Source organism: Pempheris klunzingeri, chromosome 5 (genome assembly GCF_042242105.1).
Source record: "Pempheris klunzingeri isolate RE-2024b chromosome 5, fPemKlu1.hap1, whole genome shotgun sequence".
Lineage (NCBI taxonomy): Eukaryota > Metazoa > Chordata > Actinopteri > Acropomatiformes > Pempheridae > Pempheris > Pempheris klunzingeri.
In genome coordinates this window covers 866,421-988,316 of record NC_092016.1, presented here as the reverse complement: position 1 = coordinate 988,316, position 121,896 = coordinate 866,421, and the positions used below count along the sequence as shown (strand labels likewise).

Genomic DNA, 121,896 nt, shown 5'->3' with positions numbered 1-121,896 from the left:
ACCCCAAAGATAAGTTAAACGACCACAAACTTCCACAAAGAGACACAAAATGACCTCAAAGACACATTTAGCAACCACAAAGAGAAAGAAAAGAACTACAAAACACACAAAGACACTGAAAACGACCTCAGAGACAGAAAAAGATGCAAAATAACCACAAAGAGAATAAACAGACACATAGGGACCAAAAAGATTTAAAAAAACACAGAGAAAAACAAAACTCCTCCAAACAGACTGATTCCTTTAACACCTACAAAGAGTCACAGCGACGAGTGAGTGTTCAGGAGCATCGAGGTGCGTTCAAGCAGAGCAGAACTGTTTTAGTCCCTTTAATATAAAGTTAACATGCTTCTTAATCATAACTGTCTCTCCTCTTTAATCTAGAAACGTTTCTCTTGTATATTAATGTTTCCTGCCTTATTGGACGTAATGGCCCTTTTCTGTTGTAGTTCGGGTCACTGACCTCAGCTCACATTTGGTCCTTATTGTTTTGTGTGATCATTTATTGATCATTTGTCTTCCTTGTTGCCAGTTTAACTGACAAACACATTTAAGAGTATTTCCTCTGCTGTTTTGCCGTCAGACAGGAAAGTGAAGCTGTTAAATCCCTCTGTGATCTTTTCAAAGCCACCAGACTTTACTGTCACTGCCAACATGTTGATCTGAGCTCTTTTATTCATTCTCAGGTTTCTCTCTCATGCATTGTTCATTAAATAGTTCTTCCTGGTTCCTGGTTTCCTTAGTCTTTGTGTGGTGAATGTGTGTGAGGCCTCCATGTGGGAACACTTCATAATGTGTCTTCACTTCTTTTTATCTTATTTTATTTCACCGACTTCAACCTGTGACTCGGATGTTTTCCGGCCGTCTGAAAGCTCAGACTGACCAGAAGCAGCTCTTCCATCCATCTGACAGAGGATTTAATGTTTCCGAATCCCTTAAAACTCAGGAGGGAAGTGTCCGGCTTAGCTCGTCGTCTGAGCATCCTGCAGCCTGACAGCAGCTTCAGTGGGACTCAGCAGCAGACGTAAAGCTGCTGATCCGGGCTCACCAGAGGAGACGCACCATGAAAAATGACTCCAGTTAGCAGCAGAAACCAGCGAGGAGACTTCAGATTTGGCCAAACTTGAAAACAAACTCCCTGTAAACCCACTCCACGGGAATTCTTATATAATGTTCTCAGTGACAGTAAAAATAAACCTCACTGTCGCCCAACAGCCCCTGACAAGCAGAAACTTTGTTTGCAGAGAGCTGAGAGTAAAATAAAGCTCAGCAGTTTGAGGACGCAGCTCCATAACAGCTGAGATGTTTGATGGGAGTCGTTATCTGTCCGCGCTTTGATCCGGCCCAGCTCTCCATCTCTTTGAAGCCTCTTAGCTTTAACTTGAAGACAGCGGGCTCATTATCACGCCGCTAATTCACAGAGATCCTCTGATTCTGTGGCTGATGACTGATGCTAATGAGCTTTAGGCGTGCTGATAAGTGGCGTTCACCATCACGACTCCAAAAGATGCTGGTGGATCAAAAAGGGGCCCTGAAGGGACCCGAAGCCCCCGAGAGGAACATTTCTGTCTGCAGGGCGAAAAGTCCCAAAAACAGGAGGCGCATTATGTCGAACTAAGTCCTACACTTGGCTGCTAACAGAAGTCTGATTGGATGGAAGTCAAGAAACCACTTTAATTTGCTGTCTGATGGCCCTTTTTTTTAACGTGGAACTCAGGCCGTTACATCCATCTATGCTCTATTCAAAGCCACCAGACTCCATTGACAAAAACAGTAATTTTACACCACAGAACACAGGAGCTGCTAGTCTGCTGCTGCCTCTGTCGGTTAGTTTCTTGGTGTTACTCTGTGACTTTTGCGTTTTAAATATTTGATGCAGATCCCGACTGATGAATTAAAACATCAAAGTCATAGCAAATAGTCCTACATCTCCTGTGTTCTGTGAAGTAAAATAGCTATTTTTGTCAATGGAGTCTGGTGGCTTTGAAAAGAGCCATATACAGTAAGAGTATAATACAGTAAACCTTGTCCTGATGAGTTTATGGACTCTTTTAGTGCCTCTAATAAAATATATAAAATAAATATTTAGAGGTCACAGTCTGAATGATGTCCAGCGACACAAGTACTGATCCTCCAGCTTGTTCTTCTCATCCTGCAGGTCTCACAGGAGCAGTAACACAGCGCCACCTGCTGCCTGCTGTCTTCACATCCAGGACATCCTGCTGCATGTCGAAGGTACTCACAGTTTTTCACTCATGTCCTGATAAAACCTTACAGGATTTAGGATTTATCTTTTTTCTTTTGAGATCATAAAAATGCAACAGAAACTCTTTCCCTCCTGAATCCTGCAGGACTTTAGAGTTTTCCTTTTAATAAAAGATGCAACATTTAAGACAGAAGTGTTAATGATACAGATTCAGAATCTGTTTAATTAAATGGAAAAAGTACGTTCCCATGAATCGCTCCAACATGTAAACAGAGTACATCTCCCCTGAAGCTCCAGCAGCTCCACACCTGGAAACACCTCCTGCTCGCTAGTGGTTGGTTTGGTGCCAACTGTTCAGTTTGTTTCCACGGTGATGGTCTGGTCGGTCCAGCATCCTGGGCGCCACATTGGTCCAAACATGATGCCCCACACAACGGCCTCAGTCAGCTCCTGTACATGAGAGTATATATAATTAAAGGATTACTCCAGCATTTTTAAACCTTTGTCCTATTTGTACATATCCTTGTGTCTAAATGACTGCAAACACACCAGACTACATTCACAAAAACAGTGATTTTAGCTCACAGAACACAGGAGCCGCTGGTCTGCTGCTGCCTCGATCAATTAAGATTCTTGTTGTTATTGAATTACTTTGTTTTTTTAAGGGTTAGTTTGGATCTGAACTAATATGTAAAAACACCAACAAGTCACAGCAGCAGAGCAGCAGCTCCTGTGTCCTGTTCTCTAAAATCCCTGTTTTAGTGAATGTAGTCTGGTGTGTGTGCTGTTTGTGGTTAAACCAAAAGGATCTTCCAGGTCTCTCTCTGTAGGGATCCTTTCCATGATGCTGTCACACACTTAGAATAACACTCTGAGCCTGTCAGTGGATCAAACAAGCTCTTTTAGTGGACCTACTGTGATCAGGTGCAGTTGTCCCAAAGGATCACGTTGCAGCCATTGCAGCCCGTTTGGTGGCTGCTGGCTGAGGTGATCTACTGGACCAGTTCCAACACTTTTACTACCTACCAGTCACTCACACACCAGGATGTGGACACAGAGGATCATGGGTACAGTTAATCTTAAATTATTCAATTACCCCTTCAGGTCTCCTTTAATTAAACATTAACACTTCTCACATTATTAAGCAAATAATCAACATTTTACTCAGTGAAATAAAGGGGACAGAAGCCTCCTCCCACCTCCTCTGTCCCTCCTGTCAGCCTGCAGCCTGTCTGAGCCTCCTCAGCACCTCCTCTGGACTGAGAGAGGAGTCCACTCTGATGAGTTTGTCTCTGGACCTGGAGCCCTGAGAGAGACGGGAGAGAGGAGGTAAAACCAAGCAGGATAAATGTTGTGGGGGGGGGCAGAATACAAAGGGACACGTTTACAGCACGAAACCGAAAACTGTCTCTGGAGGTGTAAGTTAAAGGGATAGTTCGGATTATTTGAAGTGTGGTTGTCTGAGCTCCTTCTCCAGTCAGTTTATCACGCACACCCCCAGTTTGGAGAAGAATGGATTTTAACCTCCTAAAAAAAAGCCACCTAAAAGCATCATCAGTTTAAGTGTTAGAATATTATTTAGAATATTTTCACTGCTTTACATTCAGCCCTTTCTGATGGAGAACCGAAGCCACTCTCTCTTTCTCGTCGCTCTCTTCAAAGCCACCAGACTGCATTGAGAAAAACAATAATTTTACCTCACAGAAGATGAGAGCTGCTGATCTAGTTGCTGTGACTTTGGTGTTTTAACATGTTAGTTCAGGTCTGAACTAACCATTTAAAAACCACAAAGTCACACAATAATACCAACAAACTAACTGATTAAGGCAGCAGAAGAGCAGCAACTCCTGTATTCTGTGAGGTAAAATTACTGTTTTTGTCAATGGAGTCTGGTGGCTGTTTTTTTGGCCCTTTTTTACGAGGCTAAAAACTTTTTTATTTATATATAAAATCTATTCTATTCTATTTGCCCCTCGTCCACAGCAGTTCATTGTGTAGCGTCTGTACCAGGGCTCCTGCCTGTTTCTCCAAACTGGGGGGGTTCTGACCTCCATCTACTGTAGGTGACACACTGACTGTGGAGAAGGAGCTCAGACAACCACACCTCAAATAATCCGAACTGTCCCTTTTAAAGAGTTTCAGGTACCTTGTCGAGCGATATGTGACTCTTCTTCAGCTCCAGAACTTCAGCCAGGTAGCGGATCAGCTCAGTGTTGGCCTCTCCGTCTGTCGGAGGAGCTCCAATGGCGACTCCCACCGCCTCTGCAGAGACCTCTGCAGGAGCAGAAGAAGAAAAGTGTGTGAAGGTGGTGAGAACGTCTTTCAGCTGGTCGTAACAGGAGTCTGGTCACTTTAAACAGTGACCTGTGATGCCGCTGTGTTTGGAGCCGGGCTTCGCGTGCACCGTTATGGTAACGGCTCCACTTTTGTCTCGGGTCACCGGACCAGACGGTTCTGCTGGTGCTGCTGCACCACCAGCCTGCTTCACCTGGGTCAACAGAGGGTTAGTTATAGATGTAGGTAGTTAGTTATAGATGTAGGTAGTTAGTTATAGATGTAGTTAGTTAGTTAGTTATAGATATAGGTAGTTAGTTATAGATATAGGTAGTTAGTTATAGATGTAGATAGTTAGTTATAGATGTAGGTAGTTAGTTATAGATGTAGATAGTTATTGTCTAATCAGTGTAAAGCAGGTTTATTCCAGCACTAAAACTATGTGCAGGTTTGAAGCTGTGTCCATTTTATAAGACTTCATTCATACTTACATAAAAGCAAATAAATAAACAGGTGCTGCACCTAAACTACACCCAACACATAAAGTACATGTTAATAAATAACCTCTGAAAGGGGCAGTGGGTCTGATTTTAAATTTAAAATTTGAATCCAAATGTTTTACCCAGAGTGGATTATTAATGTGTTAATATTTTCTACAAAGTTAAATCAATAAATACTTAACTAAAGGTTGAAATCGTGCAATAAAAACCTTTAAGTCTTTCATTCAAATTTAATCTCGTTAAAATCAAAATGAATGCACTCATACTGAATAAAGTCAAATCTAGATTTGCTTTAATAGTTAATAGATGGTTGATATCGATAAACAGAACAAAGGAGTTCAGAAATATGTCGATAAAAATATTCAGATCTTTTTACTTTAGTAGAAAGAAGTTTTACTGTTACAATAAAAACACTTAGAAAGAATTAGAGTCACAAATACTCATTAAGCAGACTGATATATTCTATTATTATTATTATCTGATCACATGTATTGATACGTTAATATGTCCATCAGTTAATTGCTGATCTGATGAAGGAGATGATTTTAACTAACACGGATTCTTCTGCTGGATAACTTGTATTAATAATATAAACCTGTAGAAGTACTAGAACACACCTGGTGTCTCAGACAGTAACTCTGCTATGTAACAGAAATAACAGGTGAGACACTCAAAGTTAAAGGACGGTGAACGTGGTGAGCAGGAGGATTTAGGAAATCACCGCTTTCTCCTTTCGGGGCATCGCTCCGTCTCTGCAGCGGCTCCTGAGCCGGTGAGCACCGGGGGGAGCAGCCGGTCCGGACCGGGACCGGACGGGTGGCGTTAGCGGGCGGAGCACCGGGTTCGGGTCAGACAACCGGTTTAACGTGACAAATCTGAATGAACGAAAATATGTAGATAAACTCGTAAAACTAGCAGCTGACCGGGGAAACATCCACCTGCTACCTGTTAGCTTACTAGCTGTTAGCTTAGCCACGGAGCAGGAATGCTAACAATGTAAACATCCACACTTCCGCTTTTCAATATACCCGCTTCCGTTCTTCAAAGTAAAAGCCTAATGACAAACATCATCTTAAATTTTAGCTGGAAATATGTGAATTTATAATCAAATTATAGGGAAATAACTTCAGAATGTAAAGTTTTTATTCAAAAAATATATTATAAATTATTATAATATTAATAATAAAATTAATATAATAATATTATCATATATTTTTAACATTTTGACAATAAAGTCAAAGTGTTGAGATTAAAGTCAAAATACTTTACAAAATACACTTTATTCTCAAACATTACAACATTATTCTGGAAATGCAAAATAGAAAAAAAAATTTTCCTTGTTATTCGTGGCTCTAACACACTTTTTATTTATATAAATTTGTATTTTTAACATATTTTGGCTCAGAAAAATACTCTGACTTGAAACATTGACTAGAAATGTTGAACTGTGTCTAAAGGCTGAAATAATAAACTGTAGTTGAGCAAAGGCTCATTAGCTTTTATTACATTTGATATTAACAGTGAGATTAGACACCATACATGCTGCTAATATCTTCATGTCATGTTAATTAATTCTGAAGAATTTTCCAAAACTGTCATTGCTGAAAATAATGTGATGAAGCATTATGAGCCCTGAAAGACAGAAAAAGCTCTTAAATCTCTCACCGAAGTAAAAACAGGAGTGAAAAATAATAAAACCAATAAATCCAGTAAACAAAACTAGAACGTCAGTGAAATTAATATAATAAGAATTTTACAATAAAGTTGTTTTGATGAAAACTGACCAGTTAAAATGTTTGTGAAGACACTTGTGTTGCTTTGAGCCCTGATTTTGTTTGATATTTCTTATTTCACGGCCTGTTTTCTTTGTGCTGGGATGTTTTTTTTCTGTCTCGTCCTGTCTGTTGTGTCTCCACATGTGTTTTTGGCACCGTGCCATCAGCTGACTGCATCCCTGTAATTTTTCTAACAGTTTTTTTAACAGTGTGTGGCAGCTGTGTGGACCACGGTGGGGAAGCTGGGAGTGTCTGCAGGCGCTGACGGGTCCCCCCCCCCCTCTGTGAACCATCCCATTCATTAAAGAAAGTTTACAGCCTGCAGACACGCTCACTGAGCGATCTGCTGCCGCTGGAAGCAGCTCTCAGAGAGCCAGCCGACCAAAACACCTGAAGGCTTCGATGGAGAGCAGCCGGAGCCAGGAGGCCGAGGACGGCTCCTACCTGTGGTGAGACTGACTTCCTCTGGACGTTGTTTTACTCCATGTAGTGAAGCTGGAAACACTCCAGGCTCACATTCCTGCTGTGTTGGTGAGGGACAGGCTGAGACGTGGCAGAGGACGAAGATGAGGAGGAGGAGGAGGAGGAGGAGGTTTCAGAGTCTGCCTCGGGCCAGACCTGCTGGTTAAAGCTCACCTGGTTCAGGTTCAGCCTGTGGGGACTAAACTCACAGTGTGTGTGTGTGTGTGTGTGTGTGTGTGTGCTAGTTAGTCAGTGTGTTAGTGTGTAGTGGAGGTCTATAGTGTGTGTGTGTGCTAGTTAGTCAGTGTGTCAGTGTGTAGTGGAGGTCTATAGTGTGTGTGTGTGTGTTAGTTAGTCAGTGTGTCAGTGTGTAGTGGAGGTCTATAGTGTGTGTGTGTGCTAGTTAGTCAGTGTGTCAGTGTGTAGTGGAGGTCTATAGTGTGTGTGTGTGTGTGCTAGTTAGTCAGTGTGTTAGTGTGTAGTGGAGGTCTATAGTGTGTGTGTGCTAGTTAGTCAGTGTGTCAGTGTGTAGTGGAGGTCTATAGTGTGTGTGTGTTAGTTAGTCAGTGTGTCAGTGTGTAGTGGAGGTCTATAGTGTGTGTGTGTGTGTGTTAGTCAGTGTGTCAATGTGTAGTGGAGGTCTATAGTGTGTGTGTGTTAGTTAGTCAGTGTGTCAGTGTGTAGTGGAGGTCTATAGTGTGTGTGTGTGTGTGTGCTAGTTAGTCAGTGTGTTAGTGTGTAGTGGAGGTCTATAGTGTGTGTGTGTGTGTGTGCTAGTTAGTCAGTGTGTTAGTGTGTAGTGGAGGTCTATAGTGTGTGTGTGTGTTAGTTAGTCAGTGTGTTAGTGTGTAGTGGAGGTCTATAGTGTGTGTGTGTTTTAGTTAGTCAGTGTGTCAGTGTGTAGTGGAGGTCTATAGTGTGTGTGTGTGTTAGTTAGTCAGTGTGTCAGTGTGTAGTGGAGGTCTATAGTGTGTGTGTGTGTGTTAGTTAGTCAGTGTGTCAGTGTGTAGTGGAGGTCTATAGTGTGTGTGTGCTAGTTAGTCAGTGTGTCAGTGTGTAGTGGAGGTCTATAGTGTGTGTGTGTGTGTGTGTGTGCTAGTTAGTCAGTGTGTCAGTGTGTAGTGGAGGTCTATAGTGTGTGTGTGCTAGTTAGTCAGTGTGTAGTGGGGGTCTATAGTGTGTGTGTGTGTGTGTGTGTGTGTGTGCTAGTTAGTCAGTGTGTCAGTGTGTAGTGGAGGTCTATAGTGTGTGTGTGTGCTAGTTAGTCAGTGTGTCAGTGTGTAGTGGAGGTCTATAGTGTGTGTGTGTGTGTGCTAGTTAGTCAGTGTGTTAGTGTGTAGTGGAGGTCTATAGTGTGTGTGTGTTAGTTAGTCAGTGTGTCAGTGTGTAGTGGAGGTCTATAGTGTGTGTGTGTGTGCTAGTTAGTCAGTGTGTTAGTGTGTAGTGGAGGTCTATAGTGTGTGTGTGCTAGTTAGTCAGTGTGTCAGTGTGTAGTGGAGGTCTATAGTGTGTGTGTGTGTGTGTGCTAGTTAGTCAGTGTGTCAGTGTGTAGTGGAGGTCTATAGTGTGTGTGTGTGCTAGTTAGTCAGTGTGTTAGTGTGTAGTGGAGGTCTATAGTGTGTGTGTGTGCTAGTTAGTCAGTGTGTCAGTGTGTAGTGGAGGTCTATAGTGTGTGTGTGTGTGTGTGCTAGTTAGTCAGTGTGTCAGTGTGTAGTGGAGGTCTATAGTGTGTGTGTGCTAGTTAGTCAGTGTGTCAGTGTGTAGTGGAGGTCTATAGTGTGTGTGTGCTAGTTAGTCAGTGTGTTAGTGTGTAGTGGAGGTCTATAGTGTGTGTGTGTGTGTGTGCTAGTTAGTCAGTGTGTCAGTGTGTAGTGGAGGTCTATAGTGTGTGTGTGTGCTAGTTAGTCAGTGTGTCAGTGTGTAGTGGAGGTCTATAGTGTGTGTGTGCTAGTTAGTCAGTGTGTCAGTGTGTAGTGGAGGTCTATAGTGTGTGTGTGTGCTAGTTAGTCAGTGTGTCAGTGTGTAGTGGAGGTCTATAGTGTGTGTGTGTGTGCTAGTTAGTCAGTGTGTTAGTGTGTAGTGGAGGTCTATGGAGCCTCCATGAGGACAATAAGCAGAAACACCGATGGAGGCTCTGAAATCTTTCTGTTCTATCAGATCTCCGTCGCTCAGAAAGTAGAACAGTAAACAGGTCAGATCTCCTCTGGAGGTTCACAGATCTTTAGTTTCTGTTTCTGTGTTTTAATTGCACATTTATTGTTATTTAAAATGTAGAAAATCTATTTTCTAACTTGCTGCCGTCGTGTCTGCAGCTTCCAGAGGACTCCTTCTCTCAGGCGCAAATGGAGGAAACGTTACGGCGGTCTGGACGGCAACAAGCTGCTGGAGCCCAATAAAGACCCAGACATGAGAGGTGTGTGTGTGTGTGTGTGTGTGTGTGTGTGTGTGTGTGTGTGTGTGTGTGTGTGTGTGTGTGTGAGAAACACCCTGTGATTAGTGGCCTGTCCTGGGTGGAGTCTGCTGGTATCTAAATGAAGCTGCAGCCCAGCCGTCTCCACCTCTCAGTCTATTTTTCTACCTTTAAACAAACCCTGAAAACACAAACCTCTCGCCTGCCTTCATCCACTCACACGTGTGAGTTAGAGGCAGAAGAAGGAAGAAATCTTTAACATGTATTTATTTATTTTGTGCTGTGAAAATGTGCCTCTGTATTCTGGAAACAATAATATAAACACACCATTTAATGATTCATCTCACAAAAAATGATGATGAGATGTGTCGTGTCCAGGTGATTCAAATTTAAACAATTTCCTTTTTTTAAAAATGAAAGAAAATAATTTTATTTTGGAGAACATACAGAAGTTAGTTCACACCTGTAACTTTTAACGTAACTTATGTCAAACAGCTTTTCACTGTCACTGTTCATTCATATGAGACCAACAGTCGGCGTACATGATGCAGATTTTAAGATATAAGATAAGATAAGATAAGATATAAGATAAGATAAGATAAGGTAATTTCCCAGGACACCTCTGTTCGTGTCCATGTGACTCCAAAAGTCAGTGATGATTCATTTTAACATAACGTAGATTTTAACATGACTCATGTCGCTTTAATTTTAACGTAACTTTGAACATAATGTACGTTACCGAGGGAACCGCTGTTCTTCAACAACGACATAATTTATGTCACATGACTTTTAGCATGACGTATGTAATGACTTCACTTCCTGTCACCTGTTCTTACCGACCTCTGATGCCTAAACTTAACCAACCTGTCAGAGGAGTTTTAGTGTTTCTGCTCTGTTGTTCTGCTGCAGACGACGGAGGGACGACAGACGGCCGCCAGAGGAGCTCAGAGCAGCAGGCGGGGCTTCATCAGCAGGCGGAGCTTCATCAGCAGGCGGGGCTTCATCAGCAGGCGGAGCTTCATCAGCAGGCGGGGCTTCATCAGCAGGCGGGGCTTCATCAGCAGGCGGAGCTTCATCAGCAGGCGGGGCTTCATCAGCAGGCGGAGCTTCATCAACACGCCGTCACACTGACGTCACCATGTGGTGAAGTCAAGGTGAAGCGTTTCCTGCATCAGAGTTGCTCTTCCTCCTCCTCCTGTTGCTCCTCCTCCTCCTGTTCCTGCTCCTCCTCCTCCTCCTTAGTACTTTTACTGCAGTAAAGGATCAAAGTACTTCCTCCACCACATACATGTATTTGCAGTATGTGTATTATGACTCTGTAAATTATCCAATAAGGAGATAAAAACTTAATTTCTTAATTGAATTTTATTCAGACTTTATTTTCTCTCCTTTGCGCTGAAGGATGCAGCTCCACGTCCAGCTCCCAGGAGCCTCATCCAGAACCAGGTCCACACTGTGGCCCAGAGTTCAGTCCAGAGTCCAGTCCAGAGTCCGGTCCAGAGTCCGGTCCAGAGTCCGGTCCAGAGGCCCGTCAGCCTCGTCAGTCCAGGATCTGCAGGTACAACTGGAGCTTCAGGTCCAGGAAACTTTCTGTTTGGTTATTCTGCTGCAGTCAGATTGTTCTTAACATCCTCCACTCCCGTCCTGGTGCTGGTGGTGTTGGTGGTGTTGGTGGTGCTGGTGGTGCTGGTGGTGGTGTTGGTGGTGTTGGTGGTGTTGGTGGTGTTGGTGATGCTGGTGGTGCTGGTGGTGCTGGTGGTGGTGTTGGTGGTGCTGGTACCTCTTGATGGCGTGTACTTTTTCATTTAATTGAAATTCTTTAATTAAAGATTGTAAAGTCTATGGGAACTTGTTGTCTGCAACATAAAACATATATTTTCCATCATGATAATAAAGGACCTTTTCTGTTTTTATGACTTTGTGAGCAGCGGTCCCACTGCCGCCCAGTAACGGTTGCCTGAAGCCGCCCCTCCCTCAGGCGGTGGTGCAGCCAGAGGACAGAGGGGGCTTCCCCCCCTCCCAGCCCTGGTTCCCCCCCCAGCAGAGTCCGTCCAAGCGCAGGGCGTAAGTCTCCAGGTGGTTTTAACTAACAGCAGCTGCTCCCTGAGCCCACTGACTCAGTAACTCCTGTGTTGTTTCAGGGCCGCTGACGTTCTGTTCGACAGCTTCGCCTCTGATGGAAGAATCAACGTCCACCAGTTCTTCGAGGTATTTTCACTCACACACAGATTCAGAGGAAGGAAACACTCACACAAACATCATTCTCTGCTCACCTGATGAACTTCAGACGTGACACTGGACACAAGTCCTCCTTTATCAGCTCAGTGAACAGTTTCTGCTCTCAGTCTCTAGTTTACAGTCTTCTTCAGCACAGCAGGATGTTCATGTAGTAAATTATGGTCCAGAGGAGGTCTTTAAGGAATGAACGTCACTTCTGGCTCCAAAAAACCAAGATGGCGACGCCCATAAGGCCAAACTCAGGGCTTAAAACGGTTCTGTGGCCGCTTCTTTTATACAGTCTGTGGTTAAGATAGAGGAGATTTAGAATTATTAGAGGCTGCAGTCTACAATGATAGTTTGTTAAATGCAAACACTGAATCTTTTATTTCCAAAATTAACAAAAACTTGCGCTTGTGGATAATTTCTTCAGGCGTTCCGACGTCTTTTTGGTGCTTTGTTTTTGTGCTTGTTTGAAGGTTTGAGGTGGGTTTGTTTGTTTTCTCTATGAGGCCATCTGGAGCTCCGGTCTGCACAGGTCTGACCCTCGGCTCAGAGAGTGTTTCTTCCACCTGAGGAAACTGCAGGACGCCGAGGGATCAGTGGACAGAAGCACCTTCCACAGGTCTATCCTTCTCGTCTTCTTGGACTGGATTCATTCTTTGGCTTCAGCTCTTACTGCTTTTCCCTCTGCGCTCATTTCCTTTGGGTCCAGTCCTGTTTGTAAGGCAGGTGTTATTCCAAGAAAAAACTGAATTTTCAAGATTAAAGTTTAAAATTTATGAGAGAAGAACTTTTCCCTGTGATTTTCTGAGTCTATTCCTGAGATTATGAAGCAACACATTTACAATTCTGTGAGAATAAAGTCACAAATTTCTAAGAAAAAAAACAGAAGCTCTTAAGATCTGTGGACAAAAGGACCCGTTTATTTACTGGCTGCTCACTACTGAGTAAACTATGTAGTGTTTTTATCTAAAGTAGTGAATGAGTGAATAATGGAGTCACTGATCGAACCTCACAAAGTGAAGCAACGTGGCTCATTGACAAGAAAAATACCTTTTCCGACAGTTTTTTCACTTCATAATCTCAGACAATAAGTTTTCTATTGTAAATTTACGCCTTCAATTTTGGAAATTAAAAAGTTTTTTCTTAGAAAATTACCCCCCCTGCCTGGGTTCCATAACACATTTTTTAACTTACATTGGCCCTAATACACCAGCATGCATTTGAGTAATATTGTTCAGAAATCATAAATTTACCTCCGATGTTTTGCAGACGACATGCTGCTTTATCTCGACCTAAAGTCCGACAGTCAGACCAGCTGCAGTCAATCTGATGTCATTGTTTTTCATCTTACTGTGGGTTTCAGGATCCTTCTGTTTAAAGTTCAGGGTGCAGTTATAAGTTTTGATCTGGTTTTGGTTGTGGTTAGTGTTGTAATCCTGTTCCTGGTCGTAGCTGTTATCCTGATTAAATTTGTTGATTGTGGTTCTGGTGTTGATGGTGTGTTTTCTTCCTGCTGTAGGTGCGTCACGGGATTCGTCTCTCTGATCCTGAAAGCTCTGCAGGGACGATTCGTCATCCCAGATTTTTCCACCTTCACTGAAGAGACTCAGAAATTGTTTTCGAGGTGTCGTCAGCTGTCATCTGTCCAGGTGAGCTCGACTCTCAGAATTCAGTAGTGATTTTCCCCCTGCCAGAAATCCTGTTGGATTATTTTCTTCAAGAAAACGTAACAACTGGATCATATTTCTAATCCTGTGTTATATTTGTTGAATCAGGAGAAGGAAAAGGAAAGCATGGACAGCACTAAGTGGGGCGTCTCGATCTGCACTGTGGATGGACAGAGGTATGTTCACTCACACCAGATCGCCCTGGTTTAACCTCCATTAGCACTGTTAGCACAATTAGCTTTGTCAGTGCGGCTAGCTGCTAGCCACCGCCATTTTGGCCACTTTATTTGAAGAAGTATTTCACTACTGGAAAAATGGTCTTCTAATCAACCTGGACTATTTTTGAAGCAGGTGCTACATGACCAGAGAAAACAGTGAAGACAGGGCTAAGGTGTTCCATTTAGCTCAAAAGGTAGAAAACCTACAAAGACCAGAATGCATTGCGCCACTTGGACAAGCTTTAGTTTAGCAGCAACTTAACCTTGGTCATCACTTCCTCTGGCTCCTCCACAGTAAAAGTCTTTTGCTAATCTTAGTTTTAGCAGTGTGAGAAATAAACACACAGGGTGATTTTGTCTCTACTGTCCGTCTGTCTGTGTGTCAGGTTGTCCCTGGGGGACTGGGCCGGCCCTCTTGTCCTGGGCGAGGTGTCATGGCCGCTGGTGTACGGCGTGGCGGTGGAGCTGCTGGGCTCCGACCTCGTGCACAAATACGTTGGCGTTGAGGGTTACTCCAGACACGACTCTCCGTTCACACTCACTAAAACAGGTCCTTGATCCGTCACCGCGGTCTCTCTAGAGGATCAAATAACATTTTAGATGCAGGACTTTTACATAACAGAGTATTTTCACATTTTGGTATCCATGAGCATCAGAACTGTGCAGCAGACGGCTCTGAAGCTCTGATGAACGTCTCTGTGTGCAGGAATCCCTCACAGCCCGCTCACGGAGACAGGAGCCATCGTTACCACATCTTTACTTCAGGTAACTCACTCCTCCATCCATCCATCCATCCATCTACCTGTTAGCACTGATATCAGCTTCTTTAACGCCGTGTGCTGTGTGTCTCCAGCTGGTGGGGAGGCTGAGCGCTGAGGAAGAGGAGAAGTACGACTCAGTAAGTGACACAGACAGAGACAAGAAACCATAAACGTCCAGCCGGACTGATAACACAGACTGACAGACTGTTTGTGTGTCCTGTAGGTGCTGAACGTCATCCGAAGGCTCTGCAACAAGGAGCACGCCAACTTAAACTGCACCAGGTACTGAAACTGCTGACAGAACTGCAGCGATACCATCCAACTAATATTTCCAGTATTTCTTCCTACACATCCTGGTGTGTGAGTGACTGGTAGGTAGTAAAAGTGTTGGAGCTGGTCCAGTAGATCACCTCAGCCAGCAGCCACCAAACGGGCTGCACACACACCAGACTCCATTCACAAAAACAGTGATTTTACCTCACTGATCACAGGAGTTGCTTGTCTGATACTGTCTCGATCGGTTAGTTTGTTTGTGTTATTGTGTGACTTTGGTGTTTCAGAGGGTTTGTACGGATCCATATTCAACCCTTTAAAACACTTAAAATAGATATCATTATAACCTTTTAAAATACCAAAGTCTCACAAAGTCCTGTGTTCTGTGAGGTAAAAGTGCCATTTTTGTCACTGGAGTCTGGTATAAAGGTAATTCAGGGGTAAGACTAACTTGTCTTGGAGTTAAAAAGATTTACATATTTTCCCACCAAACAGTTGGTTGATTGTTTACAGCCCAGCTCATATGGATGGAGAAGAAACTACATTTCCTTATGCAGGATCACCCCTCACAGAGCTCCACCTCCCTTTAGTTTCATTCTGGAAGAGTAGACGTGTTGTTGTGTTTGATCTGCAGCTATCAGAGCAGCAGGAAGGCCAGCATCAGACTCCACGCTCTGTCCTTCTACCTGCAGGAGGAAAAGGTAAAGACCCTTCACACATTAGAGATCACCAGAGTCTCCTCTTCCTGCCGTCTCTAACCAAACCCCTGTTCTTTTTTCAGTGTTTTCAAGAGAAGGCCGACATTAATGCTGCTTTGGATCTGATGCTGCAGGTAAAACACCTTCAGACTCCTCATGAACTTCTTGTTTAGTAGTAAAAAATGCTGCTCATGCACCCACACACTGATGACCTGACCATCAAGAGACAGCAGCAGGTGGGGATTGAAATTTTGGTGTCTAAATGACTGGAAGATACAAAAAGTGTTGGAATTAGTGACAGCTGTTGATGCCCACATAAGGAAATAAGGAAATGTAGTTTCTTCTCCATCCATATGAGCTGGGCTGTAAACAATCAACCAACTGTTTGGTGGGAAAATATGTAAATCTTTTTCACAACTCCAAGACAAGTTAGTCTTACCCCTGAATTACCTTTATACCAGACTGCATTGACAAAAATGGCACTTTTACCACACAGACTTTGGTATTTTAAAAGGTTATAATGATAACTATTTTAAGTGTTTTAAAGGGTTGATTATGGATCTGTACGAACCCTCTGAAACACCAAAGTCACACAATAACACAAACAAACTAACAGATGGAGGCAGCAGCAGAGCAGCAGCTCCTGTGTCCTGTTCTCTAAAATCCCTGTTTTAGTGAATGTAGTCTGGTGTGTGTGCTGTTTGTGGTTAAACCAAAAGGATCTTCCAGGTCTCTCTCTGTAGGGATCCTTTCCATGATGCTGTCACACACTTAGAATAACACTCTGATCCTGTCAGTGGATCAAACAAGCTCTTTTAGTGGACCTACTGTGATCAGGTGCAGTTGTCCCAAAGGATCACGTTTGGTGGCTGCTGGCTGAGGTGATCTACTGGACCAGTTCCAACACTTTTACTACCTACCAGTCACTCAGACAACAGGGTGTGGACAGAGAGGATCATGGGTTAAAAACACCAAATTTCTCCTTTAAGTGTGGTCATGAAGCACTTTGTTGTCATGAGATACTACTTTCAGATCCAGTGACTCTGCTGTGTCTCTGTTGTCTGTCAGTGCTCCTCAACAGAGATCACCTGTGAATCAGGAGCTGCCATGGCCGCTTCGTTAGCCAATGGAGGCCTCTGTCCGCTGTCAGGTGACCAGGTGCTGTCGCCGGCGGCGACGCGTAGCATGCTGTCAGTGATGCAGGTGGCGGGGATGAAGGATTACTCCACGACCTTCCACTACAAGGTCCAGTCTGCTTCACTGTTCAGATCTCTTCTGGAGGTTCACAGATCTTTAGATCCACTGTTGTTCTGGATCAACATGTTCTCTGTCTTTATTTAGTCACCTCTGATGAACAACATGTCTGATTTGATTTGTCTGACATTTGCTGACTTGTTATCAGGGTTGATGCTGATTTCAAACTGATCTGGGTCTCTCTGCGCGGACAGCAGCTAATGATTACAACAAATATTCATTTAATTTAAAAAGTTTCTTGTCGTCAAGCAAACATTTTCTTTCGTCCGCCATGTTTCTGTGCAACTGACCTCAAAGTCAAAAAGTCGTGGATCAAAACTTTTCCAATCTGTTCTTCCAACTCGAGGAAGTAAGTTTTCTCAGTCAGAAAACTGATTTTTCCTATTCTTCCGACGCCACATGAACGCACCATGAGGATGTGTGTTGTGTTTAGTGTCCAGATGTTAAACTGCAGGAACGAACGAGCTTCACTTAATCAGAGATTCTGGAAGTTTATGTTTTCTTAACGAATTAGTCTTGATTTTCTCTTTATGAAAAAGCTGACATCCCAGACAAGTCCTCATTATATTCAGTTAGATAATCAGCACTCTATCTATCTTTGCTCTCTATAAACAAAGAAAACTGACCTGCTGTTCGTGTTATAGTCATTTATTGTCTTGCTCACAGTCAGCCTGAATGAAATGCCTGATCCATTTTCTTTAATCTTAAACAGCTTTTTTTCTTGTTGCAGACGTCGATCCCGGCCGTGTCCAGCAGCCACGGCTCCCTGCTGGCGGTGGTTCCTGGTGTTTTGGGTCTGATGGCGTTCTCTCCTGAGCTGGACGCCTGTGGAAACCCGCGGAGGGCCGTCCACTTCTGCCAGGTCTCACCACGCTCCTCAAACCTGCAGCGTGACGTGGACCACTCACTTACAGCAGGACACCATAATCAAGAAATGTCTCATTTTTTATCTTTATTTAATGTTTGCTCTGTGACTGCCTTTTTGGTATTTTGAAAAATAGAAAAATTGGGACAAAGTCTAGGATGTTGGATTGTACAGATTCTAGACTAAAGAGCAGGATTTAAACCAGGGCTCCTGCACCTGATCACAGTAGGTCCACTAAAAGAGCTTGTTTGATCCACTGACAGGCTCAGAGTGTTATTCTAAGTGTGTGACAGCATCATGGAAAGGATCCCTACAGAGAGAGACCTGGAAGATCCTTTTGGTTTAACCACGAACAGCACACACACCAGACTACATTCACTAAAATACTGATTTTACCACATAGAACACAGGAGCTGCTGGTCTGCTGCTGCCTCCATCAGTTAGTGTGTTTGTGTTTTTGTGTAACTTTGGTGTTTTAAAGGCTTAGTTTGGACCCAAAATGGCACAAACTAACTAACAGATGGAGACAGCAGTAGATCAGCAACTCCTGTGTTTTGTGAGTTAAAATTACTGTTTTTGTGAATGGAGTCTGGTGTGTTTCAGGAGGGCGATATAATGGCAGTTTGTTGTTGAACAAAAAGGATCTTACAGGTCTCTCTCTGTAGGGCAAGGTTTAGAAATACCAAAATTACAATTTGAAGTTAGAATCCATGATATAAAGTTGTTTATTAAGTGTATGATATGGAATAAAGTTTGGAACTATAAATGAGGATAGATGCAGGAATCTGTTTTCAGTCCTTCGATGACATTCAGGTGATCTGTTTGTGTTTGAAGGAGCTGATATCGACGTTTCAGCTGCACAGTTTTGACATCAGGACTCCGTTCAGGCAGATTCTGGCCTACAGACAGTGGAAAGCTGAATCTGAGGTTAGTTCAGCTTCTTTATTCTGATCCCTGATCAGTTTATCTGAAACTCTCTACAGGATCAGTCTGATTAACAAAATGACTCCTCCTCTCCTCTGCAGGGATACCAGATCATGAACGTCCTGCTGGCAGCTTTTAAAGGTGACGTCCAGACCCTGAGGAGGTAACTTCTAACAATCCAACACAACTCTGATTACCTTCATACTCTGAAAACACCAGGCAGTCAGCACAGCCCAGAACAAGAGGATCAAGTTATATTTTACTATATTTATAAAGTTGCATGCACGAGTTATAATAAAACAAACAGCTGGAGACGAGTTGTTTAATCAGAAACAGCTGTTATATATCGCGGTCTTCAAAGCCACCAGACTCCATTAACAAAACTGTAATTTTACCTCGCAGGACACAGGAGTTGCTGGTCTACCGCGGCCTCGATTGGTTTGACTTATTCTGTGACTTTGGTGGTTTAAAGGAATAGTTCAGACCAACACAATACCTGAGTAGCACAAAATAACACTGATAAACTACTTGATGGAGGCAGCAGCTCCTGTGTCCTGTCAGCTAAAATCCCTGTTTTAGTGAATGTAGTCTGGTGTGTGTGCTGTTTGTGGTTAAACCAAAAGGATCTTCCAGGTCTCTCTCTGTAGGGATCCTTTCCATGATGCTGTCACACACTTAGAATAACACTCTGAGCCTGTCAGTGGATCAAACAAGCTCTTTTAGTGGACCTACTGTGATCAGGTGCAGTTGTCCCAAAGGATCACGTTGCAGCCATTGCAGCCCGTTTGGTGGCTGCTGGCTGAGGTGATCTACTGGACCAGTTCCAACACTTTTACTACCTACCAGTCACTCACACACCAGGATGTGGACAGAGAGGATCATGGGTAGAAACAGTGAAGTTCTCCTTTGACTTGAATCTGAAAACTCTGACTCAGTGACGTCTGCACGTTAAATCACTGAAAGCTCTCTGGAGTCTACGGACACTGATTGTTCCTGTCAGACAGATCTCTTCTTCTGTGGTTTTCTGCAGGTACTTCCTGTCAGGAGTGGACGTCAACGCTGTCGACTACGACGGCAGGTCGGCTCTGCACGTGGCGGCTGCCGAAGGTCACGCAGAGGTCATCCGCTTCCTGCTGGAGAACGCCAGGGCGAACCCCAACCTGAAGGACAGGTGAGAAAACAGAGCCTCACTGCATCACTGATTATGTTCACGTGCTTGTGTTTGGATATCCTGAATTATTATTATTATTCGAAAAGCAGCATTTTCTCGTCACACGTGTGGGATCTGCTGATGTTATTCAGGTTTCAGCAGCGTTCTTTGGGCTCTGACTGCTGGAAGAAAACCAACCAGTCGAGGTCGAGATGCTGCCGGAAGAAAAACCACATTTCTGAACACGCAGACTTTTAAACATGTTGATATTTAAGGCAAAAAGTAAAAAGACACAAGCTGTGGACACGTTAAGTGGAGTCTGCACGGCTGATGTAGTTCTGTCTGTCCACCAGGTGGGGGAGCTCTGCTCTGCACGAGGCCCGCAGGTTCAACAGGGAGGCTGCAGTCCAGCTGCTGCAGGGAGCCGCCTGACCTTTGACCCCACACATCTGGATAATTAAGACCTGAAACCTCCTCAGATCAGGAACACATGAGAGAGAACAGAAGTGGTCCAGGTTTTATTCAGCAAAAATGAATAAATCCAGTAAAACCAAACAGATTTACTGAATTTTTATGCTATTCCCAGATTTAAAGGGCCCCCATTTGTGACTGGTAGGTAGTAAAAGTGTTGGAACTGGTCCAGTAGATCACCTCAGAGTGTTATTCTAAGTGTGTGACAGCATCATGGAAAGGATCCCTACAGAGAGAGACCTGGAAGATCCTTTTGGTTTAACCACAAACAGCACACACACCAGACTACATTCACTAAAACAGGGATTTTAGAGAACAGGACACAGGAGCTGCTGCTCTGCTGCTGCCTCTATCAGTCTTTGTGTTATTGTGTGTTAGATAAATCTTTAGTATGCTCTGAACTAACCCTTTAAAACATCATATATAGCTCCAGCTCTGTGAGGGGATCTGCCCACAGAGGGAAATGTGGACTTCCTTCCATCCACATGTGATGATGCTCATAAAAGATGAGCTCCATACATTCAACCTTCAGTTTAAATGTGTTTAAATCTTTTCCACACTTCCAAGTCGAGTCTGCCTTAACCCTTGAGTGACCTATGTACCAGACTCCATAGACAAAAAAGGTCATTTTACCTCACACCACACAGAACCTTGTGTGACTCGTGGGTTGTAGTGATAATTACTTTCTAAATGTTTTAAAGTGTTTGTTCAGTTTGTTGACACACCACAGTCACACATTAACAAATGGGGGCCCATATTTAAAAACAGTTCTCTTAAATTCCCTTTTGACTTTGGTGGTCAGTTGAGGGAAACTTTGTTGATTTGAAAAAAGAAGAGTCCCCTTTTCTTCACAGACGGATTAAATGGAGGCTCAGTGAGGAGTTTTCTTCTACTTTGTCTTTCTCTGAGCTCCACATTTAGTCCAGTTGGCCCGAATCAAGTCAGTAATTAATATTCTGTTCACATCAGCCTGTTTTCTACCGATGACAAAACGCTGGTCTGAAACCTGCAGCAGCGTTTTATTTTTAATAAAGCTGCTTTTTGTCTCTGAAGAGTGAAGCGTGGGTTCCTTCTGTTGACTCGGCTCCTTCATTACTGATGATAAAATATATTCCAGACATAAACATAGATAATATAAAGGCAGCAGCTGTAACTGCTCGCCAACAGGACAGTGGGATAAAACCAGTTAACATGTTAGCTCATGTCAGAAAAACAAACACAAATGACTCCTTTAAAACATCCCATGAACATTTCATGCTCTTTATCTGAAGTTATTCGATTGTGTCTGATCTCACTGCTCAGTCCAGTAGAACAAAGAATTAAATTAATTTAGTTTCAAAAGCAGATTTGAAGAGTTCAGAAAGTTTAGAAATAAAAATAAAATGAAAATAAAAATAAAATGTGTTTTTCAAATGATTTTTAACGTTTTTTAAAAATGAATATCTATATAATATAAATATGTTTCTAGTATATTTCATTTTATATACTTTATATTTTAAGGTTATATATAATTTCTTATATATTATAATACATTTGTTCATACATTTTTTGTCTAATTTTAAATTTAATTTCTTGAATTATTTTATTATATGTTAAATATAAAATATATTGTGATTTTATCATTTAGTATATTTATTTATCAATTATATATTATTTAGTTTAAAGTTTATAGATATCAATTCTCTATTCATTTTATATGTTAAATTTTATATATTTGTTAATTTGTCTGATTTTCTACATTTTTTGATTTTTTTATTGTATCTAATTTTTCTCAAAGACTAAACTGTGTTAAAAGTATTTTTATCCAGAAATAAACCATCAGGTGAAACATTAAAGGTATTAAAACTAAGCTTCAGATTATTAAACACAAACAGGTGAATTTATTTACATATTCATCTGTTTGTTGATCTGTTTAACCGCATCATGAATATTAATGAGATGAAAGTTTCCTGAACCAATCATCGTCCAGAGAAGGACGCTACGTCAAGCTGAAATCAGACCTACACAGGAAGTCAGGTGGTAAACCTTCACAATAAAAGCACAGCATGTAACGACGCTTCGTCTCTGTATGAATGAGTCTGAGAGATATGATATATTATTATTATATTTAAATATAACATATATTCATTATTATTATTAACCTATAAGACTTATCAATTGACAGGTGATTAATCAGCAACAGTTCTGATAATCGGTTGTTTCATTTTTTTAATTAAAAATGCCAGAAGATGAGAAAAACTGTTGTTAAAGTGAAATATTGTTTTACACATGCACATGGATACATTGGACTGGATAATTTTTCTTTTTTCCAACTTATTGACATTTTATAGCCTAAAAGAATAATCAAGAAAAAAATTATATGTACGTGAATCGATTTTTGTTTTTAATTTTTTTGTTTTGGGTTATTAAGATTATTTCTGAGAAAATCCAAATGATGGATGTAAAAGACAAAAAAAATTAAAGATTGACATTGATTTGAAAAATAAGAAATGAACAAGCAGATTAATTTCTTTGTTTTACTTCAGGCTGTATGATTCACTCTGACACAGAACATGAAACTGAGGCGCTGCTCCATGTTTGTAGCTCATTTTAAACTATAAACTATATTAAAAATATACAGCTCTTAGTATCATGAAGTCCCGTCAATGAAACAGACGAACAGAGTTTTGAAATGGGTCAGTGATGTTTGTCAAGCTAAAAGATAATTCTAAAGTGGTGTCCAATTAGCCGGCGCAGCTAAAGCTACAGTCTGTGTTTGGTGTATTGTTGTAAAGTGTAAATAAAGTTTTAGTTTTTATTGTTGTAGTTTTTCTGTGAAACCGCTCAGAGAACTACAACTTCTCCTCTCCAGCGATATACCTCACCTGCTAGCTAGCTAGGTTAGCTAGCTTAGCTAACGAAGCTAGCTTAGCTAGCTTAGCTAGCTAGCGGGTGACTGGTGTGTTTCATCAGAGACTCCTGGTCGTTTTACCGGACGGATTTTGGACAAAACGGCGCCTTAATTAAAAAATAAATCTGTCCGGTCGTCAACGGCGAAGACAAATAAAGTTTTCCTCCCACCTGAATTGTGAACCTGAATCACACAAACATGAAGTTTGTCAGTTTCGAAGATGATTTAGATGATGACGTAGCAGAATTAGCTCGCTAGCTAGCTAGCTAGCAGGAGACCAGAGGACGTAGCTCACATAAAAACTAACTAAAAGCAGTTCAAAGTGTTGTACAGGGACTTTAAACACAATAAAACAAGACAGAAACATTAAAATAAAAGCATGTGGATGAATAGTTAGAGATTAAAGGGAAGATCTGTAGCTCTAAGTCACTTATATATTTAGGATTTTCAAAACAAAGCTTTGGCTCTCTGGGATTGTTTTTTTTTGTTATTAAGACCCGTGAGGACACTGCAGCAGCATCAGTCCAGCCTGCTGAAGATGAATGTGTGAAGTTTTTCTGTCTTATTTTGACAAACATCCTTTGATTGTTTAAGGTGGTAATCGGCTGATTTGGTGATGAGAAAGAATGCATGTTTATGGTTCCTCCACGCCCACTTCTGTGTACAGTCTTTGCTTCATACATCCACTTTAAACAGTCACTGTACATCCACGGTCTCTTTCCTGTCTGCTCGCCTGCACGTGAAGCCGGACCTTTACTTTGAAGGCGGTAACCGGAAGTGAGTGCGGTGCTCTCGTGCAGCTTGTCGGCTGCAGCCTGTTGATCAGCAGCAGTTTGGCTCCGTGAGAGTGAGTCCGATGTTCCCAGGACGAGAGCCGGTGATGAAGAGGAGGAGGAAGAGCTGAGCGGCGCTTCTTCACCTTTTCTGTCCTGGACGCGGTCAGTCGCTGAGCGGGAGGAGAGTCTGCAGGTGAGTCCGGCTCAGCCCGGGAGCCACGAGGCGCACATCCTGCCACACATGATGCCGCAGCACGGTGAGCTGCCGGCGGGTTAGTTTCTCTCGATGCTTCGCTCACCTGAGGGAGCAGAAGGTGAGCAGCACCTGGTCTCTGGTCCTGTGGAAGAAACTTAGAGACTCTGAGAATCAGCCACAAGTCAAGATGAAGACTAGAACAAAGCTGTAAAGGTCCCACTTTGAGACCTGCAGGTAGTTTAGTGCAGGTAGGTTCAAACACCTGTGAGCAGTCTGCTAAAGGGTCTACAGGTGGGCTGGCTCGTGCTAAGGGGTCTACAGGTGGGCTGGCTCGTGCTAAAGGGTCTACCGGTGGACTGGCTCGTGCTAAAGGGTCTACAGGTGGGCTGGCTCGTGCTAAAGGGTCTACAGGTGGGCTGGCTCGTGCTAAAGGGTCTACAGGTGGGCTGGCTCGTGCTAAGGGGTCTACAGGTGGGCTGGCTCGTGCTAAAGGGTCTACAGGTGGGCTGGCTCGTGCTAAAGGGTCTACAGGTGGGCTGGCTCGTGCTAAAGGGTCTACAGGTGGGCTGGCTCGTGCTAAAGGGTCTACAGGTGGGCTGGCTCGTGCTAAAGGGTCTACAGGTGGGCTGGCTCGCGCTAAAGGGTCTACAGGTGGGCTGGCTCGCGCTACAGGGTCTACAGGTGGGCTGGCTCGCGCTACAGGGTCTACAGGTGGGCTGGCTCGCGCTAAAGGGTCTACAGGTGGGCTGGATCGCGCTAAAGGGTCTACAGGTGGGCTGGCTCGTGCTAAAGGGTCTACAGGTGGGCTGGATCGCGCTAAAGGGTCTACAGGTGGAGAGCAAACAGAGCTACAAGTACAGGAGAGTGAAGCTTCTACAGGTAGGTGGGAGTCTGGAAACAGGCCCACAGCTGATTCAGGTCTTGATTGATCTCCAGGTAGGTTAGAGTGCAGACTGACCATCAGGTGCACAGCTGTTGACAGGTAGGTTAGTTTAGTGACAGACAAAGTAGAGCCTCAGGTACGGAGGAGTGCACCTGAGCTTTTTACAGGTAGTTCAGAGTCCAGAAATGGTCTTGAAGGTGGAGACAGACTCTCTGTGTGGTTTAGGTTTTATCTATGAGGAACTGGTAGTTTACGGTCTGCTGACAGACCTTTATATTTAGATCTGTTATATCGCTCTCTGCACACACACCAGACTACATTCACTAAAACAGGGATTTTAGCTCCCAGGACACAGGAGCTGCTGCTCTGCTGCTGCCTCCATCAGTCAGTGTGTCTGGTGTTATTGTGTGACTTTGGTGTTTTAGAGGGTTAGTTTGGATTCAAACACAATACTTGGATTACACACAATAACACAAACAAGCTAAGTGACCAAGGCAGCAGTAGACCAGCGACTCTTGTGGTTTGCAAGCTAAAATTACTTCTTTTCTCAATGGAGTCTGGTTTTCAAACCCAAAATATGTAAACATGGGGCTCAGGTTTAAGAATACCAAAGTTACCCATAGTTACATTCCACCACTAGATCTCCCTTTAAAACGTACTAACTTCTCCCTCCCTGGATCTCTCTCAAACTGAATTAAACTACATGAACAAGAAGCACAGTTTGGACTGTTATCGCCGACGAGACATCAGATTAGTTTCTCATTATCTTGTTACTTGAACTAACAAGCAGCTCACTGTCTGCTGAAATCACAACCCACAGAAGAAGAAGCAGTTTGATCCTTTGTATGTGATCATAAATGTGTTAACCGGTGACAGTCGGCACACTAAAACAGTTTTCATCCACAGTTTCCACAGCTAACGTTCTTTGAGTATCACTGATTAGTGAGTTATGACGATGAGAGTTTGTGTTTTCTGACTCATAAAAATGAACTTTCAGTCCACACCGTCTCTGCCGGCCTGTAATTGCATTAGTCTCCCTGAGTACTTCCTCATGACAGGGGGCTTCTGTTCAGGATTAGCCTGCATGCTACAACTCTCCCACAGTAACACAGAGCCAAGCAGCACAGCACCGCTCCCATCAGGAGGCCTTTGTGCTTCTTCAGTAGACGCTGACCGTTTCACCCTCCGCTCTCTGAACGCTGCTGTTTCTTCTTCTGGTGACGTCATCTCTTGGAGGACCTTCTTCTTCTTCATGTCCCTAAAATGTGTCCAACCTCAGCTAGAAGGTTCCAGAAGTCAGTGTAGCAGAATGAGTGAGAAAAGACTTCAGACATGTTGTTCATCAGAGGAGACTAAAGAAAGACAGAGAACATGTTGATCCAGAACAACAGTGGATCTAAAGATCTGTGAACCTCCAGAGGAGATCTGAACTGTTTCAGGTTCTACTTTCTGAGCGACAGAGATCTGATAGAACAGAAACATTTCAGAGCCTCCATTGGTGTTTCTGCTTATTGTCGGCATCAAACGGGCTGCGTTTCTTCTTCTGCTGCTTTAAACATGGAGCCTTATTCGGCCGCTTGGTGACCAGCTGGCTGATGTGGTTGGTACCAGTGGATACTTCACCATCACTGCTTGTCAACGTAAAACCCAGAGTTTGATCTTTCTGCTGCAGACGATGGATCTTCTGTCTGTCAGGGTTTTTATTGAAGGTCGACTCAAACAGGAAGAAGGAAGAAGAAGGAAGAAGCCAACAACACGTCCCCTGGTGAGGAGCTGCTCTCTCATCTGTTAACGTGAATAAAACTGAGAAGCAGCATCAGGAAGTAGCTTCATACATTTGACCAGACATCCTCGGAAACCTGGGCGTCATCCTGCAGGATCTTTTATAAGTGAACAAGTGAGGATGGGACGGTTCCTTTAGAGTCAGCATCGAGTGCTTAGTGTTTTATTGCAGCCATGAAAATCTTCTGGAGGCATGTTTGTCTTCCTGAGACCTTCAGGAGGAAAACTGCCCCACTGCCCTCCAGAGAGGCACCGGGCAGCGACCTGGAGGCAGATCTGAACCTGGAGAATCTTGTATCGGATATTAACAGATCATCATTATCGGGATCAGATCAGAGCAGAGCTCTTCCTCCACTGGATTCAACAGGAAGACTTCAAATCATTCAAAGGTTTTAGCGGCACGAGGAAACATCGTCAGGTCACTGATCGGGTTTTAAGGCTCCTCGTGGAGGAGGAGGAGGAGGAGGAGGAGGAGGAGGAGGAAGAAGAAGAGGAGCGCCTTGACCTTTTTTGATGACGGTTTTGGCGTGAACCAGATGGGTCGTCATGTTGACGGTCACACACACACACACACACACACACACACACAGTGACGTCTGACGCCCACTTTTGCAGAACAGAAGGTGCCGATGGTCGTTTCTCGTGTGTGTGTGTGTGTGTGTGTGTGTGTGTGTGTGTGTGTGTGTGTGTGTGTGTGTGTGTGTGTGTGTGTGTGTGTGTGTGTGTGTGTGTGTGTGTGTGTGTGTGTGTGTGTGTGTGTTAATGCCAGCAGACCGTGTGAACGCTACATGTGGTGAACTGTGGACACACGGTCTTGTTCCCACACACAACCTGTGTCACACACACCCTCCCACACTCAGCTGTTCACCCCCCCCCTCTCCATCGTGTTTTGTCCTGATTGTTCCTTTAATGTTCTGGACAGCAGAGTATTTTCTTCCTCTTCCTCACCTAATGTACCGTGACGTATCATAGTTTAGTCATACTTCAGCTTTGATGTCATCACTTTCACTTTGCTCCACCTGCACACAGGGTCTGGTCGGGGTCTGTTCGGGGTCTGGTCGGGGTCTGGTCGGGGTCTGTTCGGGGTCTGTTCAGGGTCTGGTCGGGGTCTGTTCAGGGTCTGGTCGGGGTCTGTTCGGGGTCTGTTCAGGGTCTGGTCGGGGTCTGGTCGGGGTCTGTTCGGGGTCTGTTCAGGGTCTGGTCGGGGTCTGTTCAGGGTCTGGTCGGGGTCTGTTCGGGGTCTGTTCGGGGTCTGGTCGGGGTCTGTTCGGGGTCTGTTCAGGGCCTGGTCGGGGTCTGGTCGGGGTCTGTTCAGGGTCTGGTCGGGGTCTGTTCAGGGTCTGTTCGGGGTCTGGTCGGGGTCTGTTCAGGGTCTGGTCGGGGTCTGGTCGGGGTCTGTTCAGGGCCTGGTCGGGGTCTGGTCGGGGTCTGTTCAGGGTCTGGTCGGGGTCTGTTCGGGGTCTGTTCGGGGTCTGGTCGGGGTCTGGTCGGGGTCTGGTCGGGGTCTGTTCAGGGTCTGGTCGGGGTCTGGTCGGGGTCTGTTCAGGGTCTGGTCGGGGTCTGGTCGGGGTCTGTTCAGGGCCTGGTCGGGGTCTGGTCGGGGTCTGTTCGGGGTCTGGTCGGGGTCTGTTCGGGGTCTGGTCGGGGTCTGTTCAGGGTCTGGTCAGGGTCTGTTCAGGGTCTGGTCAGGGTCTGGTCGGGGTCTGTTCGGGGTCTGGTCAGGGTCTGTTCAGGGTCTGTTCAGGGTCTGTTCAGGGTCTGGTCAGGGTCTGGTCGGGGTCTGTTCAGGGTCTGTTCAGGGTCTGGTCAGGGTCTGGTCAGGGTCTGGTCGGGGTCTGTTCGGGGTCTGGTCAGGGTCTGTTCAGGGTCTGTTCAGGGTCTGTTCAGGGTCTGGTCAGGGTCTGGTCGGGGTCTGTTCAGGGTCTGTTCAGGGTCTGGTCAGGGTCTGGTCAGGGTCTGTTCAGGGTCTGTTCAGGGTCTGTTCAGGGTCTGGTCAGGGTCTGGTCGGGGTCTGTTCAGGGTCTGTTCAGGGTCTGGTCGGGGTCTGTTCGGGGTCTGGTCGGGGTCTGTTCGGGGTCTGTTCAGGGTCTGTTCAGGGTCTGGTCGGGGTCTGGTCGGGGTCTGGTCAGGGTCTGGTCGGGGTCTGTTCAGGGTCTGGTCAGGGTCTGGTCAGGGTCTGGTCGGGGTCTGTTCAGGGTCTGGTCGGGGTCTGGTCAGGGTCTGGTCGGGGTCTGGTCGGGGTCTGTTCAGGGTCTGGTCGGGGTCTGGTCGGGGTCCGTTCAGGGTCTGGTCAGGGTCTGGTCAGGGTCTGGTCAGGGTCTCTGATTAGCACGGTCGGCATCACGTGCTGTCGTGACCCACACGTCTCCGTCCGCTACATTTCTGTCTGTAGTTCATTTCACGGCTTCTCTGGTGTGAAGTTCTTGTATCTCCGCCTGAATCTCTGGTTTTGTGTTCAGTTTCCTGTTTGTGCTGTTAGACATCAGACTTATTTGGTGTGTGAGAGGTTCCTGCTGTGTGCAGCAGCCTCAGCGTAGATAAAGAGCTGCAGAGGACATTTTCACTCCCCCCACCATGGAGGGACCCCATCACCCCCTGACAAGAAACACATGTTCAGGTAGCTCACAGCAGCTGATGGACACCAGTTAAAGCCTGAAATCCCATCAGGCTCAGCTGTGGTCCAGTTTTTCTCCTCCATGTTTCTTCATCTGCTGATCTTCATGCTCAGGTTTAAACTGATGTTGGAGCTTCAAGCAGGCTGCGTTTCTTCTTCTGCTGCTTTAAATGTGTCTCTAACGGGATCAAACAGGCCGCGTTTCTTCTTCTGCTGCTTTAAATGTGTTTCTAACGGGATCAAACAGGCCGCGTTTCTTCTTCTGCTGCTTTAAATGTGTTTCTAACAGGATCAAACAGGCCGCGTTTCTTCTTCTGCTGCTTTAAATGTGTTTCTAACAGGATCAAACAGGCCGCGTTTCTTCTTCTGCTGCTTTAAATGTGTTTCTAACGGGATCAAACAGGCCGCGTTTCTTCTTCTGCTGCTTTAAATGTGTCTCTAACAGGATCAAACAGGCCGCGTTTCTTCTTCTGCTGCTTTAAATGTGTTTCTAACAGGATCAAACAGGCCGCGTTTCTTCTTCTGCTGCTTTAAATGTGTTTCTTCTTCGAGAAGTTTGAATCCAAACTTCTCGTCACTGTTTGTTTTTGATCTCTTGTCTGATGCCTTTTTATAAAACGGTCCAACTTGGCCTCAGCTTTCAGCAGAGGAACAGCAGAACAGTTTCTGCTCCTGCAGACGGGATGAGTCGGGTCAGTCCCTCCTCGCCGGCTGCCAGCTGAGAGAGAAATCAGTATTTAGTGACCTCCTCCGGCCTTGGCAGGACGCAGCGCGGTAAACAATGGCGTGCTTGTTTTGACGTCCAGCACGGGGCCTCTCATTGGCTGTGATCAGAGGAGACGGCACAGCGAGGGCACGTGGGAGGCACGCTGGGCCGGGAGATCCCATCAGCCACCTGGGCGTCCTGGACGGGAGCGGCTCTGACGGACGGACCAGAGTCGACCTTTTCTTTGAGATGTTTAATGTCACTCCGGCTGCACCAGGATACTTCAGCATCTTTGACATGATGAGTAGAAGATGTAGGAAGAAAAAGACGTCTGTGAAGATTTAAAAAGATTTAAAAAGATTCATATATAAAGGAAATAAATAGAAAAGACAGAATATGAGTTCTGACAGCAGTGAAAAGTATAAATGCAGTAAACATGTATGGAGACCTGATCAGGTCCAGTTTATTTAATACTTTAATGATTATTGAATAACACCAAAGAGACCATGGTGACTTATTTACCTGAAAACATTTGAACTGAAATAATATTAATAACAATATTAATATAATAATAATATACACTACTCACTAAAGTTAGGGATGTTCAGCTTTCAGGTGAAATATATGGAAAATGTAAAAAGTGAATGCTACAGTGATATTATATCATGAAAGTAGGACATTTAAGTAGAAGCATGCACTGGTGATTTCTTCATCTTAAACAATGTATTGAAAGAAAATCTACCAACAGTGGTAGGTATACCACAACACAACATGTTCAGTGTCTCAATAAATTGGGATGTGGCCAAAGGACGTCCACTCCTCTCCTTTCTGTGACTCTTCCAGTCTCTGTATCACTGTTCCAACCTCCTGATGACACTCTGTGACCCTCTAAGCTCAGTGAACACCTCCGTCTGAGGACTTCCTGTTTGAAGCCTCCAGTGTTGAGGTGCTGCTGATCAACTGTTAGGTGTCGTCTTGGTCTCATGATGTCAGAATGTGAACAGCAGGATGAGGAGGACTGTTTAAATACCAATTCTAACTGAAGCAGGAAATGTATTGGTGGATTCATGGATCAAACCTGTTGTGAATGTTGCTGTGAAGCTTCTTGTTAGAGAACAGCAGCTGGTGCAGAAAGTACTGAGACACTGAACAGTTGGACATGTGCATTCAAAGGTTTAGAGAAGGTCACATTAAGTTCACCTGGAAAGGTTAGAATGCATTTTAGGTTCATCCTGAAACTTCACCTGAAAGCTGAACATCCCTGACTTTTAGTGAGGAGTGTAATAATTTAATCTCAGACTCGGTGTCTCTTTGGTTCAGCTGCTGTTTCGGAGGCCTCTCCTCTTCTTCTCTTCTTCTCTTCTTCTCTTCTTCTTCTTCTCTGCAGCCGTCTGTTTGTCTGTAAACCTTCGCGGCTCCTTTTGATCTATGAGTTTGTGGCTGAACCTTCGGTGAAGGTGTGAAGTTCGTACATGAACCCGTGGGTGGAGACTGATGCTGAGAGTTTTTGTTTCTTTTTCCAGTGCAGATAAAATCCCCTTTCAAAGTAAAAGCTGTTTCCTCCTCCCACGTTTCCTCTTCTTTGATTGGGATTTAACGTCACTGCAAAATGGCAACAAAACAAGAGACCCAAATGTAACTTGTGCAAGAGACGATCTTTCCTTTATTTCCACAACATGTAATTAACGTCGAGTCACTTTCCTGTGATCAAAACCACAACAAGCTACGGAGAGCCGAAGGGATCGCAAAAGGTTACTACTGGAGTCAAAACCATGACGAGAGAGTGCTGAGACTGCTGTTCTATGGAGAGAGAAATCAATTTATATTATAAACTTTAAACAAACAATATAAGTACACTAGAGTAATTCAAAACTTCTATTTCACTTTGGAACAACGTCTGCAGCTGTTGTTATTATATTCTCTCTGTTATGTGATTTATTTACCTTTTCCAAGACCAATTTCATAAGTGAGAATTGATTTAATCTGCATTTATTATATTTATATTTATTTTATTTTAGTAGAAATACCAGTGGTACTCTTATTTTGAAGGATAAAAGTTACACTAGCTGCACTAGCTTTTTATTATTATTGATAATATTTATTATTTATCTTTTCAATATATTAACTTCACCCGTCGGTTTGTAGGCCGTCGATTTAAAGCCTCGAGTTTGGTTTCATGGTCGTCGCCATCTTGGTTTTTGTGGACGTCTGTTCCACAAAGACCTCCTCTGATTGGTCAGTGAGCAGGTAGTCTTCCTCTAAATGGACCATAACGTACCAAGTGAACTGAAGAAGACTGTAAACTAGAGACTGAGACATCTTCTGCTATAAACTGAAACTTGACCCTCTTGGCTTTCCGTAACAAACCACCTTTACTCTGTAATCATGACCGACTATTTTTACCAGACGTTTTATTTGCTGTTTTCTTTTGTCCACAGACACAAAAAAAACCCAGCACATGTAAGAAGGACTGACTGAAAGTTTCCCACACTGACAAAATTACATCTGTGGTTTTAGGGGTGAAAACAGAGGCTGAATGTATTTCAGACGATAATCTGACTCCAGTTCGGAGAAGCTGAATGTGCGTGTGCAGAAACACACGTGATAAGCGTGTGCTGACAGCAGAGCGTGAGCCGTGTCAGGCTGCGGTTTATGGAAGGCGAGGCCGAGCGCTGTAAGCAGGCGGCTGCTCTCGGGTCAGCGGCTCCACAGGAAGCCAAAGTTTCTGTGTTTCTAAATGAATCAGACGCTGCTGAAGCTGCTGTGGCAGGAAGTAAAAGTTACGATGTACATCCTCTGTGTTTTTATAAAATGAGTATTTATTTCTTATGTTTTATTTTAATCTAATTAATCTAGTCTATTAATTTATTTAAATCTATTTTATTATCATCTTGTCATTTTTATTTTGGTTTAAGTTTTTTAATCTGTTTCTTTTTTATTTATTTATTACATTATAAGATAAGATGGACTTTATTGATTATTTACATGTTACAGCAGCAACAAAGGCAAGATGAGCAATAATAGAAAAAATAGTTATTGATTAAACTTATTGTTGCTTTAAATCTTTTTTATTGTATCTCATAGTTTTTTTTTACATCTTAATCTATTTTTTTTCTTTTCAGTTTAGTGTTTATTTATTCAGCTTTATTATTATTGTTGTTGCTTTTAGATTTATTTTATTGAATCTCACTGTTAATTCTGGTTTAGTTTTTAATCTTTTTTTACTTTCTCAGTCTAATTTCTATTTTACTATTACTGTTATAACTTAAATATTTTATTTCCTTTTCAGAATCATGTTTGTTGTCGTTCCTCTCGTCATCGGTCTCAAATAGTTTTAATAGTTTTTACTGTTCACTCCTGTAATCGGTGTGTCGGCCATCTTTGAAGCACTTTGATCTGCATAAACTTGCTTGAATGTGATGTACTGATAAAGTTTGATCAATTTATTGATAGATTTTCTGTCTCTAAGCATCTCTGCTTGTCTTAAATCTGTCTATAAACTGTTGGATGGATGGCCGTACAGTTCTGCACACATTCCTGATCCCCAGAGGATGAATCCTGCTGTTTCCTACAGTGTGTTTTACATTTAGTGTTTTCTGACACGTGATCCTCTGATTACAGACGGAAAGCTTTACGCTGATGATGATGCTTTTTCACCGACCGTTCGTTTTCTCTCTCCCGCAGCAGCCAGGGTGCATGATGGGATCTTTCCGGCGTCCCAGGCCTCGGTTTATGAGTTCTCCGGTTCTGTCGGACCTCGCCCGCTTCCACGCCAGCTCGCCTGCGCTGCAGATCTCCAACGCCAGCGTGTGGAACAGGTCAGCCGGACGCCAACGTTTCTGTTGTTTCCCTTCCTGTTTCTGCTGAAAATAAGCGAACAAACACAAAAACGTCAGTGACTGCAGGTTTAAGATGAGTGTTCAGATCTGAACCTGGATCAGCGCTTGTGGTGTCGGACGTGTGCGATGATTCGGTTCAGAGGTTGAACGTCTGAACTGGACGTCGTCATCGGCTCACAGCAGATGTTATCAGACTCCATAAACCGACAACACAGAGCTCTGATGTTATCTTCACGTGTTTAGGACACAACCTTCACACGATGTACAGTATATATGAAGAGTGTGTGTGTGTGTGTGTGTGTGTTATGGGTCCAAACATCGGCTTACGAAGGAGGAAAAAGTGCTGGTTCATGTTTTCCAGACCTGAACAGCTCCTGTTAAAGGTCAGATCAGTTTTTTCTGTAGGTTTCTGTGTGTGTGAGAGCTTTATGTATTTAGGGGCCGTGTCCAATAAATAAGCCTTTTTTTTTTTTCAATTCAATTCAATTTATTTTGTATAGCCCAATATCACAACAGAGTAGTCTCACAGTGCTTTACAAAGTCCAGTTTCAAGTTTCCAGAGGAAAGTTGTAACGAGACGTCCACAGAGAGCTGGACTCAGTGTTGGAGGCTCCGTTCATGCTTCTGAAAGCTGCTCAGTGGAGCATGAAGACAAAAAGTTTGACTTCTGGTAGAAAAGTACCTGGATGTTCCTCATTGTTGGGCCCAGGGAGCGTGACCAGCTAACTTCCTGTTAGCCTTGTGCTAACTTCCTGTTAGGCCTACACTAACCTGAATGGGGATCAAATGATTTAATCGTTCGGCTCTGCTAGACTTTCCAAATGTTATCGGCCTGAATGGATCAAACTCTGATGGTAAATCGAGTCATTTATCCTCTGATTTACAGACGTCGCTTTCACAATAAGAGTCTGTGGAGAAATCACGTGACAAACTGATACCGACCAATCAGAGGACGCTTCTTTATAGACTGATACCGACCAATCAGAGGACGCTTCTTTATAGACTGATACCGACCAATCAGAGGACGCTTCTTTATACAGACTGATACCGACCAATCAGAGGACGCTTCTTTACACAGACTGATACCGACCAATCAGAGGACGCTTCTTTACAGACTGATACCGACCAATCAGAGGACGCTTCTTTATAGACTGATACCGACCAATCAGAGGACGCTTCTTTACACAGACTGATACCGACCAATCAGAGGACGCTTCTTTATAGACTGATACCGACCAATCAGAGGACGCTTCTTTATAGACTGATACCGACCAATCAGAGGACGCTTCTTTACAGACTGATACCGACCAATCAGAGGACGCTTCTTTACAGACTGATACCGACCAATCAGAGGACGCTTCTTTATACAGACTGATACCGACCAATCAGAGGACGCTTCTTTACAGACTGATACCGACCAATCAGAGGACGCTTCTTCACAGACTGATACCGACCAATCAGAGGACGCTTCTTTACAGACTGATACCGACCAATCAGAGGACGCTTCTTTATACAGACTGATACCGACCAATCAGAGGACGCTTCTTTATACAGACTGATACCGACCAATCAGAGGACGCTTCTTTATAGACTGATACCGACCAATCAGAGGACGCTTCTTCACAGACTGATACCGACCAATCAGAGGACGCTTCTTTACAGACTGATACCGACCAATCAGAGGACGCTTCTTTATACAGACTGATACCGACCAATCAGAGGACGCTTCTTTATACAGACTGATACCGACCAATCAGAGGACGCTTCTTTATAGACTGATACCGACCAATCAGAGGACGCTTCTTTACAGACTGATACCGACCAATCAGAGGACGCTTCTTTATAGACTGATACCGACCAATCAGAGGACGCTTCTTTATACAGACTGATACCGACCAATCAGAGGACGCTTCTTTATAGACTGATACCGACCAATCAGAGGACGCTTCTTCACAGACTGATACCGACCAATCAGAGGACGCTTCTTTATAGACTGATACCGACCAATCAGAGGACGCTTCTTTATAGACTGATACCGACCAATCAGAGGACGCTTCTTTACAGACTGATACGACCAATCAGAGGACGCTTCTTTACACAGACTGATACCGACCAATCAGAGGACGCTTCTTTATACAGACTGATACCGACCAATCAGAGGACGCTTCTTTATACAGACTGATACCGACCAATCAGAGGACGCTTCTTTACACAGACTGATACCGACCAATCAGAGGACGCTTCTTTATACAGAGTAATCTGTACGTTATCCTGCTTATTACACCGTTTTGTAAGAAGAGAAATCAATAATTTGACATAAAATATTGATTTAGAAATGATTTTGCTGCTTCTGCCATCACCATGGCCTGCTATACAGACATAACAGACATAAAACAGTTTTTTCTTCTCACTATGGACTCTGTGCTGGTTGTGGGGGCCGTTACTAAGCTGAGGTTAGCTGGTGTTGCTCACTGGTGGAGCCGTCACATCCAGTCAGGCTGTTTTTTAAGTTATGTTACAGTCACACAGGGGCAAAACAAACCGATTACTACGAGTAAACTGTCACACATGGCACCTTTTTAAGATCCCATCAGAGGGGTTGTACGCCTGCTTCAGTGCCCCCGTCTTGTGACACGAGCGGGGAGAAGTGGCGACCCTCCCGTGTCGGTGTGAAACTCGCAGCTCCTCCGAGAGCTCGGCGTGTTTCCTGCCCGCTCGGAGCCGAGCAGGATGTTGAGGAGGAAGCTGAGGTGGCAGCTGGGCCACGTCCTGTCAACCAGCCGAGTCCCATACGAGGGCCATCGCAGGCCGCGGCGCAGAGAAAACAAGCATCCAAGACAAATCCAGAATGGAAATAGTTAAAAATAGTTCAGACTGAGCTCCACCTCAACCAGCTCCAACTGTAACATCCTGCTTTTCTAGAATGAGGAGCAATAATCAACTGATAGAATAATAGTACAACAGTCACAGTACTTTTACTTTAAAACTACTTTTTCCTCATGATCGTCGCCTTAAGGAACATTTTAAAGAGCAGGACTTTAACTGAAACAGTGTTTTTAGTGTGGTGACACTCTTCTTCTGCATACTGACTAGTTTTACTTAAAGGGTAAGTTCAGTGTTTTTAAGCCTGGCACACACACCAGACTACATTCACTAAAACAGGGATTTTAGAGAACAGGACACAGGACTGTGTGTGACTTTTGTTAGTTCATACCTGAAATGTGTTCATGTCATGGCTGTTAGTCCAGATATGAACTAACCCTTTAAAACACCAAAGTCCCACAATAACATGGACAAACTGACTGGTGGAGGCAGCAGCAGAGCAGCAGCTCCTGTGTCCTGTGAGGTAAAGTTACTGTTTTTATCAATGGAGTCTGGTGGCTTTAAAGAGGGGAATTAAACATAAACTTTTGTTTACCTAGTAGTCATGAAGACCCCATAATATGCACTTTGACAGCCCTGCGGTATCCTGAACCTCTTTAGGGTCACATGACGTCCGTGATGGGATAAAGACTGACCCCTAAACCTCTGACTGTTCCAGCACAGTTTGTCATGTTTACATGTGTCAACTCAAAACCAGATTTAGAAATGCCAGTTTATAGTTTAAATGATACACACCTTACTGACGCCTGTGTTTGTTTGTGTGTCCTCAGCGTCCAATCAGCTGTGATCAAGGTGTTCCAGGGCGGAGCGCTGCAGACCAACGAGCTGTACACGCTTAACGAGAGCATCAGGTGACCAAAACTACTACTACTACTACTACTACTACTACTACTACTACTACTACTACTACTTCTTCTTCAGATACACACACACACAGGACAGACAGACAGACATGAACAGCAGTGGAGCTCATTTTAACTGTTTACTGTTGGACAGTTTGGAGAATCATATTTCATATGCTGATCACATGTTTTGTTTCTGAAGTCATGATCTGTAAAGTAACTAATAACTGTAACTGCTAAATAAATGTAGTGGAGCAAAACTGACAATATTCTTCTCTGAAATGTAGTCGAATAAAAGTATAAAGTGGCGTAAAATGATCAGAAACAGCAGTTTTATCGTTCTCTTCCAAGCCACCAGACTCCATTGACAAAAACAACAATTTTAAATCCCAGTACACAGGAGCTGCTGGTCTGCTGCTGCCTCCATCAGTTAGTTTGTCCATGTTATTGTGGGACTTTGGTGTTTTTAAAAGGTTTGTTCTTATCTGAACTAACAGTTCATATCTGAAATGTGTTCATGCCATGTCTAACTCTTTAAAACACCAAAGTCACACACAGTCCTGTGTCCTGCTCTCTAAAATCCCTGTTTTAGTGAATGTAGTCTGGTGTGTGTGCTGTTTGTGGTTAAACCAAAAGGATCTTCCAGGTCTCTCTCTGTAGGGATCCTTTCAGTGGATCAAACAAGCTCTTTTAGTGGACCTACTGTGATCAGGTGCAGTTGTCCCAAAGGATCACGTTGCAGCCATTGCAGCCCGTTTGGTGGCTGCTGGCTGAGGTGATCTACTGGACCAGTTCCAACACTTTTACTACCTACCAGTCACTCAGACACCAGGATGTGGACACAGAGGACCCTGGGGGAGAAACACCAGACTCTTTATTACTAAATGTGTCTTCATGCAAAAGTTCACATCATGAAAGAAACTCTTATGGCAGCATCAACAGTTTATTTATAAATGTGGTTGTGACCTTATATCCTGATCTCTTTGGTCTTTGCAGGTGGCTCATCAAAACGGAGATGGGCTCATTCATCACCGACTACTTCCAGGTATTTAGACTGTGTTTCCTGTTTTTATGTCATAAACCCCGTCGGTGTGACGGCGTGCTCATCACCAGCAGCTGCATTTGTTTTCAGTAATTACACCCCAGGTTCCCTAAACACCACCCAGTCTACTGACGGTCCAGCTGTCGAAACCAGTCATGTGATCAGCAGCCTGGTCATGTGACTGCCGTCTGTATGTCTGAACGCAGACTGAACGCTGTTTCAGGGTCCAAAAGGAGAAGAACGTCACACACGTTTCGGCCCTCCTGTGTTTCTGCTCCACTGATACCTGAGGGAAACACACACACACACACACACACACACACACACATTCCGGCTGTGTGTGTGTGAAGGCTTCAGTCAGTCTTAACTGATGGCCTCATGTGGAGCTCACTGTCGGCTGCAGACTGTCAAGATGTTTATCTGTCGGTCATGAGAACTTTTTTTTTTTTCTCATTGGTGAAAAAGCATGACGGAAAAAAAGTGGCACAGAAGCTAAACGAGGTAGAGCTGATGTACAGACAGTAACATGAAGCAGTTAGCATGATGTATGTGATGGGAGGATAAAGAGGTATGACGTGTGTCTGACAGAGAAGAAGACATGGTGTTAATGTTGTGTCAAACTCTGCACACACACCAGACTACATTCACAAAAAGAGGGATTTTAACTAGTTGAAAATGTGACTTTAGTGTTTTAAAAAGTTAGTTTGTATCCAAGCTAACCCTTTAAAACATCAGTCACACAATCAGTCACACAATAACCCAAACACACTAACTGATTGAAGCAGCAGTAGACCGACGACTCCTGTGTTCTACGATGCAAAGTTGCTGTTTTTGTCAATGGAGTCTGGTGTCTTTGAAGAAAGTGATATAACAACCATAATAACTAACAACCATATCAATATGCTGAGTGAAAGGTGTACATAGTGTAAATATTGATTATTATTACAATATTTTTCTACTATTGCTTATCTTGTCTCTGCCTTTGTTGCAGCCGTAACATGCGAATTTCCCCCAATGTGGAATCAATAAAGTCCATCTTATCTTATCTTATCTTATCTTATCTGGCGGTTTTTGGTTCAGACAAAAAGATCTCACTCTTTTTTTCCAATTAGTCATTTAAACACTCTCTTCAAAGCCCCCAGACTTCAGCTGCTGGTCCACTGCTGCTTTGATCAGTTAGTCAGGTTGTGTTGTTGGTGTTTTAAAGGGTCAGTTCAGATCAACACAATAGTTGTTACAAAGAATAACACAAACAAAAAGATGGGAACCCTGTTGACTCGTTTTCTCTGCAGTTTTCTGTAGAAGCGAAACCAGCAGCCTGGATGTTGTTATAAAACGAGTTTAAACCACATTACTGGTGTTCTCCTTTCTTGATCACAAAGAGGGAAGTGGTTTCTGAGAACATAGATGCGCTCATGTGTCACACGGGCCACTTTAAAATCTGTAATTGTTGTTGTGATGCTCTGAGGAACAGTGTGGTCCCTCAGCGAGCAGCAGCAGCTCTGGGTCATTAAACTACGCTGATTCCTGCCTCCTCTGTCCTGAAGCTGCTCCTGTGAGCGGCCGTGTGGCTCCTCATCCTTTTTATTACTCGTTCTGGGCGAGATGTGGATCAGCAGATGGTGAGGACGAGGAGCCGGAGGTGGACAGACATCCCCTTCCTGTCCAGAGGAAGTCTTCCTGTCGGACAGCTCAGCGCGTCCTCGCTGCTCTGACCTCCGCCTGCACTTTTAACATCCACACAAATGTGATAAAATGTCACAGTGATGGAGACGCCGGCCTCGGCTTCCCTCAAGGTCCCATGATGCATCTCCTCCTGTTTACTCTAAATGGAGCTGTGACCCTGCAGGTTATCCTTCGACACAGGAAAATCACAAAGTTTACTGCAACTCTCAGCAGGAAAATAGACTTTCTCCTCCTAAAAAAGGCCCATCTGGAAAAAAAGATCAACATCTGTTTAAGCGTACGCTATAATTAGAACATTTTCACTGCTTCACATTATTGCCAGGCAGCCTTTCCTGTTGGAGAACTGAAGCTTCTCATTGCTCTCTGCAAGGCCACCAGACTCCATTGAGAAAAATACTAATTTTACCTCGCAGAACACGGGAGTTGCAGGTCAACTTCTGCTTCAGTTGGTTAGTTTGCTTGTGATATTGTGTGACTGGTGTTTTTAAGTGAGAAGTCTGAATCCAAACTTGTGTGTCTGTTTGTTGATCAAGGCAGCGGTACACCAGCAACTCCTGTGTTCTGCAAGGTAAAATTACTACTTTTGTTAATGGAGTCTGGCAGATTTCAAGAGGGCAAAGAGAGAAAACGGCTTCACTTCTCCATCAGAAACGGCTGAATTAAAGTGCTTTATGACTGACAAACTGTTAATGAGATACTATAATACTAATGCACAGGAGAAATGAAGTCATGAAATGTAATAACACCAATAAAAAATATATTAAAAACTATAAAACCGATAGAAGACGGTGTCAAATAAAACAGAAAAGCAAATGAAACTCCAGCAGTGCAGCAAACAGTGTGTGATTCATGTGTGACAAACTAAATGTAGGTGTGTGTGTGTGTGTTTCAGAACCAGCTGCTGACTCGAGGTCTGTCCAAAGTCCTGGATCAGGTCCTGCTCCACTCTGGTGAGTCTGATTTGTGGTTTCTAAGCTCTAACTAAAGACTCTCGTGTTTGATTTTAAATTATTTACGGCTAAAAACAATAGAGTAACGTAATGTTTTAACTGTGCAAACATGGTTTAGAGGCAAGTGATCACACTTAATCTGTGCTTCATCAAACCTCTTCCACCAGACTCCATTTACAAAAACAGTAATTTAACCTCTCAGAGCTCAGGAGCTCCTGGTCTACTGCTGCCTCGATCGGTTAGATTGTTTGTGTTGTTGTTGTGTGATTTTGGTGTTTTAAAGGCTTAGTTCAGATCCAACACAATATTTGTACCACACAACAACACAAACACACTAAGTGATCGAGGCAGCAGTGGACCGTCAACATGCGTGTTCTGTGAGGTAAAATTACTGTTCTTGTCAATGGAGTCTGGTGGCTTTGAAAAGAGGGATAAAACTGGACCAATTCTAATCCCATCAGTCATTTCCAACCCAGAATATGTAAAAGTAAAGCTCATGTTTGAAAATACCAAAGTGACCCTTTAAGTTTCTCACATCATAACGTTGTGAATTACAGTAGTTGTGTTTTTGATGACTGAGGCCTGATGTTGTTGGGCTCTTTGTTACAAAATGTAATCACAGCACATTTTTACCCATGATCCTTTGCTGTATTGCATAACTAGTTGAAGCTGCAGAGACCTGGGAGTCATTTAGGTTCAGTCTACTGTGATGAGACCTGCGGTGTCGTTAGTTTGTTTAAGTGACACACAGACACCACTCGATGTCTAACGAGCTAATTTTGTCCTGTGCGTGTGTGTAAGGGGTGTTGTGATGCGTTTCCATGGTAACCACCTGTAGTCCCCCCCCCCCCCCCCCCCCCCCCCGCAGGTGACGACCAGCTCGTGGTCCTCGCCAACATGTGGGACAGATTCTTCACAGAGATCCTCCCCACGCTGCAGGCAATCTTCTACCCTGTCCAGGTACACACACACACACACACACACACACACACACACAGAATATTATTTTTACATATTTTAGTGTCTGAATGAGTTATAGGCACAAAAGGTTTTGGATCCAGACTCCATTGACAAAAACAGTCATTTTACCCCACAGAACTTGGGTGTTGCTGGTCTACTGCTGCTTCAATCAGATGGCTTGTTGTGTAACTTTGTTTGTTTGTTTTAAGGCTTTGGATCCAATTTAACTCTTTAAAGCATCAGTGTCACACAGACAAAGTAACCAACAGAGGCAGCAGCTCCTGTGTCCTGTTCTCTAAAATCCCTGTTTTAGTGAATGTAGTCTGGTGTGTGTGCTGTTTGTGGTTAAACCAAAAGGATCTTCCAGGTCTCTCTCTGTAGGGATCCTTTCCATGATGCTGTCACACACTTAGAATAACACTCTGAGCCTGTCAGTGGATCAAACAGACAGAGAGGACCCAGGGGTAGAAACAGTGGAGTTAGAGATGTGTGTTTCCTCCTCACTGTATGATAACATAATAATCATACAGATTCATGGTCTGACTACATGTTTGAATTATTTACACTTTGCTTCTGTTGCCATGGGTCCTGCTGCAGAAATTGATCAGTTTAAATGATTAATGCCTTGTTTCCCATTGTTATATAAGAGTGCACCCAATACTTATTGTAAATGACCTCTAACACAAATGGGTGAGATTAGACTGAAGAGGGCTTCATGATGATTAAAGTCCAGATACTCGCTGATCAAGACCACTTGGCATAATTAACGCATTCATGTGAGTCTTGTTTCCATAGCAATGAGGATAAACAACACTGACAGGCTCAGAGTGTTATTCTAAGTGTGTGACAGCATCATGGAAAGGATCCCTACAGAGAGAGACCTGGAAGATCCTTTTGGTTTAACCACAAACAGCACACACACCAGACTACATTCACTAAAACAGGGATTTTAGAGAACAGGACACAGGAGCTGCTGCTCTGCTGCTGCCTCCATCAGTCAGGTTTTTTTGTTGTTGTGTGTTCCACAAGTATTTTGTTGGATCCAAACTAACCCGTAAAAATACCAAAGTCACACAAGAACTCAAACGAATTAACCAGTGGTTCACCAGCAACTATGTGGAAAATTACTGTTTTGTCAATTGAGTCTGGTGGCTTTGAACCAATTCTTAGATTTTTCCTTGATAATCCTGGTTGCTGTAGCTCTGCCCTTCAGCTCTGGAAAACCAAACATAAAACTCGTCACTACCACAGCCAGAGTACAAGTTGACGTTGCCACTATGATGCCATAGGACCACCATTTAGAAGCCTCCGGTTTAGTATTTTCAGAATCGCCATCTTGATTTTTTGGAGCCAGAAGTGACGCATAAGTTTTTTCACCTGCCTCTGATTGGTTAGGTTTAGACAGGACCCTTCTCTGATTGGTCAATGAGCAGGTAGCCCCGCCCTAAAGCCCCTCCCCCCTTTCCTGGTGTATCTTCCTCTAAATGAACCCTAATTGATTACATGAACGTCCTGCTGTGCTTCATTTATTCAGGGTCAGGAGCTGACGGTGAGGCAGATGGCTCTGCTGGCCTTCAGAGACCTGGTGCTGTTGAAGCTCCGCCTGGAGGAAACTCTGGGAACTGCAGCCTCCGTCCCTCCACCTGTCACACAGATGCTGCTGGTGCTGCAGGTGTATATATACACACACACACACAAACCGTAAAAGATCATTTGTGCACTAAAATACTTTGTACTTTAATAGTAAAAGTCACCCGGTCTTCTGTGTGTGTGTCTCTGAGGGCATCCATGAGTCGGGGGGGCCCAGCCTGGAGTATTACCAGCTGGAGCGTCTGGTTGAGATCGTCGTGTCTCCGTATCTCAGCAACGTTCTGCACAGCAGGAACCAGCTGGTTTTAGGTCAGTCCTGATCAGTGGTGGAGGAAGAGTTCACATCCTGCTACCACACTGTAAAAACACTCTGTTACATATAAAAGTCCTGCATTTGAAATGTTACAACGTCAAGGCAACGACGGGCGAGGGACCAGTCATCATGGCAACGGTCGTGTGACGAGCGACGCACCACTTGTCATCGTGGCAACAGGTCGCTGCCATGACAACGGCGTGCGACGCACCCGTCGTCGTGGCAGCAGATGGTGTGACGTGCAACGCGCCAGCTGTCGTCATGGTAGCGGGTTGTTTGACAAGGTGCCAAGGGCGACGCGGCGCAATGAACCTCGTCCCTGTCGCAAAAACAACACATCTTTCATCGTAGCAACAAAATGATAAAAGTATCGAGTCTTCAGACAAAAAAAAATAAATTGAAGTAAAGAAAAAAACAGTAAAAAACTTTTTTTTGGACAAAGTAAACAAAATGTTTATAAGCAGCTGAATAAGACTGATCTTCATTTGCTCCTCTTTCTCCATTAGCAGAGGCTAACAGATGCTAACAGAGGCTAATAGATGCTAACAGATGCTAGCAGAGGCTAACAGATGCTAACAGATGCTAGCAGAGGCTAATAGAGGCTAACAGATGCTAGCAGATGCTAGCAGATCTCTGCTGTGCTCGGTCACTGAACCATAGAACCTCGACCTCGTTCCATCAGGTCTCACAAACTAACCTCTCTGCGGCCTCACAGCTGTGAACTCTCCAGTGGAAAAGCCTGATCAGATTATGGTCCTGATCCCTGCTGGGACCTCCTGCAGGACGCCGCTCCACCGTTACATAATCCTAACAAACGGCCCCGTCGCCTTGGAGTTAAGACCGTCAAAGACAAAGCAGCACACGCACACATCTTAATTCCTGCGTTAGACAAAACAGTAAAGAGTCAGAGAGCCGGGGGGGGGGGGGCACACTAGAGTACTGTGTACTGTGTACTAGAGTACTGTGGTACTTTGAGTATTTTATCTCAGAGGGGAATGTTGTTCTGTCTGTGCTGTCTGACAGATTGAGCTACGTTTCAGATTACTTTCTTGGGTCCCACATGGCAGCGACAATACGAACATGGTGACCTTGTATCCCATGATGCATTGCTGTGGATATAAAGTAGTAAACATGAGCTCAACCTTTAAGCATCTTGACTGTCTTGATATATAAACATGTTTAAATTCAGTCTTTACTCACAGTTTAATGTCACATTTGTGCTGAAAAGGCATTAAAAGGTTAATTTGGTAGAATATGAGACCTTTAAATCCTCGTGGCCTTAAATGTTCACCGTCTCTGGAAGCTTCTTGATTAAACCACTAGGCTAAAAATCACCCCGGTTTCCTGTTTCCCGCCTCCTCATCCAGAGTCCCGCCATCTGCGGTCGTCTGGCTCGTTGCTAGGCGACCAGTCCCAGCCAGAGATCACCGTCACGCAGCATCACAACTCCTCCGACTCGTCGTCTCTGGCTCCGCTGGTGGAGCAGGAGGGCGAGGCCTACCTGGAGAAGTCCGGCGGCGTGCGGCGCCACACCGTGGCCAACGCGCACTCCGACGTCCAGCTGCTGTCGGGCAGGATGCATGCTGGGACGGAGGACAATGGGGTGGGAGGGGACAAGGGAGATGTGGGGTTTTTGGTGGGGGGCTGTCCGAGGAGTCCCAGGCCGTTCTCCAGCCAACCGGACATGGTGGAGTCTCCGAGGGGAGGAGTCATCTGCTAGCCGGACACACTGGACAGGAAGTAGCGGGACGTCATGGTGAAGGATGAGCCAGAACCTGATGGTGTGATCAACTACAGGATGACGGAGAGATGACAGAACAGGAAGTAAGATACCAGGAGAAAACAGGAAACAATATGAATGTGAAGAAAAGAGCAGGAGAGCAAAGAACATGACAGGAAACAGGAAGTCCTCCCACAGCTCCCAGCAGGAGGAGCAGCTCTGGTCTGTGCTGGGAGACTGTGGACTCTGGACCAGACTCTGGACTCTGGACCAGACTCTGGACTCTGGACTAGATTCTGGACTCTGGACTCTGGACCGGACTCTGTGTCTGCAGGTCTGTGTGAATCCTGCGGTGATGTAAATATGTTCTCTTTTAGGATTGTTAATGAGTAATAAAGATGAATTAAACTAATTGATACACAAACTTTAAATGCTAAACTGTGTTTCTGTGTGTGACCAAAGGCTGAAAGTAGAACCAGGACCTCTGAACAGGAGACTTTAACCATTTAGAGGCACTTCATCATGTTTTCTCCTCCATCCAAGGGGACGCTTATCGTTGTTTTCTCCACTTTAGGGGACAGTTTATCATGTTTTCTGCACTAGAAAGGCCTCCTAGGGGACACTATCATGATGTTTCCACTAGGAGGTCACTGTATGGGACACTATATCACTGTTCTCTCCACTAGAAGGTCATCCCAGAGGACCCTTGATCATATTTTCTCTACTGCCTGTGAAGGAACCCTAGGGGACACTATATCTAGTTTTCTCAAGTCACTAGAAAGGCACTTCATGGGACACTTGGTCATGTATTCTGCACTTTACCGTAGTTCTATTTTCTCCACTAGAATTGCACCCACTGTCATGTTTTTTCCACCAGAAGGGCGCCACATGGGGCAATTAATCATGTTTTCTCCACTGGGTAGGAACCCTGGGAGACTCTTCAGATGTTCTCCATCAGAAGGGCAGCGTTTTCTCCTCTTTTAGAGCAGCTATGAGGGCACTTGATCAGGTTTTCTAGAGGGCACCCTAGGATCCACCATCATATCTCAGGCCCTTTTGCAGCATTAAAAACATCTTATTTTACTTACTTTCTACCAACAGGAAGTGAGATCAGTTGCTGTTTTCTTCATGTCTCATTGACTTCAGTGTAAATTCCAGGATAGATTTATTGTTTTGTTTTGGTCGATGCTTCATGAATGAGAACTGATTTATTTATTCAGATTAATTCAAACATCCTCTCCTCTAATACTAAACTGTGCTGCAGGTTTGGTGTCTTTCCACCATTTAAAGCGTCTGAGTGAATGAACGTTGAGCTGTTCAGTGGACAAACAGAGAAACAGTAACACGCTGACTCCGTCACAGCTTGTTACCTGTGTGGGGATTTACCGGCTGGACCTCTGACCCCGGCCAGGTAGCAGCGCTGGGTTCACTTGAGGTTTCCTAATCCTCACGTCTTAATTCTTCTGCTTCCTTCCTGATCCAGCAGATCCACTCTAAGACCGAATCCTAACACTGTCTGAGCTGCAAAACCAGGAGGACTGGACCCTCTGAATAGTCAGATTAGATCTGTTAAATTATATGAAATGTTAATGAGGTTTGGAACTGAGTAAAGACTGAACATCAGTTTACCTGCTTCAGGTGTATCTGCAGCACAGAAACGTGTGAATGTGATGTGAGATATTTAAACTAACGCTGTAGTGCCCCCGTGTGCTGCTTCAGAGAAGTGACTTTAACTGAGCTTTTCATTATTTTCCTGCTTTTTATTTTCAGCAGGAAGGAGTTTAGTTTCCTGATCGTCAACAAGCAGTAAGACAGAAAACATTCACAGTTTAAGATAAAACCCTAAACACACCTGAGTTTTACTCTCCTTCCTCTGATCATCTCCTCCAGGTGAGTATTTCAGACTCTAAACATTCATCTTTGGACATGACAGCTGCCTCACGATGTGTTTAAGACCCCTAAATGTAGATTTTTCTAATGATCCTGTGCACATTTTACCATGATAATCCAAAAAATTGACAAAGTAATAACGGTGTCAGGCTGTGTTTGCTTTCAACCACCTGTGGAGGAAAGATTCAGGTCCTTTACTAAAGTACTAAAATACTTCATTACAAGAAACAGTCCTGCACTGAAAATGTTCTGGAGTAAAAGTATGTAAATATAATCAGTAAGATTAGTATTAAAAGTGTTATATTCTGAAACTAGTGAAAGAGAATAAAGAACACCACAATATTACAGAAATGTTTGGAAGAAGAACCAAATACTGATAAAAACTGTGATTTCACCTCCCAGAACAATGGACTTCATGTGACTTCCAGTGTTTTAAAGGGTTAGTTTGGATTTGGTGTCTAGATGACTGGCAGGTTGGAGTTAGTTCAGTAGATAACCAGAGACAGCTGTTATAATCCTCTCTTCAAAGCCACCAGACTCCATAGAAAAAAACAGTGATTTTACCTTGCTGCACACGGGAGTTGCTGATCTATTGCTGCCTCGATAGGTTAGTTTGTTTGTGTTGTTGTGTAACTTTGGTGTTTTAAAGGGTTGATTTGGGTTCAACACTATTTGTTTAATATACAATAACACAAACAAACTAATCTATTTAGACAGTGGTAGACCTGTGTGCTGTTGGCTAAAATCCCTGTTTTAGTGAATGTAGTCTGGTGTGTGTGCTGTTTGTGGTTAAACCAAAAGGATCTTCCAGGTCTCTCTCTGTAGGGATCCTTTCCATGATGCTGTCACACACTTAGAATAACACTCTGAGCCTGTCAGTGGATCAAACAAGCTCTTTTAGTGGACCTACTGTGATCAGGTGCAGTTGTCCCAGAGGATCACGTCACAGCCATTGTTCTGCAAGATAAAATGATTGTTTTTGTCAGTGGAGTCTGGCAGCTTTGACCCAATTTAACGGCTGGTAGGTACAAAAAGTTATATTGATCTTTGTTAAACCAGAAAAAGCTATTTAATCACCAGGTTTAACTTAATTAACTGTGACTGAAGACAAGTCAGGACAAAAGTGTTTATTAGTGATTTCTGTGTTACAGCCAGAACTACAATATGAGTTAAAAGTTTCTTGACCAACAGCTTCACCTCTTCATCCTGCATACGACTCACCCCCCCCACATGTAAACTCCATCAGTCCACCTCGTCCCCTAACGCTTCACCGCCAGTTTCCTGGAGCCCAGCTCTGGTAACGTGTCCTCTTCACACAAACACATTATTTCACAGGTTTGGCACAGAAAACGTATTTTTAAAAACACAAATCATCTCAAAGGTTTGTGGATTCGTAGTAAAAACCACATGTGAGGCTACACTGTGAGTTTAAGGCAGCAGTTTGACTTCATCTGAGAAAACCTTCATAGAGTTTCATTATTTTGTCTGTTTTTACAGATGCTTCTCTGAAATCTGACACTTGTATCTATATCTGAAAATTCCTGATTTCTAATAATCGTTTATAATAATAATAATCTATAATTGTCAGTTGAGGTGTGAATGAAAATGGTAGAAAACACGACCACTGCAGAGCCGTGAAATGAGCCCGGCTGCAGCTTCCACAAGTGTAGCCTTCTGGGTAAAGAGACGACCTTCATGGAGTCAAGTTACAGCCATCGGATATACGCATTTTAATTTGTTCATAATAAAACAAGAATAATGAGACGTTTTAGAGAAGAAAACAGCTGCTGCAGCTTCATCATGTGACAGTTTGAATCTTTTTCACTGGTTGTTTCTGAGAGGCGTCGACCTTTTTTATCAGAAAAACATATTTTCCATTATTTTACTTTTGTTCTGATGATTCAACAGGACAGTTTTTGTCTAAATGTTTCTACAGAAGCTGTTTAAAGTGGAAAAAGAGTTGTTTTTTTTTAGTGAAGACGACGCTGAAGAGCCTTAAATCTGCTTCCTCTCTAGTGTCCAGCAGGGGGCGACTCCACTGGCTCCAAACAGGAAGTCTGATTGGATGGAAGTCAATGAGGAAATGAGGAGACTTCTCTCCTGATTTATCAGCTCAGTGAACAGTTTCTGCTCTCAGTCTCTAGTTTACAGTCTTCTTCAGTTCATTTAGTCAGTGATGGTCCATTTAGAGGAAGATACACCAGGAGGAGGAGGGAGGGGCTTTGTGGAACGAATGTAATTTTTGGCTCCAAAAAAACAAGATGGCGACGACCATTAAGCCAAACTCGAGGCTTCACATTGGTGACCTCTGGGTGGTTGTGCCGCATGATGATACACTCCTCACAAAAAGTTAGGGATATTCGACTTTCAGGTGAAATCTATGGAAAATGTAAAAAGTGAATGCTACAGTGATATTATATCATGAAAGTAGGACATTTAAGTAGAAGCATGCACTGGTGATTTATTCATCTTAAACTATTTATTTAAAGAAAATCTACCAACAGTGGTAGGTAAACCACAACAAAACATGTTCAGTGTCTCAATAAATTGGGACGTGGCCAAAGGACGTCCACTCCTCTCCTTTCTGTGACTCTTCCAGTCTCTGTATCACTGTTCCAACCTCCTGATGACACTCTGTGACCCTCTAAGCTCAGTGAACACCTCCGTCTGAGGACTTCCTGTTTGAAGCCTCCAGTGTTGAGGTGCTGCTGATCAACTGTTAGGTGTCGTCTTGGTCTCATGATGTCAGAATGTGAACAGCAGGATGAGGAGGACTGTTTAAATACCAATTCTAACTGAAGCAGGAAATGTATTGGTGGATTCATGGATCAAACCTGTTGTGAATGTTGCTGTGAAGCTTCTTGTTAGAGAACAGCAGCTGGTGCAGAAAGTACTGAGACACTGAACAGTTGGACATGTGCATTCAAAGGTTTAGAGAAGGTCACATTAAGTTCACCTGGAAAGGTTAGAATGCATTTTAGGTTCATCCTGAGATTTCACCTGAAAGCTGAATATCCCTGACTTTTAGTGAGTAGTGTATAAATCGTGACAACAGAAAAGCATCTGTCGTTTCTTGTTACGGTCTAAAGTTTATTTCGTTGTTGGCACAGACTTGTCCGATGAGTAGGAGCCGTTAGCTTGCCAACCCAGGGCAACGAGCCAACAAGTGCATTTGTTTGTAGTTTTCCCCTCCAGCAGCAGTAAGTCTGAGTCCTTGGATTTGTTTTTGTTGGCCAAGTTTTGTATTTGTACACGTTAGCGGCTGTTAATGCCGGATGCTGTCTGCGTGGTAGAGCTGGACTGGAGCACGAGATCCTCTTCCTGTTTTTGGCTGCACAACGGTTGATTGGCTTCCTTTGTGACTTTAATTGAGCCTTAATTTTCCTCAGGAGGTCATAGTGAAAGTGAAGCTTCTGAGGAGGATCTAAAAACAGTTTCACCGTAATGATGAGATGGAGAAAGAAAACTTCCTCTTTAAACAGCTTCCAGGTCAAACTTCACCTGGTGAGTTTATTAGTCGCTAAATTAAAACATGAAATCCCACCGGGCTCGTCAGCGCAGCGTTCAGACTGCGAGCCGGCTTTTCTCCGTCCTTCATGAGGCTTCACATCCCATCAGGAGTGTTTTTCGAAATATTTGCCGGCCTGTGTGATGTTTAGGTCCAGGAGAGGCTCGTGTTTGTGCCCAGTGACTTTGAGGAGATCGATTTAAAGAAAAACCTGTAACAGGATCAGCGAACGAGGAGGAACCAGCAGCTCCTCCCAGCGAAGACATGATGAACCTGAACTACTCACACAGACCGGACAGTCGCTGCGTGTTTATGTGGATCCATAAGGTCTGTACACACACACACACACACACACACACACACACAGTCTGCTTCACAGGTAAACTCTACATCTGACACTGTGCTGTTGCTCCTCCAGCCTCCAGACCTCTGTGCAAACACTCCGTCCTCTGAGGTCAGAGGTCAGTCTACTGTTTGTTGACTATTGTGTCGTCTCTATGGTAACCGGGTCACGGCGGGGTCAGAGGTCAGCTGCTGACGGCTGCTGTCAGTCGACCGTCTGCTCTTGAGAGCCGTCTCCTCTCACCGCCGCCCCCTAGTGGGAAGTCTATGTAAGTGCAGGTTTCTTCTTTAATCCCTGATTGGCTGATCAGCGTCAGGTTCCTGTCCTCTGATTGGCCAGCCAGCAGGGCACCTCTCCACACCTGGAAAAAGGGACAAAGAATCAGCATGTTTGTGCTTTTTGTGGGTTTGAATGACTTTTTTGGCACCAACCATTGATCAATGTTTCTATTTCTGAAAGTGTTGGAACTGGTCCAGTAGATCACCTCAGCCAGCAGCCACCAAACGGGCTGCAATGGCTGCAACGTGATCCTTTGGGACAACTGCACCTGATCACAGTAGGTCCACTAAAAGAGCTTGTTTGATCCACTGACAGGCTCAGAGTGTTATTCTAAGTGTGTGACAGCATCATGGAAAGGATCCCTACAGAGAGAGACCTGGAAGATCCTTTTGGTTTAACCACAAACAGCACACACACCAGACTACATTCACTAAAACACTAATTTTACCTCAGGGGTTGTTGGTCAACTGCTGTATTGACTGGTTAGTCTGTCTGTGCTCTTGTGTGACTTTGGTATTTTAAAGGGTTAGTTTGGATCCAACAGAATATTCATGTGACACACAAGAACACAAACAAACTAACTGATCAAGGCAGCAGTAGACCAGCAACTCCTCTGTGCTGTGAGGTAAAATGACTGTTTTTCTGAATGGAGTCTGGTGGCTTTGAAGGGAGCGATAAAACGGCTGTTTGTGGTTGAAAAAAATTATGAAATTTCCATAAAAGTTATTGAAGAAAAACATAAATTGAAAATAATATAAGGTGTGTGTGTGTGTGTGTGTGTGTGTTTACCTCTCCCTCAGCGTCGGCTGGCTGCTCAGGAAGCTCAGCTGCTGCTCCAGACGACAAACTCTGAAGGCCAGATAGCAGGAGGACAGGACGAGCAGGAAGACACTGAGAGACACCGACAGGTAGAGACACACTGAAGTTACACCAGCAAATAAACCTAGAAACACTATAGACCTCCACTACACACTGACACACTGACTAACTAGCACACACACACACTATAGACCTCCACTACACACTGACACACTGACTAACTAGCACACACACACACTATAGACCTCCACTACACACTGACACACTGACTAACTAGCACACACACACACTATAGACCTCCACTACACACTGACACACTGACTAACTAACACACACACACACTATAGACCTCCACTACACACTGACACACTGACTAACTAACACACACACACACTATAGACCTCCACTACATGGTCACATGTACTCAGCGTCACCCAGCAGGTGGCAGAAAACACCAACAATAAAATACACACATCTCAGGTCAAAACTGTAAAATACTGAAGGCAGTAAACACACCTCAGACTTAATCAAACTACACAACCACGGCTATTTATTAATTATTCCAGATGTTCATTTTCTAAGTGTTTCTTGCTTCCTGGATGTTTTTGGGAAGATACATTCATGTGCATGAGGTGTTTTTCATGGAGTCCCTGAACACAACATTCTGTATATCTTAAACACTCAATATGTTTCTGTGTGTACTCACAGCAGGATGAAGAGTTTCAGCAGCTGGTACTCCATGTGGCCCAGTTCAGGTACTGGTTCTGTCAGCAGGATCTTCTCTGTTTCCAAACTGCTGTCTATACACACACACACAAACAGAAGAAAACACAGGTTAAGCTCCATGTAAAGGGATAACCCTGGTATTTTTTTAATCCTGGTCCCTCTCTGTCCTCATCCTGGTGTCTGAGTGACTGGTAGGTAGTAAAAGTGTTGGAACTGGTCCAGTAGATCACCTCAGCCAGCAGCCACCAAACGTGATCCTTTGGGACAACTGCACCTGATCACAGGTGATCACTAAAAGAGCTTGTTTGATCCACTGACAGGCTCAGAGTGTTATTCTAAGTGTGTGACAGCATCATGGAAAGGATCCCTACAGAGAGAGACCTGGAAGATCCTTTTGGTTTAACCACAAACAGCACACACACCAGACTACATTCACTAAAACAGAGATTTTACTTCACAGGACACAGGGCTTGCTAATCTTACCACTGCCTTGATAGGTTGGGTTGTTTGTATGACTTTGATGTTTTAAAGAGTTAAAGTGGATCTACTTTAACTCTTTAAAACCCCAAAGTCACACAATAACACCAACAAAGTAACCAATAGAGGCAGCAGTAGACCAGCAACTCCTCTATGTTCTGCGAGGTAAAATTACTGGTTTTGTAAATGGAGTCTGGTGGATGTTTTTTGGATATCTCTACAGCAGTGAGTTTTCCTTTTAACTCTCTCAGCTTTTCACAGTTTGTAATCATGTGGATTCCTTCTTTCTGTTGATTGACAGGTGGGGGGGCTTACCGGTGAGCGTGTGCGTGCTGAAGGGCGTGTCTGCGGCGAGACCCGGGGAGGAGTTTCCCAGCAGGTCTGGGAGGGACGAGGAGACGGCGGGAAGCGAGGGCTTCCTCCTCCACTTCAACACCTCTGGAAACTCGTCCTGACCAGAGAGGGAGGAGAAAGGAAAAGATGACAAAAACATTCAACAAGAATAAGAGAAGCCTGGACTGGATCATTCTGTGTGAAAAGATGTTTAAAGGGCAGACTACTCCTTCAATTACCCATAAGCCCCCTCTCTCTGCAGAAACATAATTGAAGCTCTGTCAGGGATCTTCAAATGTGATCTGATGGATTTGGTTGACAAGAGTCTGACAACATTATGGAAAGGATCCCTGGTGGTTTAACTACAAACAGCTGTTATATTGCTCTCTTCACACACACACACACACACACACACCAGACTCCATTGACAAAAACACCAATTTTACTCTGCAGAACACAGCAGTTGCTGGTGTACAGTTAGTTTGTTTGTGTGACTTTGTGCTTTAAAGGGTTAGTTGTGATCCATCACAATATTTACGTGACGCACAACAACACAAACAAAGTAACCAATCAAGGCAGAGGTAGACCAGCAACACCTGTATTGTGCGAGGTAAAATTACTGTTTTTTTTCAGTGGAGTCTGGTGGCTTTGAGGAGAGGGATATAACAGCTGTTTGTGGTTGAAAAATATATGAAATTTCCATTAAAGCATTTATACAATAATTTCTGGTATTGATTTGGTGTCATTTACTCATATTAGAAGCATGTGAAACTGTGTTGTTACCATGGACAGAGAGCTGGGCTCCTCCAGGTACTGCTTCAGACTCAGACTCTTCCCGTTCACCTGGAGACAGAGACACAGTCCGACAGGGGGAATATAAATTATTGATTTCTGTCCGTGTCCGTTTCATCCATACAGACAGGCTTAATCAGGCATTAAAGGGATAGTTTGGATTTTTTTGTTGAGTGGTTGCATGAAGTCAGTGTACTGCACCATATTTAATGTGTTACAATATATTTAGAATAATTTCACTGCTTTACATTGCCGTCAGACGGCCATTTCTAACTTGTAATTGAAGCTTTTCTCTCTTTCTCTTCATGCGTTAAAAAGCCACCAGACTACATTGACAAAAACACTAATTTTACCTCTCAGAACAAGGGAGTTTCTGGTCTAGTTGCTGAGACTTTGATGTTTTAAATGGTGAAGTTTGATCTACACAAATGTCTTAAAACACCAAAGTCGCACAACAACATACCCAAACTAATCAATCAAAGCAGCAGCAGACCAGCAACTCCTGTATTCTGCAAGTTAAAATCACTGATTTTGTCAATGGAGTCTGGTGGCTCTGAAGAGAGTGACATAGCAGCTTCTATTCCCCGTCAGAAAAGGCTGTCTGATGCCATGTAAAGTGGTTTACACCTAAAGCCGACCTCCATCTGCTGTAGGTGATACACTGACGATGGAGAAGGAGCTCAGACAACCTCACTTCAAATACTTATTACTGAACACGTTCATCTGTTCATGGATAAAGCGTCGGACATGTCATCCACAGACCTGCAGGTGGGTGCAGATCCTCCTGAGGACGTCGTAGACGCTGTCTCTGGACAGCAGCGACACGAACACGTACTGCAGAGACACAGACCAGGTTACAGACCAGGTGAAGAGGAAACACTGAAAACACTGAGCAGATCTGCTCGTCAGATGGTTGAATACCTCAAAAGTGTACTTGGAGTATTTGAGTGCAAAGTTACTTTCTCGCAATGCAAGCTACTATAGCGAGGAACCACATCAGGATCAATCACATCAATAATGATATTTTTTCTATTGGTTAATGAATCCATTCATTTCTGACAGAGCAGGTAATTATGATAAATGAATTTCATCACAAGGAATCATTAATAAAAGTAACATCTGAGACCTCACAGATCCTGTTGGTTTTTGTTTGACTGACTGTGAAAAATGTATTAAATGGCATTTTATATGGAAATAAAATGTCTTTGAAAGCCTCTGTGTTTTTACCCATGATCCTCTCTGTCCACATCCTGGTGTGTGAGTGACTGGTAGGTAGTAAAAGTGTTGGAACTGGTCCAGTAGATCACCTCAGCCAGCAGACACCAAACGGGCTGCAATGGCTGCAACGTGATCCTTTGGGACAACTGCACCTGATCACAGTAGGTCCACTAAAAGAGCTTGTTTGATCCACTGACAGGCTCAGAGTGTTATTCTAAGTGTGTGACAGCATCATGGAAAGGATCCCTACAGAGAGAGACCTGGAAGATCCTTTTGGTTTAACCACAAACAGCACACACACCAGACTACATTCACTAAAACAGGGATTTTAGAGAACAGGACACAGGAGCTGCTGTGTCGACTGATTAGTTTGTTTCTGTTATTGTATATTAAACAAATATTGTATTGATCCAAAACTAACCCTTTAAAACACAAAGGCAACACAACAACACAAACAAACTAACTGATGGAGGCAGCAGCAGACCAGCAACCCCTGTGTTCTGTGAGGTAAAAAGACTGTTTTTGTGAATGTAGTCTGGTGGCTTTGAAGAGAGAGATATAACGACTGCTTCTGGTGATCTACTGGACCAGTTCCAACACTTTTTGTACCTACCAGTCATTCAGACACCAGGATGTGTACAAACAGGGCCCAGGGTTAAAAAATAATGAAGTTCTGCTTTACAAATGTCTTTAAAAGCTTTAAATTTACTCCATTAAACCCAAAAACTGGACAAACTGATCTCCACCGACAAACTTCACATTTAATTTCACAGCCTAACAGGATCTTGTTGTCTTCAAATATGAATATTAATCAAAGTAAAGCAGGTGGTGGAACATTTGTCTTCAAATACAATAAAAAGTAGAATAATGAGGTATCCCAGAGTACCTTCTGTCCGGTATCCATGGTGATAGCCAGGCCATTCGGCACCAGGCCGGCCGTCTTGTGCTTCTTCACCAGCCGGACCGACACCACGGGTATACAGACCTGCAGGTTCAGCAGAGAAACCTCATGAAATAACGCAGACCCGAGGGACTAGAGGGACCACAGGGACCAGAGGGACCACAGGGACTAGAGGGACCAGAGGGACTACAAGGACCAGAGGGACTAGAGGGACCACAGGGACCAGAGGGACCACAGGGACTAGAGGGACTACAAGGACCACAGGGACTAGAGGGACCACAGGGACTAGAGGGACCAGAGGGACTACAAGGACCACAGGGACTAGAGGGACCAGAGGGACTACAAGGACCACAGGGACTAGAGGGACCACAGGGACCAGAGGGACCAGAGGGACTAGAGGGACTACAAGGACCACAGGGACTAGAGGGACCACAGGGACTAGAGGACCAGGTGCTCAGGTCGCTCACCTTGATGTCTTTCCCGAACAGGTTGGCGTAGAAACACAACCAGTTCCTGGAGATGTAGAGTCGTCCCTGCAGCAGGATGTCTCTGAGCAGAGCACACGAGTAAACTACAGAAGAAGAAGTCAGAGGGTTTAAGTACAGATTCACAGTACTTGTACCTGACTTGAGTACTTTTATCTTTCTATCTTTCTCTTTCTACTTGTACTTTACTGCTCTACATTACTTCCATTATCAGTAACCCTACAGGAGGAACATTTACTATGCAGTACTTCTACTGCTAACAGAGTACTGCTAACAGAGTACTTCTATTGCTAACAGAGTACTGCTACTGCTAACAGAGTACTGCTAACAGAGTACTTCTATTGCTAACAGAGTACTGCTACTGCTAACAGAGTACTTCTATTGCTAACAGAGTACTGCTAACAGAGTACTGCTACTGCTAACATAGTACTGCTAACAGAGTACTTCTACTGCTAACAGAGTACTGCTACTGGATGGTATTAGTACATGCAGTATTTTTACAGTGTGTTTTCATCTGGAAAAACAATATCATAAAAACTGATTTCTTTCAGCAGCACAGACAGCAGGGGAGGGGAGGACAGGTGAGGGGAGGGAAGGACAGGTGAGGTGAGGTGAGGTGAGGTGAGGGGAGGACAGGTGAGGGGAGGACAGGTGAGGTGAGGGAAGGACAGGTGAGGTAAGGTGAGGGGAGGACAGGTGAGGTGAGGGAAGGACAGGTGAGGTGAGGTGAGGTGAGGTGAGGTGAGGTGAGGTGAGGTGAGGTGAGGTGAGGTGAGGGGAGGACAGGTGAGGTGAGGTGAGGGGAGGACAGGTGAGGGGAGGACAGGTGAGGTGAGGGAAGGACAGGTGAGGTGAGGTGAGGTGAGGTGAGGTGAGGTGAGGTGAGGTGAGGTGAGGTGAGGTGAGGTGAGGTGAGGGGAGGACAGGTGAGGTGAGGTGAGGTGAGGTGAGGTGAGGTGAGGTGAGGTGAGGTGAGGTGAGGTGAGGTGAGGTGAGGGGAGGACAGGTGAGGTGAGGTGAGGGGAGGACAGGTGAGGGGAGGACAGGTGAGGTGAGGGAAGGACAGGTGAGGTGAGGTGAGGTGAGGTGAGGTGAGGTGAGGTGAGGTGAGGTGAGGTGAGGTGAGGTGAGGTGAGGTGAGGTGAGGGGAGGACAGGTGAGGTGAGGTGAGGGGAGGACAGGTGAGGGGAGGACAGGTGAGGTGAGGTGAGGTGAGGTGAGGTGAGGTGAGGTGAGGGAAGGACAGGTGAGGTGAGGTGAGGTGAGGGGAGGACAGGTGAGGTGAGGTGAGGGGAGGACAGGTGAGGTGAGGGGAGGACAGGTGAGGGGAGGGGAGGACAGGTGAGGTGAGGTGAGGTGAGGGGAGGACAGGTGAGGTGAGGTGAGGTGAGGTGAGGTGAGGTGAGGGGAGGACAGGTGAGGTGAGGTGAGGACAGGTGAGGTGAGGTGAGGGGAGGACAGGTGGGGGGAGACACCTGTGCTGTCAGGTGTGTACCTTTCATCAGAATCTCCTCTTTGGGGACAGTCTGGAACAGTTTGTGGTACTGAGAGTTGTACTTGCTGACAGTCTGTGGAGGCAGGAAGAGGAACAATTAACCATCAGGTAAAATTAGTGTTTTTGTCAATGGAGTCTGGTGTGAAGAGAGACGACATAACAGCTGTTTCTGGTTGAGAGAAAATTAAAATCAACAGAATAACTGATTTGAAGATAATAACGAAGAACTCAGAGTCTCGTTCTCTCACCACCAGTAATATATTCCTCATACATTAAATTATATTATATGTAAATAATAATCTTCCGTGGTCAAGACCTGAACCTGGAGTTATGACGTACAGACTGGTAGGTAGTAAAAGTGTTGGAACTGGTCCAGTAGATCACCTCAGCCAGCAGCCACCAAACAGGCTGCAATGGCTGCAACGTGATCCTTTGGGACAACTGCACCTGATCACAGTAGGTCCACTAAAAGAGCTTGTTTGATCCACTGACACACACACCAGACTACATTCACAAAAACAGGGATTTTAGCTCTCAGAACACAGGAGCTGCTGGTCTGCTGCTGCCTTAATTAGTTAGTTTGTTTGTGTTACACAAACATTGTGTTGGATTCAAACTACCCCTTAAAAGCACCAAAGTCACACAATAACACTAACAAACTAATTAATAGAATCAACAGTAGACCAGCAACTACTGTGTTCTACAAGGTAAAATTGCTATTTTTGTAAATGGAGTCTGGTGGAAGTGGTTTCGATATCTCTTCAGTAATTAAGTGCAGATTAAAGCAGTCTGCAAAATATGTCGTCAGTTGGTGTCAACTGAGAGGGAAACACACCCTAACCTACTTTATGTTCTAAACTGCTCCAAAGTTTTACTAATTAACTCTCTGGTTTCTTCAGGCTGCAGTCGTTACATCAATTCTCTCAAAGGGTGAACTCAACCAGGAGCGTCTGTGTACGCAGTGAAAACCATCTAAACCACTACTTTCTGGAATATTCTGCCTCAGTATTGTTTTGGTTGCTGACATGTGGGTCAGAAGTTACATCACCTGTGTGTCTTTATTCTCTGTGAGACGGTGACTTCCTGCCTTCCTGTTCCTGTCTGAAACAACAAAGACTAGAACAACAGCAGCAGCTCGACGCCTGCTCCGCCTGCTCCGCCTGCAGCGTCTGAGGCCGGTCTGAACATTTGGGTCAAACTACAAACTTTGACACCAAAGACGTTTTGTCACTGACATGATTTACCTTCATCAACTCGACTCTTATTATTCGGGAGCTTTTTCTTTAGGAGAGAGATGCACCCTGCAAACACATGACCTCTAGTTAAAACCTGCAATGTAAGCACTAAAAGAGCTTGTTTGATCCACTGACAGGCTCAGAGTGTTATTCTAAGTGTGTGACAGCATCATGGAAAGGATCCCTACAGAGAGAGACCTGGAAGATCCTTTTGGTTTAACCACAAACAGCCGTTATATCGCTCTCTGCACACACACCAGACTCCATTCACTAAAATGGCAATTTTACCTACAGGACACTAAAGTTACTTGTCTTGTGCTGCTTAGTTTGTTTGCACTATTGTGTGATGGTGGTGTTTTAAAGGGCTGATTCAGATCCAACACATCATTTGTGAAAAATAGAATAACACAAACAAACTACCTGATGGAGGCAGCAGCAGAGCAGCAGCTCCTGTGTCCTGTTCTCTAAAATCCCTGTTTTAGTGAATGTAGTCTGGTGTGTGTGCTGTTTGTGGTTAAACCAAAAGGATCTTCCAGGTCTCTCTCTGTAGGGATCCTTTCCATGATGCTGTCACACACTTAGAATAACACTCTGAGGTGATCTACTGGACCAGTTCCAACACTTTTACTACCTACCAGTCACTCACACACCAGGATGTGGACACAGAGGGGTAAAAACACTGGAGTTATCCTTTAAAGCAAAATGTGTCAAACCAAAAGCTGCAGTAACTCCTATCTGCCACTTTATATCTGCTAATTAGTTCATATGTTTGTGTTTGAACTGTTAATATCTGATGGAGGGCTGTAACACACACACACACACACACACACACACACACACACACTCACACCCCTGACCGTGTTCCCATGGAGACGAGACAGACACCGGAAACTTCTACAGAGACTTAAAAAAAGATTTGAAAGGGCTCCTGCTGGCCTGCCGTCAACTCTGGACCTCTGACAACAGAGCAGTGTGTGTGTGTGTGTGTGTGTGTGTGTGTGTGTGTGAGTGTGTGTGTGTGTGTGTGTGTGTGTGTGTGTGTGTGTGAGTGTGTGTGAGTGTGTGTCTGTGTGTGTGTGTGGTGCTCTCAGGCCTCAGCACCGGTGTTGACATGTGGTCATTTTTCAGCCAGTTCGCTGTGTTTTCTGTGAGTGTTTGTGTTTGAAGGACTCACTGATCCTCTGTAGCACTTCTTCACGTCCTCGTAGGACAGGTCGTCGATCAGCTGCAGCCTGCGGGGACACATCAGATCACGTGATCAGATCACATCAGATCACATCAGATCACATTAGATCACGTCATGTCACGTAAAGTCCCGTCACTTCCTAATGCTGACAAATAACATAAAATAAAATAAAATAATAATAAAAAAGTGCTGGATGTCAAGAATAAGACTTGGTTCTAAGTTTTTAAGGACTCATATCATGAAAAACATAATTTGCTAACACAAAGCACTGGATCTCTTTTGTGTGTGACAGCATCATGGAAAGGATCCCTACAGAGAGAGACCTGGAAGATCCTTTTGGTTTAACCACAAACAGCACACACACCAGACTACATTCACTAAAACAGGGATTTAACCTCACAGAACACAGGAGCTGCTGCCTCGACTGGTTTGTTTGTTTGTGCTATTGTGTGACTTTGGTGTTGTAAAGGGTTCATTTGGGTCCAACACAATATTTGTGAAACACACAATAACAACAACAGACTAACTGATGGAGGCGGCGGTAGACCAGCAGCTCCTATATTCTGTGAGGTAAAATCACTGTTTTTGTCAATGGAGTCTGGTGGCTTCGTACAGAGCAAAACAACAGGTGTTTCTGTTTAAAGGATAACACCGGTATTGTTAAACTTTGCCCTATTTGTATATTTTCTGCTGTCTGAATGATTGGTAGACACAAAAGCTTTGGAATTGGTCCAGTAGATCACCTCAGTCTGCAAATCTGCATTGGCTGCAGCTCGTATTTTCCAGTATAAAGTTCTGATGACTTTATCAACAGTTGTGTAAAACTCGTTTGAAAGTCTGCAGGAAGTCTAGTAGCAGTTGCAGACGTGCAGCAGCACAACTGATGATCACAGAAAATCTAAAATCATCTCCGTTTAAAGCTACAATCAGGGTTTGATCTCAGGCAGAGATTAGATTAAAGATTAAACTTGTTAGGTTACAGTTTTTGCTAGAGTGACGAGGAAACCTGATGGAAGCCCATGAGAACAAGCATCAGACACCATTGACCTGAAAATGGCTAGAGGTCAACAGACAGAAACAGGCGCCGCGGATGTCTGATAGTCTGTCGGTTTCCTCGTGTTATCAGGAGCACGAGGTGGCGAGGATGTAAATGTGACCGCAGATAACGGAGACACTGAGCAGTCAGCGCAGATAAAAACTTCAGACACGAAGCTGTGACGGCAGTTTTTAGATGTTCACAGATGATTCAGCAGGTACGAAGCAGCTGGGAGCAACTTTTTAACTCCAGCTGTCTCCACGAGACCTTTACGAGTTTGTCTCAGTTTATTTTTCCAGCACGATGAGATGTTCATCTTCTGTTTGACTGCTTCGTTATTAAAGGATAACCAGTTTTAACATCTTCTGGTGTCTAGGTGACTGGTAGGTGTAAAAGTTTTGGAATGGGTCCCGTAGATCACCTCAGCCAGCAGCCAAGAAACCAGAAAATAACCATTATATTGCTCCCTTCAAAGCCACCAAACTCCATTGACAAAAACAGTAATTTTACCTCGCAGAATACAGGAGTTCCTGATCTACCGGAATCTATAACAGTTAGTTTGTTTGTGTTATTTTGTGTTACACAAATATTCTGTTGGATCCAAACCAACTCTCTACGACACCAACGTCACACAATAACACAAACACACTGACTGATGGAGGCAGCAGCAGAGCAGCAGCTCCTGTGTCCTGTTCTCTAAAATCCCTGTTTTAGTGAATGTAGTCTGGAGTGTGTGCAGAGAGCGATATAACGGCTGTTTGTGGTTCTTCCAGGTCTCTCACTTTTTTATGAATGTTTTATAAACACCAGAATATCCTTTAACCAGTCAACACTGCAGGCATTTCCTCTTTCCATTATTCTAATAAAAACTTTTTTTTTGCAGTTTTTTCTTGGTCTAAATTAAATTTGAATATGTTCAAGAAAAAAGTGCAATCTGCCTTTAAAATACAACCATTAGTCTTATTTCTTAATTATAGAAAGTGATTAGGGCCTCGTTTATGAACCTCCAGACAGAACACAAAGAATCTGACCTGAATTCGGCATCAATCAAACCCTTTAACAGGATCAAACGATCAAACGATCAAACGATCAAACAAACAAACAATCAAACGATCAAACGTGATGGTAAATATGACCAAAATCTTTGTTTTTAGAACGTTGAATTATTATTATTATTATTATTCCCTAAAACGGAAAAAGAAAAGCTGTACAGGTGGGATGTTTCTCTACCTGTCCTGCTTCTCTTCATCCACGTTTTCACATTTGACCGACGTCATTTAAAAAAAATAAGAGCAAACACAAAAATCATCTGTGTCCTTTAATCCTCTGGTGAAAAGTTCAGAGCAGACAGAAGGTGTGTTTAGTCTGCACACACACACACACACACACACACACACACACACACACACACACACCATGTAAATGGAGTCATGTCATGACAAGAGGAGGCAAATCATCATGAAGCTCATGCAAAAAAGAAAACCACTGACAAACACTCAACACATGAGGATTAACAGCAGTTCAACCATCATTATAATCATTAGCATCATTATTATTATCATTATTATCATTATTATCATTATTATAATCATTATTATCATTATTATTATCATTATCATCATTATTATTATCATTATCATCATTATTATTATAATCATTATTATGTAAACAGGTTTTAGCTTCTTTAAATCGGCCTCCAGGACTTCTTAGATTCTTTTAACTCTGTAACATGATGATTGATGATGATGATTTAGTTTTTATTTATTCTATTTATCTTCTTTTTACTCTTTTAATAGTTTTTCCTTCCTCTGTGCTCTTGTCCTTTGGTCGTATTCTCACTTTAACCGTCATGTTTGGTTTCACTTTGTGCTGTAAAGCCGTCTGTAGTGTTGTTTAGCAATAAAGTAAACAGCGACTATAAAACTTAATTTTATTGCACTGATTCCAGTTTTTATTCTCTTCATTCTTCTTCTGTGGCTCATTTCTTACATTCATCCTTTTATTTCTGAGTTTTTAATGTGTTTCTATGTTATTGTTTATCATTAATAGAAAGGTGACCTGGGAATGAAGGAAAGATTCCCATCAGCCACTGGTGTCAGTGGAGAGTTCAGTGTGTGAAAGGAGTGATTGTCCACAACACACACACACACACACACACACAGATAAAAGAACTAATTATGCAAACGGCCTGAATGGAGAAAGTGGAGCGGAGAAAGAAGCTGCTCACACAGACGGATCCAAACGCTGTTGTTTACACTCTGAACTCTCTCTGAACGTTTTCACAGATCTCCCTAAAAGCTGTGGTGGGTCATGTGGTCAGCAAACATCTCGGCAGGACCGCCCCCCCCCCGGCAGAGATTCACATTTTATTAAACCCCACGTTTTGGTGCAGCTTATGGCTCGAAATTTTAATAAAATTTCAGCTTGTGATTTTCCCTCCATGGGGAAGTTTTCAGTGTGCTGCACAGGCATAAAGTTTGAGGTAGAGGGTGACTCTGGTGTTCTTCGTTTTTTTTTTTAAACTTACTTTGGTGTCTAAATGAAAAGTGTTGATAACTTTTTAAAAAGTCGTTATATTGCTCTCTGCACACACACCAGACTCCATTCACAAAAACAGTGATTTTACCTCGTGGAACGCAGGAGCTGCTGGTCTGCTGCTGCCTTAATTAGTTAGTTTGTTTGTGTTACACAAACACTGTCTTGGATTCAAACTAACCCTTTAAAGCCCCAAAGTCACACAATAACACCAACAAACTAATCGATAGAATCAACAGTAGAGCAGCAACTACTGTGTTCTACAAGGTAAAATTACTATTTTTGTAAATGGAGTCTGGTGGAAGTGGTTTGGATATTCAGCTCCCAGAACACAGGAGCTGCTGTTCTGCTGCTGCCTCCATCAGTTAATTAGTTTGCTTTATTGTGCAACTGGTGTTTTAAAAAACTAGTAAGTAAAATGACTGTTTTTGTCAATGGAGTCTGGTGGTTTATCGCCTCCCTGTGGAGACCCAGAACCTGCTGGAAGGATTAAATATCTAATCTGGCCTGGGAACGCCTGGATGAACGGATGAACGGTTCTAATTAAAGCAAACTGAAAACACCTGATCACAGTCTGAGATTTAGATTTTTGATTTTTAATGAAATCGATCACGTTTTCACTTTGTCATCACAGGTTGTTGGATGCAGATTATTGGACGTGTAGGTGCTGCTGGAGAGGTGAGCTTCCTCCGTCAGTGTGGCAGCAGTGACTCCACTTAGCATCAACATTAACCACAGAAAACATGGTGAAATATCCCTTTAACTTCAGTGAGGGAAATAAAACCACCGATAAATGTCGCCATGTTTTACCTTCAAGGTGTGTGTGTGTGTGTGTGTGTGTGTGTGTGTGTGTGTGTGTGTGTGTATGTGTGTGTGTGTGTGTGTGTGTGTGTGTGTGTGTGTGTGTGTGTTCAAGGGAACATTAGCTCCCAGAACTGAATTAAGGCTTTACACACACACACCTCCTTCCCATCAGCCTCTCTGTCTCTGCTGCCTGGAAACGTGAGTTGACTGCACGTGCTGCAGGCAAACACACACACACACACACACACACACACACACACACACACACACACACACACACACACACACACACACACACACACACACACACCGATTCTGCAGCTTGTTTTGTACGTGACAGGAATAACTGAGCGGTGAGAGACACACTGAGGCTTTTCCCTCTCTGTGTATTGTCTGTTCTGCACGTCTCCTCAGCTTTCATCTCACGCCAAACACCCCGACACACACACACTCACACACACACACACACACTCACACACACACACACACACACACACACACACACACACACACACACACACACACACTCTTTGTCAGGACTAATGAGGGAGTTGGTTGATTAGAAAGAAGAAGGATCCTGGAGCTGAATCATCCACATGACGTCTGTACCATCTGCTGTAACTGAGTCTCAGCAGCTTCCTGAAGCACTGAACCAACAGGTCACCTGTCTGTCTGTCTGTCTGTCTGTCCGTCTGTCCGTCCGTCTGTCTGTCTGTCCGTCCACTACATCTGGACTCAGCTGTGAGCCTCGTCCACATCTGTTTCCTCAGATCAAACCTGCTTCTGTTTCCGCTGACGTTACTGTGAAGTATCAAACAACACGAAGACCCAGGAAGTGTTCCTGTGCTGGTGAAGAGGACAGGTGCACGCAGGTGTTCAGGAAACAGCAGGAAGTTAATGCTGCTTATCTCACCACTGTGGTCGGCAGAGACCCACAGATCAACATCACCTCAGTGAAATCCAAACACACTGACATGAGCACCTGGTTTTAGATCCAGTGAGACTTCCTCAGGAGATCCCCAATGAATAAACGTCCATATTTCCTCTCTTGTAGCTGCAGAACTTGCTTGAGAATCGTCCTGTTTTTAAGTTTTCTTCAGTGTCGCTCTAATTCAGCGACGGCTGTCTGAACGTCTGCGTGCACACGACAAACAGGAGCTGCCGTCGGCTAATTCAGCTCAGGTGGGAGCACCTGGCTGACTTTACTTCCTGTTTGTAGTTCCCAAACATAGAGCATCATTAACTCCCAAAACAACAGTAAGATAAGGAGTAATAATAGGAGTCTAATAATCCAATAATCTACATTAATCCAGCCTGTAAAACTGATATTTCCTCACAAACATACATCACTTCGAAGATTAATCAGCGTTAAAGCTGGAACCACGTGAGATAAACACACGTTCTTCATGTTAAACAGCTGTTCACGTTCTTTAGACGCTCGGAGGAATAAAACACGACTCTTTCTGAGCTCCTGAACGCATCAGATGTGTCCCCCCACCTCTGGACACATGTGAGGAGCACCTGAACGCAGCACGTCTTACCTGAAGGGCAGGGGGCAGTGTCCGTCCTCCTCCCTGGGGGGCTCCACCTCATGGGCGGCGGGGACGCTGACATCATCACTCTGCTCCAGATTCTCTGACATCATCATTACGGGCCTGGAGAGATCAGGAGGGCAGAGACACGGAGTTAGACTGGGAACAGATTTCATGTTTTAAAGGAGTGTTTCACTTCTGTTTGGGCAGGAAGCTCCACGGGAACACTTTAAATGTGTTAGTGACGAAGTGATGAGGAGGATACGGAGAGGGGGGGGGGGGCAGCGTCTGATAATGAGCTCTAAAATTAGAAGTGGCCAAGTGGAGAAGAAGTAAACATGAGACACGATGGCCAGCAAACACCTGCATTCCTCTGGGGACCCTGAAAAACCCTCTGGAGGAACCTAATGAACCTTTAGAGGTGCTGGGTGAAGGAATCTGTATTGATCTCTTTGATTTGCCAAAGTGTAAACGGATTATTATGGGAACAAACAAATGGCGTCCTTGTTGCCTCTAACTGAGGACTGATCTGACCCCCCCAGGAAGGTCTCCAGGCTCTGAGGCCAGTCTGACATCATGGAAAGGATCCCTACAGAGAAAGGATCCCTACAGAGAAAGGATCCCTACAGAGAGAGACCTGGAAGATCCTTTTGGTTTAACCACAAACAGCACACACACCAGACTCCATTCACTAAAACAGGGATTTTAGAGAACAGGACACAGGAGCTGCTCTCCTAAAAGGGGGGGGGGGCACACACCACCTGACACAGGTACAGGAAGTCACCCTTCAGAGGGCTTTAACGAGGGACGGCTCTGATTGGTCGGAGCTGCAGATCACTCACAGACCCCCCCCCCTCTCTCAGATCGACCACGAGTGAGAACACGTGCCGAACACCCCAGCGAGGATATCCTCCCTGCCGTTACCATGGCAACAGCATGAAAAGAGGCTCCTCGGATCAATGTCTCCCTCCTCGTCTCCATGACGGCTGAATCCAGAGCAGAAAAATGCAGTTTTAGCTGTGAAATGTCCTCCGTGGTTCGTTCCATCAGCGGATCAGCACTCACTCTTCTCAGTGGACTAAAATCTGCTCCACATGCTGTTTTCTGATATCTGAGGCTGCATGTGAACATTAAAAACAGACAGAACTCCGTCTGAGGTGTCAACATGTCAAACCACACTAAGACCTCCTGTTCACTCACACTTCACCGTTAAAGAGGCTGGAATTACATAATTCAAGCTCGTTAGGAAACGCAGCAGTTTTATTAAAGGGTAACTCTGGTGTTTTTAAACCTGGGTCAGATTTAACAAACTAACTGTCTCAAAGAGCAGAAGAGAACGATAGCTTTATGGAATCGCTCTTATCGAAGCAACCAGACTCCATTGACAGAATCAGTCATTTTACCTCCCAGGACACAGGAGCTGCTGCTCTGCTGCTGCCTCCGTCAGTTAGTTTGCTTGTGTTAATGTGTGTTACATAAATATTGTGTTGGATCCTTTAGACTTTAGACTTTAGACTTTAGACTTCTTTATTTTATCCCCCATAGGGGGAAATTTTCTTGTTACAGCAGCAACAATATAAACAGGGACAGTGAAAGAAACAAAGCAATAGAAAAGACAAAAAATAGCAAATATAAATATAAATATAAATATAAATATAGATATAAATATAAATATAGATATAAATATATGGATTGTGATGAATTGACTGATTAACTACGAACTAACACACGAGTCACATAAATAACACAAACACACTGACTGATGGAGGCAGCAGCAGATCAGCAGCTCCTGTGTCCTGTTCTCTAAAATCCCTGTTTTAATGAATGTAGTCTGGTGTGTGTGCTGTTTGTGGTTAAACCAAAAGGATCTTCCAGGTCTCTCTCTGTAGGGATCCTTTCTCTGTAGGGATCCTTTCCAGAATCAAACCTTCGTCAGGAGCTCAGGTGAGGACGACCAGGTGAAATGTCTCTCTTCTTCTCGTCTTCTCTTCACTCTTCATCAGGACCAAACCTCCGACATTCCTGCAAACACCAAGCGGAGCCAGACGGTGGAAACTGACCACAGTTGCCGTGGTAACAGGCATGGTGATGCTCCTCAAACACAAGTAGCCCTGTCTCCCTCCTCCTCCTCCTCCTCCTGGTTTCCATGGGGACGTCAGGTGGTTTCCTCTCTGAGGTACACTGATTAAATCAGGCGGCGCCTCGGGGGCTTTAGAGTACCTGTTTGTGTCATGGGAACTCTGTGGATCTTCGCTGGGGGGTTCGGCTCCACCAGCGTCACCTGAGCTCCTGACGAAGGCCTGACGCTGCTAACAAACGTCTTTAGTAGCAGCTGAAAAGTCGACTAAATCTAAAGCCGTTTCCTTCCTCTGCTCTCTGAACGCTGCGTCTAAAGAACTAAAGATCGTTTTGTGGTTTTGTGTCATTTAATTCTTCTTCTTTTGGAGAGAAAACTGTTCCAGATCAGATGAGGAGCCAGCAGGAGGAAAAGTCAGAGGATCATTGAAGACAGAGGGATTCATCCTCTGAGGAGCACGAATATGTGCACAACATGTGACAGTAATTCATCCGGTGGCTGAGGAGATATCCTGAGGCCCTCTGAAGGTGGAACCGGCTGAGACTGGTTCCACCACAGCAGCATCCTGGACGACCAAACGTATGCAAACCGTAAGAAAATCATATTCCACACTTCATTTTCACAACGACGACGTCACGTGATGCAGATCTGTTTACCGAGGACGTCCCAACACATCTCCAAAGTTTTCCCTGCCGAGCGTCAGTACTGTGAGTACATCAGGTACCCGACAGGTCTCAGGTTTCATCCACTTCCTGTCAGTGAAAACCAGCTGAGCGTCCCAGTACGACACTGATCACAGTAGGTCCACTAAAAGAGCTTGTTTGATCCACTGACAGGCTCAGAGTGTTATTCTAAGTGTGTGACAGCATCATGGAAAGGATCCCTACAGAGAGAGACCTGGAAGATCCTTTTGGTTTAACCACAAACAGCACACACACCAGACTACATTCACTAAAACAGGGATTTTAGAGAACAGGACACAGGAGCTGCTGCCTCCATCAGTCAGTGTGTTTGTGTCATTGTGTGATTTTAATCTTTTAACGTGTTCGTTCTGATCCAACACAACATCTGTTTAACAAACAGTAGCACAAATAAACTAACCGATCAAAGCAGCAGTGGACCAGCAGCTCCTGTCCTCTGTGGGCTAAAACTGTTGTTTTTATCAATGGAGTCTGGTGTTGATGTTTTTCTCTGTAAAATCAAAGTACAGCTCAGTAAAAGTACAACACCTTCCCTGTATCCTGTGTATTAATACTCTGTATCTGTAACCAGATGGATGTACTGCAGTACAAGTACAACATTTCCTCTGAGATGTAACTACTGACACAATCACCATGACAGCTGAATACTACAGCTACTATTTAAAGTACTACTAACAGTACTGCAGCAGTAATACTACTGGTAGTACTTAGTAGTAGGAATAGTAGTATTAGTATTAGTAGTAGGAATAGTAGTATTAGTACTGTAGTAGGAATAGTAGCAGCAGCAGTAATACTACTAAGGATCGTTGTAGTAACAGTACTGTAGTAGTGGCATCAGTATTACAGTAAAACTACCAATATTAGCAGTAGTATTAGTGTATTCACTGTAGTAGTAGTACTGTATTCACTGTAGTAGTAGTACTGTATTCACTGTATTCGCTGTAGTAGTAGTACTGTATTCGATGTAGTAGTAGTAGTACTGTATTCACTGTATTCACTGTAGTAGTAGTACTATATTCACTGTAGTAGTAGTACTGTATTCACTATATTCACTGTAGTAGTAGTAGTACTGTATTAACTGTAGTAGTAGTACTGTATTTGCTGTAGTAGTAGTAGTACTGTATTCACTGTAGTAGTAGTACTGTATTCGCTGTAGTAGTAGTAGTACTGTATTCACTGTATTCGCTGTAGTAGTAGTACTGTATTTACTGTAGTAGTAGTAGTAGTACTGTATTAACTGTATTCGCTGTAGTAGTAGTAGTACTGTATTTACTGTAGTAGTAGTACTGTATTAACTGTATTCGCTGTAGTAGTAGTAGTAGTAGTACTGTATTAACTGTATTCGCTGTAGTAGTAGTAGTACTGTATTCACTGTATTAACTGTAGTAGTAGTACTGTATTCACTGTAGTAGTAGTAGTACTGTATTTACTGTAGTAGTAGTACTGTATTTACTGTATTCGCTGTAGTAGTAGTAGTACTGTATTTACTGTAGTAGTAGTACTGTATTAACTGTAGTAGTAGTACTGTATTCACTGTAGTAGTAGTACTGTATTCACTGTATTCGCTGTAGTAGTAGTAGTAGTAGTACTGTATTCACTGTAGTAGTAGTACTGTATTAACTGTATTCGCTGTAGTAGTAGTAGTAGTACTGTATTAACTGTATTCGCTGTAGTAGTAGTAGTAGTAGTACTGTATTCACTGTAGTAGTAGTACTGTATTCACTGTAGTAGTAGTACTGTATTAACTGTATTCGCTGTAGTAGTAGTAGTAGTACTGTATTAACTGTATTCGCTGTAGTAGTAGTAGTAGTACTGTATTAACTGTAGTAGTAGTAGTACTGTATTCACTGTATTCGCTGTAGTAGTAGTAGTACTGTATTAACTGTATTCACTGTAGTAGTAGTAGTAGTACTGTATTAACTGTATTCGCTGTAGTAGTAGTACTATATTCACTGTAGTAGTAGTAGTACTGTATTAACTGTATTCACTGTAGTAGTAGTAGTAGTAGTAGTACTGTATTAACTGTATTCGCTGTAGTAGTAGTAGTACTATATTCACTGTAGTAGTAGTAGTAGTACTGTATTAACTGTATTCACTGTAGTAGTAGTAGTACTGTATTCACTGTAGTAGTAGTAGTACTGTATTCACTGTAGTACTCGCAGTACACAGTCCATGTAGTTGATGGTAGTAGAAGGTACCTGCAGTACTACCATCATCATCATCACCATCATCATTATCATCATCACCTGAGCAGCGCGTGCCCTCACCTGTGATTAGCGTGCGGTCTTCAATCTGGTCCGCTGGTGCAGAGCAGGTTGTCGGTCTGTCCGGTACCTCCGTCCGTCCGTCCGTCCGTCCGTCAGCACCGACACACCGACCGAGCAGAGCCGCAGCTGCTGCTGAATGAAGCTGACACCATTCAACAGAGCGGAAACAGGAAGTGACGGGAAGTGACCTTCACAGTAAAAGCATCTATTAAAAAAAAATTTAAAAAATAAAACCAAGAGAAGAGTTGGGTTTAGGGATGGCAGGGAGTGTGTGTTTGTGTGTGCGCGCGTGTGTGTGAGTGAGCTAACTGAACTCAGAATCTTTTATTTTTCTTGTGTTTTGGTTTTTTTATATTTTATGTTTTTATTTATATATTAATAAAAACAAATATTCGTTGACTAAACCATCTTTTTTATGATGATGCAGCAACAAAACACCCCAGAAAAGAATTAAAAACTAAATAAAGAACCGTATTGATCAGTAGCAGTGCAGCAGCGCCCCTCTGTGGCCAAACAACCGAACTGCAGATCAGCGGACACAAACACCCCATAATACAACGCTTTGGGGGTTGAAAGAGGAAGTACCGCGTTGCTATGGAGACACTTGGCTCCAGTAAAATGATGCCGATTTATCCGCCAGCAGCTCCCGTCTGCAGCGGAGCCCCGGATGTCCAGGTGACCGTCAGAGGGTCTCAGAGACACTGAAGGAAAGTTAAAAACAGGTGGATTCTCAGGCAGGTTCTGGAGGTTCTCCTGGGCTCTCATTACTGAGCACATTTACTGGCCAAAACATGACGTCATCCTCTGATACTATTAAAAGTACTACCCCCAGTACTACTACCTCTAATAGTTGTAATATCTCTAATAGTACTACTACTACCTCTAATAGTAGTATTACTACCTCTAATAGTACTACTTCCTCTAATAGTAGTACTACTACCAGCAGTAGTAGTAGTAGTTGTAGTATTCTTAATAGTAGTAATTGTAGTAGTAATAGTAATCATGGTATTGGTAAACACAGTAGTAGTAATTGTACGAGCAGTAATACTAGTTGTAGTAATAATAGCAGTAGTCGTATTAGTATTAGTAGTAATAATACTAGTAATAGTAGTAGTAGTAATAGTGGTAGTATCAGTAGTATTAATAATAGTAATAGTAGTAGTAGTAATAGTGGTAGTATTAGTAGTATTAGTAATAGTATTAGTAGTAGTAGTAGTAATAGTGGTAGTATCAGTAGTATTAATAATAGTATTAGTAGTAGTAGTAGTAATAGTGGTAGTATCAGTAGTATTAATAATAGTATTAGTAGTAGTAGTAGTAATAGTGGTAGTATTAGTAGTATTAATAATAGTAATAGTATTAATAGTAATAGTAATATATGCCACCTGCTGAACCAACTATAATAACTTCCTGTTTTTACTATAATATAACTTAATATTCATTATTCTCTCTAATGAGGACTTTTATTTTGGTACTACTTATTTTGGTAAAAATATTGATGCTAATTCTTTTGTACTTTTAGTTAGTTCAGGACTGTTAACATCTACTTTTAGTGCTCGTACCAGTAGTAGTAGTAGTAGTAGTAGTAGTAGTAGTATTATTTTCAAGGTTCCCAAAATTCCCTCTCCAGGACTGAAAAGTTGAATTTCTGTGACTTATAAAAGCTCCAGGACACGAAAAAACCCTCAGACCTTCACGGAACCAGCCGATAGGAACGCCTGTAAATAACCTGAAGAAGAAAATTATTATTGGTTAGAAAAGAGGTTTTTTTTATTTATTTCAAGAATCTTGTGTATTTTTTATTACAGGAGAAAGTTAAGACAAAATGGCGCGGCGGGTACGTTAAAGCTGCAGGTCACCCACGGCAACGGGTCTTACTGTGGTCTTGCTGTGGTCTTGCTGTGGTCTTGCTGTGGTCTTGCTGTGGTCTTGTGGGTCGGTCTTCATCACCATTTAAGCTACAGTTGTCTGTGTTGCTATGGACACCGTTTAGCAGCAATTACATCATTTCTAAATCAATAATTGTTTTTAAGTCAGTATTTCTTTAGCCGTGTAAAACAGAGTAGCTAGAGGCGGCATTACGGCGAAATTAAGTCTGACACACACACACACACTTATTTTTGACTGGAAAACAGAAAAGCTAATTGAAGCTAATTTGCACACTAATTAATTTAAACCTCCAGTCTGATGCTCAAACATGACGGCGTGTAAAAAAAAACCCATGTAAAACCAAAACATGATTCCACTCTGTGTGCTTTGGGTGGACTGCCCCTTTAATGGGCCTGCTGCTGATCAGGGACAGTGCAGCAGCGTCTCCCTGTGGCCAAACAACACCCCCCCTCCTCAGTACAACAGGATGGGTGTAAACGGACGGGACGGAGCTGGAGGATCATCTGAGAATAAAAAAATCATAATTAACAAAAATAAAGATGTTTGTTTTTGTGACTTAAATCTGAATTTTTCTCAGAATATTTTAAAGGTTAATAATTATTATGCTCTATGTTACTATTATTAAATTCTTTACCCACAGTGGCCTGAACACACCATCGACATCAGTGATCGAGTCTGTTACATTAAACAACTTAAATCATGATGGAGAGAAAACACCTAAATGCTAACTAGCATATTTAGCTCTAAACTACCTTTTAAGTCATGTTTCAATGTTTTTTAACTCAAGATGGAGCTGAACGAGAAACATTTTGTCCACAATGCAGTTTTTTTTTTGTGTTTCTTACCCCTGGGTCCTCTCTGTCCACATCCTGGTGTCTGAGTGACTGGTTGGTAGACACACCAGACTACATTCATAAAAACAGGGATTTAACGGGAGAGTTCCTGGTCTGCTGCTGCCTCCATCAGGTAGTTTGTTTGTGTTGTTGTGTGTTACACAAATATTGTGTTGGACCTGAACTCACCCTTTAAGACACCAAAGTCACACAAAGACACAAGCGTACTGTCCAATCAAGGCAGCGGTAGACCAGCAACTTCTGTGTTCTGTGAGCTAAAATGTCTGTTGTTGTGAATGGAGTTTGGTGGCTTTGAAGAGAGCGATATAACGGCTGTTTCTTCCTATTACAGAAACTCATGTCTGTATTTCATCCCATCTCTCTCCCATATCGCTCTCTTCAAAGACACCAGACTCCATTGACAAAAGCAGGAATTTTACCTCACTGAGCAGCGTGTTGGTCTACTGTTTGTGTTACTGTGACTTTAAAACACAAAGTCCAGACATAAAATGTTGCTCCGTTCCTTTTTCCAGCGTTTTTAGGCTTTTCGGGGGAATAAATGACGACACTGAGCTCGGGCGCCGTTCCACCAGCTACAGGTTTAATATCAGATCAACAACAGTAGAAAAACAGAGGCAGAGGCTACCAGACAAAAAGAAGAGTAGGAAATCCAACAGCATCCAACAGGCTCTTTAAAATAATTCCTCTGTACAGTATTTACACACACACGCACACACACATACACAGAGTACAGTACAGCTACACACTGAGGAGGAGGAGCCTGACGCCGCCCGTCAGTCTGAGGACGCAGCATCAGTCCGAACGCTGCCCTCTGATTGGTCCGTCCTCCTCCGTCCACAGTATTTTTTACTTCCTGTAAAGCTGAAAAACTTCCAGGTGAAAGTGTGACGACGTCCAGGGGGGGTCCAGGGCCAGGCCGCCGGGTCAGAGGGGTCAGAGGTCACCGCAGGTAAAATCCGGGGGGCTCCGAGGACGCCGCCCAGAACTGTCCGACCCGCCGGCGTCCAAAACAACAACAGCTGATCCTCCTCTTTATACTCAGTCTGTGACCCAAAATCCTCTGCTGCCCACCCACCTGAGCGCCGCGGCACCGCCTGGAACCAGCAGGACCAGCAGAGCCAGCGGGACCAGGCCTCCGATCCTCCTGAGGTCCCAGCAGTCCAGCGAGGAGCGGCGCAGCTGACTGGACGTCCAGGCGGAGAAATCAAACGTACACAAACACCATTGAACTGATGTTGAAACAGAAATGCTTCCTCATGTGAGCCTGTCACATGACTCTGGGCGGGGTGGAGGTCAGCCAATCAGGTGTGCCTGCAGACAGGTGAGGGGACGTCAGTGATCATTTATACCCACAACTGAACAGCCGTTATGTCGCTCTCTGCACACACACCAGACTCCATTCACAAAAACAGTGATTTTAGCTCACAGAACAGAGGAGCTGCTGCCTCCATCAGTTAGTCTGTCTGACTTTAGTGCTCCAGAGTTTTAGTCCAGATCCAACACAATACTCGTGGAACACAGAATAACACAAACACACTAATGGATTGATGCAGCAGCAGACCAGCAGCTCCTGTGTTCTGTGAGGTAAAATTACAGTTTTTGTCGATGGAGTCTGGTGGCTTTCTACAGAGCAATAAAACAGCTGTTGGTAGTTAAACTAAACAGAAAGGTCTGTTACAGAGTTACAGGTTACTGCACAAGTCAAGAATCACAAATATAAAAAGGTACAGTAAGAAAAATTTGTTAGTTTTGGTTTAATGTTTCCTCCCAAAGATTCATTATTGATTATATTGTTATGTGACTGTTAACGACGGCGCTGCTGTCTGACCACTAGGTGGTGCTACAGACCGAGACAGAGACATCAGTGTGTGTGTGTGTGTGTGTGTGTGTGTGTGTGTGTGTGTGTGTGTGTGTGTGTGTGTGTGTGTGTGTGTGTGTGTGTGTGTGTGTGTGTACCAAACTAACCTGATTATTGGTACTCAAAGCAAAGACTGTTTGTTTCACTGGAAGTTTAAGTAAAGACAGGAGGTCTTGAGTTAAAGAGTAACTTTGGTGTTTCTACCCATGATCCTCTCTGTCCTCATCCTGGTGTGTGAGTGACTGGTAGGTAGTAAAAGTGTTGGAACTGGTCCAGTAGATCACCTCAGCCAGCAGACACCAAACGGGCTGCAATGGCTGCAACGTGATCCTTTGGGACAACTGCACCTGATCACAGTAGGTCCACTAAAAGAGCTTGTTTGATCCACTGACAGGCTCAGAGTGTTATTCTAAGTGTGTGACAGCATCATGGAAAGGATCCCTACAGAGAGAGACCTGGAAGATCCTTTTGGTTTAACCACAAACAGCACACACACCAGACTACATTCACTAAAACAGGGATTTTAGAGAACAGGACACAGGTGCTGCTGCCTCCATCAGTCAGTGTGTCTGTGTTGTTGTGTCTTAAAAACATTGTGTTGGATCTGCACTAAAACTTTGAAACACCAAAGTCACACAATAACACAAACAAACTAACTGATTTGAGGCAGAAATAGACCAGCAGCTCCTGTGTTCTACAAGGTAAAATGACTGTTTTTGTGAATGGAGTCTGGTGGCTTTAATAGCTGCTGGTTTAAAAAGGTGTGAGGTGTTGACGTTAGGATATAAATACTGTCAAGTGTCTCTGGTGGAATAAATATTACTATATGACAGGATGAGCGTTGTGATAAAAAGGTGATTGAGTCTTACCGTTCTCACCTCCGTGCGGGGGGGTACATGGACGGGGCGGACGCTTGCTGACTGGCGACGATGGCTGAGGAGGAGAGGCCTGAGGGAGAGAGACGATCATCAGACAGATCCAACATGGCCGCCACACGTGTCTGAAGTGTTCAGTGTGTTATTGTTCAACAGGTGAGACTGTGGACAGCGATCGGTCCACGCTGTCATGTGACCTCTGGTTCTCATGGAAACAGCCCAGGTGTATTTGAATCATTGTAAGACAAAACTAAAGGAGACTTTTCAGTTCACTCATCACGGAGACTCGGCGGTCGTATAACGTGTCCTGTGGCTGGGGAGGAGTTCTGATGATGTCATAGTGATGTCATCAGGGTTATCTGTGAGGCTGTGCTCAAAAGGTGACGACGCATTTCACCGGGTGTGATGTGTCCAAATCCGAATAAAGGTGAAGGTGAAATTAGAGTTTGCTACAGTGTCTTAAACACCTGCTGCTGCTCTGTTAATGTTCAGTTGCATTATGGGAAACGTAGGATCCCGTGATCCTGTCTGAGCAACATGTGGGACTAAACATAAAATATTCTGCCGCTTGAAACGACAACAGAAGACGCAGTTTGATGACGTCGTGAAGCAGCGTGGAATTATGGGAGATGTTGTCTTCACCACAATTGTTGGTGAAAGCCTGAAAGTGTGACGTTCACAGACGGTAATGAGTGAAACTAGCTAACGGAGCATCAACGTGGTGACACGGATTAAAAATCATTATCAAAGAGAGACAAACATGAGCTCACCTTCCTCACTGACAGGTGACCAGGTGAAATGCATCGTTACCTTGAATAAAAAACTGATTTCTCTGGGTTTGAACACTTCACAACAAAACATAGGACCTGGGTCTGGTCGTTTTTAGACGATTTAATGCTGAAATGACGGTTTGTTTCTGTTTGGTCTTTTTTAGCTTCATGTGTGACTGTGGAGGAACGGCTCCGAGAGGACACTTCATTTTATGGATTCAAACATCAGACAGACTCCCCAACTCCTCCATGACTGAAACGTTAAATTTCCATGAGCTTTAAATGCAAAATCAGAAGGCACATGAAACCAGAAACAACCCAAAAGAGAAAATAAGTAACATTACATAAAATATTTGGTGAAAAACTAAAAATTCCCTGATTTTCCTCGTTTCCTTAATTCCAGACTTTCCAGACAGAGGAACCAATAAACAGCCGGACAGACCGACGTCTCTGTGACATCACCTGTTACCGGGAGAGTCTCACCTGAGGCGTAGGACAGGTCGTACTGTCCCGACAGCAGCGGGTACCCCAGGTGATGATGGGAAGGCAGGATGCGTTGGGACGGCGAGGATCGCGGCCGGTCGCCCTCCCTCTCCCGGTCCCGGTCCCGGTCTCGCTCCCTCTCCCGGTCGTGCGGGGTCTTGTTGTCTTGAATGGACGGGGATTTGCTCTTGTACTGGCTGGCGTGCTGCTGCAGCAGGTCCAGGGCTTTGGCCTCGCCGGGCGGCTTCACCGTGGGACTGGACCTGGAGGCCTTCTCCCCCTCCTCCCCCCCCGCCACCTTCCCTCCGTACGAGGGGAAGGAGTAACCGGCCGGCAGGTACGAGCCTGAGGACAGAGACACAAAACTGATCAATGCACCGACTGTCCAATATGTTTACAAAGAAAGAAAAGAATCACATCTGAGGAACTAGAACTTCATTTTGGTGCTTCAGAAATGTTCCTGATTAAAGGAACATTTTGTGAAAATGGATTTACATAATTCAGGACTATAAATGACCGATGGGTAAAAACACCTTCGGTCCAGCAGATCTGTAACTATGTGTAGACAGACAGAAACATTGTGGTGGATCACAGTTAGAGCAAGCATTAGCCCCATGTTAGCACACATATCAGCCCCACGTTAGCACACATATCAGCCCCATGTTAGCACACATATCAGCCCCACGTTAGCACACATATCAGCCCCAGTTAGCACACATATCTCCATGTTAGCACACATATCGGCCCCAGTTAGCACACATATCAGCCCCATGTTAGCACACATATTAGCACCAGCACTAGCTCCAGCTATAACAGGCATCAGCCTCAGTTAGCATAAGCTACACGTGCACTAGCCCCTGCTCTCCCATAATTGTGTTTACTCATGTGAGTGATGTGAATTAACAAAAATATTCCAGCAATCAAACTCGAACGAGTAACGTGAGACAAACATTCACTTTGCATTTGCTGGAAACACTTTGGAGGTGTTAGCTCACCTGGATCAATCACAGAAAGTCTTAATGCTAAGCTACGCTAGCTACGCTGTTCTCCTTACCAGGGTAGTTCTGCATCATGACGGAGGGCATGCCTCTGTAGCCGGGGTGGCTGGGCTCGTAGCCGTGGCTGTAGGCGTAAGGTCCGTGCATGTAGGGCATGTAGCCCTGATGCTGCGCCAGGGGGGAGGAGAACTGCATGTGGGGGGGACGCACCTCCTTCCCTCCCCCCCGGTGCTCCTCTGGGGGCAGCTGCGTCCTGCTGTCCGCCCCGTCCTTCGCCTCCTCTTTCAGGACGCCCTCCTTCGACCGCTGCCTCTCCTCCTTCACCTTCCTGTCGCGCTCCCGCTCCCGCTCGTCCTTCCACCTGTCCTCCTCCTGCGGTTTGGGAGCGTCGGAGTATTTGTTGGGGTAGACGTAGGGCCACAGGCGCGAGTCCGGCTCCTGCAGGGAGGAGGAGGTGTTAGAAATGAGAGCGGTGATGAAGATAGATCACACCAATAACACCAAAGTAACAGCAACTACACCAGCAACTCCTATGTTCTGGTAGCTAAAATCACTGTTTTTGTCAATGGAGTCTGGTCTCTTTGCAGAGAGTGATTACAGCGTCAGAAAGAGCTGCCTGATGCAACGTCAAACATCTTAATATAGAGTTCACCTTAACTAACAGACACCAGATCCAAAATGGAACCAGTTACCAGAACAATAAGAGTGTGTTACCTGTCTGTACCACATGGCGGGCTCTACACCCGCCGGCCTGCCTGACTCCACCCCTGGCTTGGCCTCCTCCTTCCCATGATGCCCTGCTTCGCTCAGCTTCATCTTCAGACCCTCAGGCTGGGCGCCGGGGGCCTTGGAGTCCTCCCCCTTGGCCATGATGACCGACTTGGTCTGCTCCGAGGCTGGCGGGGGCTCTTTGGGCTTGGTGGGGTTCGGCCCCCCCTTGGCGCCCAGGTCGGTGAGGCTGGGGGCTCTGGACAGGGTGGGGGGCACCGAGGCTTTCTGCTTCCACTCCTCTTTCCCGCACACCTCCCGCTCCTTGCCCTCGGCCTTCTTGTCGGCCTGCCGCTGCCTCTCCTCGTACTGCTGGCGGTAGGCGGGGTTAGAGGCGAGCAGGTGGGCTTGGTAGGCCTGGTCAGGTGAGTAGGAGTAGGGGGGGACGTAGTACTGGTTGTAGTACAGCTGCTGAGTGTACATGTTGGAGCGCTGCTGGATGACGGATGGCTGCTGAGGCCCCGGCTCTATCTTCCTCTCCTCCGGAGGCTCCACCTTCAGTTTGCTCTCCTCCCCCACCTCCGGCTCCTCCTCCTTCTTCACCTTTACCTGAGCGCCTTCCACGTGTGGCGGCGCTGCAGGCGGCGCTCCGGGGCTGGGGTTGGTGTAGCTGGGGGAGTAGTACGAGTCATAGTTGGGGTAGTACGGAGACTCCTTACTGGGCACCTGAGGGGGGAACAGCGCCTTCTTGGCCCCTTCTCGAGGCCCCTGGTCAGGCTCCGTTTTGATCTTCACCCCCTCCGCCTTCCCCTCGCCATCCTCGCCGGCGTCAGAGATGTCGGAGTAGGCGGGGCTGCTGGTTTTGACGGAGGCGTTATCGGCTCCGTTCTGGTTGAGGTGGAGTGGGGGCGCGAGGCCGGCCTCCATCCTGCTCGCCACGCCGATGGACGGGCTGGGCGCGTTGTCCGAGAAGCTGTACACCTTGTCGGCTTCGGCCTTGATGCTCGCCAGGCGACTCTGGTGAGCTTCCGTGGAGCCGTTGAGCAAAGCGTCCGGGGCCTCAGAGTACGGACTCTTGCCTTCCTCGGGCCTCCCCCCCTTACCCATTGCCTTCGGACTGTCCCCCTCCTTCCCTCCCTCCCTCTTTTTCTTGTCCTTCTTCTTCTTGTCCTTGGCGAGCGTGGGGCTGGAGGCGGGGTCGGCCAGCGGCGGGGGTTTGGGCTGGATGCTCTTCAGCTGGGGGCTCTTGGGGACGGACTGCACCACCGAGCCCAGAGCGGGGGAGGACGCCTGCAGGGCGTAGGGAGAAGGGGCGCCGGGGGCCGCGGGGGCCACAGGGCGAGCCGGCTTGAGGCCTTTCGGGGTCAGTTTATCAGGTTTGCCTCCGGCTGCCATCTTCTTGGCCTTCCTGTCGTCCATCCCGTCGTTGCTGGCTTCGTCTGTCAAACACGCCACCTCCTCGCCGCCGTCCGTCACCTCGGGCTCAGCCTCTCCTGCCTTCTTCTTACCCTTTGATGTCAGTTTCCCCGGCGAAGGGGACGGAGCGTCAAAGCCCCGCCCTTTAGGAGTAGTGGAGCGTGCGGGGGAGATGGCGGCGCCGTTACAGGAGGCGGGGTCGGGGTGGAGCGCCGGGTCATCCCCGTACTCGCTGTCGCCATCCTGGTCCAATCGGACGTCGTGGTCGTTGTGGGCTCGAGCCTGGTGGTACTTGAGCCCGTTGATGTGCTTGTACTTCTTGTTGCAGTTGGGGTGGGGGCAGTCGATGAGCACGGGGGAGGGGCAGGTCCGGTCCAGCTGTGGGGGGGGCAGGGGGTCAGATTTCCCAGGGAGGGGCAGCGCGGCGCCGGTGGAGTTCGTCCTCATTCTCTTTGAAGCCTTGGTGTCCTCAGAGCTGGAGGTGGGCTCCATGTCCGAGGCGGGTTTGGTCTTCCTCTTGGCGGAGGACGGGCTGGCCTTGGCGTCCTCGGCGCCGCCGGCCGTCTGGCTGCCTCTCCGGCCTTTGCTGTTGGCAGCGGCGCCGCGCGTCTTGCTGCTGCCGCTGCCTTTGTTGTCTGAGGAGTTGCTGTTGTCGTTCAACGGCGTGTTGCTGCCGGGACGCATCCTCTTTCCCCGACCGCGACCGCTCCGCATCTCCACGTCGCTGGTCGGAGACTCACAGAACCTGGAGACACACGGACAGCCAATGAGCAACGAGCCGAGGCGGGAAGGCCGACGCCCACCTTCACCTCAACACATGGTCATAAAAGAACTGAATTATCTGCTGATGCACACATTTCACATTAAGGTCGAATGTTTGTAAAATGGAGGTATTTGACTATTTATCTTCTTTATTTCACAGAGACGACACATATTAGCATTTAAATAAAATGGGGCCGATGTATGTCGGACTTCTAGCTGTTATAAAACAAGGTAATAGCAGAATAAACTAATCAGACAGAATTTATTGGATTTATTTATTAGATTTATTGTGTTTTTAAAGTGTTAAAGGCTCTTCAGGTGGATTCGGTGTGTGTTTTTACCTCGGAGGGGCCCAGTCATGTCTCGTGCAGTCCAGCAGGGTTCCAACGTACGTCTTGTTCCTCCAGGTGACGTTAACAACCAGCATACCTGCACACACACACTCAGTTAACCCACACATGTACACCGAACAGTCACATTGTGTTTGTGCAGCAGGAAACAGACGTGTCACATGAGTCTCGTCTCCCTGCTGGGAAACAGATGTTGATGCTTTCGAACTAAAATTGCACCCAGCAGGTTTCTGAGGTTGAGCCACATCAGTGGCTCGGTGAGGGTGAGACTAATTGCAGAGAGAAACTGAGTTTTCTTTTTAGGGGAAGTTTCCACTAACAGGAGCAGATCAAAGCGTCCGGCAGCAGCAGAAACAGCTCAGTGTGCAGCTGATGTGAGAACAGCTTCCTGCCAGAGAGAGCAGAGGTCTGTCACCTCCACGCTGTCTCCTCAACACCTGCCACAGGGTGGGTGGGTGTGTGTGTGTGTGTGTGTGTGTGTGTGTGTGTCTGTGTGTGTGTGTGTGTGTGTGTGTGTGTGTCTGTGTGTCTGTGTGTGTGTGTGTGTGTGTGTGTGTCTGTGTGTGTGTGTGTGTGTGTGTGTGTGTGTGTAGAGGCTACGTTACCTACAATTATTCACTTATTAGGAAAGCTTTTACTCCTCAGATCAGATCAGATCAGATCATTTCTCACATGATGACTGGAGTTCCTCTGGTAGTTTATTATTATCTAATGACAGTAATTCTAAACACAGGCAGACTTTATTCCCATGTGGTTTATCAGTACGTGTTTCAGCCCGTTAATCTCACCGTCCTCGGTCTCCTGCCACACGATGCCCTCCAGGTTGACGCTGGTGCCCGGCTCACAGGGTCCCAGGCACTCCGGCTCGGTAGCCAGAGAGGCGTCCGCCGTGTTCACCGCCACTGAGCGCGTGCGAACCATGATCTGCTCACAGGGAGACGAGATGTCGCTGTTGGCAACGGGGGCGAGGAGGTGGAGCGGAGGAGGAGCGGGGGTGGAGACCGGAGACTCCATCTGGATGGGGAGACAGAGAGGAGGACAGAGAGGTGAGAGGGTGGAAAACAGTTTGTAACAGAGGTCAGCGCGTCCACACGGAGTTAATGTCAGACTAGAGCAGATTCAACACAGGTTAAAGGATAACTCCACTGTTTTCTGGCTCCATTTTTTTTTTTTTACAGATTCTAGTGTCGGAATAACTGGTTGGTACAAAGAGTGTCCTGTAGATCATGTCTCAGTGTGTGACAGCATCATGGAAAGGATCCCTACAGAGAGAGACCTGGAAGATCCTTTTGGTTTAACCACAAACAGCACACACACCAGACTACATTCACTAAAACAGGGATTTTAGAGAACAGGACACAGGAGCTGCTGCTCTGCTGCAGCGTAACTCATTTGGTTTGTTTGCGTTACTGCGTGTACTGTTTTTAAAGGCTTAATTCGGGCCCAACACAACATTTGTGTAACACTCAAACAAACTAACTGATGGAGGCAGCAGAAGACCAGAAACACCTTTTTTTTAAATGTAGTCTGGTGTGTTTGCAGAGAGCGATATAACGGCTGTTTGATCCAAAAGGATCAGTTACATCGCTCTCTTCAAACACACCAGACTCCACTGACGAAAGCAGGATGTGGGAGTCGCTGGTGCATCTGTGCCTCCATCAGTTTGTTTGTGTTATTGTGTGTTAGGTACAAAGCAGCTCTGATGCAGGTTAGTGAGTGACTCAGGTCTGATTCATAACACAGAGCTCTGCCCTCGCAGTCAGGACACCACAGGTGTGTTTCATAAAGCAGATACAGAGGAGGCAGGCCAGTTTGCCCCTGAAGCTCAGACAGCATTTACCCCGTCAGTCACCTTTAAGGCTGCACAGTTCAGGGAATACTCCAGGTGCAAAGTTTCTACGGGAGTTAAAGGGAAATAACAGGAATAAAATGGAAATATGGGGGTTGTGTACTGTTTTTACCACGTCGTGTGCAGACAGTATAAAACCTTTTACCGTCACATACGCAAACATCATGAACTTTTCAAATATAAATAAAAACTCTTAACATTGTGCTGAACAACAAAAACACTTCCAGTGATCCCCCCCCCTCCAACAACAAAGGGCTCATAAAAAAAAAACCCCACCAATGCAGAGCTTCGTTAAGTAAAGATAAACAGCAGCTTAATGAACCCTCTGAAGATGAAGCCCTTCCATCACGATCAGAAACGTTCTCTGAAGACATAAATCCATCAATCCAGAGTGAAATGATCCATGTGGAGCGTTAGCGAGCTAGCATGTAAGCTAACGGGGAAACGGTGCCGTGACACATTTGTTTCTTCTTCTTTCTGTGTTTATTGTGAACGCGACGCACCAGAATACAAAATCCTACTCTGCAAAAAACTTGTTTCTGATTCTGAGGAGGAATAAAGAAAAAAACGAGGAGGAGGAGGAGGAGGAAGGTCTCTGAGAGGAGAGAAGACAAAGGAGGACAGCAGGAGGAGGATGAAGGGCTGTGAGGAGGGTGAGGAGGACCCTCACCCTGTAATTATCAGGTGGGAAGCAGGTGGTGTGGGGGAGGCGCTGGGAGCACTGGGAAGGTGTCAGCCGTCACCATGGAAACGCTCCCAAAACCAAAGCAGGAGATTGGAGACAGACAGACAGACCTGTCCACCTTCATCCTCCTCCTCCTCCTCCTCCTGTGACCCCTGATCGGAGGTCAAAGGTCAGATCAGAGTCTCTGGATCATTTTAACCCCGGAGGTGACAGCTGGGTCCTCTTATTTTACAGCACCTCAGGGTGACAGTGATGCATTCAGGGACGCTCGGACAGCAGAGAATATTATGTGTAGAAAAACCAGCACGGAGAAGTTTTGTTATTGGAACATCTTCACTTCGACTACTTTAGTTGTTTTTTGCATTAAAAAGTAACATTTTTACTTCAAGAGTTAAAAACAGATCTATGAGTATCTTTTTAAGGGTAACTATGGCTGCTCTCTGTCCACATCCTGGTGTGTGAGTGACTGGTAGGTAGTAAAAGTGTTGGAACTGGTCCAGTAGATCACCTCAGCCAGCAGACACCAAACGGGCTGCAATGGCTGCAACGTGATCCTTTGGGACAACTGCACCTGATCACAGTAGATCCTTTTGGTTTAACCACAAACAGCCGTTATATCGCTCTCTGCACACACACCAGACTACATTCACTAAAACAGGGATTTAACACGAGACCTCCTGCCTCCATCAGTTAGTTAGTTTGTGTTATTGTCTGACTTTGGTGTTTTAAAGGGTTAATTCAGATCAAACAAAATTTGTGTAACACAGAATAACGCAAAGAAACCAACTGATTGAGGCAGTTTGTGTTACTGTGTGACTTTGCTGTAAAAATAACACAAACACACTAAAGGTTTAAAAATACCAAAGTAATCCTTTAATAACCATCACCAGACTCCACACCTCCTGCTACCTGAGCAACACCAACCATGAAGTAACAACAAAACTGAAGGTAAGACTTAACTTCCTGTCTTCTACACCTGACCTGTCTGACAGGAAGTGAGACACAGCTGTCGCTACCTTTCCTCCTGAACGACGGCTGCCATGAGACAGACGGAGGGGGAGGAGAGACAAAGAGATCCCAGGAGGAGAGGTAACCTGGCCGACACCTGAGGCGAGGGGCATCCTGGGAGTTTAGAGCCGTCTTTGTTTAAAAGGCAGATTTCACTTGGAGCTCAACACAAACGACCGTGAGCGTCTCAAAAGACTTCAAAAAGAAAGTGAAAGAGGATTCGGGTGACGAAAAATGTGTGTGTGGTTTTTTCCAGTTCATCAAAACTCAAGCACCTTACAGCTGCGGTGAATTAAATATACTCAGATAACGTTTTATCACATTAACAGAATCCATTTCAAGCACTTTATTCAAAATCCAAGCACTTCTCAGACCTTGAACGCATCAAAATTCAAGCACTCTAAAGGATTTCCAGCACCAGTAGCAACACTCAGCATTATGGTATAAAGTGGAGGCTGCAGGACAGATGAGAGGAACTTTATTATCATAGAACTTTAAAAAGTCCTTCCATCTGTTCACATTTAATTAGAAAAACAAAGCTTCTGCACTGCCACTGATCACAACTGACAAAATACTTCTCATTTCCATTGTGATAAATTTAAGCTGGAGTTCAGTCTGTAAAATGTGAGAAAATAGTGAAAATGCTTATAAATGTTTCACCAGATTCAGTTTCAATTTACAGATTTACAGATAAAAACAGACAAAACTAATAGTTGAAGAACTCATTTCATCACCGACAGCTCGTCCATGACCGACCTACCTCCTCAGGGGTTGATTTTAAAGTACAGCAGCACCTGAACGCATCGCCTCAAACCTCAGCAGCCCTGAGAAACACCACGTTTCTGTGTATGAACTAAGAAAAGGTACGGACAGGTTCCTTCCAGGTGAACGTGTGTGTGTTCTACCTCGTTTCCACAGGCTTCCTCCCTGCAGCCGCCCTGACAGCAGACCTGGAGATCATGACGACGTCCGCCAGGCGCTCGCCGGCTGCGCAGCTCACCGGTTCACCGGCTGGTTAAGAGGGCGTTGCCGTGGTAACAGGAGAAACCATCCCATCCCTCCAGCCCCAAACGCATCTCCTCTTTAAAGAATAGAAAAACATGGCCGCCTGGAATGCTGGGAAACCCCCTCCCAACCCCACCCGAGGAGCCGAAACCCCACCAACCACGGCTCGCTCCCACAGAGGGGAGGGCCCGGGTCGGCTCCTCCGCTATTGGCTGCAGAGTTTTAACCAAACAGAGCCGATAAGACGCCTCCCGGGCAGGGAAACACCAGCACCCCCCCCTGCTGCTCCTCCTCCTCTGTTCAGTCACTGAGGTATTCATTTCAACAACAAGCCACATTCCTCTCAAGGTCGCTCTCCGGCTGTGAGAGATTAGTGATACTGATCAGCACTTCAGAAACCCCCCCCCCCCCCGAGTGTCAGAGAGCCGGCGCTCGTTTAATGACTCACTTAACGAGGAGGTGAAGAGGGCGACCAGACTTGGACTGAGGGTCAGGTGACTGTTCCAGGCTGCAGATTTACCTGCTTTTTAACCACCTGTGGTCGCTTTGTGGGCCACTGGAGGACTCCACTAGAGGACTCCACTAGAGGACTCCACTAGAGGACTCCACTAGAGGGCGCCAGCTCAGGCGTCTGACCTTTCGTTTCCTTTTACTCTCACAGGTTTCGACGCAGACTTCTAAAACAGTTCTGGTCTGCCGCCGGCTGTTTAGGCGAACACTGTGCATCGTACAGACGTGTGTCTTCGCAGACTTAAAGGGTACACGGATATTTCTAAAAATATATTTCCTCCTCCATCCATCCACACCGGTGGCGTTTCAGAATCTCTCTGCATCCACACCACAACACCTTAATTGGATTAAAAGCAGGTATGTCTCCAACGCTGATACGTTGTCCTTTTAAAACGCTGCGGTAGCTCAGCTGGTGGAGTCTGACCACAGCGGCCCTTCGCTGTTCGCCCTCCCACCTCCGTCCCGGCTCTCCTCTACCGCCTGTCCTCTCTATTAAAGCCTCTTGTCTTATTTCCAGAATTGGTAAAAGAACCAAAACTCTTTCTGGTTACTCAGGCTAAAAACAAGCCGAGCCAACACGTTGTTACATGTCCAGCACACACACTCATGTTGAGGAGGCCTTCAGAAGGAGCACAGTGATGATAAGGACACCTGGAAACCCCTCAACATGCCCCAAACACCCCCACCCAAACCGCAAAAACCCAAAGGGACTTCCTCAAGGATCTCCCTCAAAAACACCCCCCCACACACACACACACACACACAAACACACACACCACTCTACGACCCCTGAAAACTCCCCAGTGACTACTTTTCTCCATGTCCCTCCTCCTCCTCTGCTCAGGCCTCACTGCTCTCACAGGAATGTTAGAAATGAACAACAGGTTGGCGGCTATTTCTCCGCTGGACGGCGAGACACTGGAATAACATCTGGGATGGGGGGGGGGGGGGGGGGGGGGCAGAGAGGACAGAGTGATTTCTCTCTTTGGATGGAGGCCCAGCTCTCCAGCTCCCAGAATAACAGTCTGACCAAGAAGCTTCACGAGACTAAATTTAAAGGATGTTTTTAAACCTGGGCCCTGATTTTACAAATCTTGGCGCCTTAAGTAGGTCCACAAAAAGAGCTTGTTTGATCCACTGACAGGCTCAGAGTGTTATTCTAAGTGTGTGACAGCATCATGGAAAGGATCCCTACAGAGAGAGACCTGGAAGATCCTTTTGGTTTAACCACAAACAGCACACACACCAGACTACATTCACTAAAACAGGAGTTTTAGAGAACAGGACACAGGAGCTGCTGGTTGTTTGTTATGTTATTGTGAGAGTTTGGTGTGTTAAAGTTTTAGTTTGTATACAACACAATATTTGTGTAACACATAATATCATTAACACACTGACTGATGGAGGCAGCAGCAGAGCAGCAGCTCCTGTGTCCTGTTCTCAAAAATCCCTGTTTTAGTGAATGTAGTCTGGTGTGTGTGCAGAGAGCGACTGTTTGTGGTTAAACCAAAAGGATCTTCCAGGTCTCTCTCTGTAGGGATCCTCTACTGGATCGATTCCAACACCTTCTGTACTTGTCATTTAGACACCAAAACATGAACAAATAGGACCCAGGTTTAAAAATACTGAAGTTCTCCCCGAAGAACAATTCAGGAGCCAAAATGAACGAGATGACGCAGGAAGAGAAAATGTGTTGCGTCAAAACTCAGAGGTTCAGTTCTGCTCTGTTAAGTGTCAGCCGTAAAGGATCATTTCACCTATTCTGAGCAGGCCGTCCACCTCCTGCTGAGGGAACATGTGATTGAAGCTGTTGCAGGGGTTCACACACGTGACCTCCTCTGCTCGACACGCTTCCAGGAACAGCCGAGGCGTCGGGGGGCCCGTTAGCTTCTCGGGATGCTTTACTTTAATTCACTCTTTCAGTCAGAGCACCTCTTCTTCTTCTTCTGCCATTTCCCAGAAAGCATTTGGAGGTGGAGGGTCGGCCTGGGCGGGAGCCACCTCTTCATACCTTTATACCCTCCAGACTGGAGTTTACAGCGTTTGGCCGAGGTCAGACGGTCGCTTTAACAGGGGAAAAGTGAAACTGCAGTGGAAAGAGACAACTCAGGATGCTGTCAACATTAGAAAAATATATGCTGAGCGATAAAAACAACAAGGCTGGACAGAGTCAGACGTCAGGAGAACTGTGCACACACTGGAGGTCATCCAGTGTGGCTCTAAAGCTGACAGAACCAAAGACTGAGACAGTATCGGAGGACTTTGGCTCATCATATCACAAATATATAGGAAACTGCATATATACACTCAGGTGCCAGTTTATCAGGTACAGCTACTGCTAAAACTAAAGGCTAAAGCCCACCAGCAACACAGCAAAGCAGGAAGTACATCCAGGAAACACATTTAAAGCAGCAGAAGAAGAAATGTGGCCTGTTTGTTCCTGTTAGAAACACATTTAAAGCAGCAGAAGAAGAAATGTGGCCTGTTTGATCCCGTTAGAAGCTCCAACATCAGTTTAAGGACCAAACCAGCTGAACCTGAGCAGGAACACTGATCAGCAGGAGAAACTCTCTGAAACGCCCTGCAGACGAGCCTGGTGGGATTTCAGGGTTATGCAGCCTAATACATCAGTCTTGCATTAAATCCTCCCTCACAAAGGTTTTCATGTTCACTTTCTGTTTTGTAGACGTGTTTATTCAACTGCACCGAGAACAGGACGCAGAAATCTCACCTTCACTACAGTCAGTGTAGCTTCGATAATAGAGCAAATTACAGAATTTACAGAAAAAGGTTTGAAATGTGCCCAGTCTGAAGTCTTTTCTCACTCATTCTGCTTTAGTGACTTCTGGAACCTTCTAGCTGAGGTTGGACACATTTTAGGGACATGAAGAAGAAGAAGGTCCTCCAAGAAACGACGTCACCAGAAGAAGAAACACCGACGTGGACGCAGACGCAGCGTTCAGAGGTCAGAGGGTTAAAATGGCGGCTCTTCAAACAAACAGTCAGACCCAAGCTTGGCGTTGGCAGCCGTTTTAGATAACTCCAGATTTATTCTGATGTCTGAGTTTAGCTGCTCCGTCTCTCTGTAATTGTTCCTGTCTGTCTTCACTGTAAACGGTCCAGCGGGAGGACAATAGGAGGAGGATGCTTCAGTCCTTTTCCACAGTCGCTGCTTTGTGTTTAGTCTGAGTTTGGGGCCACGTGGTGCAGAAACAGGCTCAGTGTCTCCTGCTCAGACTCATCTGGCTGCTGGGACTCTGGGACTTTTCTATTGGGAAATTCAAACCAGCCGCTCGGCCTGTTTCAGATTAAGACGGCCAATCACGTCCCCTCGGCCATGTTTCACCGAGCAAAACCCTGATTTATCAGCCGGGGACACGAGGGAGATTTCACGCTGGACGCTTTGTTCATCCTGTTGACCTTAAATCAATCAACAGCCCAATTAAACCTGAATCAGCTGCCAGTTTTAAACCTGATCAACTCTAAACCTCCAGCTGGTTTGATCTCCAGTCCCAGAATCAACAGCCTGATTAACTCCACAGCTACGGCTGATTTAACATTAAATCACAGGATTAAAGGTTCAACTGCTCATTTAACAGTTCAATTGAAATATTAAAATCATTTCACCTTGAATCTACCGCCTGTTTATCCTTGAATCCACCGCCTGTTTATCCTTGAATCCACCGCCTGTTTATCTTTGAATCAACAGCCGGTTTATCCTTGAATCCACCGCCTGTTTATCTTTGAATCAACAGCCTGTTTATCTTTGAATCAACAGCCTGTTTATCCCCAACAGCCTGTTTATCTTTGAATCAACAGCCTGTTTATCCTTGAATTAACAGCCTGTTTATCCTTGAATCAACAGCCTGTTTATCCTTGAATCAACAGCCTGTTTATCCTTGAATCAACAGCCTGTTTATCTTTGAATCAACAGCCTGTTTATCCTTGAATTAACAGCCTGTTTATCCTTGAATTAACAGCCTGTTTATCTTTGAATCAACAGCCTGTTTATCCTTGAATCAACAGCCTGTTTATCTTTGAATCAACAGCCTGTTTATCCTTGAATTAACAGCCTGTTTATCCTTGAATTAACAGCCTGTTTATCCTTGAATTAACAGCCTGTTTATCCTTGAATTAACAGCCTGTTTATCCTTGAATCAACAGCCTGTTTATCTTTGAATCAACAGCCTGTTTATCTTTGAATCAACAGCCTGTTTATCCTTGAATTAACAGCCTGTTTATCCTTGAATTAACAGCCTGTTTATCTTTGAATCAACAGCCTGTTTATCCTTGAATCAACAGCCTGTTTATCTTTCAATCAACAGCCTGTTTATCCTTGAATCAACAGCCTGTTTATCTTTGAATCAACAGCCTGTTTATCCTTGAATCAACAGCCTGTTTATCCTTGAATTAACAGCCTGTTTATCCTTGAATTAACAGCCTGTTTATCCTTGAATCAACAGCCTGTTTATCTTTGATCTACAGGTGATTTCATCGGCCTGTTTCACCTTGTAATCAACACCTAGATCAGTCTTGATTTGACAGCCTGTTTAACCTTAAATCACCAGTCTGATCAAAGAACTATTAAACCCTGAAACAGCAGCAGATCAGGACTGAAGATCCGGTCTGGGATCCGCTGGAGGGAAAAACTTAAACTGGGTTGGATCAGATCAGTCTGATCTAATTCACTCTCAGGGGGAACTTTTAGACAACACGTAGAAACACAACAGTGATGCCGAAGCCTGTGATTGGCTGGTGACCAGTCCAGGGTGGAACCGCCTCTCGCCCAATGTCAGCTGGGATTGGCTCCACCCCCCGGCGACCCTTACGGATAATCGGCATGATAACGGATGGATGGATGGATAGCAGAAGGTTGTGCATCCTGCTTGAAGCTCATAACATTATTTCATCATTTCACCTTCATTCACAAAGTTAGAAAGCAGCTTTCCACCTCCAGACACCAACAGATTACGGCTGAACTCTTCTGACCCGGAGCAGTTGGTCCGCTAACGCTGATTAAGACTCGCTGTTGTTGAGCAAACTCAACATATAAGCTGCTTTTCACACATATAACTCCTCAGTACATCCAATCATTGTAATTCCTAGTTGTGCAACTAATGTAAAACCAACAGGTTAAAGCATGAAATTCCTCATCGGAGGTTATCAAAACACATTTTAACATACATTTTCCAGCAGAAATGTAAGGAGAGTGTCCCGTTGTTTACATATCCTGGTGTCTGAGAGACTGGTAGGTACTGAAAGTGTTATATCGCTCTCTGCACACACACCAGACTACATTCACAAAAACAGTGATTTTACTGTTACTGGACCAGTTCCAACACTTTCAGTCATTCAGACACCAGGATATGAACAGATAGGACCACGGTTTAAAAATAACGGCGTTCTCCTTTAAATGCTGCCATGTGTTGTGCATCCCTGCCTGATGAGGGATAACACAAGAAGAAGACTTGAGGATTTTCCAGCTCAGCCCAGATGGATTTATTACAACGAGATAGATGAACAGTTAAAGGGTTTAGTCGCCAAACCATTACGAGGTCAAGAAACTGGCACCAACAGCCAGCTGGGTCACTGTCTGCTCGTATCTGCGAGGCCAGAAGTGACAGCAGTGAAATCTGTGTGACGGACGGACGAGGTCGGCCAGCTGGATGAGGGAAACGAGTGCTGGACCTTGGCAGTCGACCTCGGCGGTGCCGGGTAACAGATAGCTCCGAGCGGCTGACCGCTGCAGGACGCTTTGGCAGGGCTGGAAAACTCAACACTTGGCTAAATGAGGTGTGAGGATGAGGAAAGCTGCTAAAACAGCAGCTGTGGAGGAGATACTAGCTGGATACAGACACTGTGAGGGATTCTGGAGTTTCCCTTCTCAGGAATCTGTAGTTTCTCTTTATTCAAAGCAGACATTCTGACACTCATGGACTGAAATGCTGTCTAGATGTCACAAAGAGCTCAGAGATGACGATGCATTGTGTGAAAGCGACTTTTACTGGCCTTTTGTTTTTCTGCAGAGTAAAACATTTTAATTTCAGAACCCAGAAATGGCTCATTTTGATGAAAATCTCTTACTATTTCAATTAGGGCTGAGAAATGTGGCCAAAACATAAAATGCACACTGATTATTCTTCCTGTCTGATGCAGCAGTCTGTGGATTGAATAGTCATATTTTTTAGGGGCTTGCGAGGTAATAAACCACGAAGACCTGAACCAGCTGAGTGTGGATACGAGTTATTCCACGCGGCTACAGTCCATCAGCACCAGATGACGGCGAAACCGAACAGACACTTTAAAGCCCCACGAACGTCCACACGCTAACGGTGTTTGGTACCGAAGCCTCTTTCCTCCAGTGTGATGAATAAAAAAACGACCCTGCGAGTCGTTCTAATGAGAAGCTTTCTCAGAACTGTACTACGACCAAGACAAAAGACCAGGTAGCATCATTAGCTGCCTGTCAGGTAGGGACGGACTTCTCACATCCCCAGAGGAAATATCTGGTCAACAAACAAACAGAGCTCACGAGGACACACAAACCTTTTTTACCTGTCTCTATCAGCCCAGATTCAAACACAGTTCAAGACACAAAGCGGCTGGATGTAACAAAAAGCAATTTCCCCCTGGGGATTATTAAAGGAACTCTGATTCTGATGAAGAGAAGAGTGTATAGGTGAGGCATTTAGGTGAGAATCAGAAACAGCATTTATATCACTCTCCTCAAAGCCACCAGACTCCATTGGCAAAACTGTTATTTTCACTACAACATGAACATGGGAGTTGCTGGTGTGCCGCTGCCTCGATCAGCTGGTTTGTTTGTGTTACTGTGTGTTACACAAATAGTGTGTTAAGTCCAAACTAAAACTTTAAAACACCAAAGTCACACAACAACACAAACAAACTAACTGATGGAGGCAGCAGCAGAGCAGCAGCTCCTGTGTCCTGTCAGCTAAAATCCCTGTTTTAGTGAATGTAGTCTGGTGTGTGTGCCGTTTGTGGTTAAACCAAAAGGATCTTCCAGGTCTCTCTCTGTAGGGATCCTTTCCATGATGCTGTCACACACTTAGAATAACACTCTGAGCCTGTCAGTGGATCAAACAAGCTCTTTTAGTGGACCTACTGTGATCAGGTGCAGTTGTCCCAAAGGATCACGTTGCAGCCATTGCAGCCCGTTTGGTGTCTGCTGGCTGAGGTGATCTACTGGACCAGTTCCAACACTTTTACTACCTACCAGTCACTCAGACACCAGGATGTGGACAGAGAGAGAATTTACCCTTTAAAACCTGTGATTTTCCTGAGAGAGCTGCACTGTCGATGTGTCCTCTAGCGAGGTACCAACCACAGTGAGAGTGTTAAACCGTGTGTCTCCTCTTACCTTCACTCCGACCACTTTCTTTAGATTTCGGCATTCACCGTTGTCCACCTCCTCTTGCTCCGTTGTCATAGCTACAGGCTGGCCAATCCCTGCAGAGTCCAGTGCCATATTCCCAAGCTGCTCGGCTGCAGCTAATTCGGGGTTTTGTTGGCCCTCGAACGGGCCACTGCGAGGGGCCCCCAGAGGCAGGATGGGGGCCATGGACTCTTTCTCAGCGTTCACCACCCCTGTGGCCACAACCTCCATTTTCTCCTTCTTAGTTTTCCCAGACACCCCGTCCTTGTCCTTTTTCACAGCAGGGAGGGTACGGGAGGGTTTACTAGACTTATCAGTTCCCTTATTGGGGGTAGAGTTGGGGTTCTGGGGGGGCGGGTCCCCGGGGGCCCGACCCTGAACCTCCTTCTTGGCTCCGTCAGAGACCGGGGCCTTGACGCTCTCCTTAGAGTTTTTACTACGTTTGGATTTGGATTTGCTCTCTTTGCCCTGTGCGGCGGCTACAGGACTAACGAACTTTATATTGTCAGGTAAAGCAGCCACAGCGCTGGGGGGGGCAGCCATGCCCCCTCCCTCCTTACTGCTCGACATCTCTAGTTTGTCCTTCTCTAAGTCGGCGTCCAGGTCGATGATCAGATTGCCAACACCGATATCCCACTCATCGCCGCTGTCGTACGTGTCCACCGCGTTGGAGTCCACACCTTTCCCGCCTGCAGGGCCGCTGCTGAGGGACATCTTAGTAGGAGCGTCCCGGAGCGCCGCAGGAGGGCCGCAGGAGGGCCACCGGAGGGCCGCGCTCCTCCCAGCCGCAGGACGCCTCCTCAGGGCTGGACCCCGCGCCTCCTCCCTGCTCCCCACATCGCCTCCTGCACACAGGACAGAACACAGGTCAGACAGATCATCACAGATTCATCTCTCACCTCTTTATTTTGTCTGGACAGAGTAAAACCCAAAGATACCCAGTTTACAAAGAACCAAACTGAGGAATCAACAAACCACCACTTTTACTACCGATTATTCTGCTCATCGTTTTCTTGATTAATCGTTTGGTCGATAAAACATTACAAAACATTGTCCATCAGTTTCCCAACGTGACCTCATCACACGTCTCAGTTCATCCAACAAATAGTCCCAAACCCCAAAATATTCTGTTTATAATAAAGCAATGCAGAATCTGAGTTTGGGGATTATTGGTTGATTATCAAACAGATTAATTTCTGTCCAACTAATCCATTGATCGACTAAATCGACCAGTCTTTGTTGTCCTCGACACTGAGCTGAAATCAACTCACATCCCTTTAAAAAAGAAAAACCAAAACCTGGAAAACTTCTGTCAAACTGTCCTTTCTGTGCTTGTGCTCACCTGTTTACACCTGCAGTAAATAACAGCAAATCTGTTAGTGTTCTGCTCGGCTTCACTTCTTTAATGTGGGGTTTAATTCTTTAGAAATCATTTTTCATACAGCACAGTGTTGGAGGTGTAACAGGTTGTGTTCGTCCCGGCTCGTTCGGTGCAGGATGTTTGCTTCGGTATTCTAGCCGTGTGTCTCCAAACCGCTTTTAGGTCGTTTTAACAGACTTCAGCCTGATTCATAGCAGCTAATGAACGTTAGCTTCACACAGTCCGGACCAACGCCGCTGTGAAGAGGAGCGCTGAAGACGACGCCATCGTAACGTTATACAAACATCAGTGTCAGTAAACACAACACACAGCCTGTCAGTCATCATTACACAGCAGCTGAAGTCTGAAAGACGTAACTACACCAGGTGGAGGAGGACCAGCCCACCTCAGAGTCACTTCCTGTACCTGTGTCAGGTGGTGCGTCCTCACCCCCCCCCTCCATCCACACCACCTTATTGTCCTGAACGAGGCTGAAGTTTGTTTTAAAGCTCAAAAGACCAGACGAGAAACATGAATCTATTTTTAAAAAGCGGTCGGATCCTGCCTTTAGCCTCCTCAGTAACACACGTCCAGCCAGAGGAACTCAGGGTTTGTTAAAGAAAACCTGCCAACTAGCAGGTTAGGCTCATGGTTACCATAGTAACTAAGGTCAGTCCTCTTTCTGGACCTCCCCTCGTGTCGGGGTGTTCAGAGGGCCGGCCCGGTGGAGCGGGGCCCCGGAGCCTCTGAGGGGCCTGTTTGTTGTGATGGGAGAGCAGGTCCGTTACTTCCTGTTGTGGGTTTCCTGGAGACACGCTGGTAAAGTGGGTGGAGGAGGTTTATTGCTCCTGACATAAAGGCCGCATTGACGAGGGATCACAGCTATTCACGGTGAGGCTTTTTTCCCAGCAGCCCTCTGCGACGAGCAGCATGGGGGAGCAGACGTATCCCTCCTCTAAAGCCCCCTTCAGGCCACTTATCATATGAATGGAACGGCGTGACCCCTGACCTCCTCCGACAATACGGGGCTGTTGGCAGAGCCATGGGAGCGGATGGGAGGGGGGTGGGGTGTAATGTTAACGGCCTACGGCCCGACTGACTCAACACTGAAGCTAATTAAGGTTCTGATTAACACAGCATGGAGCAGGCAGGCGACGCAGGAGTCTGTTCAGGCTGAACGTCCACCGTGGGATTTCTCATCTGAAGCTGTTTGTATTACTTTCAAACCTGGGCCCTAGTTGTATGTATTTCAGCGATATAACAAACACACCAGACTACACTCACAAAAGCAGTACATCTTACCTCACAGAACACAGGAGCTGCTGGTCTACCGCTGCCTGGATCAGTTAGTCTGTGTTATTGTGTGATTTTAGCGTTTTAAAGGATTAGTTCAGATCCAATGCAACAATTACGTAAAGAACACAAATTAAGTAATTGATTGAGGCAGCAGTAGACCAGCAACTCCTGTGTCCTGTGAGGTAAAATCACTGTTTTTATCAATGGAGTCTGGTAGAGCTGTGGAGCAGTGTTTTATTCCAACTACACAAATGTTTCAAACCTCCTCAAACGGGCTCCAACGTGAAGCCTTTCGACAGGACTGCTTCACTGCCGAAGGAGGAGTCTCCTAAAGGAGGACTTCTGCTCCAGTAGTTTGTCTGTTTTCGCCTCAGTGACACAACCATCCGCCAAAACGATGACTCCCGACGCTCGAGGAGGGCATGTTTCCACCCACCGCTGAGCTCGTTCGTCTGTCAGCAGCATCACTTGAAACTATATTTAAACAGATCGACATGAAGTTGACTTGACTGGGAGGATCTGATCTGAGGAACAGCTGATTAGATTACGGCCTGGCTGGGATTTCCACCGCTGGACAAATACATTCCTTTTTTTAGTTTCATAGCAAAGACAAAGATGTGATTCTGAATCCTGCTGAATGTTTGACAGGAGAAAGAAATCCATTCCTAAACTCAACCTGTTTCTGCCTGACGCACCTCCACAGCCCTGTCAGCTGAAGAAACACCCCACCATCTAAAGGAAACAATCATGTGACTTGGTTTTATGCCGTTTGGTGTAAAAGAAGGCTTCATATTTGCTGACACTACCTTTCAGACCACACCCCTGAGGCTGACCTTTGACCCCATGTGGCGGGAGCGCCCTGACTGGTCAGCCCCGGCCAATCAGACAGATGGTCAGACAGGAGGGGGAAAGAGGGGAGCGCTAATCCTGCCGCTAATGACACAAGTTCAGATGTTCTGTTGAGCGAACGCAGCGCCAACACTGAGCGGACACTGGAAACCCTTTATTTTTTGTCAATGGAGTCTGGTGACCTTGAAGAGAGCAATATAACGTGGTTCTGGTTAAACAAAAAGTTTATTTGTGTTATTGTGTGTTAAATATCACAGTGGATCCAGAGAGAGACCTGGAAGATCCTTTTGGTTTAACCACAAACAGCCGTTATATCGCTCTCTGCACACACACCAGACTACATTCACTAAAACAGGGATTTTAGAGAACAGGACACAGGAGCTGCTGCTCTGCTGCAGCCTGGATCGGTTAGTTTGAGTGATTTTGGTGTTTTAAAGGGTCAGTTCAGATCCAACATAACACTTGAATAACACACAAAAATACAAATAAACGATCGAAGCAGCAGCAGACCAGCAGCTCCTGTGTTCTGTGACAAAACAAGACGTTTGATGGAGTCACTTTAGCCTCCAGGACGTTTTCTCTCCGCTATCTGATCACAATTAATCCAGAAAAAAAACTTAACAAATATAATTGCAGCCCCGATACTGACAGTGTCTCTGAGCAGCAGTAATGTTGTGCGTTCGCAGAGTGTGTTGCAGAGTTTCCCCGCTGAGCTGCTGGAGTTCGGACTGACTCGCTAATCCCTGAGCTGCCTCTGTTGAGAATGACGGGGCAGATTAGCTGGTGGCTCTCAGACTGCTGAGCTGCTCTCTGATCAGACTTTTTGCTTAACTGCCTCTAATGCCACACTTAATTAAAGGGGGCGGCATCACAGCAGGGGCAGGGCGTCCGCAGGCCGCCGCGCTGTCAGCCACAGATAAGCGTCCTTGTATAGAACCAAGCCTGAGACGCCGAGGCCCACCGGCAGCAGGACGAAGCATCCAGGCAGCTCAGATGATGTAAACTTGGCTCAGACGGTCGCATGAGTCAACACGGACCAGGCGGCGAGCATCTTGTGGCTCTGCTGGGCTGTAAACGACATATCACAGGCTGAGCCGGGGGCGAATCCTCGGCCAGGTATCAACACGCTGTCAGAGCTTCTGATGATTCACAGCAGGCTGAGCAGCGCCGCGGGACGAGGAAGGCGAGGACGAGGACCGGCAAGCATCAGCTGTGTCAACTGGTGTCTAGGTGGAAACCGGTTCTGGGTAAAACCACCACACGTGTATTAACGACTCGTAGCCGCTAGCTCAAGTTAGCTTTACACAGTTAGCTGCAGTGACGAGAACACTCTCCAGACTTTTTATTTACAGCAAAAGAGCTGCTACACACCTACAGTTTAACCTGACGAACAACCAGCTCAGACGGTTTCAATCTCAAACCAAATACTGCACAGATTCTGGTAAAAAACAGACGATTAAAAGCAAAATCAAACTGCAAACTCTGCTTCTCTTCCCCCAGACTGACGTAAAGCTCACAGATCTCAGCTTTGTTTTTTAGATAAATTAAACACATCATAACTCTCAGTGCCATAATCATATTTAATAATGTGGATGTGTCATTTTACTGCTGTGGATGTTTATGGATGAGCTCATTTTTACTGCTTAGTTTAAGCAACAGCAATGCATCATGGGATGTAAGATCATTTGTTTGCTCTGCGAGAGCCACTTCATTAGCTCAGAAAACCAGCCTGCTCTCAGCTGAATTTTCTGGCTGATCCAAGAGCGTCTGAAGTTTGGCTCCAGGAGGAGGATTTTCTGAGCCCATAAAGGAGCTCACAGACATTCACCATCAACACATGAGAAGATAACGTCATATAATGTCATATTCAATATTAAACAGAAGTGCACTGAGCGTTTCTCCACAGATGTGAATTGTTTCATCGCAGACGGAGAAAGTTTCCAACTAGAGTCTCTGAACCAGGAGATAAAGATTAAATAAAGACGATTCCATTTTCATACAGAAACAGCAGGGACGCAGTGAGTGGTTAATAAAACACATTTAAGACCTATGTGATCTGAAATGCTGCAAAAAGTCCTGGAAAATTTGTGTGTGAGTGACTGGTAGGTAGTAAAAGTGTTGGAACTGGTCCAGTAGATCACCTCAGCCAGCAGACACCAAACGGGCTGCAATGGCTGCAACGTGATCCTTTGGGACAACTGCACCTGATCACAGTAGATCCACTAAAATAGCTTGTTTGATCCACTGACAGGCTCAGAGTGTTATTCTAAGTGTGTGACAGCATCATGGAAAGGATCCCTACAGAGAGAGACCTGGAAGATCCTTTTGGTTTAACCACAAACAGCACACACACCAGACTACATTCACTAAAACAGGGATTTTAGAGAACAGGACACAGGAGCTGCTGCCTCCATCAGTTTGTTTGTGATATTTGTGTTACACAAATATTACTGTTGGGTCAGAACTAATCATTTAAAACTGCAAAGTCACACAAGAACACAAACAAAACGAGGCAGAAGTCGACCAAGACTCCCATGTTCATGTTCTAGTAAAAATCACTGCTTTTGCCAATGTAGTCTGGTGGCGTTCAAGAGAGCGATGAAACACTAACAGTCAGTCGTTTGGACACCAAGACATGTACAAATAGGGTCCGGGTTTAAACTAAGTAGTGGGCGTGCAGCTACAGTATCTGAACCAGCGGGCTTCCACTTCAGTAGCAGACCTGCACTCACACACTCTGTCATCCCGTAATGAGCCTGCACACTAGAAATAAATCATCCTTATTCAAATGTGACCTGCTGTCGCTGCAGGCGAACGTCTGAGCGCTTGTTTGCTCAGCGACACTCGCTCGGCAGATCGCAGGTTCGCTGTGAGAGTCTGTGGATTTATGGCGTCTGCAGTCACACGGCAGCACAGATCTGCTCAGACAGGAGATAGTTTACTGAGGCCGTATAACCACGTGGCAACAGTGTAGATTTCAGGCCTGAATAAACAAGAAACTAGACTGATTTGTTTGAATTACAGTCTGTTGATCTCATATCATAAAGCCATCAGTCTCAGCAGTGATGCTGATCCATCTGAAAAGTGCAACACAAGCTGATTTCCTTCATAAAAACCACATGAAGTGACTTTGGTGACAATCAATCAGCCAATCAACACTCTGAGCTGTGCCGGAGGGTCATCTCCCACAGGACGAGGTTTTCTGGGCACACGACTCCACTCGTTGCTACGTGACATTTGTTATGATGTGGAAACCCCAGTAAGTAATTTATAGTAAAAAGTAATAGCAAGAAAAAAGAAGGCGAGAGGACGGAGCAGTCTTCTATTGTTTTATATCTGATTGATCTATTGATTATTCACCAATACACCGAGGTAAATTCCTCATAATGAGAAAGTTACTTGACGATAAACCTCTTTAATTTACACGTTTTCATTTATTCTCATTTCTTTGCTTGTTTTAAAGCTACACTTCCTGAATGACAGGTGCTATATAAATAAAGTGTATTATCACTAATATTTATATTTATAATATGGAGCTGTTCCATGATTAGATTTCAAGTGACTCTCTCTAAAGATGCGCACATCTTCATGGCCGCCCGTCTGCTGTTTTTAAAGCTAAAGATATGATAGTGCTGGTAAACAGGACGCCATCGTCACAGGGTGGGGGGAGTTTAAAGCTGTCAATCAGAGACAAAACTGAACACACAGGCGGAATAAACCAAACTGAACCTGGACGGCTCAGAGCTCCTTCAGTCACACTGCAGATGTGCCAACATGGAGAAACTCATCGAGCCCGTTTGCCCCCTGATACCAGTCTTGAGCTAAGCTAAGCTAAGCTAAGCAGCAGTAGAGTTAAATTCACTGTACAGACATCAGAGAGGCACAAACATCTTATAATTCTCCGCCAGAGAGCGAATAATCATATTTCCCAAAACACCGAAGCTCAGAAACAACAATTACATCACCACACACCAGACTCCATTGACAAAAACATTAATTTTACCTCACAGGAACACAGGAGCTGCTGGTCTACTGCTGCCTTGACTAGCTAGTTTTTTTTTGTGTTGTGTGACTTTGGTGTTTATGGGGTAGTTCATATATGCAACACAATATTTATGTAACACACAATAAGACAAACAATCGACTCCCACTAGATCAGCGACTCCCATGTTCATGTTCTGGTGAAAATCACTGTTTTTGCCAATAGAGTCTGGTGGCTTTGCAGACAGCGATATAACATCTAATGTCAAAAACCAAAAATATGGTTGTGTTGTCAGCTGGAGCGTCTGCTGGCCGTCAGGACTTCAGCCTCTCTGTGGGTAGTTCATTAGATTGGTTTGATTCAGTCTACCCTGAACAACCTTTTTGTTTTCCCATAATAAATCCCATAATCCACTAACCACTCTCACTCCTTCGGCCGCCTGCTGGATGTTTACGCTCCGACTGACGTCTGCAGGCTGTTAAAGCCGCGGGGAGACAAATCGGGTTTCCTCGAGGCCGCCGCAGAGCGTCTGCAGGTTTACAGAGAGCAGAGCAGGAGGAGGGGAGACACTGAACAGCTGAAGACTCTATAAACGATAAATGGCACTTTTATGGATTTATTGGCAGTAATAAATGTCTCTGAGTGGTTATCACCGAAGAGCTTAAAGGAAGGAGAGACAGAAAAGAGGAGGAGTAGAGAACAGTACAGACACACCTGACGTTTAGTGTTAAAGGGATAGTTCAGGGACAGTTAACAGCTGGTGTCTGTCCAGTCAATATGAAGCTCCACCCAGCAGCTGGTTAGCTTAGCTTAGCATAAAGACTGTAACCAGGGGGAAACAGCTAGCCTAGCTCTGTTCAGAGGGAACAGAATCCACATACCAGCTCCTCTAAAGCTCAGTGATTAAAAGAATAACTCCTGTCCACATCCTGGTGTCTGAGTGACTGGTAGGTAGTGAAAGTGTCTGAACTGGTCCAGTAGATCACCTCAGCCGGTGGCTGCCAAACGGACTGGTTTTAGACTCTTCCACATCGGCTTCACTGTTCAGACCTGGAGGACACTACTACTTTTTTTCTTTTACACAATCTATCGTTGCTCCTTTTCTCTCTGGTTAATCATTTTATATCTTTCTGCAAACACACCAGACTCTATTGACAAAAACAGCAATTTTACGTCACGTTGAAGCAAGAAATGAACATTTTCTTCCAAAACAACATCAACAGCTACTTTCATGGCCACAAAGCCCAACACCACCGCCGGTTACGTCCTTCTGTCCTCTGCTGTATCAACAGTTACTCACTCGAGGGACAGCGTTCACCCTTGAACTAAAAGCCAAAACAAGTCTAACATCTCACCAACCAATCAATGTGATGTCGACACAGTCACACTCAGCTCACAGCGGTAGGAGAACCCTGATTTAACCCCTGAACCTGAACCTGAACCAACAAGACCTCAGCGGCTCTGCAGGGCCGATAACCAGGTTGGAAACACAGCCTGGTTTTCAGTGGGCCTCAGTCTCTCTCTGATCAAACTGCTGATCAGTCACAGCGGTCAGGACCAGCTCCTCTGGGAAAGCTCTGCTCTGAGAGCCGTCGGTACAGATTACTGCTCTGCCTCAACCTCCAACACAGTCAGGACTTATTGAAAAGCAGCCTCTCTCACCTCCTTAACCTGATTCTCACTCGGCTTCGTCCTGTTCAGCAGTAAATACTGTTAACTGATATCATCTAACTCATATTAACGGATTCCAAAAACACTGGAAGAACCTGTGGTGATCAGTTCGAGCAGCAGGTGAAACACAGCTCCTTCAAAATAAAAGACTTGTTTAATCTATAAACCTGGACGGTGCTGCAGGTAGCTAATATCACAGCGTCCCTGTCCTCCGTCGGGGTGATTTGCCATCAGTCTGAGGAATTTTGTGCATCAAAGTCGAAATTCAGCGAAAATTTACTTCCACAAGCGACGAACGCTGCTTGTAAGCGTTTCCCAGGGTTCCTGCTCTGAGCCTAACGTAACATCCCCTGACTTTTCCATGACTTAAACAGTTCCATGACCTATAAACGCTGACACGTGTGTCGACTCTGCCTCAGTTTCTCATTGATTTGACAGCCAGAGAATCGCTAACGTTACCGCGGGAACTCAGGGGGACAGATGGGCGCTAAAATGTTATGACCAATCAGAAAATGCGTGAAATCAAAAACCAGGAGAAACAGAATGACTAACATCACAAAACATAGAGCTTTGCTGAATAAACATTTTATCTTTTCAAATAAGTTGCTTAAAATTCCCCCGTTTATCAGAACGTGGCCCCAATAATTTATTACACTCCCTACTTTGCACCCTGAAACATCAACAGGGAGGTGTCTGAGGATCAGTGGCAGCCAAACAGTTAAAGGTTCAAACCTGACCGCATCCATCAGGGCTCCTCTCTCTCCTCCGCTCCAGAGGACTCTCCATCTTATCGATGGCCCGCGGGGAGCAGCTCAGCTCTGTGCTGACGTCCTAACATGGGGCCCTGCTGTCAGCTCCAGGAGAGGCTCCGCATTGGTGAACGAGCTTTAAGAGCTCCGGCATGTTTTCATATGTATCTGTGACCTCACGATGTCCAGTCTGTACTTTCACTGATTAAAGAACATATCTGTGTAATCATTACTGCAGGGGCTTTACTATCAAATACCAGCAACTGACGTTTTCTTTGATCAGGTGCTGAGATGCTTCATCACCTTTTATTTCAGACGACAGAAGAACTGAAGTAACTGAAACAAAGAGAAAATGAAAGCTGTGAAAAGAGAACTTGAGTGTTTCTCCCCCCTGGGTCCTCTGTGTCCACATCCTGGTGTCTGAGTGACTGGTAGGTGCTAAAAGTGTTGGAACTGGTCCAGTAGATCACCTCAGATTTATTCTGAGTGTGTGACAGCATCATAGAAAGGATCCCTACAGAGAGAGACCTGGAAGATCCTTTTGGTTTAACCACAAACAGCACACACACCAGACTACATTCACTAAAACAGGGATTTTAGAGAACAGGTTTGTTCTTTTGGTGGCTTTGAAGAGAGCGAAACTACAGCTGCAATTAACTAAATGTCAGGCATAAAAAGCTCAGTTTGCAGATGCCCTGATGTTGGTTTCCACTTACTAGTTTTCTGGATCAGTCATGTCGTCTTAAAATATCCCAAAGCTCAAAGCTACAAATTCAAACTGTTCATTTTGTCCAAAACCCAGAAGGTTTTCAGTTTCAGCTGATCCTCGTGTGTAATAAACCACTATTTGGTATTTTTAGCAAAAACTATTTGATTATCAAAACAGTGGAAAAGATTTATCAACTACTTGATGTGTCCTCTAGTAATCACATGACGTGTAGTTCCCACTGTGTAACACTGACGGTCTTTGTTCCGACACCTCCGAGGTCAAATTCAAGCACATTTTAAGCATTTTCAGCCTTTTCTGGCTCCTTACAGCGGGGGTAAATTAAATACTCCTATCGATTAGGATTTCCAGCACCTGTACAAACCCTGTGTCATCCCTCCAAGAGTGTGGAGGGATGACGTGTGTTTCTGCAACAGCAAAAATGTGGAGGAAGAACTGATCATCATCGTCTTCACCGTCTGCTATAGCGGACACACCACACCGCCCTCCCCCCCAGCCCGGCCCCTCTCTGGCTCTGAGGCAGAGTTCAGTCGGCGGTCGAGAGAGTCTACAGTTAAACTGCAGTTAACACCGCCCTTCAGCTCCTCCTCCTCCTCCTCCTCCTCCTCCTCCTCCTCCTCAGGTCACTTACAGGTGAGTTTCTGGGTGAAACACTCAGTACAGGCGATGGACAGAGACCACATGACCAACAACAGAGAGTTGACCTGCTTTGTCTCCACCTTCCTGGTTAAACAGAGGCCTCAATACCAAGACTCTGCAAAGACACCAGACTCCATTGACAAAAACAGTCATTTTAACTCTCTAACAAACTACCTGATTAAGGCAGCAGTAGACCAGCAGCTCCTGTGTCCTGTAAAATTGCTGTCTAGTGGTTTTAAAGAGCGATTAAACAGGCGGCTAAACAGAGGCCTCCACACAAAGATCAGACACAGAGCCAGATACAAAGACGGGTAAACTTTCTACAACTTTGGTTTCGTTCTGCTTCCTGTCCACGCTGATCTTCTGCTTCCTCTCAGTGAAGACTGCATGTAGCTGGGTACGGACGTGGTTGTAGCGGCTGTTAATGTTAACCCGTCTGTTGGCCACAGCAGGCTGAGAAAGATCCTTAACTGGTTTTTCTGCACTCAGAGGCGACATTCAGTCTGAGGACGTGCATTTGATAATCACTGTGAACTATTGATAGTTCATTCCTCTGCCACCGGGGCTACTTCATGGTTTTTAATCCGTTATCGGACAGTTTTTTCACCTTTACTGGGTTAGGGCCTAATTCTTCTGGCAAAATTACACATTTGAAGTGAGCGTATGGATTAAAGCAGACTTTCAGTCAATCACTGCCCACAAAATCTTTCATCCCCCCAGACGTCCACAGCAGGAGAGGACTAGAGCTAAGCTAACCCAGCTAGTAGCTAATGCTGCTCCTCGCTAACGTTCAGTCAATGGGAAGATCGACTGGATGACTCAAGACTCAGGCTGCCATGGCAACGACAAATCTGTTTGGGGTCACATCTTTATACAGACCTGGTTTCATCTCAACGCATCAAGCTACAGCTCCTGACCGATGTACAACCAGGAGCCGGCAAAAACGATGGCAGATTTATTTCTAAAAACTGATATTTTTTATAATTTAATGACTATTAGAATGTTTGAACCTAATGGCTCCTCATGTTTATAGTTTATTCTACACCCCCAACAGGCCGACAGCGCTGTCATCCCCTCAGCCTGCTGATGTCATCCCCTCAGCCTGCTGATGTCATCCCCTCAGCCTGCTGATGTCATCCCCTCAGCCTGCTGATGTCATCCCCTCAGCCTGCTGATGTCATCCCCTCAGCCTGCTGATCTTAGCAGCTGTTCATCAGCTCAGGTACCTCCCCTGAAATCCTCAGTCCACACTGCAGCCATCACTGAGGAGCTTCGGGGGCCGTTTGTGTGTTTAATAACTTGGTTATTTTCTGGATCGGCCGTGTTCTATACAAATACCAATTATAGTTTCCCACAAACCACAAACAGCCGTTCTATCGCTCTCTGCACACACACCAGACTACATTCACTAAAACAGGGACTTTACTTTGCAGAACAAAGGAGTAGCAGGTCTACTGCTGCCTCCATCAATCTGCTGGATTAATTCCAACATCTTTTGTGCCCACCAGTCATTTAGACAGCAGAACATGTACACATACAGCCGAGGTTTAAAAACACTGGAGTGCTCCTTTAAATCCACAGCTGGTGTATGACAGCTTCACTGCCTGTTACTGTCTTCACTCATAAACCTTTACAGTGAACCGTGATCAGCATACAAGCATGAACCTCTCGTCCTCTGGGACGGAGAATCTGGATGTTATAGTGAAGAGTTTCAGTTCTGGCTTCTGAACAGAGCACCTATAGAGGAAGTCTGCTGTGGGCTGGATGACTACGTTGGAAATGAGATAAATAACGAAACAGTGGAGCTCATGCGGGGCTTTGACTGTTTGACTGTGCCGCCGGGTGTGTTTGCTGACTTTTTGGTTTGAAGCAGTCACATGAAAAACCCCAGACAAGCCCCCTTCGCCTCTCTTGTGGTTCACCGCTTTTGTTTACATTTTTCTTGGTACTCGGTGCAGGAAAAACAGCTTCCATCGTCATTTCCTCTCATCGTCTCCTCTCTTTGCTTCTTCACACATTCCCAAAAAACTAAACTGAGCACACACACACCGATGGAAAACAGACGCAGCACGTTCAGGTTTATTATTAGGCACAACTACCCTGACAATCGAGGCCACAAATTCAGTGGAGCACAGCGCCGAGCGAAGACAGCGACAAATCACTGAGGAAGTATCACACCGAACTATCAGACTGAATCATTTTACTCTTAAAGAAACCACCAGATGAACTGATTTGACTGTTTGTGTCAGCAGATGTGCTGCGAGGACAAACCTGCAGATAAAACCTGTCTTCTCACAGATAAAATGATCCTTCGTGCTGCTTCAGTGGTAAAAACACAACGCAGCACTGAAGGTGGAGAAAATGCTTCACCTTCAGCCCGTTAAACTAAAAGTGTTTTTCTTCCTCGTAGTTCAGTCTAATTACAACTGATGGAATGTAACTAAGTATATTTACTCAACTACTGGACTTAAGCACAAATTTGAGGTACTTTTCTTCTCATGCTACTTTCTTCATCCACTCCACCACATCTCAGAGGGAAATATGGACTATTATATACTTACTCCACTATAGTTACTTCTCAAATTAACATTTTTGCACACAAACCATATGAATAGTTTGTTATGAATTAGTTTACACAAGTACTACAGCTCTAACGATGAGCCATCATCTGGCTCATCGTTATTCTAAGCATCATGGAAAGGATCCCTACAGAGAGAGACCTGGAAGATCCTTTTGGTTTAACCACAAACAGCACACACACCAGACTACATTCACTAAAACAGGGATTTTAGAGAACAGGACACAGGAGCTGCTGGTTTAGACAGACAGACAGACAGACAGACAGACAGACAGACAGAAATTGTATTCTTACCATTGTTTACTGCTCCCTTTACAAGTCACACTAAGTCCTGTGTTCTGAGAGGTAAAATTACTGTTTTTGTCAGTGGAGTCTGGTGTGTTTGCATTCAACTGGGTCGATTCCTAAACTTTCTATACAAACCTGTCATTTAACACCTAAACATGTACAAATAGTGCCCAAGTTTAAATCTACCAGATTCCTCCTGTCATGTTGGAAATTAATCAGCAACTATTTGATTGTTTTAGTCCATTTTCATACATATATTCAGGAAAGAAAGTCACATTTCCTGCTTCTCACACGTGAGGATTTTTTTTCTGCGTTTGGGAAACTACCTTTTCCTCTTGACACACTTTTACTTCAGGCACATTCTCAGTGCAGGACCTTAAGTTGGAACAGAGGATCTGACAGTGTGGTTAAAGTATTATTACTGTAGTCCAGCAGTGGGATTCTCCCCACCACTGCTAGTCATTAGTGCCCCTGGCTTGTGTTATGCAATCACGCTAAAAATAGTATTTCCGAGCCTATAGATTATATTTCTAGCAGCATGTTTAACTAACAGCGACAAAACCCTCTTTTGTATTAATCGTGGTGGAAGTTAAGGGTGAAGCTGAACCCGGTAACCCGGTCCGGGAGGTATTTATATCATCCGATAGCATTAACGTTAGCATCGGTGCTCATCTTTGGGCGGGTGCCTGTTCAGGTCGCCAGAAAAGCTCTAATTAATAAAGACACTCATCTGTGGGGGTGTCGGAGGCTGATTGTGCTCGTAAAAACACAGAAAATCGCTGCAAACACTCACAGGAGACCCACAGAGCTAGCTAGCGCTAAGCTAGCTACCGTTAGCTGAATTAATCGGAAGGCTAATGTTAGCTAGCGGCCCTGGGTCTCACTGTCCTTTAGCGCACAGCTAACACGCGCACTAATAACGTCTTACAGCGGCTTTAGCTGGTTAATACCAGCTTCAAACACACACAATAACATTAACGTAAGACGCCAACATCGAATAATATTAAGGTATTTGGCGCAGCTTGTGCAGCTAGTCCGAGGCCCGCTGTGGCCCGCTACGAGGCTAGCAAGATCCATTATCGGACGCAGCGCTTCTTTAGCTCCAACGGACAGATTTCAGTGTTCTCCGCGTAACTTAACAGTAAAAAACACAACCATTTATACAAGAACAGCAGCAGGATCTCAAGCTGAGACAACACACGTCAAAACAGACCTAAACGCCAACGTGCAGCAGCTGTGCTGACCGTTTATATAACTGTTGACCTAACGTCCTATTTGTCGTGTGATGGACAATTACCGATGCGGCGCTTTCAGCCTCCCTGTCAAACCCATAGATCCATTATCGGACAAATGTTTAAACCTCTCCTAGCCCTCGTGTTGACTTTCCCTGTCAGATCAGCGCTGATTCCCGTTTCCAGCACAAGAACAAACGGGTCAGACAAAAGGGGGATCCGGACTGAGTTAAATTGATGAACAGGAGCTTCTAAAAATGCTCTAATTAGCTTAAAAACAGGCTGCTTAAACAGACGGTTAAACGTGTAGCAAAGGGGCATTGCAACACAGCCGTTAACAAGTGTGACTGACCGTTAGGCAAACAGTAAAAGGCATTAGTTACTGGGGAGGAACTGAGTGGGTGGTAATGGGTAAATATCTCCAGATAAAAGGAAACAAGTGGGTCAGACGGGGACGTGTCCGATGATGGACGCATGTCCCTTAGCTCCCCGGTCTCTCCAGACAAAGACAGCAGCTAGCCTGCTGAGCTAACCCCCGGGATAGCTAGCAGGCTATCCCGCGTTTCAAAAAAAGTAGATCCCAAAATCCCACCGAGACACGGCCTCAACATGTCCACTTACCCCGTTTGAAATCCCTATCCGACCAACGTTCATGTACACTCCATAGGTCCCGGTAATCCCAGTAAAAACAGTTAAACACAAGCTCCCAAACTGGTGGATTGAACGGGCAGACCAGTCAACGTGCTCCCAGTTCACTGGACCGCAGCCATCACACGGTCACATCCCGGAGAAAACTGGAGAGCAGCGGGAAACACCGACATTTGGGGCTCAGTCCTCGGGCCTGGAGGAGAATAAAACTAATCCCAGGTATTCCATGAGTGGATGCGATATTCCCAGAGTTCCCACATCCGCGTTGTCCCACTAACAGACGCACAGACGGCCACAGACAGACAAACAGCGCTGCTGAGGGGCTAAATGGCTGCCAAAGCCCGGAGACCGGATCGCCCTAGCCACTGGATCCGGATTTGAGTCAATGGACCCGGACTGGATTCTCTGGGCCTGGACTGGATTCACTGGACCCGGACTGGTATTACTGGACCTGGACTGGATCACTGGACCCGGACTGGATCAATGGACCCGGACTGGATTCACTGGACCTGGACTGGACTGACTGAACCCGGACTGGATTCACTGGACCTGGACTGGATTCACTGGACCCGGACTGGATTCACTGGACCCAGAGTCCACATCGAGCCTTTTATGTTTATGTCACAGGATGTAGTTTTAAGACCTTTATGGAAGTTTATAGTTTTTAGATTTTAAATCGATGGTCGATTTGACAACATGCAGCCTGCTGAGCATCTAAAAACATGTTTTAAATGTTTTTAAAGCAGAAACAAACGAGGCAGAGTTGTGTTTAATATCAGATTTTGTTTTATCGTAACTGTATATTATAATGACGAGGGTGATGTCATCAATTCCTTTGGTCCTCCAGAGTCCAAACTTCCAAAGTCTGAACTTGGTGTATTTGTGTTCAATCGGCTCAAAGTGACGTCCTCACTTGGCAGAAACGTCCTCGATCCTGAAACCTCACATGGTCCTCACAAGGATAGAAACACTCACACTCACACACACACACACACACTCACACACACTTGTGTTTCATGAAGGGATTCCAGCACGGTTACCCCGGCAACAAGGACATGATAATGTTGCCTTTGACATGACATCACTGTCTCCGTCCATCTTACCACCTTCACACACACACACACACCTATTAGCGTTACAGGTAATAGCAGTGTGTGTGTGTGTGTGTGTGTGTGTGTGTGTGTCCTCTACAGTTTTGTTGTCATTTGAATCTTTTCCTTTTATTAGTTGAGGACGATGTGATGAAGGAATAATGAAGGTGGAGTAAAAGGGGAAGTAAAGAGTTATAAAAGGAGTAAAGTAGGACCAGAAGAGCCGCACGACTACATCATTTTATCCATATTCAAGTTAGCAGAGGGCTAACAGGAAGTTAGCGGAGGGCTAACAGGACGTTAGGGGAGGGCTAACAGGACGTTAGCGGAGGGCTAACAGGAAGTTAGCAGAGGGCTAACAGGAAGTTTGGAGAATGACGGTTTATGGGGAAAATACTGTTTGGGTTGCATGCTGGTGGTTTTTTCCTGGGAGGTGTGGAGCGTGTGTTTGAGTGTGTGTGTATGTGTGTTAGCGTGTGTGTGTGTATGTGTGTGTGTGTGTGTGTGTGTTAGCGTGTGTGTGTCTGTGTGTTAGCGTGTGTGTGTGTGTGTGTGTATGTGTGTTAGTGTGTGTGTGTGTCTGTGTGTTAGCGTGTGTGTGTGTGTGTGTGTGTGTTAGCGTGTGTGTGTCTGTGTGTTAGCGTGTGTGTGTCTGTGTGTTAGTGTGTGTGTGTGTGTCTGTGTGTATGTGTGTTAGTGTGTGTGTGTGTGTCTGTGTGTTAGCGTGTGTGTGAAGAGCTGATTGACAAGTTAATCACTTGCCACCAGAAATTAGAGTGTAAATCTATCATGTTATGTTGGCATGACGGCTTAGAGCTGCCGTGGATGTAGATCTGCTGGAGGAGCTGAATAAACATCAATCAGATCAGATCAGAGAGACAAGTAAACACACACACGCTCGATCAATGACCCTGATTACTGCCATATCAAGAACTCTTCTGCTGGAAACCATCAGATAAAAAGACGCCAGAGACACAAAATTAAATAGAAGCTGTCTTCATTTTCTACTCTCAACAGTGTGACAGCACACAGATCTGTCTCTCTCTCTCTGTCTACAGTTTTTGATTATCACACTGAAAAACAGTTCAGAAACAGACAGATCTAAAGAGTCTGCAGGTGAGGTTCACATGTTTAAGGGTAAGTGTGTGACAGCATCATGGAAAGGATCCCTACAGAGAGAGACCTGGAAGATCCTTTTGGTTTAACCACAAACAGCACACACACCAGACTACATTCACTAAAACAGGGATTTTAGCTCACAGAACACAGGAGCTGCTGCTCTGCTGCTGCCTCCATCAGTTAGCTTGTTTGTGTTATGTCGTATTACATACATTTTGTGTTTGTGGTCTTTAGAACACCAAAGTCACAGAATAACACAAACAAAGGAGCTGATTAAGGCAGCGGTGGACCAGCAGCTCCTGTGTTCTGTGAGGTAAAATGACTGTTTCTGTGAATGGAGTCTGGTGTGTTTGCAAAGAGTGATAAGCAAGGATGTTACAGGTCTGTCTCTGTAGAGAGCACTGTGGCACTTTAAGTGGATCTTTGTTTCTTTCTTTCTTTTTTGGAACTGCTGCTGTCAGCCAATCAGTGTGCAGGAGTTTGAGTGATTTTAGTTCAGATATTTAGTTTGAGTGAGAGAGCAGGCTCATGAAATTTGAAAATGTGTCACCAAAAGTGTGAAATCTGATCCACAGTGTTCGAGTTTGTGAGGAGTTTTGAAAAAAAGTGTGATGCTGCGATCTACGGTGTGTGTGTGTGTGTGTGTGTGTGTGTGTGTGTGTATGAGTGTGTGTTCATGTCTCACAGCTCAGTAATAATTAATAGGAACATTATCTGGCTGCAATGAGATAAATGGGGGTGCATCTCCATGGCGACGACCCCCCAGGCCTGCAAACACACACACACACACACACACACACACAGACCTGCTGCTGGGTCAGTCTGAGTGTGTGAACTAGTGAGTGTGAGGTTAGTGTCAGCATGCACAGGTCCTACCAGCCGTTAAAACCCGTCACCAACCGCTACCTGCAGCAGAGATGGGACCAGAACAACTACGACAGCCACCGCAGGAAGGTAGGAGGGGGGCTGGTTGGTTAGAGGACTAGTTAATGAGGGACTGGTTGGTGAGGGACTGGTTAATGAGGGACTGGTTAATGAGGGACTAGTGGGTTGAGGTGAGTTAAACTAAAGCAGCAGTCTGTTTACACATCAGAACAGGAAGTGAATCTCACATACGGAGACATTTTGCGATCAATAAACATGAACCACACAGACATTGATCACCAATCGGCTCGGTTTAATTCCTAAATCACACTTTAACTATTCGTTGATCGTCTCAAACTTATTTCACAGCCTCGTTGAATACTTGATTCTGCTCCACTGTCGTTGCCATGGACGCAGATCTGAAGCAGAAGCTCGTACTGAAATATAAAACCAGTAAATATCATGTGTAGGTTTAGGCCACGCCCACATGGCACACACCTGTGCTTACCTGTCCTCCAGGTGAGCTCAGCCCTGCCAGCGGTGGACACCAAGGGCTCAAGGACACCGGCTCACGTCCAGCTCAAACTCAAAAAACTACAGGTGAGTGGACACACACACACACACTCACACACTCACACACACACACACTCACACACACACACACACACACACACACACACACACACACACACTCACACACTCACTCACACACACACACACACACACACACACACACACCTTCCCTTCAGTCAGTCTTCAATCAGTGAGTTCGAGGTCAGTCGGCCTTCATGACGTGAAAGCTGAAACCTCTCAAAGTTGAAATGTTTGACCTGTAACTATCAATCAATCAATCAATCAATCAATCAATCTGCCACTTTTCATTAAACCCAGAGCACCACTGATGTCTCCTGTTTCTCTCTGTGATTCAGCTGCAGGACGAGCGGCTGTCCGTCATCGACAGAGACAACCGCCTCCTGGCCTCCAAACTGGCCGACATCGTTTCCTCTAAAGGCCTCGTGGACCATCGGAACCAGTACCACCTGAGCAGGTAGGAGCCACAGAGGAAGTGGACGCAGCCACGGCAACGTTACCTGCTGGTTTGTGGACTAAAAAAGAAGCTGGTTGGTTTCATGGGCGTCGCCATCTTGGTTTTTTGGAGCCAAAAAAAACCTTCGTTCCACAAAGACCTCCTCTGATTGGTCAGTGAGCAGGTAGCCCCGCCCTAAAGCCCCCCCCCCCTCTTCCTGGTGTATCTTCCTCTAAATGGACCATAACTGACTAAATGAACTGAAGAAGACAGTAAACTAGAGACTGAGAGCAGAAACTGTTCACTGAGCTGATAAACCAGGAGAGAAGTCGTCTCATTTCCTCATTGACTTCCATCCAATCAGACTTCGCCGCTCGTCTGATGACGGCGTGGCACCTCGTCGGACCTTTAAATAATGGATGTGACCAGGCGTGCTCTGTTACAGCGCTGAATTATTGATCTGGATGTAGATGTGTGACGGTCTGGTATTTATCTGCCCTCCTTCACGCTCGGCTGTAAAATCTTTAATCCTGAAATCTTTCATTCTGTAACTCAGCTGAACTGGAGGCTTCTATAAATCCACTGAGACAGTCAGGAACAAACCAGCAACACCTGGAACATGAGTCCTGCTGAGTAAAGGAAAGCGTAACGCTGGGCGTGGGACCATTAGGTTGTTAAAATAGACTCTCATAGTGCTGAGTTTTCTATTCGGAGGATGGTGAAGGAAGGGTTTCCCAAACTAATGTCGTTGGCTGTCCCATTTTAGAGCACTAACAGACTAAGGTACTACAGTCTCCCTGAGCTACATCACAAACAGGAGAAAAGTGTTATTGAAAAGGAAACAGCAGTTCAAAAGTGCCCTGAATGGCAGATAAGACATAATCATGCCCTCTGCGGTGGCCCAGTGTGCAGGGAGGCCTTCAACAGATGAAAGTGTGACGACGAGCCCTCCAGGCTCCCGTACATGCCTCTATGTTCCTCTAGATAGTTAATTAGTGAATCGTTCCCGAGCGGTCGCAGTTATAATCACATCTAAAAACAATTATGATCTCCGGTTTAACCATAAATGCATCACGATGCATTCAGAGTCGACCTCTGTTTGTCCTTTGATGCCTGTAAATTCTTCCTCAGTCTGAACGCCGACAAGCGGAGGGAGGAGCTTCTGCTGGTCAGCCGTCAGAATCAGGCCATCTACCAGCGAATCACGTCCCGGCAGTCGGAGTACCGCCGGCAGCTGTGGTTGGATGACTGGGAGAGGGCGGAGCGCCGGAGGAACGACATTTCCCGATACCCCCTAGGGCTCGGGGAGAAACGGGTGAGGACGGACCTGCCCCCCAGGAAGTGCAGCACACTGACATAGAGGCCAAACTGTGTAATTACAACAATGGCCACAGGATTAAATCATTTTATCCCCATTCAAGTTAGCACAGGGCTAACAGGAAGTTAGCATAGGGATAACAGGAAGTTAGCATAGGGCTAACAGGAAGTTAGTACAGGGCTTATTTGTATCATTATTATTATTATTACTTTTGTGTTTGAAGTTTATTCTGATTCTTTTGGAGCTGTGTGTAACAAAAAGCAATTTCCCCCTGGAGATTATTAAAGGAACTCTGATTCTGATTCTGTGTTTGTGTTTCTGCAGAGGTCGCACAGGAAGGTGAAGTTTGCAGCCGTGGAGGGCAGCGAGCGGTCGACGAGCAGCAGTACCATCGACACCGACAGGACCGACGGGGACAGCTGGAACACAAACTAACACACTGGTGCCGCTGAATGAGACAAACTGTCTTCAGTTCGCTGCTTTGATTGAAAACGACCCGAAAATTTGGCTCAAAAACGGCGCAGGTTTCAGCCCCGGCAGGCGCAGCCCACCATGTGTCACGAAGAGATGACGGCTCGCTGGTTCTGACTCTTGAAGGAGTGCTGATTGGACGGCTGTTAGCTCTACATGACACGTGGTTGGCCGCCTCTGAAGTGTAGCATCAGTTAGCATCAGTTAGCATCAGATGATGGTGTGTCGCCATGGATACTGTGCACATATGAGAGAGCTAACAAGTTGAACTACCTTTAGGCCTGAACTTCAGCATGTTAAAGGTACTATGTGAAGCATTTTCCGTGAATTGATCTCTTCGTACGGCTGACGTGTGAACAGAGTGTAGCCTGAGGGGCTTGGGATGTGATGTTTATGTGCTTCAGCTACAGCGCCAACAGTGAGCCACACTGGCTAACGTTAGCTTAGCAACGGCACCACAACAAAGAGTCCAACACAAAGTCCTCATAAGGACAAAAAACGTTTCATCCAGTGAAGCCAAACGGGAGTGTGACCACTGTCGGGTCAACATTAGCAGGGGAGGGGCCTTCGTTTGGCTGCTAGCTAATGTTAGCTGGCTAGCTCACCAGCTAACATGATCCTCGATGCTAACTTATTTATTATGACAAACGGTGCTGATTTTAGCCAACAATAAATTATATATAAGTGTGTTGCAAGGCAGGTGGACAACTAGCAAAGAGTAGCCTAAGCTAAGCTAAGGTTAGCCAGCTAGCTGTAGCCATGTAGCATGGATCTGGTATTGGTTGCTTCATAACATTGACTGATAAAGTAGTTTGCAAATATCAAGCTAGTTAGCATCATGGAGCCGACGGTCCAAACAAGATAAAACACGATGACGGTCGGTCACGTTCTGTCTCGTGCTGTCACGTCGATGTTTTGACCACAAACAGCAGCAACAGGACGCTGCAATATGCTGCACGGCCACTGATGTCACTGATGATGACGTTGTACCTTTAAGATGCTCTTATGTTCATGTTGTCTTGTATTTATTTTATTTTATTTTATTTTAACCCCTTGTCAGCGTCCTGTGGTTCAGACATTCATGTTCCCCTGAGGATGAACTCTAATAACTTCATCGACCCTCTGATTTTTCTTTAGCGCCACCATCAGGCTCTGTGTTTACTGTTAATTCTAAAAACTTTACATGTTAGCATGCTGTTGTTAGCATTTAGCTTTAGCACAGAGCTGCAGACTCTTTGTCTCATTGTGAGTCGGCTGCTGTAAAAACTCATCCCTCACTGGTGTTAATAAAGTTCTCTGTTATAACGAAGCTCTCCCACTTTCCTGTGTGAGTGTTTGTCTGCAGATTTTTACATTTTTGTTGGAGTTTAAATGTTTTGTGTCTCATTCTCTGTCATTTATTCTTATTTAAAAGCTCCTGGGTTGCAGCTTATTAATAAAACCTTTATGTTTATATGTTTGAGCAGTGTGTCGTCCTCTGTAGTGGTGTTAAACCTGCCGGTCTGCAGTAAAGTTATTGTCCACCTGCTCTGGGTTCATCAGGCATGTTGCTGTAAACATGTTTCACCTTTACATGAAGGTTTTCCTGCTAATTTGAGCAGAATTACACATTTAAAAACCTACTGAATATATTTCTGCATCAGAAACAGGCCGAGAAGACGTCAGCGTGTGTTTGCAGGTCTCACTGATCCTCCACAGGCCTCCTCCTCTCCACCAGGTGGCAGCACAGGTGCGTCATTAAAGCTGTGACAGAGGGAGACGAGCCACAGGTCGGTCCTCACAGTGAAAAATACAACATTTTGATTATAGTACTTCTGTACTCTTAGTTTCAAATGAATAACCTTCATGTGTAATGGAGCACTTACACCATACGTGTTTTTATCAGCCAATCAGGGTTCAGTATCAGTATGAAGGTGACAAGATAGAGCTGTTTTCTGGAAGAAACACACCAGACAGGGTTAGTTTGGATCCATCACATGAAAACACAAACTAACTGATGGAAGCAGGAGCAGACCAGCAGCTCCTCTGTTCTGTGAGGTAAAATGATCATATTTTTCACTGGAGTCTGGTGGCTTTAAACTTTATATTACATTATATTGCTCTCTTCAAAGTCACCAGACTCCATTGACAAAAGCAATACTTTTACCTCACAGAACAGGAGTGTGACAGTGTGACTCTTGTGTTTTAAGAGGGTGAATTTGGATCTGAACTGACCCTTTAAAACACAAAACTCACACAATAACACCAACAGACTACCTGATGGAGGCAGCAGCAGAGCAGCAGCAGACCAGCAGCTCCTGTGTCCTGTGAGCTAAAATCAGTGTTTTAGTGAATGTAGTCTGGTGTGTGTGCAGAGAGCGATATAACGGCTGTTTGTGGTTAAACCAAAAGGATCTTCCAGGTCTCTCTCTGTAGGGATCCTTTCCATGATGCTGTCACACACTTAGAATAACACTCTGAGCCTGTCAGTGGATCAAACAAGCTCTTTTAGTGGACCTACTGTGATCAGGTGCAGTTGTCCCAAAGGATCACGTTGCAGCCCGTTTGGCCCCTTTCTGTGTAAATGAATGGTATGTGGGGTAAAAATGAGTGCAGTGGAATGGCCCTTTAACACCGTCGGTCTGTCCCAGCGCTCCCCTTGAAGCCTCCTCATTCCGTCTGGGAACAGTTAACCAGCGTCTGTAACCGTAAACCAGAGCAGCTCCTCCGGCACCAAACCGAATATAAAATATTAACAATTATTCTTCTCAGGGACGAACTGGTGACAAACAAAAGAGAGAAAACACACACACACACACACTCTCACACACACACACACACACACACACACACACACTCACACACACACACACACACACACACTCACTCTCACACACACACACACACACTCACTCTCACACACACACACACACACACTCACACACACACACACACACACACACACACTCACACACACACACACACACACACACTCACTCTCACACACACACACACACACACACACACACACACACACAGCAGCAGTGTTCCTGCTTCTCAGTTTTACAACGTTTCACTTAATGAAGATCAGAGCAGCACATTTAAAACACTGCAGTCAGTCAGTCAGTCAGTCAGTCAGTCAGTCAGTCAGGCTAAAAGGAAGAGACATCCCTCCCGTCCCTCTCCTCCTCAGTCCCTCTCCTCCTCAGACCCTCTCCTACTCAGTCCCTCTCCTCCTCACACCCTCTCCTACTCAGACCCTCTCCTCCTTGATGCAGCCTCCTCTCCCTCCTCATGGGGGGTCCTAAGAACCTGATTCTTTCATGGACAGCCTGAGATTATTCACAGATCATCCAGAGTCTTTAATTCAGGTCCACAGGTGGAATAATACGATGCAGGACAACACTGGGGTTCAGGCAGCGCTGGTTCAGATGACTGGATCTGGTCAGAGGAGCCTGAGCTGAGTTAGCCAACAGATCTTAAAGGGTCCTGAGAGAGAACATCACACAGAACCATGTTGTATGTGTCTAACAGGAACATGTTTACAGAACAAGAACTTTCTGTTTCTTACAGTCAAGAACATTTCATCTTTATCTGCTTCTTAAAACAAAAGAGGAGACACTGGTCTGTCAGGTCAGACTCATCTTCCCCCTCACACAGCAGTTTGAACGTTTGAGAAACATATAAAGACACTTAATGGAGATATTTAAAGTTCTAATTAACACTGAAAAACATTTTGTTGCTTTATCACAGTCTAATTAACAGCAGTCTGGTTTCTAACGTTAGAACGTTAAAGAGAAGCAGCAGTCATGGAGGACCAGAGAAGAAGAAGGTGGCTCTTCTCACTCCTGCTGCTCCACAGCTTCTGTCACTACAGCTTTGTGTTGAAGATGAAGATGAAGATGAAGATGAAGAGCTTTGTGGCCTGTAAACACGTCTGATCCATCACTTCACTGAGCGTCTGAGTGAGAACACGGTCCATGTGACCACAGACAGACGCTCACTCACAGATCTACTGTCAACTCTTCTGTTTCCAACATTCGGTGGCGCTCGTTGAGGAAATGAAGCGTCTCTGTTCAGACGCTCGTTACGGCCTGTTTTCGTCTGCAGCTGGTTATTAGTTCTGCGGCTGGAATGATCTCAGAGCCG

At 45.1% G+C, this 121,896-nt stretch overlaps 6 protein-coding genes across 7 annotated transcripts; 3 read left to right on the top strand and 3 right to left on the bottom strand.

The window, feature by feature from the left end:
* Positions 1 to 2,398: 2,398 nt before the first annotated feature.
* Positions 2,399 to 5,922, bottom strand: c5h15orf40 (chromosome 5 C15orf40 homolog). The gene is made up of 5 exons (XM_070831306.1): positions 5,702 to 5,922; positions 4,571 to 4,694; positions 4,353 to 4,480; positions 3,406 to 3,512; positions 2,399 to 2,656 (listed from the first exon to the last, which is right to left on the bottom strand). The coding sequence occupies exons 1-4, from the start codon at positions 5,912 to 5,914 to the stop codon at positions 3,423 to 3,425; spliced, it is 555 nt and encodes a 184-aa protein (XP_070687407.1). The 5' UTR covers positions 5,915 to 5,922; the 3' UTR covers positions 2,399 to 2,656; positions 3,406 to 3,422.
* A 1,235-nt stretch (positions 5,923 to 7,157) lies between these two features.
* On the top strand, positions 7,158 to 20,095 carry glsl (glutaminase like). The gene is made up of 21 exons (XM_070831432.1): positions 7,158 to 7,204; positions 9,530 to 9,630; positions 10,537 to 10,583; positions 11,029 to 11,185; positions 11,556 to 11,691; positions 11,769 to 11,835; positions 12,357 to 12,469; positions 13,370 to 13,499; positions 13,626 to 13,693; positions 14,122 to 14,285; positions 14,442 to 14,500; positions 14,589 to 14,633; positions 14,720 to 14,778; positions 15,404 to 15,470; positions 15,551 to 15,601; positions 16,536 to 16,712; positions 17,452 to 17,583; positions 18,421 to 18,513; positions 18,612 to 18,673; positions 19,541 to 19,681; positions 20,014 to 20,095. Exons 1-21 carry the CDS (start codon positions 7,158 to 7,160, stop codon positions 20,090 to 20,092), a joined length of 1,995 nt encoding a protein of 664 aa, XP_070687533.1. The 3' UTR covers positions 20,093 to 20,095.
* Positions 20,096 to 23,864: 3,769 nt separating this feature from the next.
* Positions 23,865 to 46,234, top strand: prr5l (proline rich 5 like). Of its 2 annotated transcripts, none has more exons than XM_070830966.1 (9): positions 23,865 to 23,990; positions 33,663 to 33,796; positions 37,471 to 37,551; positions 38,539 to 38,587; positions 41,163 to 41,220; positions 42,089 to 42,180; positions 43,715 to 43,852; positions 43,962 to 44,079; positions 45,451 to 46,234. In XM_070830966.1, exons 2-9 carry the CDS (start codon positions 33,675 to 33,677, stop codon positions 45,801 to 45,803), a joined length of 1,011 nt encoding a protein of 336 aa, XP_070687067.1. In that variant the 5' UTR covers positions 23,865 to 23,990; positions 33,663 to 33,674; the 3' UTR covers positions 45,804 to 46,234. The 2 variants fall into 2 exon arrangements, with proteins under 2 accessions (XP_070687067.1, XP_070687068.1); XM_070830967.1 differs by having other exon boundaries at positions 23,883 to 23,990; positions 33,666 to 33,796.
* A 6,374-nt stretch (positions 46,235 to 52,608) lies between these two features.
* On the bottom strand, positions 52,609 to 67,507 carry LOC139201983 (GRAM domain-containing protein 2A). The gene is made up of 10 exons (XM_070831441.1): positions 67,407 to 67,507; positions 61,479 to 61,536; positions 59,070 to 59,142; positions 57,557 to 57,660; positions 57,075 to 57,173; positions 55,733 to 55,804; positions 54,962 to 55,021; positions 54,145 to 54,296; positions 53,349 to 53,438; positions 52,609 to 52,714 (listed from the first exon to the last, which is right to left on the bottom strand). Exons 1-10 carry the CDS (start codon positions 67,505 to 67,507, stop codon positions 52,609 to 52,611), a joined length of 915 nt encoding a protein of 304 aa, XP_070687542.1.
* An 8,244-nt stretch (positions 67,508 to 75,751) lies between these two features.
* On the bottom strand, positions 75,752 to 112,183 carry znf609a (zinc finger protein 609a). The gene is made up of 9 exons (XM_070830709.1): positions 111,852 to 112,183; positions 95,845 to 96,704; positions 84,195 to 84,420; positions 83,398 to 83,485; positions 80,885 to 83,039; positions 80,227 to 80,608; positions 79,173 to 79,517; positions 77,914 to 77,992; positions 75,752 to 76,497 (listed from the first exon to the last, which is right to left on the bottom strand). The coding sequence occupies exons 2-8, from the start codon at positions 96,571 to 96,573 to the stop codon at positions 77,919 to 77,921; spliced, it is 3,999 nt and encodes a 1,332-aa protein (XP_070686810.1). The 5' UTR covers positions 96,574 to 96,704; positions 111,852 to 112,183; the 3' UTR covers positions 75,752 to 76,497; positions 77,914 to 77,918.
* A 2,766-nt stretch (positions 112,184 to 114,949) lies between these two features.
* Positions 114,950 to 117,732, top strand: LOC139201144 (sperm axonemal maintenance protein CFAP97D1). The gene is made up of 6 exons (XM_070830386.1): positions 114,950 to 115,042; positions 115,472 to 115,552; positions 115,882 to 115,985; positions 116,748 to 116,762; positions 117,111 to 117,294; positions 117,622 to 117,732. Exons 1-6 carry the CDS (start codon positions 114,950 to 114,952, stop codon positions 117,730 to 117,732), a joined length of 588 nt encoding a protein of 195 aa, XP_070686487.1.
* The last annotated feature ends 4,164 nt before the right edge of the window (positions 117,733 to 121,896 follow it).

Excerpts from the sequence above, each read along its gene's own strand:
- c5h15orf40 (XM_070831306.1), bottom strand. The coding sequence starts at position 5,914 with ATGTTTCCCCGGTCAGCTGCTAGTTTTACGAGTTTATCTACATATTTT. Across the intron at positions 4,695-5,701 it reads TGCCCCGAAAGGAGAAAGCG|GTGAAGCAGGCTGGTGGTGC; the intron begins GTGATTTCCTAA and ends CTGTTGACCCAG. Across the intron at positions 3,513-4,352 it reads GTCACATATCGCTCGACAAG|GGCTCCAGGTCCAGAGACAA; the intron begins GTACCTGAAACT and ends CGTCTCTCTCAG.
- glsl (XM_070831432.1), top strand. The coding sequence starts at position 7,158 with ATGGAGAGCAGCCGGAGCCAGGAGGCCGAGGACGGCTCCTACCTGTG. Across the intron at positions 15,471-15,550 it reads TCTACCTGCAGGAGGAAAAG|TGTTTTCAAGAGAAGGCCGA; the intron begins GTAAAGACCCTT and ends TTCTTTTTTCAG. Across the intron at positions 18,674-19,540 it reads GACGTCCAGACCCTGAGGAG|GTACTTCCTGTCAGGAGTGG; the intron begins GTAACTTCTAAC and ends GGTTTTCTGCAG.
- prr5l (XM_070830966.1), top strand. The coding sequence starts at position 33,675 with ATGATGGGATCTTTCCGGCGTCCCAGGCCTCGGTTTATGAGTTCTCCG. Across the intron at positions 42,181-43,714 it reads CAATCTTCTACCCTGTCCAG|GGTCAGGAGCTGACGGTGAG; the intron begins GTACACACACAC and ends TCATTTATTCAG. Across the intron at positions 44,080-45,450 it reads CAGGAACCAGCTGGTTTTAG|AGTCCCGCCATCTGCGGTCG; the intron begins GTCAGTCCTGAT and ends CTCCTCATCCAG.
- LOC139201983 (XM_070831441.1), bottom strand. The coding sequence starts at position 67,507 with ATGTCAGAGAATCTGGAGCAGAGTGATGATGTCAGCGTCCCCGCCGCC. Across the intron at positions 59,143-61,478 it reads AGAAGTGCTACAGAGGATCA|ACTGTCAGCAAGTACAACTC; the intron begins GTGAGTCCTTCA and ends CTGCCTCCACAG. Across the intron at positions 55,022-55,732 it reads GGATCTGCACCCACCTGCAG|GTGAACGGGAAGAGTCTGAG; the intron begins GTCTGTGGATGA and ends CTCTGTCTCCAG.
- znf609a (XM_070830709.1), bottom strand. The coding sequence starts at position 96,573 with ATGTCCCTCAGCAGCGGCCCTGCAGGCGGGAAAGGTGTGGACTCCAAC. Across the intron at positions 80,609-80,884 it reads CCGCCATGTGGTACAGACAG|GAGCCGGACTCGCGCCTGTG; the intron begins GTAACACACTCT and ends TCCTCCCTGCAG. Across the intron at positions 77,993-79,172 it reads CGACCTGTCCTACGCCTCAG|GCCTCTCCTCCTCAGCCATC; the intron begins GTGAGACTCTCC and ends TCTCTCCCTCAG.
- LOC139201144 (XM_070830386.1), top strand. The coding sequence starts at position 114,950 with ATGCACAGGTCCTACCAGCCGTTAAAACCCGTCACCAACCGCTACCTG. Across the intron at positions 115,043-115,471 it reads ACGACAGCCACCGCAGGAAG|GTGAGCTCAGCCCTGCCAGC; the intron begins GTAGGAGGGGGG and ends CCTGTCCTCCAG. Across the intron at positions 115,553-115,881 it reads TCAAACTCAAAAAACTACAG|CTGCAGGACGAGCGGCTGTC; the intron begins GTGAGTGGACAC and ends TCTGTGATTCAG.